Source organism: Dipodomys spectabilis, unplaced genomic scaffold, assembly GCF_019054845.1.
Source record: "Dipodomys spectabilis isolate Male_0828 unplaced genomic scaffold, ASM1905484v1 ptg000783l, whole genome shotgun sequence".
Lineage (NCBI taxonomy): Eukaryota > Metazoa > Chordata > Mammalia > Rodentia > Heteromyidae > Dipodomys > Dipodomys spectabilis.
Genome location: NW_024871460.1, coordinates 24,310,285 through 24,454,463, shown reverse-complemented (window position 1 = coordinate 24,454,463; position 144,179 = coordinate 24,310,285). Strand labels below are relative to the sequence as shown.

Here is a 144,179-nt window from a genome sequence, read left to right as displayed (position 1 = left end):
TAGATGCCACAGAGTCGGCTTTGTCTGTGAATCTGCTCCCATTTCAAATGTTGTTTTCTCAGCTTTTACCATATCATTTTTGTTCTTGGCTATTTATAGAATCTGTTTTCTTCCTCTTCCTTTCTATTTCTCATATAAACTTTACACACACACACACACACACACACACACCACAAAAAGTAGATCTAAAATACTGGCAATCATCACAAGCATCTCACCCCTGAGCGTCTTGTTTGATTTCTACACCTGGAAAAAGTAGGTATTGAATAAGAAAAGCTTGGGTTGGGAATGTGGCTTAATGGTAGAGTGCTTGCCTAGCATGCATGGTGCCCTGTGTTCGATTCCTCAGTTCCACATAAACAGAAAAGGCTGGAAGTAGCACTGTGGCTCAAGTAGTAGAGCACTTGCCTTGAGCTGAAGAGCTCAGAGACAGAGCCCAGGCCCTGAGTTCAATCCCCAAGACCAACAAAAAGAAAAAAAAGAAAAACTTCAAGGACCCTTCCAACTCTCTTTCTGGGATTCTGGCATTGTAAGCAGGAAAATCATTTGTAAATGAAGAAAGAAAGGGAGCTCCAGACAGGAGAAGGACTAGCTTTCCAGCCAAAAAGAGATCAGAGGTACTCAGGCTATCAAATTGTCAAGTTGCTCCACTCCATATCCAGTGTGTAACAAAAAAAAACAAGACCCACTATGAACAGATCATCTGTGTCTGGAACAAAAGGAAAACAATTAGATTGAGATGAAGTGAAAAACTCTTAAATGATAAAAACACAGGTTTCCTTACATGAGTTTTTTGTCATTATTTACCAAAAAGGTTGACTGTAGCCTGAAACTGGGGATGGGAGTTTGAGAGGCCCATGTCCCTCAAAGGTCCATATGCTGAAGGCTTGGAACCCAGGGTAGTACTATGTTGTAGAAGCTTTAAGATGTGGTGTGGAAATCCCTGGATGCTGAGCCATGAGTTCTAACAAAGATAATTGGAATCTCATGCTCTCACTCTCAGAAAGCTGGGAGTGGCCTGAGAAAGATCATTTGCTCCTAATGTTACAGAGACCCAAGATTCTACCCTAAATGTGAGCTCATCAGAACCCAAACTTTCCTGAACTTTGGAGTTAGATAAAGGCTTATACAAATTGTAGTTCTTGGACGGGGCGGTGGGGGAGATGGGAAGGGATGGGAAGGGGAAACAAAGGAGGAGGCAACAATGCTTGATAAGAAATGTACTCATTACCTTGCTCATGTAATTGTAACCCCTCTGTATGGTATTTTCACAATTAAAAAAAATTCAAACTTAAAAAAAAAACTGTATGAAAGAAAAAAAACAAAAAAAACATTTGAATATGTATCTTGGGGTTCATTCCCCTAACATCAACTTATCTGACCTTTTCTGCTTGACTCAGACATATACTAGTTACTGCAAATAAGGGAAACCATGGGACATATGTTTCTTTGGGCCTGGCTTACTTCATTTAATATAATTTGTTTTGTTTTTTTTTCTTTCATACGATTGTTTCTAACACATTTATAAGATGATTTCTTTGTTGCTTTTTATGTCCTTCCCCCACAGTATAACCCCTGCTTTCACTGTATTTGATGTTGGTATAATTTGTGGAGGGGAAGGGAAAAAACAAATCGTTTAACTAGGGATACAGGTGGACCCATTGCAACAATGAGATGTACAAGTCGTTATGTCGAAAAACGAACTTTACAACTTTGGTGGGGAGTCAGGGGAGGATCAAGTGGGGAGGAGGGGGAGGATGGGAAGGGATGGAAAGGGAAACAAAGAGGAGGCTACAATGCTTGATAAGAAATGTACTCGTTATCTTGCCCATGTAATTGTAATCCCTCTGTACGGTATTCTCACAATAAAAAAAATAAAAAATAAAAAAACTGTAGTTGTTTGCTGCTTGCCTCTACTTCCTGAGATAAGGAAGTCATTCATCCTAGGATTGTTTCACTTGCTGGTGTCTGTAACTTCTAAGAGATTGCTACCTTACTTTCCACATGCACTCCCCTGTCCCAAAATCACTGTTACTAGCCTGAGGCACAGGACCCCTCATGCCCTAAAACCAGTGTCAAGGGTTTCCATTACAGCATTGCTCTCTGTCACTTGCTTGCAAGTCAAGGTGTGGTGGTTTGCAACAAGACGGGGCCTTGCAAGAGGCTCTTAGGTCTTCAAGAGTGTCACAGGGAAGGAGGCAGTGGAACCTAGGCATGTTCCTCTTCCTCTCTTTTGCTTCCCAGCCTGAGGTAACAGATTTTCTGTGCTGCACACTCCTGCCAGGATGTGTTTCCTTGTCACAGGCCCAAAGCAACAGGGCAAATACTGGGCTGCAACCTCCAAAAGTGTAAGCTGAAAAAACCCTTTCCTCTTTATAAGTTAATTATCTCAGATATTTTGTTCTACTGATGGAAAGCTGACTAAAACAGGAGTTCTAGCAAGGCAACAAGCCTAAGGAGGGACGGATTTTATCCCTCAGTAGAGTGACTTCTGGAAGTCAACATCAAGACTTGGACTCCTGGAAACCTCTAAAAGGTAGCCCAGACAGAGATGGGAGGAGAAAATTGGGGAAACGCAAAGGGGGTGGCATTGTCCAAAAGAAAAAAAGAAATGTACTCATTACCTGACATGAAATGTAACACCTTAATAATAACAACAAAATTATCTTAATAAATCAATGATAATGTAGTATAGACACATTTTTGCCTTGTTCTTCACCTTTTGCCTAAACCTGGATCTCAGAGACTTTTCTATAATAATATATACAGAGTTGTGCTGTTCTTTCTATTCGTTCCATGTCACTCAATTACTTGCATAAATCATGTAATATATTCAATTAGTCATTAATTAATGGGCACATAAGTTGTTTCCAGGTTTTACTATTACACACCAGATTCTAGAAGTACCATTCTGAGAAATGAAGAAAGATGTGAATGGAGAAGGGGAAAAATAGCAAGACTTGATTTACATTGAAAGAGCAAGGAATTCCAATTAAACAGGTAGGTAGGTAGGTATGTCAATTGATTGATCGATCAATCGATACATATATATATATATATAGAGAGAGAGAGAGAGAAGTAGATAGGGAGGGAAGGAGGGAGAGATAGGTAGAGATAGATAGACAGATAGACAGACAGATAGATAGATAATCATGCATAGTAATACCTCCCTCAGTGACTCATGCAAGAATCTCTTTAAAAACTGAAGTCTCTTTACAGGGTTTTCTTAGATTTATTCCTTTTGACTACACTTTGCTAAGACAGAAACAAAATCTTAACCATGTTTGCATTCTGGCCAGCTTTGGATGACCACTTTGTGGCCGAGATGACCTCAACTACTACTATCTGCTGGGTTGGCAGAGTTCATTTACCAGGAAAAAGGCCTTAATTCAATCATAGAGTTGCTTAGGCTCTCTGATTCCTCAATTTGACAAGATGATAATTTCTAAATGAATAGAATATATACATGGAAGTTTTAATCAGGAAACACTGAATCCCTCTGAAAAGCTAAAGACCATGTTCCCATAATAATCAGAATAAAGTACTTATACATGATATAACATGGGTGAATCTCAAAAATGTCATGTGAAGTGAAATCACACACCAATTCTATATATAGTTGTTTATTTGAGAGGTCTAGAAAGAGAAATCCACATTATATCATGGACATTGATCATAGATCATAGTTGCCTACAGCTGGATTTAGAGATAAGGAAATTGTCTTCCTGGAGTGATAAAAATTACTTAAAATGAAATTGTGATGATGATTGAACAACTGATACTAATAATCACTGAATTATACAATTAAATCCACCCACTTAAATGTGTGGATTCTAAATTAGGAATGATAGTATATGAATTATGCCTCAGAAAATCTTTAAAAAGATACATGAGTTTCGAATTATCTCCAATTTGATAGTGCTAGTGGATGTGTAAGTTTTTTTTAATGAATTTCCTTCATTTAGTCCTTTTACATACCTTCCCTGTCCTGCTTAATATAAGACCACTGATACAAACCCTTGCTTCTTTAAAGAACAGTCCATGAGCCAGGAGCCAGTGGCTCACGTCTATAAGCCTAGCTATTCAGAAGGCTAAGATCCAGCCAAGATAGAAGAGTCTATGATCCTCTATGGCCAATTAATAAGGAAATGTTAGAGGTATGGCTCAAGTGGTAGAGCACCAATTGTGAGAAAACAAGCCAAGCAAAAGCACAAGGCTCTGAGGTCAAGCCTTGGCATTAGCCAAAAAAAAAAAAAGGAAGGAATAAAGGAAGGAAGGAAGGAAGGAAGGAAGGAAGGAAGGAAGGAAGGAAGGAAGGAAGGAAGGAAGGAGGGAGAGAGAGGGAGGGAGGGAGGGAGAGAAGTCTAATGAGCCTACCACATCAGCTATCCCCTGTGGGAAATTCCTGAGGATTCAGATTCTGAGGCTCCACTGCAGAACTGTGATTTATGGTTTAAAGTTGGTGAGCAGATTCAAGTAGAACACTGCTCTAGAACATTCTGCAAACAATGAGAGCCATGTCCTCTTTTCCCTGTCATGTGTTTATCTGCTTTGAAACCAACGTTTGATAGGAGTATTTGGTTAGAAAACATTTTTCTTTTCCTAAAGCCAGGTAATTGGGGAAAAGCAAACAACTTTCTTTTTCAAATTAAAGTCCTTTGTTACTTGCTATAAACAACACTAATCAAAGTTGTATGTCTGCCTCAAAGACCTGTCCAGACATTTGTGGGTGGCTATATCCACAAGTGAAACAGCAGTTTCTGAGGACCCAGTTTCCACCTCCCTTTCTGGATGGGCACTGGATTCTCCAATTACTGTAGTTGAGAGGCCTCCCCCACCCACCCCCAGTCTGTCATCTTGGGAAGCTTCTCCCACTGATACTTATTTCAGTAATCCCACTTAGCACATATATCAGATGGTTGGCATTGTGTGCAGGAAAATAAGATAGAGATGAGCAATGTTTCTGTATTTTGATGCTACAAAGCAAATAATACAACATAGGCCCAGTTTCTAATCGATCATGTTAAGACATGGAAGACAAAGAGAAATGTGCTTGAGAAACTAAAGCGCTACATCCACTGAACAATTCTGGCTCTGAGCATTCACCTTAGGTACCTACACAATTTCTTTGCAATTTGTTTTCAAAATATGGGAGAAATCATTTCCACTATGTTAGTGATTTTGACTCTCTAAACAACAAAATTATTTAGAAAATAGTATCTCCCTTTAGTATGATTCTGTCTTATTAAGCAAGGTGAACCCTGCTCACTCTTGCCATTTTTTACCACATGAATGTCTTTATTTGGATCCTATCCAGACTTCCTCCAAACCCCCCATCAATACTGCATCCAAATTAAGAGCAAGAAGAAGGAAAGGTTGTCTAGCTAGCTTGTCTCTTTTCCTTTGAAGGTCTGGGGACAATAGTTGGCAGTATTTAATATTTAATGCTCCTTCCTCAATCAGAAAAGTTGAACTCATAGGACAGAAGAGGGCGGCTACGTTTTGAGTCCATTTTTTAAAAATGAGTCTGGAAATTAAAACAAAATGACATTCACTCTTTCCCATAGTCGGTAAGTGTAAAGGAGTTTCTAAATTGTGTAAAAATGTGAAAAACTTTTTTCAGGTTATGATTTTATGGTCAATAAAAGGAATGGATTCACCACCTTTGGGACCACGAATCAAAGCTCTTAAATCACAAACCAAAGCTCTAGAAGCACAACGAGAAAGGGAAAGGAAGACATGGTCTGGAGATACAAACTATCAGGCAGGCCAGATGTGAAAGTTGAAGACACATTTGAATTATGACATTGAGTTCATTAGCCCTAATAATCCTATCAAAATCAACTCCATAGAGTCCAACAATTACCTAAAAGGAAAGAATAACTACATCCAGACTAAGCTAAATTGGCTGATTAAAAAGTGTTTAAGTACATGCAGTCAAAACATGCTTGTTTTATGAGCAATTCAGACTTTAGACTTATCTTCTGTGGCTGTTGAACATTATATATTTGACAGTTGTAACCCAGGGTTCTGAAGAAAGACATTGGCTTGATAATTTACCTCGACACTGTTATTATCCAAGGTTAAGCGGGCCTGGTAGCACATAATGCACAGAAGGTGCTGTGTTCTTCATGCTGAAGGAGGCTACTGGTTGGGGTCTATGTTGTTTGTATTAGAAGTTTTGTCATTCACTGTGCCATTGAAAACACCCTGTTGGGAAGGCAAAGGTCAGAGGCTGTGTGTCCTTCCAAATTGCCCAGAGAGATAATTCTGTGTCAGGACCAGACACACCTGGAACAGTCTCCCTAACCAGACATGATGTAGGTGGGGCACAGCAATGCGACTTGGTAATTGATGAAGCCATTTGGCAGGTCAAGTGAGTCTCATTTCGGAAACCCAGAAAAGATTTGAGTTATAATTTGGGGAGAATAATAAATTAAATGTCACTGTGATGGGGTAAACAAAGGAATCTTACTGGGGTAAGTAGATGCTGATTATAATTGGAGAACTGGGGAAAAAAACAAATTGTATTTGGCAGCACGAAAAGAAAGGATTATATGTGTCAAGGTTAAGAAAAATAACTTCTGTTTTCAGTAAAGATTTGCTTTGGAAGTGGAATGTGTTAACACTTGAGTAGAAGAAAGAAAACGAATCATAAATGTTAAGGGGAGAAATGTATTGTGTTTGGTCATTATTGAGGTTAAGAGTTAATACTGGAAATAATGAGAGACAGTGACTAAGGAGAAATCAGACTGAAAAGGTTATTGTTTATCTTCTGAATGTAATGATATAAACTGTTTTGTCTTGCAGCTCAAATTCATTCAATAAGTCATAGCTGCATGGAATACTGTGTCAAAGAATCCACCATGTTTGGAATCTTAAGAAAAGATTAGCAATGTCCATCCTAGGAGCTGGATGGAAGTCTACATACTTCATCTGCTGGCTCAGTCCTATAGCAAAGGAAATTAAAAAAAACAAACACACAACAAAAAACCCTAACTGTTAAACAGAGAGATCAACATGCCTATTACAAAGGGTAAAATTTGCCTCTAAATTTTTAAATTTCAACATTTGTGCTGAAGAAAATATACCAGAACAACTGCAATTTGAATTTGTTTGTTGACTGATTCAATGAACAGTCTGGATGCCTACAAGTATAGCACCAGGAATAAATAACAGGCGAGAAAAATTGCTCTTATGCTCTGGCAGTTCACAGTCTAGTAAGCAAGACAGAGAAGTAAACCAACCACCAGCTGTAGAGAGAGGGAAGTTGTGGATACTAGAGTAAGCTGAAAAAAAATAGCTACCTCAAAAACATGAAGAGAGGTAAGGAGGAGATGATATAATAAATCAAATATCACTATAAAAAAGTTACTATAATGGAACAAGAAAAGGAAACATACTGAGATAAGTAGATGTTGATTATAATTAGAGGTATGGAAGAGAAAACAAACCACATTTAGCAACATGAAAAAGTGACCATATGTATGTATCAGATTAAAAAAGGAAGGAGGAGGAAAAGAATTGAAGGGAAAGAGGGGGGAAAAGAAGGAAGGAAGATAAAAAGCTTTGTAGATGAGATTAAAGATTTTTTATGTATTATTTTTAGTGTTTTATTAGCATATACTAAATTTAAATAGTAAGGGTTTTCATTATGATATTTCCATAAATGCATATGATTTACCTAGTTTACATCCACCTCTTCTATTACTCTTCCTTATCTCCTCCATCCTTCCTCTTCTTCCTTTTCCCTTCTACTTGCACTTATTGGATGATCTTAAAAGCAATCAAATATACTCATATAAAAGACAGGCAGAGCCAGTGCCAGTGGCTTGCTTCTCAGAAGGCTGAGATCTAAGGATTGTGGTTCAAAGCTAGCCCGGGTAGAAAAGTTCCTGTGAGACTCTTATCTCCAATTAACCACTTCAAAACTGGGAGTGGCACTGTGGCTCACATGGTAAAGCACTAGCCTTAAGCACAAAGGGCTCAGGGACAGCACCCAGGCCTGAGTTCAAGTCCTACAACCAATTTTGAAAAAAGAAAAGAAAGACAGACAAAGGAAGATTTAACAGAAGTCAGGACAGTGTGGCCACAGATCAGAGAATGGAGTGATACAACCATAAACTATAAGGTAAGGAATTCTGGCAGCCACCAGAAAATGGAATCTGGAAGAAGCAAGGATCTGACTCTCTTTTATAGTCTCTAAGGAAGCATGGCCATGCCAACACCTTGATTTTAACTCAGTGATACTCATTTCAGATTTCTGGCTTATAGAACTGTGACTGAATAAATTTATATTGCTTCCATTCACACAAAAAATATGATTATTTGTTACAACAGCCATACAAAACAACAGTTCGTGGGAGATTTGCTCATTGTGGATGCTTGGGGAATTGGGTCAAACTGGGGAGTTGATTCTGGCTGACTTAAGAAAAAATATTCCCTGCACCGGTATGAGGTGTGGGTGAGGAAACTTCTATAGAGGGCTCATAGGATCTCAAAAGACTAGAGGAGTAAGCTCAAAAAACATGGGTAGAACCTTAGAAAGCTACACATGTGAGTGAAAGAGATAAGCCTTCTAGAAGGCTGCTGCCCTTGCTACTGGAAAAAAGGAAATGCGCTGTAGTCTTTTGTAGAGGAAGGGAAAGGGAAGTCTTTTTTTTGCCATTAACTCACAGTCCAAAATTCCAAGCATACAATCCGATTGAATGAGACCTTAATTGTTAGGGGATGGGAGAGAAAAAATGCATATGGCAATTTCCTCAGTGGAAGAAGAGTAAAGAATCTCGCAAACACTACCTGTAAGAGAATGCTTTCGCTCCCCGGCGCTGCCCTAGCTCGTGGCCATCTGCAGGACCGGGTAGCCCCAGGTCTGTGGAGAGAAAGGAAGGCCTTGCGGTTGAAATGTAGAAGACAGAAGCAGTGTGCTAAGGAGTTGAAGATACTGGAAATCTATCAGGCTCTAAATTTTTTGTAAGCCAGAGGATGAGTAACCAGTGGACACAAGAGGTTGAAAACATTTGACTGCACTGCAAACCCTGGTATAACTTGCTTTTCTATAAGTTGGAGCCAAAGAACACAATGAGTATGAGAAAGTGCCATGGTAGGTCAGTAAGTTCTAGACAAGCCCAGAAGCGAACTCAGGAGGCAGCTGCCCACCCCTGAGAGTTCCTTGGAAGCCGAACCCATAGAAGTTGTGGAAATGAATTTGTGGAGATGAAATTGTGGACCTCACCTGTGAATCTTTGGAACCAGTGGTTGTCGACCTGACTCACAATGGCTCCGTGGTGATCGTTGATGAAAGGAGGAGGCCAAGGAGGAATGCAAGAAGGCTGCGCCAAAACCATGCTGTGTGGTGAGCAGCGATGAGGAGGAGCTGTCCAGGGACAGATCTGTGTATGTGACCACCCACACTCCCAGAGGCGCAAGGGGGGAGGGGACCACAGGAGCCAGGCCCTCTGGTACTGTCAGTTGTCCAATCTGCATGGATGGATACTCTGAGATTGTGCAGAATGGCCGTCTGATTGTTTCTACAGAATGTGGCCATGTCTTCTGTAGCCAGTGCCTCTGTGATTCCCTTAAGAATGCTAACACCTGCCCATCTTGTAGGAAAAAGATCAGCCACAAACAGTCCCACCCCCTTTATACGTGAAATGGTCAGATCTGCTCAGGAAAGAACAATGGACAGACAGCCACCTGGGCTATACACATGCTGTCTGCCTCCAGTTTCCTGAGCTCAAAATGACTGTTTCAAAACCAACAACTGGTTTGAAAACTGCTCTTTGGTTTCCAACTCCCTCAGATCCTCTTGTTACCCTGTTTGATGCTTTTGGAGCTGGATCCAGGGGCACTCCCAGCCCGCTCTGCCTCACTGCTCTTCTGGAGTGGTCCTGTCCCCGAGTGGGAGAAAAGGAGACAGACATGATTGAGGTGAGCCTCTTTCTGGAGCCACGTATTTGCCAAGAAGTTTCTCTCATGGGAACGCTTGCCCCAGCTCTCCTAGGAGCAGGACCTTCCCAGACATCTACCAATCGACCAGTCTGCTACACAGTGACGCAGCCAGACCCGGGCCAGCTGGCCCACAGTCTAACCACTGGACGTTGTTCTTTCTTCCCTTGAGAGTCGGAGGTGACCCGTGATTCCACCTGCACCTTACCATTGATGTGCCATGTTTTCTGCAAATCAAGAGAACCTCTCTGCAGGGCATCCTGTTTCCTAAGAACAAGAAAGTGCAATATAGCCTGTTCTTTACCTGCTCTTCTGCTGCCCAGGAGATGTAGCACTGCTAATGTCCTCACAACCCAGCCTGGCCTGTGGAGCAGGGCCCACCTCACCCCATCTCTGCTCACCAACTGTTCTCAGGAACCTTAACCGTGTTCCAAAGTTACTCACCTGGCACAGGACATGCAAGGCCAATAGGGCAGTCACATGTTTGGATAAAAATAAGTCCTGTGTGGGCCACATGTCCTCTAGTCCTATTTCCTACTGCCTAATATCTGCCTAAATGTAGGTAGCGAGAGTTTGGTGGCAGTGATTGCGGCCTTACCAGTTGCTCACTTTCTGTGCATTTCCCCAGGTCACTGTCGTCCCATTAATAGATGTTGGCCACCTGACCTGATGCGTCACTTGGCTTTACCTCCCTTCCTTACTTCAAGAGAAGCTGCTCTTCTGGCCAGTTGGGTTTTGATCCTTTGGGCTTTAGACTGCGCCATATATTTTGGTCGAGGCATGGTGGTTCTCTCTCCCCATCAGGCCGCATAAACCTCTGTTCCACTCTGCAGGTGTGGGAACCTCAGGTCCTCTGGAAGGCATCAAGTTGTCCTATTGCCTCCAAGAGTACCAGGCATGGGGTAGCTTACAGCGGAGAGGGCTTGAGGGCCAGTTAGCCCCCCACCCCCACACCTCTCAAGAGCAAGCCAAACCAACAGCCTTTGGGTGACCTTCAGTGTACCTTTCTGAAGGAGTAGGGACTCAGCACAGAACTCACTTTAAATGGGGCTGAAAGAGTGTCCTTCCTCTATAAAAGTTTCTTTCCAGCCTCTCTTTTTAACTGTTTGACCTATTTCCAATTCATTTGAATGAGAGTAATAAGGAGCACCAGCTCCTGTCACGACTCATGGTGCAGGTCTGCCTTCTGTTTGGACATCATGGCTCTTTCGCTCCCTCCGGGCTTCATGAAATCCTCTTGTTGTGTTTTAGTGGTACCCAGACACGAGGAGCCAAGGAAACCCTGCAGCCAGTTGACCTCTACATATGGCAACACCTGTCTAAAACTTTTTATGTTTAATCTTGTTTATAGTTAATGCAAACTTTATTTATAAAAGACTCTTAAATTAGTTGTCTCATGCCATGCATTCATACAGAATACAGTGACCCTTCAGGGCTACAGAGAGAAGAGCTCACAAACTCAACTTTCTAATAGTTAAAAGCTAGGAAAGATTAGGACAATTTTACAAATAAGCAAGTAAAAACAAAACAAAAGGAGGAGGATATGGAACCTAGTCTGAGCTGAGGACAGCTGTTTCAGACTGCACACTAAGCTAATCCACGACAGTCTTCTAGAGGTGGAAGTAGAGGTGGTGTCAGAATGATGCTGTGCAGATGGGAGGCACAGAGCGCCATGTTTAATCTTTTAAAACAGCTTACATGGTTGATCATAGAAGTTGTATTCATTCTAAATTAAGTTGGGGAGAAGGTGTTTAATTCTATTCATCAGAAAGTGCAAACTAGGAAAAGGTTGGTATGAAAAAAATCTTTTTCCTTTCCTCAATCAGTGTACATGGTTCAATTCTTTGTTACATTTAACTATGCCCATGGACATCAGTCTGTTTTGGACTGCTCTGCTAGTGTTAAAGATGGAAGTAAACCATTAATTTGAACCAAAAAAAAAAGAGAGAGAATGCTTTCTCAAATTCAGTCAGTCTTGGAATGTTAACAACCAGAAACAACAAAGATAGCCAAGATCCATTCTACCAGGCAACTAATCCAGTTGTGGTGGCTTTCGGGCAAAAGTCATAATTAAACTGGAGCCACAAACACCAGTGGAATCCAGTCAAGGGTGTTCACAGAGTTCATCTCTCACCTGCCGCCATGCTGGCGCTGAACAGTTCATTAACCCCTTTCTCTCATTTTCACATCTCATTCTTTTACCTAAATGCAAAGTATGAAATTAATCTTAAGAGACTAGAGAGGGAGGGGCTGGGGGTTTAGCCCAGCGGAAGGGCGGCGCGTGCAAGGCCCTGGGTTCGGTCCTCAGCCCTGGGGGGGAAAAAAAGAGACTAGAGAGGGAGAAAGAAGATACCACATACGGCCTTCCAGATTGCTCTGCATCGATGTCCTCGGGGCTTTGGAATCCCCCCATACATCCTGGCACTGAGAGTAAACCATGCCATGACTGCAACTAACGATGTGTGTATTACATTGCTAAGCAACAATTACAGGTTGTTTATATGACTAACTTCGCCTAGACACATATGAGTATGCCCTTGGCTCTCTGGAGAATGTAACTGAGTCACAGTCCTACTTTTAGGAAATCAGGGAAGAACAAAAACATTATTTGCCTACATAGTTGCCTATGGTTCCTGAAATGAAGCAGGTGACTTGACTCAGAGGCCTCACTGAAGGATAATGAGGATGACTTCAGGTGACAAGACTCAAGAACAATCTGGAAATAAATTCTATTAACCTCAGCCTTTCAAAGAGATCTCAAGGAAAAGGGGGGTGTTTCTGTCAGCGCTGGCACCAGTGTCTCAGACAATGAATAGCCAATAGGATTTATGTTAGATACAGTCAACCCCTTGCCACTGTTCTTCAACCACGCCTTTCCAACCAGAAGTTTACAGGTTGAGGGGTGGGAGGAATGTAATGCTCACGCTCTTATGTGTAAGATGAAAAGCAAAATTTCCAAACATTTATCTAAAGCATACCCAGCTATTTACAGATGTTTCATATTGCTATGACTAGAAAGAAGCCTATAGCAAACAATTCTCATTTTGATCACTAGAATCTTCCATCTGTCTAGCACAGGGTTAGTCTGCCTCACTGTGTCCTACCTTCTAGTGCCATCATCAGAACAATTACGGAAAAGGATCAAAACAGTCTCACCAATAGACAGTTGCGTACCATAACCAACTCTTTATACCCCAGACTCCATACGTGTAAATGGGGCAAAATGATAGTATATTTTAAGCCGTTGAGGAAATTTAATAAGATGCTATAAATATAAGCACTTATCACTGCCTGGCACACAAGAAACCCTCAATTCACTGTACTTTGTATCAGGCTGGAATCCCATCTACATCACTAAACCCTACTGGCCCTGACCAAGCAACTTCACCTGAGCTTTTATTTCCTCTTCTGTACAGAATGATAATGATGTCTACCTTAAAGAATTCTTCAGGGGCTAGGAAGGTGGCTCAGTGGTAGAGTGCTTGCCTTGCATGCATGAGGCCCTGGATTCAATTCTTCAGCACCACATAAGCAAAAAGAAAAAAGCCAGAAGTGGTGCTGTGGCGCAAGTGATAGAGCGCTAGCCTTGAGCTGAAGAGCTGAGGGACAGTGCCCAGGCCCAGAGTTCAGGCCCACGACCGGATCCAAAAAAAAAAAAGAATTCTTCAGACTATTTTGTATTTTATTTTTTAATTTATTGTAAAGGTGATGGACAGGGAGGCTTACAGTTACATAAATAAGGTAATGAGTACATTTCTTTTTTATATAGCATTTTTTATTGTGATTAAGCGATTACATAAATTTCACAAATTTCAGTATTGTGGTATAGTAATAGTTAAAGTCACAAATACATTCTAACCTTCATGGGGCAGATTGTCTTTTCCGTGGTTTATAACGTTTATGAGTTCTATGAGCTTTGGCAATACAGTGATTTCTTCCACATCGGGTAACATGTACATTTCTTTCCTTTTGCTTAGAGTCATCTGTTCCCTCTTTCTTTCTCGTTTCCTCCCTCCCATCGCTGCCATTGAGTTGCTTCGTTTGTTTTGATCAATGTCCAGTGCAGCTGATGCGTCCCACTGTTGTATATTTTTCTGTTTCCCTCTGTTTCTGTGTCCTCCTCCTAGTTTCCCTCTGATGTGCACATTTATATCATATACATGGTCGATAGCATGGGGAGATTTAGTAATGATACGATAAGATGAGTGGAGGTCCTTTGTTTCTCAAGTCTTGTTTACTTTATTGTATCTCCTTATGTTTTGGGTTTAACATCCACTTATCAGGGAGACAATGTGCTGTTTGTCTCTTTGCTCTTGGCTTACCTCACTCAACATGATATCTTCTAGTCTCATCCATTTCCCTGCAAATGCCATTATTTTGTCCTTCCTAATGGCTGCATAATATTCCATTGTATATAGGTATCACAATTTTTGGATCCATTCATCTGTGGTGGGACATCTGGGTTGTTTCCATATCCTGGCTATTGTGAACAGTGCTGCAATAAACATGGAGATGCATGTGTTCTTGTATCCTGTTTCCTGTTGTTCAGGATAGATGCCTAGGAATGGTATGGCTGGGTCATAGGGGAGATCTATATTTAGCTTTCTGAGGACCCTCCAGATTGCTTCCAAATGGTTGTATAAGTGTACATTCCCACCAGCAGTGTAATAGGGTTCCTCTTTCTCTCCCCTCCAACATTTGTCATTGGCTGAATTTAGGATGTGGGCCATTCTGACTGGGGTAAGGTGGTATCTCAGGGTTGTCTTTATTTGCAATTCCTTTACAACCAGGGATGGTGAACATTTCCTCATGTGTTTCTTTGCCATTTTTATCTCTTCTTCTGAGAAGTCTCTTCTTCAGTTCTGTTGCCCATTTAGTAATCGGTTTGTTAGGTTTGGGAGGGATTAGTTTCTTGAGTTTCCTGTATATACTGGATATTAACCCCTTGTCTAATATATTGCTAGTAAACTTTTTTTCCCCAGTTAGTTGGCTATCTTTCTACTTTGGTTGCTATGTCTTTAGTTGTGCAGAAACTTTTTTTGAAGGTAGTCCCATTGGTTGAGTCTCTCTCCAATTTGTTGTGACCCTGGAACTCCATTCAGGAAGTTCCTGCCTGTACCTATAAGTTCAAGTGTCTCTCCTACTCTGTCCTGCAGTAGTTTCAGAGATTCAGGTTTGATGTTAAGGTCTTTAATCCATTTTGAGTTGATGTTGGTGCATGGTGCTAGGCTGGGGTCCACTTTTAGTCCTCTGCATGTGGCCACCCAGTTTTCCCAGCACCAGTAGTTGAAGAGGCTGTGCTTCTTCCATTGTATGTCTTTGGCTCCTTTGTCAAGTATCAGCTGGCTAGAAGCCTGTGGTTTTATTTCTGGATCTTCTATTCTATTCCATTGGTCTTTGGGTCTGTTTTTGTGCCAGTACCATGCTGTCTTTGTTATTATAGCTCTATAGTAGAGTTTGAAGTCCGGCATCAAGATCCCTCCCATGTTGTCTTTTTTGCCTAGAATTGTTTTGGCTATTCTAGGTCTTTTGTTGTTCCATATGAATTTTTGGACTGTTTTCTGTATTTCAGTGATGAATATCATTGTGATTTTAATAGGAATTGCATTGAATTTGTATATTAATTTTGGCAGTATATTAAGTTATATTTCACTACATTAAGTCTGCCTATCCAAGAACATGGAAGGTCTTTCCATTTCCATTTCCATTTCCATTTCCTTTCTAATTTCATTTCTTTTCTTTTTGGGGGGCGGGTGCGGTCATGGGGCCTGGACTCTGGGCCTGGGAGCTATCCCTCAGCTCTTTAGCTCAAGGCTAGCTCTCTACCACTTGAGCCACAGCACCACTTCCGGCTTTTTTCTTTTTGCTTATGTGGTGCTGAGGAATCGAACCCAGGGCCTCAGGCATGCAAGGCAAGTGCTCTACCACTGAGCCACCTTCCCAGCCCTCCTTTCTAATTTCTTTCTTTACGATTTTATAGTTTTCATTAAATAGTTCTTTTACATCTTTGGTTTAGGTTAATTCCTAATTTTTTTTGAGATTATTGTGAATGGCATTGTTTCCTTGATTTCCCTTTCTGCTTGTACATTGTTGGTGTACAGAAAGGCAACTGATTTTTGTGGGTTGATTTTGTATCCTGCTACTTTGCCAAAGTGGTTTATAAGTTCTAAGAGTTTGGGGGTGGAGTTTTGGGGATCATGGAGGTATGGTATCATGTCATCTGCAAAAAGGGATAGTTTAACTTCTTCCTTCCCTATGAGGATCCCTTTAATATCTTCTTCTTGCCTTATTGCTCTGGCTAAGGATTCCAGAACTACATTGAAGAGTGGTGGAGACAGTGGGCATCCTTGCCTTGTTCCTGATTTTAGGAGAATTGGTTGTAATTTTTCCCCATTAGGTATAATATTGGCTATTGGTCTGCCATTTATGGCTTTTATTGTTTTAAGGAATGTTCCTGCTAGTTTTATTTTCTCCAGAGCTTTTAACATGAGTGAATGTTGTATCTTATCAAAAGCCTTTTCTGCATCAATGGAGATAATCATGTGGTTCTTGACCTGGGATCTGTTGATGTGATGGATTACATTTATTGATTTACATATGTTAAACCATCCCTGTATCTCTGGGATGAAGCCTACTTGGTAGTAATGTATGATTTTTTTGTGTGTTTCTGGATTCTGTTAGCTAGAATTTTGTTAAGGATCTTTGCATCTGTGTTCATCAAGGAGATTCGTCTGTAGTTCTCCTTTTTTTATTGAGTCTTTGCCTGGCTTGGGGATGAGTGTGATATTGGCATCGTAGAATGAGTTTGGGGTAGCTCCCTCGGTTTCTATTTCTTGGACGAGTATGAGGAGTATGGGCATTAGTTCCTCTTTAAAGGTCTTACAGAATTCTGTAGTGAATCCATCTGGTCTTGGGCTTTTCTTTGTTGAAAAACTTCTGATTGCTTCCTGTATTTCATTGTAAGATATTGGCTTGTTTCATTGGTTTATATCTTCTTGGTTCAGTTTGAGCAATTTGTATTTCTCTAAAAATTCATCAATTTCTGCTAGGTTTTCTTTCCTTAGTGAGTATAAACTCTGGAAACAATTCTTTATAATTGTTTGGATGTCTTGAGTATTTGTTGTAATTTTTCCCGTGGCATCACTTATCTGATTGATTTGGGTTTCCTCTCTTCTTTTTTTAATCTTGCCACAGGTCCATCAATTTTATTGATTTTCTCTCAAAAAAAAAAAACAGCTTTTATCATTATTCCACAATACTGTGAATTTCCGGAAATTATGTAATCACTTAATCACAATCAAAAAAAAACAAAAAAAGAACCTCGGGGAAGGGAGGGAGGGAGGGGATGGTAGGGGGAAAACAATGGAGGGGGTAACAATGTTCAAGAGGAAGTGTACTCATTACCTCACTCATGTAACTGTAACCCTCTCTATAGTATCTTTACAATAAAAAAAAGAGAGAGAGAAAAAAAACAGCTTTTGTTTTACCAATTTTATTTATACTTTTCCTAGTCTCTATCTTGTTAATTCCAGCTCTTATTTTGCTTATCTCACTCCATCTAGTAACTTTAGATTCAATTTTTCATGCTTTGTAGCAGTTTCAGTTGCAACGTGAGATTTACTTGGTCTGTCTCTATTTTCTTGATGTGTGTAGATTGAGAGCAATAAATCTGGCCCTCAGGACTGCTTTTGCTATATCCTTCAGGTTTCTTTGTGATGTATATTTATTTTCATTGAATTGTAGGAACTTTGTAATTTCTTCTTTAATTTCTTCTGTTACCCAGGTGTTGCTCAGAAGTGTGCTGTTCAATTTCCATGTATTTGAGTAATTTCTACAGTATGCTTTGAGAACTAGCTTGATTCCACTGTGGTTGGATAGGATACAGGGGATTATGTCAATCCCTTTGTTCTCCTTAAAATCCTTGTATGAACTATGATATGGTTTATTTTGGAGAAAGTTCCATGAGCTGCTAAGAACATGTACTGTGTCACTAGGGTGGAAAACTCAGTAGCTGTCAATTAGTTCCACTTGAAATATGGCATCGCTTAATTCGGTGGCTCTTTGCCAATCCTCTGGTTGATAGACCTGTCCTTTGGTGAGACTGGGGTATTAAAGTCTCCTAGTATTATAGTAATTGGATCTATTTTACTCTAAGTTTGAAAGTATTTGCTTAACATATTTGGGTGCACCAATGTTTGGGGAGTATAAGTTGATACTCTTCTTGGATTGTTCCCAGTATTAATATGTAGTGTCCTTTTTTGTCTTTTTGTATTGGTTTTAATGAAAAGTTTATTTTGTCAGATATCAGGATAGCTACTCCTGCTTTCTTGTTGGGAGCATTTGCCTGGTAGATATTTTTCCATCCCCTCACTCAGAGTTTGTTTTTATGTTTGGCTGTGAGATGGGTCTCCTGAAGACAACAGATGGATGGGTCTTGTTTTCTGATCCAACCTGCAGTTCTTTTTCTTTTTTTTGTTGGTTGTGGGGCCTGAACTCTGGGCTTGGGCACTGTCCCTCAGCTCTTCAGCTGTAGACCAGCACTCTACCACCTGAGCCACAGCATCACTTCTGGCTTTTTCTGCTTATGTGGTGCTAAGGAATTGAACCCAGGGCCTCATGCATGCAAGGCAAGCGCTCTACCACTGAGCCACCTTCCCAGCGCCACCTTTCCAGCCCCTGGCGGGTTCTGCTGGGCTCCTCTCCGTCCCCTCCTCACCTCTCTTTCTGTCAGTCTTTCGCTCCAGCTGGCTGTGTGGCTTTTTAATATCTGCAGTTCTTTTTCTTTTGATTGGTGAATTGAGCCTGTTAATATTTATGGTTATTATAGAGATATGCATTGTGTTTCCTGTCAGTTTTCTGCTTTCTTAAGTTTTTCTTCTTTCCTTTCCTCCTGGGCTTACTAAGTCAGACTTCTAGTGATATCTGTCTGATGTGGATCCCTGTTTTTGATTGCTTTCTTCAGGTTGTGTTCCCCCTCTTAATATTCTTTGTAATGCTGGCTTATTCATTTAGTTTTTCTTTACTATTAAAAATTTTAGTTTCTCCATCGAATGTGAGTGCTAGCTTTGCTGGGTAGATCAGTCTGGCCTGGATCATACTTTCCCGGGCTTTCCTTGCATTCAGTGTCTGTGTGGAGACATAGCTCCTTCTTTGTTTTTGATGCATGCAAGATTGTTTCTTTATTATTCAGACCTACCATTTTTACTTTAATGAGCCTAGAAGTGTTTCTCCTGGGATTCTGTTTGTTAGGAGTTCTATATGCTTCTGTTGTGTAGATAAGATGTTCTTTTTTAAGATGGGGGAAATTTTCATTGATAATCTTACTGAATAGGTGTTGCATTACTTTGCTCTGATATTCCTCACCTTCATCCACTCCAATTATACGAAGGTTAAATTTCTTGGCACTGTCTGCTTGCTCTTGGATTTCCCTTTGGCATAATTTAAGTGATTTTTCCATATTTGTGACTCTTTTCCCAGTTGCTGCATTTTGTTTCCCGTATCTGATATTCTAATTTCCATTTCATTCACTCTTTTAACTATGGCTTCCATTGTGGTTTGCATGGAGGAAATTTATCCATTTATGGCTTCTATGTTGGTTGTCAGAGTATTAATCTCATCCTTAGTATTTTTGCATGCATCTCCTATTCGAAATCCTGCATCTCTTGATATTTCTTTCCTTTTTTTTGTTTTTGTTTTTGTTTTGTTTTTGCTGGTCGTGGAGCTTGATCTCTAGGCCTGGGCACTGTCCCTGAGCTCTTCAGCTCAAGGCTCGCGCTCTACCACTTGAGTCATAGTGCCTTTCCGGCCTTTTCTGGTTATGTGGTGCTGAGAAATTGAACCCAGGGTCTCATGCATGGGAGGCAAGCACTCTACCGCTGAGCCACCTTCCCAGCCCCGATATTTTGTTTCTGTGTTCTTTAAATTTCTGATCTATTTCTTGCTTTATTTCTTTTTTTTTTCTTTTTTTTTTGGCCGGTCATGGGCTGGGAAGGTGGCTCAGTGGTAGAGCACTTGCCTTGCATGCAGGGGCCTAAACTCTGAGCCTGGGCGCTGTCCCTCAGCTCTTCAGCTCAAGGCTAGGACTCTACCCCTTGAGCCATAGTGCCACTTCTGGCTTTTTCTGTTTATGTGGTACTGAGGAATCAAATCCAGGGCCTCATACATGCAAGGCAAGTACTCTACCACTGAGCCACCTTCCCAGCCCCTATTTCTTGCTTTAATTCTTGAGTCATTGCCTCCAGCATCTCTTGGATGTAGCACGTGTCTTTCATTCCTGCTTTGCTACCACTGTGGCTCTCCCCTAGTTGGCTGCTGGCTTTTGGGGGTAGCTTGTTATCCTGGGTATTGATAAATCTTGTAATTTTTCTCTTTGATTTTCACATGGGGATTCAGGGATTATTGCAGACTAATCTCAAACTCTGTTTTGATCAATAGGTGGCTGTCTTGGCTTGGTTCTGGGTTGGTTCCTGGATCAATTAATGAAGCTTGCTCTCAGCCCTGGGTTGGCTGAGTCTGTACCTGGTCTGGGTTCAGCTGCTAGTCTGACCCACGTAGGGCTCTCAGCTGTCTGCTGGAGATCACAGGCAGTTGCAGCCTTTAGCCAAGGACTGAGCAGCCTAGACTGTTCATGCTTATTCTTACATGTGCTCTTGGCAAGATCGGGTGTGCTGGGTGTACTCTCCCAGTTGCTGGAGTCCTGTATGAGTTCCTGACTATAATCAGGGGCTGGCGGCTTGAGCTGTCCAATCCCTGGCCTGAGATATACAGGTCAGGTTCTGGTGGGGTTTGGGCTTTTCTCCTGCCCTGGACACACAGGTCTTTTTCCATCAAGAGCACGATTTCCAGTGGGTGAAGTTCCCTGCTTTCCCTGCTCTGCTGAGGCATGTGCTTAGCTTATAACTTCAATTGGGACAGATGAGTTGTGCAGCTCAAGCACCCAATCCCCAGGCCTGGCCCTGGCTCCTGGTCCCCTGTCAGGGGCATTCTGGTTGGACCTGTGCTGCTGGGTATCCTGCCTGTGGTACACAGCCCCGGGTACGCAGTTTGGATTTCTGCTACTGCTGGCTGCTGTGGCCCTCAGGCACTGTTCCCAGCTTGGGCTTCACACTCCCTCCCAGTGGCACTCTTGATCTAGTCTGGCGTGCTGGATGTGCTCCAGGGGCTGATGGGGCACTTGCACAGTTCCCAGTTCTAGTGGGACCTGTAGTCATGGGGGGAGGGGGGGGGCTGGGTCAAACTCTGGGGGTTACTGTCAGCACTGGTCTCCCTTGGGTAAGATGCTGTTCCCTGCAGGGTACTCACCTTGGAGCTAGTTAGGAACTCTCCAGCGGTGCTGTGGCAGATCGCTGTTTCACTGCAATGCACTGGATGCCACTGCACTCTCTGTTCGGTTGAGATGCTTGTGGGCTGGGCCAGGTGGTGGCACTCTGGATCTGTGTTCCTCCCATCTCTGTATCTGTTGATGCTGTCCAGGTCAGCACCATGGACGGTTTTTTGTGCTGGCCACCGGTGAAGGGGTGGGAGAGGGGTCTTCATGCCAGTTCTGGGTTCCGAGGTTTGTCTCTGTTTGTATTCTCTGGGTCAGCACCAGCACCTTGGGAGTCTTTTGCACTGGTGCTCTGCAGACAGACCCCTGTAGTTCTGGGGTTCCCCCCCTTGGCCATGAGGCCGAGTGGCTTTGGCAGGATGGGGCAGTGCCACTCTGGTGAGGGGTGGGGGAAGGGTCTCTGTGCAGGTTCTGAGTTCGAGGTTTCTCTGTTTGCAATCAGCAGGTCCAGCACAGGCACCTCGGGCGTGTTCTGCACTGCTGCTCTGCAGATGACCCACTGTGGCTCTGGGGTCACCGCCAGGCCTGGCCACCTCGGGCTGGTCACGGTTTGGCACATTGCTGCACAGCCAGTAAGGGCTGGGGGAAGGGTCTTCGTGCTATTCCATTCTGAAATTCCTTTTCTTTCTTTCTTTTTTTCATGTCCTTTTTTCTCTGGGTATTCATCTTTTTGCTCTTGTTGGTCTCGGGGAAATTAAGTGTTGGAACTCGAACTCTCTATATGGTTGGAGAGAGCTGTGGTGTTTCCCTACTGTCTCCTCGCCATCTTGCCCCTCCCCCCAGTACATTTCTTTTTAAACAGTTACCTCTTCCTTCATTTTCTTGTGCTTACCACTCCCCACTCTCCTTTCCCTTTTTCAGAATATTAAACAACTACATAATGCATATAAATTAGTATTCGTTAGCCAGGGGAACACCTTTTCCCACTGTTCCTTCTCTTGTGGGGTTAAGCTAATACCTGAATAGATGGGGAGCTCTTTCCTAAGGCGGGGAGGGGGACAAATTTCCAAGAGTTTAAAATAACAACTTGAGAAAAACTATGGCTTCCACAGCTCCATTTTCTCAGTGTCAAGTACACAAGAGACATAAAATTAGACATATAATATTTTCTCTGTCCCTGACTTCTCACCCTGTACTGTCTCCTACAAACCCACCATTTCTTGAGAATCTTAACTTAGTGATTTGATGGGACTGGATGGGCTACAATATTAATAAGGATTACGTGCTGGAAAATGAAGCTTGTCTCCTTTCCTATGGTTAGAATTTAGAAACTCTTTCCTTATATTATTTTTTAACCCATTATGTAAAAATGCTGGGATTTGGGAAGTGATTCATGCACTCCAATAATATACCAAATTAAATATGAGAAGAATTAGAATTCAATTCAATTAGTACACGAGTAAATATATATTGTTTACAGAATAAATTCTATATATTGGAAGTACATGATTAAATTTTTTGATGGAGTTATACATTATAGAATAAAAAGTTGGGGGATGATTGACTTAAATCACATTTTTAATGTTAGAATTTGTCATAATTTTATCCAAAAATTATCCTGACATTTTAACTTTGTTACTTTGATGGTACAGAGTTCCCATATAAAAACTACTTATATAGATTTTAGAGAGCCAATGTTTTTACTGTTATACTCATGTATAACAGTAAACAGGAAAGATGGAAGGGACAAGGAAAAGAAGACCAGGGATAACAATATTTAGAAGCTCAAGGGCAAAATTGAATCATCTCATACATCCTGCTGGCATTCCTACAACCAAAATCCCATGTGTGGAACATATAAAATACCCATTTTTGTTGGCTAATGTGGACCAATATCAAAGCTGCTCTATACTGGGTCAACAGAAACCATTTTTCTCCTGTGGTGTCACAAGCTTAGTGTATGGCTTGGTGTCTGATATGCTGCACTGTTCATCTGTTATCTGTTCCTGCTCTTTGATCATCCACATTCCCTGGCCACCTGCCTGGATTGTTTGCTGCCTTCTACTTGTGTTAAATCATAACAGATGGCCTCTAGGATCCCTTTGGCTTATGTTAAACAATAAGACATAAATTCAACTTGCCTAGCCAGTTAGAGAAGTTATACTCAACCCTCCTGTTAGTAGAATGTTTTATTTAAATATTTTTTAAATTCTTCCACTTCATCATTACAATTTCTCATTTTTCTGTCTAGCCATACAAGAATGTGTTGAGGTGCAGGATCTATTTCTACAACCACCCAGAGTGCCATGGTTGCCACTTTTCTCATAGACAGCTCTTGTCCCAACATTCAGGGTGTCAGGGTCTACTAAAGCTAGTTCCAGATGCACTCACCAACCGGGAAGTATTCCTTTTCTGTTAGCTGAATAACTATTCTTAATAAAAAAAATTTTAGGGGCTGGGAAGGTGGCTCAGTGGTAGAGCACTTGCCTTGCATGCAGGAGGCCCTGGGTTCGATTCCTCAGCACCACATAAGCAAAGAGAAAAAAGCCGGAAGTGGCGCTGTGGCTCAAGTGGTAGAGCGCTAGTCTTGAGCTGAAGAGCTGAGGGACAGCGCCCAGGCCCAGAGTTCAGGCCCACGACGGGACCCAAAAAAAAAAAATTTTTTAAAAAAGCCATTGCTGAATCATCCCCAGTCTTGTTTGGGCAAGTCATGAGTGATTAAATAGCTTCTCAGATAGTGACCCAAGGATTCAGTGCCAAGGTAAAAGGAATCCTTTCCTTTGTGATTTTAAGGCCAAAGGCTTTAGTCACATGGAATAGGAAGTAAACAAGTAATAGAGACAAAATTGAACCTATTTTCAACAGAAATCCAGTCTTTCAGGTAAAATTTCAAAGTTTTAATTATATTATTGCTAAACAAGCAGCTTTTATGATTCTTTAACACTCCATCAAGGCATTATTATTACTATTATTATTTTGAGACAGAGACCCACTATATAACCCAAGCTGTCCTTAAACTCAGTGTCTTCCTGCATCAGCCCCCTAAATGCTGGGATTACAGGTGTGAACCACCATGCCTGGCCTTCATTAAGGCTCTTCTTTTTTTGGGGGGGGGTCCAGTCGTGGGGCCTGAACTCTGGGCCTGGGCGCTGTCCCTCAGCTCTTCAGCTCAAGGCTAGTGCTCTACCACTTGAGCCATAGCGCCACTTCCGGCTTTTTTTTTTTTGCTTATGTGGTGCTGGGGAATCGAACCCAGGGCCTCAGGCATGCAAGGCAAGCGCTCTACCACTGAGCCACCTTCCCAGCCCATTAAGGCTCTTCTTTCCCTATCCAACCTCTCATATTTAAATCTGTACTCTTTCAGAGCATTTCTCTTCCCCTCTGACACATGACATCCTGAGCCATTTGGTCCACCTGTCTAAAGTACCCAATTATCAATTAACATCTAATTTGTGTCACACATTCTCTGAATCTTTCACTGAGGTTTACAGCCCACATTGGTATACCTTTTCACTCCTTACTAGTAACAGATCAATGAAAAGCCCTGAGTCTATTTGTGCTACTTTGCTATTTTCAAATGACATAGGAAAATCATGGATTAGAGGAATGATTATGAGCATATTTTCTTTCATCAACATTCAATAACATGCTAATATTTGTGAAGTTATCCTCAATTAGCGTATCTGGAACTTTGAGGTTGTCTATTTATATGTTAATAAGAAATATGCTACCACACCAAGAGGAACTTTTACATGAAGAAAACACAATGTTTCTAGAAACTAGCTTTAATCAATAAACCTCACTGCAGTTAACAATAGCTTTCACTTATTTAATTTTTCAATTTTAAAAAGAAAAGCATGGCTAGGAGTTAGTGTTTCATACCTGTGGTTCTAGTTACTCAGGAGGCTGAGATCTGAGAATCACGGTTTGAAGCCAGCCCAGGCAGGAAAGTCCACAAAACTCTTTTTTTTTGTTGGTCGTGGGGCTTGAACTCTGGGCCTGGGCGCAGTCCCTCAGCTCTTCAGCTCAAGGTAAGCGCTCTACCACTTGAGCTACAGCGCCACTTCCAGTTTCCTGCTGGTTTATTGGAGATAGGAGTCTCATGGTCTCTCCTGCCCAGGCTGGCTGTGAACCGCGATCCTTAGATCTCAGCCTCTTGAGTAGCGAGGATTACAGGCGTGAGCCACCAGCGCCCAGCGCCCACAAAACTTTTATCTCCAATTAACCCAGAATGCACAAAATAGAGCTGTGGCTCAAAGTGGTAGAGCACTAGCCTTGAGCAGAAAGTTCAGGAACAGCACCCACACCTTGAGTTCAAGCCCCATGACCAACAAAAAAAGAAAAAGAAAAAGGAAAGCAAGAAGAACAATTGGATTTTCTAAGAAACACCATGTTACAAGTATATACTCTCTTTACCCTAGCCATTGGCAACTACTGTCTTGAATTTGTATGTATCTTGTCCATATCTTTTTTTGATCATCACATATACAAACATACACACATACACATGCACACATGGGCATGCTCACATACACACACACACATTAAGGTGATCTTTTACATTAGTTGTGTACAATGAACCACATTCCCCAGAGTTTATTCCATTCAAAAGACTCCCTCCTGGCTGTCTGAGCCTGTGATTGGTAGAACTGACAATGAGAGAATTATTTCATGCCTTAGCTTTCAGAAAAAGTGATTGCTTTGCCTTTGCCCTTCCAGAAGCCATAAAGTCACCATCTAAGAAATCAGTGAACATGAAATACATGTACAGACCCTGTGCAGAGGATACATGGAGGGAAAGATACTCCAAAAACTACATGGAGACAAAGAAAGTATGTACCTAAGTCTCTGCTGACCTATCATCCACCAAGTGACTAGCAAGACCAGAACTGTCCCAGGAATTGAGCTCAGATTATAGAAAAATAGACAAATAAGATGTGTGCTTACAACAAATCAAAGAAAGGTTGGACAAATGGGATTGCATAAAGTTGCAGAGCTTCTGCAGGGCAAATGACATAGCTAGCAAGATCAATAGAAAGCCCACGGATTGGGAGAAGATCTTTACTAGCCATACAACGGACAAGGGTCTCATATCTAAAATATACTTGGAACTCAAAAAATTAAACCCCCCAACAACAAATCCTCAAAGAAACAACTGCCCAATAAATAAGTGGGCGAAAGACTTAAAGAGAAACTTCTCTGAAGAAGAAAGAAGGATGGCTAATAGACACATGAAGAAATGTTCAACATCCCTAGCCATAAAAGAAATGCAAATCAAAACAACATTGAGATATCACCTCACCCCAGTTAGAACGGCAAAAATCAAGAACTCTAACAACAACAGATGCTGGAGGGGATGTGGACAGAAAAGGAACCTTACTTCATTGTTGGTGGGAATGTAAACTTGTTCAACCACTTTGGAAAGCAGTATGGAGGTTCCTCAAAAGACTTCACATAGAACTCCCCTATGACCCAGCAATCCCACTTTTGGGCATTTACCCTAATGTTTACAAACAAGACCACACTAAAGCTACCAGCACAACTATGTTTATTGCAGCATTATTTACCATAGCTAAGATATGGAACCAACCCAGATGCCCCTCAGTAGATGAATGGATCAAGAAAATGTGGTATGTATACACAATGGAATTCTATGCCTCCATCAGAAAGAATGACATTGCCCCATTTGTTAGGAAATGGAAAAACTTGGAAAAAATTATATTAACTGAAGTAAGCCAGGCCCAAAGAAACATAGGTCCCATGGATTCCCTTATTTGCAATATCTAGTATATGTATGAGTCAAGCGGAAAAGGTCAGATAATGTGATGTCAGGAAAATGAACCCTTAGATATGTATTTTAAGGTTTTTTTCTTTCATGCATGTGTTTCTAACGAATTTATAAGATTATCTCTTTGCTGCTTTGTATGTCCCTCCCCCACAGTATAACCCCTGCTTTCACTATATTTGATGTCAGTATAACTTGTGGAGGAGATGGGGAAAAACCAGTTGTTTAAGGATACAGGTGGACCTGTTGCAACAATGAGAAGTACAAGTTGTCATGTCCAAAACGAGCTTTACAACGTCGGTGCGGGGGGGCGGGGGGGGGGAAGGGGGGGAAGGAGAAGGATTGGGATTGGGGGGGAGGGGGGAGGCTGGGAAGGGAGGTGAAGGGTAAACAAAGGAGGAGGCTGCATTATCCTGCCCATGTAATTGTAACCCCTCTGTACAGTATGTTCACAAATAAAATTAAATTTTAAAAAAAAAAAAAGATGTGTGTTTAGGGATAGTTTGTTATGAACCTACAGGCCATCAGAATATGTGTGTTCCTAAACATTATCTGGTAATATTTTATGTGAGGCTTTTTGTTTGTTTTTGTGGCAGTCCTGGGGCTTGAACTCAGGGCCTGGGTGTTATTGCTGAGCAATTTTGCTCATGGCTAGAGCTTTATTACTTGAACCACAGCTACACTTTGGCTTTTTGGTGATTGTTTAGAAATAAGAGTCTCATGAACTTTCCTTCCCAGGCTGATATTGAATCATTCCTTAGATCTCAGCCTCCTGAATAGGTACGATTACAGGCATGAGCCACTGGCACCCAGCTATGTGAGTTGTTGTTGTTTTTTTTTAATTTAACATGAGTGTTACCAATGTACATATCATCCCAAACCATAAGTATTGCTAGCGTACACAACATCCTGAAACTTACTTTTAGCTTTAGTAATATTGGAAATGATAGACTCAGTCCATCAGTTTAATAGCTGTATAATTATTCATAGTACAAGTAACACAACTTGTTTTAAAAAGCTGGATCATTTCCAAGTTTTCTCTATTGCAAACAAAGAAGTAGTGGAAAATCTTACGCAGATCTCATTGCATTTATGTAGAAAAATGTGTCTCTATTTATATATCCTAATGTTATTGAAGATTTTTCATACTCTGAGTTCTATATTACTAACATATTTTATGGCAAACATTATCCTCATTTTACAATCAAGAGACACAGGACACAGAAGTAACTGGCTAAAAGTCACACAGTAGATAAATTTCTAAACTAGAATTTAAAAAGCTTATCTGACTCAGGAGCTCACATCTCAATCTCTAACTATTCTGTGTACTAGTGCCCCTTGGATTTATGTACAGAGATTTTGCTGCCCAAACAAAACTATAAACCTTTTGAGACTTTATAATTATATTATTTATAGCAGATATCACTTATAAAGTATTTACTGTGTGCCAAATATTTGCCAGAGTTCAAGCCCCATGACAAACCAAAAAAAAAATCTTAAATAGGTCTGGGAATGCGGCTTAGCAGTAGAATGCTTGCCTAGCATGCATGAAGCCCTGGGTTCAATTCCTCAGTACCACATAAACAGAAAAGGCTGGAAGTGGCACTGTGGCCCAAGTGGTAGAGTGCTAGCCTTAAGCTGAAGAGCTCAGGGACAGTGCTCAGGCCCAGAATTCAAGCCCCATGACTGACAAAAACAAAAGACAAAAAAAAAAATCTCAGATTTCAGTGACAGTTGGAATTCATGTTTGTTTCAAGGGCACACATTACAGAGCTATGCCCTTTGTTCTGCCCATTATAAATAATCATTCTCCTGCAAATTACACCGTTAATTTTCTTTGTAATATCTGCTATTACCACTACCTTCTGTGTTTATTCTGTTTCTTCTAGTAGAACATAAACTCTGTCTTTGTCCATCTTTGGTCTTCATTGTTCATTCAACAACTAAAATAGAACCTAAGCCTAATTCACAGTATCAATGGTATTGAATAAACAAAGCAACAAATGTTGGCTGGATGAAAAAGTTAAACTACTCAAGTCAGACTAAAATTTGGAGAATTTACGACATCTTTAGAAGTTTATTTTCAGTTTACAACAACCAGTTCATGTCACCTTAAAAGCATATTTTTATTTTGCACAAGCTAAGTTTGTTTTCCTAACAAAATGTTTAATATTTCAAACTCCAGGGGTAATTCATAGTTCTTGAACAACTGTTCTCATTTTTTCCTGAAGAAAGCTATAGTAAGAATTCAATCTCAACCAGGTGGTAGTGGCTCAAACCTGTAATCCTAGCTACTGAGAAGGCTGAGTTCTGAGGGTCGAGATTCAGTTTGAAGCAAGCCTGGACAAAGAAATTCGTGAGACTGTTACCTTCAATAAACTACTCAGAAAAGGCCAGAAGCGGCACTGTGAATCAAGTGCTAGCCTTGAGCACAAAGAGGCTCAGGGACAGCATCTAGGCCCTGAGTTCAAGCCCCAGAACCAGCAAAAACAAGAAAGTTACAGCACATGTTCTTTGAGAACCAATAGACATGTAAAAGAGCCAACAGTGGTAGCTTCTTTTATCCAGAAGTTGCTTCTTTTTATACTTACACATATGTAACCTATGTCTCTTGGGGGATAATTTATCTTCACTTAGGAAATCAAAATAGGAGAAATGTTTGCTTGTACATCATAAATCACATGAAAGACTTCTACTAGCTGTTTTATACTTTTTCACACTGGCTTACTTGAAAGACTATTTCATTTTTATGCTATTTCACAATTAAGAAACATGATTTAAATCCAACATAACAACTTTGTTTTCTTTTTCTTTCTTTTTTTTTTTTTTTTTTTGGGTCTGGTCGTGGGCCTGAACTCTGGGCCTGGGCGCTGTCCCTCAGCTCTTCAGCTCAAGGCTAGCACTCTATCACTTGAGCCATAGCACCACTTCCGGCTTTTTTTTTTCTGCTTATATGGTGCTGAGGAATCGAATCCAGGGCCTCATGCATGCAAGGCAAGCGCTCTATCACTGAGCCACCTTCCCAGCCCCAACAACTTTGTTTTCTTAAAGTTACATAATGGTTATTAAGGAAAGATACAGACTATATAAAGTTATTGTCTGAAGTAAATATTTGACGCTAAAATGTTTTGTCTTCTGTTCTTCTATTAAGCATGACAAAGAAAAAACCCTCAAAATAACCATAATTAATATTTTATTTTGTGATGGTTTACTTATTGACTTTCTAAGAAATCTCTCTCAGAAAAGAGAAGCAGCTCCTCATTTAAAAGCCCATCTTCCAAACCGGACATTGGTGGCTCACACCTGTAATCCTTACTCAGGAGGCTGAGATCTGAGGATCGCGGTTCAAAGCCAGCCCTGGCAGGAAAGACCATGAGACTCTTATTTCCAATAAACCACTGGAACTGGAAGTGGCGCTGTGGCTCAAGCGGTAGAGCACTAGCCTTGAGCTGAAGAGCTCAGGGGCAGCACCCAGGCCCAGAGTTCAAGCCCCACGACTGACAAAAAAAAAAAGAAAAGAAAAGAAAAGAGAAGCAAGACTCTGTGTTTATTTGGTTAACAAGATTGTTAATTCTTCATTCAGTTTTGCAATGAGTTTTAAGAACATACTTTCAGTATCAATTTATTTATACTGCTGATAAGTGCATGGGGTTAATGGTGTTAGGATAATTAAGTGAATTTGGGGGAGAAAATGTTAGATACTTCACTCCTTACATGAAAATTAAGTCCTGTAGAATAAGAAACATAAATAGGAAAAGAATTGTAAAAGACAAAAAGAAAATATAGGGGACTTTAGTTTCTTGTAGTTGTAGATAATGTAGTTCAGACAACTATCCTGGCTACTCAAGAAGCTGAGATCTAAGGAACACGATCTGAAGTTAGCCAGGGCATGAAAGTCTACAAGACTCTTATCTCCAATCAACCACTGAAAAGCCAGAAGTGGCACCATGGCTCAAGTGGTAGAGTCCTAGACCTGAGGGGGAAAAAAAGTTCAAGGATAGCACCAGACCCTGAGTTCAAGCCCCAGGACCAACACAATAAATAAACAAATACACCAAGAACGTTCTTTGTCAACCTTAAAGTACTCATGGTTTATAATTCACATGGAATAAAAAATGTAAAAAAAATAACTAAGAAAAAGGGCATATTTGGACACAACTACAATGATTAGTGCAATTCAGAGTGTAGATCATGGAGATACAGTCAAGTCTATCAATGAGAGATAACAAATTTAATGTTAATGAGAGAAAACACTAAAATCAGGAGAAAGACTGAACAGGTCAGAAAATGGTTACTAGAAAATTAAAATTAGATCCCTGTTAAACAGCATTTATGAAAATAAATTTTAAATTAAATGAGTAAAGAAAAACATTTAAAACTTTTAGACTAAAATATTAAAGGTTATATTTGTCACTAAAAGTAGGAAAGGAGTTTGAAATCAAAACATGAGAGGTTGAAAACCTTAAAGAAAACAGAATTTTGAAACCTCTGCATACCAAAAGATGAAAATAAAAGCCATGTGAAAGAAGATTCTTGCTTTGTAACTGGAAAAAGATCAGTATTCAGAATATATAAAGAATTCATAGCATTGGCGCCAGTGGCTCACACCTCTAATCCTAGCTGCTCAGGAGCCTGAGATCTGAGGATCGAGGTTCAAAGCCAGGCTGGGCAGAAAAGTCCATGAAACTCTTATCTCCAATAAAACCACCAGGAAACTGGAAATGGTACTGTGGCTCAAGTGGTAGAGCGCTCACCTTGAGCTGAAGAGCTGAGGGACAGTGTACAGACCCAGAGTTCAAGCCCCACGACCGACCAAAAAAAAAGAATTCATAGCAAAGAAAAATTAAGAAAAGTCCAAGACTTAAAGAAAATCTCAGAGGAAAACATCTGAATGGTCAATAAAAATGACAATATATTGTCAAATCTGATTATAATTCAGAGAATGTAAAATAAAACAAAACTAGTGTACAATTTCATTCCCAAATAGAGTTGCAAAAAATATTTTGAAAAGTATCTTTTTGCATAACATGGACATACCTAATGGCTGAGCAATTTCTCTTCAGAAGGAGACCTTGGGCTGGAGATACCACTCAGTGGCAGGATACATGTCCTGTAGGAAAAACTTTTTTTTTTTTTGGTCAGTCGTGGGGCTTGAACTCTTGGTCTCAGTGCTGTCTTTCAGCTCTTCAGCTCAAGGCCAGCACTCTACCACTTGAGCCACAGTACCATTTCCAGTTTTCTGGTGGTTTATTGGAGACGAGAGTCTCATGGATTTTCCTGCCCAGGTTGGCTTTGAACCGTGATCCTTAGATTTCAGCTTCCCAAGTAGCTAGGATTACAGGCGTGAGCCATCGGCACCCGGCAGAAAGACTTATTTTATATAGAGAGAATGCACAAAAATAAATTTGGGAGCATTATGAAAACAAGACAAAAAATGAATAAATTGTGGTATGTTTAAACAATTGAACATACTCAGAATTAAAAAGAAAAACTAGAGCAATATATGACAACATGACAAACCTTACTTTAAACATGTAGTATAGAAAGAATGGGGGGCTGGGAATGTGGCTTAGTGGTAGAGTGCTTGTCTAGCATGCATAAAGTCCTGGGTTCAATTCCTCACTACCACATAAACAGAAAAAGTGAGAAGTGGAACTGTGGCTCAAATTATAGAGTGGCAGCCTTGAGCAAAAGAAGCTCAGGGACAGTGCCTGGCCCTGATTCCAAGCCCCATGACTGGCAAAAAAAAAAAAGTCCACACCTATAGAAAGAATATATTGGAAGAATACTCACAGTTTATAGTTTATAGTACATAATGTTTTATAGCCTGAAATGCTGGGGGCATGACTCAAGCGGTAGATCATCTGCATAGCAAGCCAGGCTATGTGAGACCCTGAGTTCAAACAGTAATATTGCCAACAACTATAACAAAGCAACAGAAGTTTTACAGTGTGAAAAATATTATTATAAAAAATAGGAGTTGGAGGGGCTGGGAAGGTGGCTCAGTGCTTGTCTTGCTTGCATGAGGCCCTGGGTTCGATTCCTCAGCACTACATAAGCAGAAAAAGCCCAAAGTGGCACTGTGGCTCATATGGTACAGCACTAGCCTTGAGCTGAATTGCTGAAGGACAACACCCAGGCCCAGAGTTCAGGCCCCACAACCGACAAAAAAAAAAATCAGCTTCAAAAAATAGGAGTTGGAGGCATGGCTCACATAGTAGAGCCCCAGCCAAAGAGCAAAAGTGTCAGATACCAAGTTCAAGACCAGGTCTCAGACCAAAAAAAAAAAAAAAAATTAAGGAGAGAGAAGGAAAAAAGGAGAGGGAGATGGAAGGTTCTTTTAAACCAAAACTGTGTATTAAAATTGTTAAAAAAAAAAAAAAAAAAAAAAAGGAAAAGTCAGAGAATGTGATGTTAGGAAAACGAACCCTCAAATATGTATTTTAATGTTTTTGTTTCTTTCATGCATGTGTTTCTAACGCATTTATAAGATTATTTCTTGGTTGCTTTGTATGTCCCTCCCCCACAGTGTAACCCCTGCTTTCACTATATTTGATGTCAGTATAACATGTGGAGGAGATGGGGACAAACAAGTCGTTTAAGGATTCAGGTGGACCTGTTGCAACAATGAGAAGTACAAAATGTCATGTCAAAACCAGCTTTACAATGTCGGGGGGGGGGGGGGGGGTATGATTGGGTGGGGGGGAGGGGGGAGGCTGGGAAGGGAGGTGAAGGGTAAACAAAGGAGGAGGCTGCAATGCTTGGTAAGAAATGTATGCATTATCCTGACCATGTAATTGTAACCCCTCTGTACAGTATGTTCTCAAATAAAATAAAATAAAATTAAAAAAAAAAAAAAAAAAGGAGGGTGAGAATCAGAAAGCATAATAGAGGGGGTTAATTTGATCATATATATGAAAGGACAATCACAAAGAAATCCTTATGTAAAACTAATATATGCTAATCAAAATAATTTTTTAAAGATTTAAAGCCCAAAATTGATGGATAAATATATGTATAATAAATAGTATGAAAATGTGTACATGATAAGTACCTAATTCAAGATACTGTTTTCTGAGAATGGAGTCAAGAGTAGGTGTCATTGTAATTTTCTTTCTTTCTTTTCTTTCTCTTTCTTCCTTCCTTCCTTTCTTTCCTTCTTTCTTTCTTTCTTTCTTTCTTTCTTTCTTTCTTTCTTTCTTTCTTTCTTTCTTTCTTTCTTCTTTCTTTGTTTCTCTTTCTTTTTTGTGCTGGTCTTGGGACTTGAATTTGTGGGCTGGACACTGTCCCTGAGATTTTGTTCTCAAAGCCAATGCTCTACTACTTGAGCCACAGCTCCACTTCTGGTGGTTAGGTGGAGATGAGTTTCACAGACTTTCCTTCCTTGGGCAGGCCTTCAACTGTGATCCTCAGATCACAGCCTCCTGAGTAGCTAGGATTACAGGCATGAGCCACCAGTGCCCCACTGTACTTTATTTCTTAATGAAAAAAGATCTGAAGCAAAAGCATATCATGATATTATTGTTGTATAAAATTGTGTGATAGGTATACAGGTTGTATAAGGAGACAATATTTTACCTCTACACTCTTAGAGCTCTACAACTGGGTCTTAGAATTAAATTGTTGTAAGACAGCCTTACAGGATGAAAGTATGTAAAGGTATTTAATATAAATTCCACATGGCATTGAAGCCTTCATAAGGAAATGAAAACCTACCCTCTTTAGAGTTGAACACTGATATGCTGACCTGAACAAATCATAGCAAAGGAAAAGTGAGACCAGGCATTGAGGCTTCGAAGAAGGCAGTTAAGTGGTTAGTTAAGCAGGGTTTGTTTGTACAGATCTCCTTCATACTAACTTTCTGTCACTAATGACAAGAATGATGTGTGCTTTTTGGTATACAGTAGATGTCTTTCCAAGGAATTTTTATCTCCTGCTTCTCCCAAACAGAAGAAAGGTCAAAATGACCGTATGATACCTTTTTTTTTTAATGTATTCTGAATTCAAAATGGCCAACGTGCCAAAGCTACATATTTTGAAGTAGTATATACTTAATTCCTCCAGCAACTTCTAAGACCTTAAACTATATACATTTTTTATGTTTAAAGCACTTTATAGTTTTTTTTTTAATATGAAAGTGAAAATGAGCCAGGAACTGGTGACTCACAACAGTAATCCTAGATACTCAGAAGGCTGAGATCTGAGGATCCGGTTTTGAAGCCAACTTAGGCAGAAAGTCTGTAAGACTCTTATCTCCAATTAACCACCAAAAATAAATTAATAAATAGGAATTCGAGGCATGGTTCAGATGGTAGAATGCCAATAAATGAGTGAAAGCAAGTCTCAGATACTGAGTTGGTGTCCCAGCCTCAGGCAATACATACATACATATATACTTACATACATACATACACACACACATAACCAAATAAATGCTGGAAGTGGAGTTGTGGCTCAAGTGGTAGAGCATAGCTCAGAACAGAGGCCAGGTCCTGAATTCAAGCACCTGGACTTTGCCCACATACACACACAAAAAGATGCAGGCATATGTAGAGAACATTTTTCAAGTGGCAGAATTTGTCATGCCAGAATTGATTTATGTTTTTAGGTTTCTATGGATTTATCTGCATTTTAAATTTTAAAATTACATTTTTTAAAAGATACCAACACTAACCTTTATAGAAAATCCTGAAACACAAATGACCTTATCAGCACTTTAAGCAAAACAGAAACTACCAGACCTAAGTGATCGTCATTAATACATGAGGGTGTATGAATGAATATATATAAGCAGGAAGGGTGACAGCAGCAACCATGAAGGCTACCAGACACTATCATAGATGGAAGAAGGAACAGACAGGCAGTTCGTAACTAAAGCACCATTCGTTTTCATTTGTAGAAGTTTCTCTAGTTGATGACCATCAAAGGTCTTCACATAGGCATTAGTTAATCACCTCTGCACCCTGTGGCCCAAATAAGGAAATCTCCATGGAGACTTCTCCTTATGGCCATGGGGCATGGCAGTGCTTCTAACTGTTGTTGATGAAGCCACAAACTGATATTTTCAGCCTGAGTCAGTGTGACAGTGCTGTGGCAATGCTGCAAAGGTGAAACTTGGATTCTATTCTAATAGATTCATTCCAAGGAAGACAGGGAAATCCTCTCTGAGAGGCCATGGATCAAAGCCAATCTGACCATCAGAACACTTAGCCATTCTCAGGAGAGGTAAATGCAGTTCTGAGTGCCCACAGGAGATCTTACTTCCACAGAGAACTCAAAATTTGAATTTGGAAACAGCTAGCACCATCTTGCCATGCCATACTCATTATGTTTCTAGGTTTCTGTGGATTTTATCTGCATTTCAAATTTTAAAATTACATTTTTTAATTTACTGGATATAGAAGAAACGAACACTAACCTTTATAGAAAATCTTGGGACACAAATGGTCTTATCAGCACTTTAAGCAAGGAGAAATTTATCCTACTACCCACAGAAAATGACTATCCAACAATATGAGTCTTAGATCATTGACATTGTTTCATTTCAAATTTGGGAAAGACTTAGGCATAACACTAAACCTTAAGATAATACCAATTCAAAGGATCAATCATTGCAATATAGTTTCTACCACTAAGTTTTGGGGAAAAGATTAATGTGAGTCATTTTGGGAACATCTATAATTAAACACCTGCTAACTTAAGGTTTACAGACAAAAACTAGATTCCTATCTCTACCCTGTACAAAAATCTATTAAAAACTGGACCCCGGGGCTGGGAAGGTGGCTCAATGGTAGAGTACTTGCCTTGCATGTATGAGGCCCTGGGTTCGATTTCTCAGCATGACATAAGCAGAAAAAGCTGGAAGTGGCACTGTGGCTTAAGTGGTAGAGTGTAGCCTTGAGCTGAAGAGCTGAGGGAGCGCCCAGGCCTAGAGTTCAGGACCCATGACCGGCAAACAAAAAAAACAAAAACAAAAAAGCCGGTGGCTCACGCCTGTAACCCTAGCTATTCAGGAGGCTGAGATCTGAGGATCTCGGTTCAAAGCCAGCTGGGGGAAGGAAAATCCGTGAAACTCTTATCTCCAATAACCACCAGAAAACGGAAGTGGCGCTGTAGCTCAAGTGACAGAGCACTAGTCTTGAGCTGAAGAGCTGAGGGATAGCGCTCAGGCCCAGAGTTCAAGCCCCACAACCGACAAAAAAAAAAAAAAAGAAAAAGAAAAAAAGAAATAAGAGCAAAATAACAAACGGAGTTACTCACAATTTTAAAATTTCTGCACTATAAAAGACCCAGTGACCACAGTAAAGACACAGAATGGAACAAAATCTTTGCCAGCTATTCATCTAACACAGCATTCAAATCCAGAATAAAGAACTCAAAAAAATTAAACACTGAAAGAACAAATAATCCAACCCATTATATGGGCAAATGACCTGAACAGATACTTCTCATAATAAGTGTTATTTAATAATTACATAATAAAATATACCAAATAAATATATTATTCATAATAAATACAATTATAATAAATTATGTAATGAAATAGATGATGAAAGGGAAAAAGACAACATTATTAGCTACAAAGAAAATTAAAATTCAAACTATACTAAGATTCTATCTCACCTCAGGCAAAATGGCAAGCATCAAGGAAACAAAGAGAGACAAAGGATGCATTTTTCCCTTACATGTAGAAGCTGGATTTAGCTTATAAACTTATAAGAAATTAAGTTGAATCAGATGCAAGTGTATAAAAATGTATTAAGAGAAATACGTTATATTCAAACAAGAACTCAAGTGTAATTCCTTAGAAAGGCAAAGTTAAACTACAACAAAATAAATACCAGAAAGTGGGCACTTGAAAGTGATGGGGTAGGGTTAAGGGGAAAGAGGTAGATGAATGAAGAGGAAAGGTAGGGGAGAATCAAGTCAAGAATGCAATATAGGGCTGGGAAGGTGGCTCAGTGGTCGAGCGCTTGCCTTGCATGCCTAAGGCCCTGGGTTCGATTCCTCAGCACCACATAAGCAAAAAGAAAAAAAAAAAAAGAATGCAATATATATCTTATAAAACTAAGAAGAGTGAGGGAAGGGGTAGGTAGGGGAGAGAAGGGTGAGAATGTTCAAAGTGGGATGACATTGATCAAGATATACTATATTCATAAACTGTTTTTTTAAATAGCAACTCCTGGGCCTGAGAAGGTGGCTCAGTGGTAGAGTGCTTGCCTTGCATGCATGAGGCTCTGGGTTCGATTCTTCAGCATCACATAAGCAGAAAAAGCCGGAAGTGGTGCTGTGGCTCAAGTGATAGAGCGCTAGCCTGGAGCTGAAGAGCTGTGGGACAGCGCCCAGTCCCAAAGTTCAGGCTCCACAACCGACCCCCCCTCCAAAAAAAATAGCAACTCCTTTGTGCAACTATTTAAACATAATAAAAATAATAATAAAAGAAAACAAGCAACAACAAATGCTGGTGGGGAAATAAAAACCTTATTCATTGTTGGAAACTGTAAATTAATGTAGCCACTATGATAATCAGCATTCAGGTTCCTCAAGTATTTAAAACTAGAAGTACCATGAAATCCAACTATTGTAGTACTGGGTACATACCTGAAGGAATCAAAGTCAACATATTAATAGAAATCTGTATATCAGTGTTTATTGCAGCATTATTCACAGTAACTAAGCTATGTAATCAGACTAGGAGTCCATCTACGGATGAATGGGTAAAGAAAATGTGGTATATATACACAATGAAATATTATTCATCTAGAACAAATGCAGTTATAGTACTCAGTAGACACTGAGGAAAATAAATAAACTATACAACTTGTGGGCAAGGATAGGAGGGGAAACTGGGGGAGATGGGAGCAAAGGAAGGGCTGACATTGTCCAGAAAGAAATATACCTGGCTTAGGATACAGTAACCCCTCTGTACAATACCGTAATAATAATTTTTAAGAAGAAATATTGTTCATCCATAAATAAGAATGAAATTATATCATTTGCCAGAAGATGGATGAAACTAGAGATCATCAACTCTAAGCAAAATAAGTGACACTTAGATAAATATTGCATGATTTCATATGCAGAATCTAGATTTCTTTATCTTGAGCTCTTCAGCTCAAGGCAAGCACTCTACCACTTGAGCCACAGAGCCACTTCTGGTTTTCTGGTGGTTAATTGGTGATAAGAGTCTCATAGACTAGCTTTGAACTGTGATCCTCAGATATCAGCCTCCTGAGTAGCTAGGATTACAGACATGAGCCAGGCACCCAGCAAACCTAGATTTTTTAAGGCATGAAAATAGAATGGAGGGGCTGAGAAGGTGGCTCAGTGGTAGAGTGCTTGCCTTGCATGCATGAGGCCCTGGGTTCGATTCCTCAGCACCACATAAGCAGAAAAAAAAAGCTGGAAGTGGTGTTATGGCTCAAGTGGTAGAGTGCTAGCCTTGAGCTGAAGAGCTGAGCTGAGGGACAGCGCCCCAGAGTTCCGGCCACACGACTAGACCCCCCCCCAAAAAAAAAGAAAATAGAAGGGAAATTATATGTGAAGACAAGTAAGTAGGGACAAGAGAGGACAATGGAGTAAATATGATGAAAGTTTATTATGTATGTGTAGGAAAATATTATGATAAAACTCAGGCACAAGCTCTGGATTCAACCCCAACATCAAGAAAAAAAATTCCACCAGAGAAATTTAAAGACAGATGAAAGCAGAAGATTCTGTGAACTGGAAGACAGAATCATGGAAAGTATCTAGTCTAGAGAACATAAAGAAAAAAGATTTGTCAAAAATGAACCAAGCCAGGTGCGGTGTCTCATGCCTATAACCCTAGCTACTTAGGAGTTGGAGATTTCCAGCCTCCAGGAAAGTCTGTACAGGAAAGTCTGTAAGACTCTTATCTCAAAATAACCACAAAAACTGGAAGTGAAGCTATGGCTCAAGTGCTAGAGCACTAGCCTTGAGCATAAAAGCTCAGGGACAGCACCCAGGCCCATTCAAGCCCCAAGACCAGCAAAAAAAAAAAAAAAAGTCAATATTTTGAATATCATCATGCAAGCTAACATATGCATTGTGGGATTTTAAAAAGTGAGAAGAAAAAAGAGAAAAGGAGAAATGACATTTGAATAAATCATGTCTGCAAATTTCCCAAATGTGATGTTTCCAAAATGTAATGAAACATAAGAATAACAATATTCAACAAGCTCCTTGTATTCCAAGTAAAATGAACTCAAAAAGACTCATACTGCTGGGCTCCGGTGGCTCATGCTTGTAATCCTAGCTTCTCAGGAGGCTAAGATCTGAGGATCAAGCTTCAAAGCCCATAGGAGGAAGCAACAATGCTTGATAAGAAATGTACTCATCACCTTGCCCACGTAATTGTAACCCCTCAGTACGGTATTTTCACAAAAAAAAAAAAAAAGATTCAAAGCCAGCCTGGGCAGCAAAGTCCGTGAGACTTTTATCTCCAATAAACCACTCAGAAAAGCAGAGGTGGCACAGTGGCCACAGTGGCCCAAGTGGTAGAGTGCTAGCCTTGAGCTGAAGAGCTCAAGGACAGTGCCCAGGCCAAGTTCAAGCCCCACAATGGACAAAAAAAAAAAAAGACCCACACTAACCTACTGTAGTCAAACTTTTAAAAGACAAAGAACCTTAAAACAAGAGTAAAATAAGTCATACACAAAAAAAAAAATCAGTAATTTTTTTCATCAGAAATTTTAGAAGCCAAAAAGCCACAGACTTTTAGAAATTAAACAGCTTAGGCTTGATCAATAGATCAAATAAGGAATTCCCTGAGGGCTGGGAAGGTGACTCAGTGGTAGAGCGCTCGCCTTGCATGCATGAGGCCCTGGGTTCGATTCCTCAGCACCACATAAGCAAAAAAGAAAAAAAACAGAAGTGGCGCTGTGGCTCAAGTGGGAGAGCGCTAGCCTTGAGCTGAAGAGCTGAGGGACAGCACCCAGGCCCAGAGTTCAGACCCCACAACTGGACCCCCCTCCAAAAAAAAGGAATTCCCTGAGCAACTGGAAAATATTAGCAATGAATGATAACAGAAACACAAACATGCCAAAATTTATGGGACACAGTGAAAACACTGCTAAGAGAGAAAACTAAACCTGAAAATCTTTGCATTAAAAAAATAAGGAGCCAGACAGCAGTGGCTCATGCCTGTAATCCTTGCTACTCAAGAAGCTGAGATCTGAGGTTCGTGGTTCAAAACTAGCCTGGGCAGGAAAGTCTGTGACACTCTTATCTCCAACTAACCACCAGAAAACCAAGTGGTTCTTTGGCTCAAGTGGTAGAGTGCTCACCTTGAGCTGAAGAGCTCAAGGACAGTGCCCAGGCCCAGAGTTCAAGCCCCAAGACAAAATAAATAAGAAAGGTTGGGAAATGTGACTTAGTGGTAGAGTGCTTGCCTAGTATGTATGAAACCCTGGATTTGATTCCTCAGTACCACATAAACAAAAAAGGCCAGAAGTGGTGCTGTGGCTCAAGTGGTAGAGCTCTAGCTCTTGAGCATAAAGAGGATCAGGGACAGAGCCCAGGTCCTGAGTTCAAGGCCCAGGACAGGCAAAATAAATAAATAAAAATAAAATAAGATCTAGAATATCATGTCCTCAAACACTATATTGCAAATAAGGAATAAATGAATGAGACAGAGCTCCTTAGTAAAGAAATTAAAGGTTATCTTGGATTTTGCTATGTGTTTGATTCATTCATTTATCTACTTAATATACCTATATTGAGCATTTACTTGGTGCCAGTATCATCTCAAGGCATAGTATGTTAAAAGACTCTTGGGCCAACAATCACATTTCTCCTGAGAAAGATCTTCATTCAGGTCCAGTTTGCAGGCAGATCAGTTTTACCTACAAAGTACTCAGCTCAGCATCCTCTCTGCCTCAGTATTTGCTCCTTCCATTAGAAAAGCCTAGATATGGTCAGTGGACATAGTACTAATGGGAAAGAGGGGCTGTTCTACTCAGCTTCCTTAACTGTATAAGCCCTGCTTCACCCTGCAATCAGAATTTAGGTTCCAATGCAGAGAAGCCTATGGGATTAAGGTACCCAGGCAGAATGTATAAGTCAAAGAAACAAACCAGACCACTGGACCTCCCACACTTAAGCCTCCCTGGTACTGCTTGGAGTCAGACACCTGCTGCAGGACCACCTGAGGCTGACCTTCATCAGATACTGCAGCATCTGGAAATTTCTTTCAGTGGGCAGTTCCTTGGGCATACATATAGTAACCAAAACATACATTTTCAGATTCTACTACTAAAGAAGTTACACTGTTTTTATGACTTCAAAGCTATTTGACAGTCAAAATTCCTTCAATAATGTTTATGGAAGAGAACTGAAAAATTATTGGTCAGCCTCCTAAAACACTCTCAATAAAATCACAAGTGGTCCTTGTTGTAAAAAATGGTCTATTAAGCTTATATTATCTTACAAGAAAATCTGATGTTAGTAAGGTGTTACTGATTAAACACTTTTCCTCTAATCTGAAAAGGTTTTCTCACTTTTAAGTATAATACCTATTCCCCACCATCTACACAACCCACAGGGAAACTGAGTGGAAAACTCTGGCAACATAAAATGCTTTACCAATCATATATTAGCTCAAATGATTTGCCAATTTTTATAGTGATCCTAATGGAAGATTTAAAATCTTCTAAAAACAGGAAGTTGTGTGCTTTAGGATAGTCCTGGAATTTCTGATAAGATGAGGGAAAACCGATATGTTGCTGCCACCAGCAGGTCATCATCACAGAATATGTTTTCCCTTTGCTTTTTGTTTCCAACTTATTTATGGCCATTATTATTGACCAACAAATACTCTAATCAACACAATTTATTGCAGTCACAGTATCTTTCATGGATACATTTTTCCCTTCAGAAATAAGCTTTCTTATCTTCTGCTTCTATATTTTTCTTCAGAAGTTCCTAAATCCTTGCTTTTTTGAGATCATGTTTCTTCCTGGTAAATACATCTTAATAGGAGAGTAAGTGATTTTAGTATAAAAGGTTGAGGCTCACAATCCATCAAACTGATGACTGCTACAGGTATTCCTCCTTCCATTTCCATTTAGATTATGGTGCACACAGCAAGTTCTAAATTAGCATGCAATTGAATCCAGCTCCTATCACAAACTAGCATTGTACCATTGGGAAGATTTTAGGTTTTCTAGACCTTGAGCTCCTCTCCTGTAAAACAAGGGTAATAATACTATTTAAGTATAGGATTGATGAGAAGAATAATGATATAATGCATATGATATATTTAGCAAATACCTAGCATATAGCAATCAATAGTGATTCATTCTTTTTATTACAAGAAAATGCAAAATTTAAATGACTTCTGTATAATCAGAAGCCAAATCAATGAGACAGTTCCAATTGAACCTCCAGCTCAGCTCATTCTAAGCCAATGACTTTAGCCATCACATTGCAAGGATGCTGACTTTCTAACTGCCTAATTAATATAAAAGCTCTGGTATCCTTGGGATAGGCACAAAATTGCTTCAAATATCATTTTTAAACCCAGAAGTATATACATGAGTAGAGTTCCTGGGCATCACTCAACAATGAACAGCTTTCTTCCCATTGGATGACCAAAGTGGTATTGTCATGGTGACATCACTTTTAAGTAGCAAGTACATTTTCCCCTCAGTTCTGAAACTCACTTTTAAGAGCTTCAGAGAAAAAAAATGCAGCTATCTATTACTTGTTTATGTCAGATGATACCAAGTAAATACATTCATGGTGGATATTTATTCATGGATTATAGTCACACATGTGACCCCTCAGTGCCAAAGCAGCACTCAGATCTGAGTTCCCTGTGCACATCATCTATTTATGTGTACACCCACTCCAATGCAATGCCAACTCGAGGGAAAGGCTACATTTCAGGCAGTTTTATATTCCTGGCATCTACTACAAAATCTGCTTCATAGAAAGGAGTCAGAAAATAATGTTGAATCAATGAGTAAAAAGTGTCAGTAAAACAGGATACATATATCACAACATCAATACTGTAAAAGACTTTGAAAGTTTAGTGTCATCTTACTTATAAGGCTGATAATTTACTTATGTAAAGTGTCTGCCTTCATCTGTCTGGTTAGGACATCAAAATGGTTTCTTGAACATAATAGTTATGTCTTATGACACAGCCTAGTCTGAAATCCAGTTCTTTAATGAATTCCTTTGAAAAAAGAATGTAATACCAGATGTATTAGTGCATTTTTCTTCTCATATATACATCTATGTCAGGAATCTGGCACAGTGAAATCATGTAGAAGACAGGCCAGTGGACCAGAAAGGAACTTAGATTTCCAGTTAAAGGGTTGTCATTGAATGATATTGAATACTCATTTCATCTCTCTAAGCCTTACTTCTGTAAAACAGAGATAACAGAACTGTTGCTTTTCTAATTCTGAGCATTGTTGTGAGAAGCAAACCAGATAAAAACTTAAAAGAGCTAAACAAATGTTATCAGTTATGTTTCAAGCACCCAATTTTCACATGCTCATTTTAGTTTACTTCAGAAGATTTTTTGTCCCATCTCAAAACAAAACTTTCATTTGTTTTTTCTATTTATTTTATGATATTTATGGCTATACTACATACATCACAAAATGGAGATTTACAATACTAAATCTTTACTTCGTACCTTTATATTATCTGGGGGACAGAAACATTAGTTGAATATTTCCATACTAGTTTCTTTTTCAAGTAGTTTTTATTATCTTCAATGTACAATGGAGGTGCTATTCACCAAAGCAGTTTATGAATAGTGTATCTTGATCAATGTTACCCCTTTCAACATTCTCACCCACTGCTCTCAACCCATCCCTTCCCTTACTTACTTATTTTCTTTAAAGCAATTGTAAATTTACTCTACTCAGACAATAAGTAATGGTATACATCTGTATTATTCAAAGTTGTCCAGAAAAACAAAACCAATACAAGTCAAAGATATAGACAGAAATAGACACAGAAACATATATGGAGGTTATGGGATTGTGGCTTACGCCACCATGGAAGCCAGGAAGTCCAATAATCCACCATATGATGGCCACAGGAAATCTTGTGTCCAAAGTCTTAAGTCCGAAGACCTAAGAACCAAAATAATTGATATTGTTACAGTCTGAGCATGGAAGCCTAAGAGTAGAATAGAGAAGGGGGTGGGGGTGGGGTTACTATGGTCTAAATGTGTTCGCCAAAAAAATCATAGATTGAAATCTAATCATCAATGTGATTAGGAGACAAGGACTTTGGAAGTGACTCTTCATTAGGAGAGAGTCTTTATGCATAGAATTAGTGTCTTTATAGGAAAGGCTGGACAAAAACCCCTTTCCTCTTGCACCAAATAGATACAGCTAGAAAACAGATATAGATATAGCTAGAAGATCTATAAACCAGAGAGTAGGCCACCGCCATACCTGCCCATATTTTGATGCTTGACTTCCCAGCCTCCTTGACTATGAGAAATAAAATTTTATTGTTTTTTTTCCCAAACCCAGTATATATTATTTTGTAATAGCATCCTGGAAAGATTAAGAATCATGATCTAACATCCAGTTTGGCTCCAAAGGCCTAAAAGCAATGACTCCAAGGGCAGGAAAAGACAAATGTCCCAGCCGAGGCAGAAAACAAATGTGTTCTTCTTACCTTCACATTGTAACCAAGCCCTCAACAGATTGAATGATAGCCACCTATATGAGGAAAGGTGATGATACTCAAGTTTACTGAATGAAATGTGGTATCTCTGAGAAACATCTTCACAAACATAGCCAAAAAGTATCTTATCAGCTACTGGGCACCCCTAGCTGGGTCAAGTTGACACATAAATCATCATCATACCTTTATTTTTTATATAGATATGACTCAGTTTTTCCCACTCAACAGATTACTGGGAAGTTAAAATCTCACTTACTTTAGATTATTTCCCTCTGCCTACAATCTTCAAAGAATCCTACAGGATACATAATAATGATACAACGCAGAAGATCCAGGGATTGCAATGGTTCCTTTGACTCCTGTCTCATGGAAGCAGCAGGCTTTATCCCTACTGCTGGCTGAAAACTACTATCCTCTGAGCAGATCTTCCTTCTAACATAGGTTCAGACATGTAGGGCCTTGTATTCTGCATCTATAGGAATCTTTAAGTCAGCCAGTCTCAAATGAGCTCAAGATTTCAGCCTATCCCAAACTCCTATATCTCAGGCCCACTTACTATAGGAAACTATTTCCTATAATCAATAGGCTTAAAACTTCACTTTTTCAAACTCTTTTCTTTACCCCTTGAAATCTAGATGTGATTTAGTTTCTGCATGCATGGGATTGATAAAGATGGAAGAGAGGTAGAGATCAACCTTTTTTGTGTGACAACAGGATTGATGAGTGGACTCCAGCCAATCAAGTTTTCAAGTGGCCAGATTCCACACTTATTTGAAAGTCGGTCTGAGATCTAGATATTCATGAGAGGTAGATTACAATCAAATATTTAACTGCTGGATTCAAAACGAAATCTATCATTTTTATAACCCTAACAAATTTTATAGATTAAATTACATTTAGCATCCAGTTTTTTGTATGACAAACTCAACAACAACCACAAAAAAGATACGTCTATGTCAAAAGGATTTTTGCCTCACAGTTTCTTTTACATAAAAGCTGAATTCTGAATTGGTATTGATTTTGTGGAGATCTTCAAGATGAAAGCTTGTTATAGTAACTTGAGGCAAAAAAAAAAAAAAAGACTAGCTATAGAATGCCACAGGAAACTAGTCTAAACTAAGAAAATCTGTATCATTTAAGCTGGGAGGAAATAATGTCCTTTTGTACCAAGCCAATTTTTTCTTGAACATCAAAATGAGCATGTCTGCAAACCCCTCTAGGGTACCAGATAATTAGAGAACAAAATGGAGAAACAGCGCCATCTGCTGATTACATGTATTGTTTGCCACAAGTGAGAATTTCAATCTTGTCAACAGTTTTTAAGGCACAAAGCTACCTGGGCCCCAGTGACAGTAGACCATGACTGGGAGTCAAATGAAGTGCTAGCTGATTTTCTTTTTAATTTGCTCCTTTGTCACACATACTATGATATAGATGTAGAAATGATAGGCTAGGCAGAAATCAGAATTGCTCACATTATAATTAATCATTAGTGCTTCAGTCCTAATCAGAACATGACTGAAATGTACTTACATTGTCATTTTAGAACAATACTATCACATAGAAAGGTGTGAAAGGCCAGGCACCGGTGGCTCACGCCTGTAATCCCACTGAGGAGGCTGAGATCTGAGGATCACGGTTCAAAGCCAGTCCGGGCAGAAAAGTCCGTGAGACTCTTATCTCCAATAAACCACTAGGAAACCAGAAGTGGTGCTGTGGCAGTAGAGCACTCGCCTTGAGCTGAAGAGCTGAGGGACAGCGCCCAAGCCCAGAGTTCAATCCCCATGACCCACCAAAAAAATAAAGGTGTGAAAGATGTATATATATATATATATATACATATACATATATATAATTACAAATAAATTATGGGCTGGGAAGGTGGCTCAGTGGTAGAGCGCTTGCCTTGCATGCCTGAGACCCTGGGTTCGATTCCTCAGTACCACATAAGCAAAAAGAAAAAAGCCGGAAGTGGTGCTATGGCTCAAGTAGTAGAGTGCTAGCCTTGAGCTGAAGAGCTGAGGGACAGCGTCCAGGCCCAGAGTTCAGGCCCCACGACCGGACCCCCCCTAAAAAAACCACAAATAGTTACAAATAAATTACATATTTACATCAAGCTATTATATTGTTCTGACATTTTCTTCTTTTCTTTTTCTCAGTTGTGGGGCCTGAACTCTGGGCTTGGGCACTGTCCCTCAGCTCTTCAGCTCAAGGCTAGGGTTCTACCACTTGAGCCATAGCACTACTACCACTTGAGCCATAGCACTACTTCCGGCTTTCTCTGCTTATGTGGTGCTGAGGAATTGAACCCAGGGCCTCATGCATGCAAGGCAAGCACTCTACCACTGAGCCACCTTCCCAGTCCTGTTCTGACAATTTCTGTCACTTCACACAAAGTATAAAAAAAATCATGGGGACCAGGCCTGGTGGCCCTGTAATCCCAGCTACTCAGGAGGCAGAAATCAAGAGGATCACATTTCAAGTTAGCAAAGGGGCTACGAGTGTGGCTTAGTGGTAGAGTGCTTGCCTAGCACGTATGAATACCTGGGTTCAATTCCTCAGTACCACATAAACACAAAAAGCTGGAAGTGGTGTTGTGGCTCAAATGGTAGATTGCTAGCCTTGAGCAAAAGAAGCTCAGGGACAGTGCCCAGGCCCTGAGTTCAAGCCTCAGGACTGGCAAGAATGAAAAATGTTAGCAAGATCCTTTCTGAACTAACAAGCTATGTGTGTGGCTTGTACCTGTTATCCCAACTACATTAGATGTATAGGTAGGAGGAAACACAATTCATACCAGCCTTGGAAAAAATGCAAGATCTTATCAAACAAATAAATAGAAGGGATTGGGAGCATGGCTCAGCACCTGCCTAGTCCGGTACTGAATTCTTTTGGGTTCGAAGGAAGGAAGGAAGGTCTTCATATTTCCAATACTTTTCTCAGAGTGGAAGACAGTTCTGTTCTCAATAAGGAAGAAGAACACAGTTAAGGAAGGGGAAAAAAGTAGCTGTTTTGTTTCAGGAATCATCAAAGGTCCTAGAATACTAAAATTAATATAATTGAATTCCTGTGCTCAAAGAATTCAGCCTAGTGGGAAAGACAGTAAAGTAAAAAAAGGCAGTTGCAAATAATGAGTTAAGCTCTACATAGCAGAGCTACTGACTAGGCACACAGAGAAAGGGAGGCAAAGGAGAATTCTTATACACTGAACATCTGCCAAAGAAAAGATGCCTTACACGTGCAGCTTTGTTGTTAACTGAAGGCCCTTTAGCATCTGGAATAAATGAATATGAAAATCCATAGATCTCTGGCCTGCCAAAGTCCAAAGTCTTCATTGATTCCCAGGGACCTGTAATACCAGCACTTGGAAGGTCAAGAAAACCATGGGTTTGAGGCCATCCTGGGCTACACAATGAATCCCAAGCAAGCCAGGAGTAGTGGCTCACGGCTGTAATCCCAAACAGAAAAGTTTACTAGACTCCTTCTCAGCTGATAACTGAGCATGCTTCCACTTGTCATTCCAGCTACATGGAGGTTGAGAATAGGAAGATCATTGTTCCAGGCCAGCTCAGAAGATTCCATCTCAATGGAAAGAAGCTGGGTATGGTGGCATGTGCCCATATCCTAGCCACCACAGGAAGCCTAAAATAGGCAGAAAGAAGTCCAGATGTACACCTGAGTAGAAAGTGAGACCCTATTTTAAAAGTAACAGTACAGGGCTGGGAAGGTGGCTCAGTGGTAGAGTGCTTGCCTTGCATGCATGAGGCCCTGGGTTCAATTCCTCAGCACCACATACACAGAAAAAAGCCAAAAGTGGTGCTGTGGCTCAAGTGGTAGAGCTCTAGACTTGAGCTGAAGAGCACAGGGAGAGCACCCAGGCCCAGAGTTCAAGCTCCACGACCGACAAAAAAAAAAAAAAAAAAAGTATAAGAAAGAAAAAAGTAACAGTACAAGAAAAGCTAGAAGTGCGATTTAGTGCCCATCTAGCAAGCATCACTCCCCAAAAATGATTCTTAATGTCAAAATTACACCAGACAATATTCAAATGATGATAGTACAATGTACATTGGTGGGCATGGCTTTACTGTCTACATGTCTGAGTTCCAAGACTGAGTTCCAAGGGATTAGTATTCTGCAATGTCCAAAGCCCTCCATCTCCTGCCTTAAACTGCTGACTACTCTCAAACTGCCCTATAGCAACTATTGCACTTAGCATCTTAAGTATGTGTAATCCTGACTGCAGATAACATTCTTCACTTACGTTATAGTTTAAATTTGTTAAATTTATTAGTTGTATATGTCTAACATTCCTCCTCAGAGTCAAATTTCCCAAAGACAGAGTTACTATTTTACATTTTCATATTCAGTATCAGTGGATACTATAATAAAGGTCTATTGATCATGGAATTTCTAATAGCTGTATGATGACAGAAGCACATCTTTACTGCTTCACTATCAACATTTCAGTATATACAAGACCTGACATGTAGCTCAGGAGCGGATAATTTGCCTAGCATTTATGAGGACTTGAGTTCAATCCCTAGCAAAAGAAGGAAGGGAGAAGGAGAGGAAAAAAATAGAAAAATTAAAGAACTCAAGCAACTTTGATTATGTTATTAATTACTTTAATTAACTACTTTATTTGGTAACAAAATGCACTATTGTAGTTTAAACAATTTCATTAATTTAAATTTAATATTTATATCAACTTTTTCAAAGAAGCAATGGGATATTCTGAAGTAATCTTTTGTTACATGGCAGTAGCTTGATTGGTAATATTCTGGAAAAAAAAAGATACATTTTCTCTTATTTGTTCAAGAAAGGGATCTGTAAGCTTTGAATAATCTCCAGAAAAATGTTTCCACTGCTTCAGCTGTGACATGGAAAGAGGTTTTAGGGAGTCAGATTTCTGATGACGTGGACCAAGCTGACAATGTCTAGAGACGGCAAAAGTTTCGAAAGAATCATCTGAAATAAGGAAAACAATATGAAAATCCTCAGCCAACCAATGCTTTTTTATGACACTGAGTTAATGTGACGTCTTACAATTGATCACCTTAGTTTGAGTTAAAACATTCAACTTATTCATTCTTTAAACATTCTCAACTGCTAAAAAAAAAGACAAATTAACTTTACTACAGTATACAGAATCAAAATACAACTAACCTGTATGATCTTTTTCTCCTGTACACTCACAGTCAAGCAGGTCATGAGTAACACAATGTGAGCTTTCATGTAATGTGAACAAATTTTTAAGTTCCTCTACTGAAAACTGAATATGTTCAGATGTCTTTGTTAGATCTACAACTGCCCCAGAAAGACCTTGTTTACTGATTTGCCTTTGATAGATCTTTTCCTCTATTGTACCTGAAGAGAAAAAAAATCATTAGATTTCTTTTAGATCTTCATGCATTATTTTTATAGGGTAAACATGTTTGTTACAACATTAGCTAATAAAGTAATATATTCCTGACAATGAGGTACAAACTAACAGTTTCTTGGGGTCTTGAGAGAGAGAGCCATAACAGTACTGAAGTTTGAACTCAGGGCCTCACATCTGGTAGTCAGGAATTCTTATCACCTGAGCCATACTCACAGACTCAAAAATATTTTAGCTACAAAAAGGGCACACATATTTTGTCAAATGGAAGTATTATTACCTGTGGTTAGGAGTCTGTAAATATGAACAGGATGTTTCTGACCATCTCTCCATACTCTTGACATAGCCTAATGAAAGGAAGTAAGAATTCTGAGTACAGAAGAAACTGCTAGCCCTTGTGACATAAGCAATTTGTAGGAATATGATTTAATACTGGGAATTCTGGATTTAACTAATAGTTTCAAAACATAGAGCACAGGTGGATCAAGTGTGCCCTATTTTGTATCTTTGTCTTGGGATAAAGAAAAAGAGGGATGAGCACTCATTGAGGTATTGTAAAGTCATGGTAGGGGGTGCCACACAACCAGAGTATATACGCTGTTAAAAAAAAAAAAAAAAAGGTGGGGGGGGGGGGGCAGCCACAGGTGCCTTACACCCATAATCCTAGCTACTTACAAAGCTAAGATCTGAGGATCACAGCTCAAAGCCAGTCTGGGCAGAAAAGTCTGTGAGACTTTTACCTCCAATTAGCCACTCAAACACTGGTAGAGTGCTAGCCTCGAGCACAGAGGCTCAGGGACAGCACCCAGGCCCTGAGTTCAAGCCTCTCAACTGACAAAAAAAGAAAAAAAAAAAAAAAAAAAGAATAGGACAGCAAGTTTAGATGGCCAGAATGCAAAGACCCAAATATAACATGGACATAGAGGGTTCATTCTATCCAGGGGTTCATTTTTACCCCTGAAAAGTCCTTAGAATATCTGCAGTCAGCTCAGGTACTAGTTAGATACCTGAACTTTAAGATAATGATATTGTTCTGTAAAAGGCCTCTGCCATTTCAAAGAATAATCTGGCCTACAACCAAATCTTGTGATCATCTCTAAGACCATAGAGTAAATAGTCTGGTAAAGGTTCTAACCAATGTATGCTAACAATGATCTGGAGTGAATAGTAAAGTCAGTCACAAAGTGCTCTAGGCCTACAGGACTGACCCCCAACAAAACCCTGAACACTAAAACTTAGGTGAACTTCTCTGGTTGACAATACTCCATTCATTCATTAATCATCATTGTTGAGAATTAAATGTTGTCCATACAATTTACGAGGAGAGACAATTAGAAACTCTTGCCAGATCCTCCTAGTCTATGCCCTGTGTACCTTTATCCTTTGCTGACTTTAACAACCTTTACAATAATATAACTGGTATAACACTACATATTTCAAAGAATAAACTGGCCTCCAACTAACTCCTGAGATCATCTTTAAGGCCTTAGAATAACCTGCTTGGTTATTAGTTCTGTGATCATAGTTTTTTCTTAGTTCTGTGATCCTTCCAGCAAATCATTAAATCTGAACGTCATCTTAATAATGCAGATACAAACCAAAGTACAAATCTGTAAGTAGAATTCTCAAAATAGACTGAAGTGTACTATATTTTGAAGAAAAACAAAGGCTTCTTCTCAATTAGTTTCCTAAATAATTTTGCATCCTGACTGTAGGCCTGTACAAATTGATCATAATATCCATAACACTTTATAGTCCTCCTTTTACCATCATGAGCATTCCAAGGAATTAGGCTCTGTAGACAGGAGGTTTGGGTTTGATTTTGCCTTGATTCTGCCACTTATAAGTTGTAGAACTATAACAACCTCTATGGGACTACTAATACCCATATTAATAGGGATATTGTAAAGGTGAAATAGATGGCAGATGGAAAGGACTTAGCAGAGTCCATGATACAAAATAAGAACTCAATGTACAACATTTATTTACATGTAATCATTATCATCTTTGTATTCCCATCCATTCAATACTGTCTATTTAATTCATAAATATTCCTACCTGGATATCAGTGGCAGGATTCCAATCAATGTCATAAAGAATTAAGTGAGATCCCCCAATAAGATTAAGTCCAACACCACCAGCTTTTGAACTTAACAAAAAAATAAAATCAGAACAATATTTACTATTGAAGCCATCTACAATTTGCTGTCTTTGAGAGATTGGTGTTTGTCCATCAAGTCTTGCAAAAGAATATCCATGCCGCATGCATACTTCTTGTAAAATATTCAAGGTTTTTGTGTAGTTGGATACCAAAACAACCCTGTCAATCAAAAATAAAAGATTCAGGCTGGAAATATGGCTTAGTGATAGAGTGCTTGCCTAGCTTGTATGAGGCCTTGGGTTTGATTCCTCAGTACCACATATACAGAAAAGGCTTCAAGAGGTGCTGTGGCTCAAGTGGTGGAGCACTAGCCTTGAGCAAAAGAATCTGAGGGACAGTGCTCAAGTCCTGAGTTCAAGCCCAAGGACTGGCAAATAAAAAATAAAAGATTCTGTATATGAAACTTTCAGGCAATATATGATTTTTTTGTAGTTGAAAGAATATACCACAACACTATCATTGATATTTATAAAGAATTTAACAATCAAACATAAGTACTCCTTCACATTCCACTTTAAAGGCATTTATTAAAGGTCTGTTATCCTAACTACTCAAGAAGCTGAGATCTAAAAGGACCACAGTTCAAAGCCAGCCTAGGCAAGAAAAGTCCATGAGACTCTTATCACTAATTAACCACCAAAAAGCTGGAAGTGAAGCTGTAGTTCAAGTGATAGAGCCTGGAGCAAAAATAGCACAAAGACAGAACACAGGCCAGAACCAGCATGCGCACACACAGAGATACAAATATAAGTTTAAGCAAATGTCTACAATCTTAAGCCCAAACTGGTTTACAATCTGCTTCCATCTACATTATATATGTCCCTTTGAACATACCAAATATTTCTAATAAAACATGAGAAGAAATATTAGATTTCTAATAAAACATGAGAAGAAATATTAGAAGTATTGCACTTAAGGCAATAAATAAGAAGACATCACATTAAATCTGAACAGGAGTTTCCAAGAGGAGAAAGCGTCTGAGCTTAAGTCATAACAAAGAGAAAAGCTCAGCAGAAGAAAGAGAAGAGATATTAGCCTACAATATGTAGGAGCAACAAGGGAAATGTAATGCAAATTACAAATTCTACCCAACAAGTAGCAGGCAAATTACAAATTTGATATAGGACCCCACAAATGTAAAGGAATGATTGGTAATAGGCCATGGGGTGGGAATGTGGCTTAGTGGTAGAGTGCTTGCCTAGCATGCATAAAGCCCTGGGTTTGATTCCTCAGTACCACATACACAGAAAAAGACAGAAGTAACTCTGTGGCTCAAGTAGTAGAGTGCTAGCCTTAAGCAAAAGAAGCTCAGGGACAGTTGCCCAGGCCCTGCGTTCAAACCCAGAGACTGGCAAGAGAGAGACAGAGACAGACACAGACACAGAGAGACAGAGAGAAAGGGGGGAGGTGGCTAGGAAAGGGGGCACTAGTGCTGTCCAATGTGCTGAAGAGTTTAGAAATTTGGGGGAAAAATTAAAAAGTATTCAAATAATTCTAAAGGAAAAGAGTGACATGCTTACTCATATTCTAGATATGTAATTGAAAGCAATGTTGAGTATGCAATAGGGTTGAAAGTAGGAGGGAAAGAGTTCACAAGGGACTATCATAACACAAGTCAGTAATCATAAGAATCAAAACAAAATTTTGGTAACAGAAAAAGGAATGAATTCCTGTGATTAAAAAATAAAATCAAGGGGCTGGGAAGGTGACTGGGGCTGGGAAGATAGCTCAGTGGTAGAGCGCTTGCCTTGCATGCATGAGGCCCTGGGTTCGATTCCTCAGCACCGCATAAGCAAAAAGAAAAAAACCAGAAGTGGCGTTGTGGCTCAAGTGGTAGAGCACTAGACTTGAGCTGAAGAGCTGAGGGACAGCGCCCAGGCCCAGAGTTCAGGCTCACGACTGGACCCAAAATAACAATAATAATAATAATAATAAAATCAAGGGGCTGGCATTGTAATCAAAACAGCTTGGTACTGGCACAAGAACAGACCTCAGGACCAATGGCATAGAATTGAAAACCCAGAAATGAACCTACAGACCTATAGCCATCTAATCTTCAATAAGGGAGCTAAAAAAAATAGAATGGAAGAAAGACAGCCTCCTCAGTAAATGGTGCTGGCAAAATTGGTTAACTACTTGTAGAAAACTAAAGCTAGATCCTTATATATCACCCTGCACCAGAATCAACTCCAAATGGATCAAAGACATCGAAGTCAAAGCAGTCACTCTGAAAACATTAAAGGATGGAATAGGAGAAACCCTAGGTCTCCTTGGCACAGGCAGAAATTTTCTTAATAGAGACCCAGAAACACAACAAATCAAAGAAAGGTTGGACAAATGGGATTGCATGAAGTTGCAGAGCTTCTGCATGGCAAAGGACATAGCTAGCAAGTTAAATAGAAAGCCCATGGATTGGGAGAAGATCTTCACTAGCCATACAACAGACAAGGGTCTCATATCTAAAACATACTTGGAACTCAAAAAATTAAATCCCCCAACAACAAATCCTTAAAGAAACAACTGCCCAATAAATAAGTGGGCTAAAGACTTAAAGAGAAACTTCTCTGAAGAGGAAAGGACGGCCAATAGACACATGAAGAAATGCTCAACCTCCCTAGCCATAAAAGAAATGCAAATCAAAACCACATTAAGATACCACCTCACCCCAGTTAGAATGGCTAAAATCAAGAACTCTAATAACAACAGATGCTGGAGGGGATGTGGACAGAAGGGAACCTTACTTCATTGTTGGTGGGAGTGTAAACTTGTTCAACCACTTTGGAAAGTAATATGGAGGTTCCTGAAAAGACTCCACATAGAGCTCCCCTATGACCCACCGCAATCCCACTTTTGGGCATTTACCCAAATGTTTACAAACAAGACCACTCTAAAGCTACCAGCACGACTGTTTATTGCAGCATTATTTACTATAGCTAAGATATGGAACCAACCCAGATGCCCCTCAGTAGATGAATGGATCAAGAAAATGTGGTATTTATACACAATGGAATTCTTTGCCTCCATCAGAAAGAATGGTATTGCCCCATTTGTTAGGAAATGGAAAGGCTTGGAAAAAATTGTATTAAGTGAAGTAAGCCAGGCCCAAAGAAACATAGGTCCCATGGTTTCCCTTATTTGCAGTATCTAGTATATGTCTGAGTCAAGCAGAAAAGGTCAGATAAGGTGATGTTAGGGAAATGAACCCTAAGATATGTATTCAAATGTTTTTGTTCTTTCATGAGATTGTTTCTAACACATTTATAAGATTATTTCTTTGTTGCTTTGTATGTCCCTCCCCTACAGTATAACCCCTGCTTTCAGTGTATTTGATGTCTGTATAATTTGTGGAGGGGAAGGGGAAAAACAAGTCGTTTAAATAGGGATACAGGTGGACCCATTGCAACAATGAGAAGTACAAGTCGTTATGTCGAAAACGAACTTACAACTTTGGTGGGGGGGGGGGGGGGGGGGCCGGGATGATTGGAGGGGGCGGGGAGGAGGTTGGGAAGGGATGGGAAGGGGAAACAAAGGAGGAGGCTACAACGCTTGATAAGAAATGTACTCATTATCTTGCCCATGTAATTGTAATCCCTCTGTACAGTATTTTCACAATAAAAATAAATAAATAAATAAATCAAGGGTCTGTGAATGTGGTAGAGTGCTTTCCTACCATGCATGAAGCCCTGGGTTCATTTCCTCAGTACCATATAAACACAAAAAGCCGTAAGTGGCACTGTGGCTCAAGTGGTAGAGTGCTAGCCTTGAGGAAAAGAAGCTTAGGCATAGTGCCCAGGCCCTGAGGTTAAGTCCCAGGATTGGTAAAAAAAAAAAAAAATTAATTAATTAATTACAAATATTTTAATGACCAACAAGGTTAAGTAAGTAAAAAGAAAACTAACTTCCAGGGTTTTTGCCTGCATTTGATACCACAATGGGAAATGACCAGGCTTACAACTTCTGAAGCTTGAAGTACTGTAGAATATCAAGTCAGATTTAGATTCCCATTAAACAGAAATAAAGCTATGGGAATGAGAAGAAAAAATTTGACTGGCAATAGATCTGAAATAATATTATATGAATGATGGTTGAGATCACCCAGGAAGGAGTTGAGAGTAGGAAGATGAAAGAAAAAAAACTCTATAGTCTATCAATATTTAGGGAACAGTAAAAAAAAAGATCCTGGAGAAGAATGAGAAACAGTTGTGGGTCATATAGCAAAAGACCACTAGGTTTTTAAATATATACATATATTTTATTTACTTTTATTTTTTCAAAGAAAAACTTACCTATTGTTTTAAGTTTACAAAAGATTGAGAGCTGATCATTCCCCCAAAGAATATCCCTTTTAATGTTTCCTTATTTAAAGGAGGGAAGAGAGGAAGAGAGAAGTAAAGAATAGTGCAAATTAAGAGTCCAAAAAGCCGGGCGCTGGTGGTTCAAGCCTATAATCCTAGCTACTCAGGAAGCAGAGATCTGAGGATCATAGTTCAAAGCCAGCCCAGGCAGGAAAGTCCTTAAAACTTTTATCTCCAATTAACCACCAAAAAACCAGGAGTAGCACTGTGGCTTAAGTAGTAGAGCACTCACCTTAAGCTGAGGAGCTCAGGGACAGCACCCAGGCCCAGAGTTTAAGCCCCATGACCAAAGAGTCCAAAAGTACCACTTAGGGAAGGGAGAAAGAAACAAGAATAGTAGAGGGTAGATAATTTTGAAATGCATTTTGAAAGAGGGCAAATATGGTAGAAACAGACAGTTTATCTCTATAAAAACTAAACTAGTAAACCTGTTGAAATTGTTTCAGGAAGGGGGGAGTGGGGAAGGAGGAGAGTGACAGAAGGGGTAAATGTAACGATGAAATCCCTCTCTGAACTAATATAATATAATAAAAAGAAAAAAAAAAAGAAGGGAAAAAAGTCTATGAGCACCTACAGACAGTTAAATTGATCTTACTTTTCGGTGGGACGAAGTTCTCGGATAACTGCTAAGAGCTTTGACAGCACCTGGAGTTTTCCTGACTCATTTTCAGTGAACAGGAGAGGGTTGTAATCAGCAGGGAACACACTTAGCAAGCCTTTGTAGAGATTCCTTTCTTCATTTTCATAACTTGTTGAGCTACTTTCTTTATCCTATTCAAATCAATAATTGTTAACATTCATGAATTCATTTTTAATAAGGAGAAAGAATACTAAAATCATAGGGGAAAAGAAGAGTAGAAAATAAGAGCTACCTAGAAAGTCCACGCTGTTAAGTAAATCTTTATAGGTCACAGTTTGATTATTTCTTGCAAAAGGTAACATGCATCCCATGGAGTTAATTAATGAGCAATTCTAATGTAGTTTCCTAATGGCTGCTACCTTTACTCTACTACAATCCCTCTGCAATTTTATACCTCATACAACTAGAGGAGAGATAAGGAAAGGAGGAGAATGGTTGGAGAGGAAAATAAAGAGCAAATAGTGATGTAAATTCTGTACGTGTGTGTGTGTGTCTGTGTGTGTGTGTGTGTGTGTGTGTGTGTGTGTGTGTGTGTGACGGTTGTGGGGCTTGAACTCTGGGTCTGGGCGCTGTCCTTCAGCTCTTCAGCTCAAGGCTAGCGCTCTACCACTTGAGCTACAGTACTACTTCTGGTTTTCTGAGTGTTTATTGGAGATGAGTTTCACAGACTTTCCTGCAAGGGCTGGCTTTGAACCGCGATCCTCAGATCTCAGCCTCCTGAGTAGCTAGATTACAGGTGTGAGCCACTGGCACCCAGCTCAATTCTGTACTTTTCAAAACACTGATATTCCCTCTCATCATCAAAATTTCTTTTCCTACTTTTATTCTCTCTCCCCATCCCCTCATCATTTTTTCTAGTGATTTCTGCACTGCATATATCTCCTAGGGCGTATTCAAAATCAAGCACAATAGCTCATTTAATTGTATCAGTTTCTGCTCAAAGAAATAACAATTTTACCAATGAATTAACAGAGGAATTAATCTTTACCATGTGTTTTATTTCCCCAACAGTTTTTCCAGGGAGTGTGTGTGAGGTGCTAGTATTGAACCTAGGAACTCCTAGGTAGATTGCCTGGTGAATGTTAAATCAGAATACAAGGGACATAGGTGATCTTAGCATGTATGTCCTTAAGCAGGATCATTTAATCAATCACTTGCAAAACTGAATAAAAATCCTCATGCCTGGCTCCTACTTTCAGAGCTCTGATCCATGTATGTTGAAGCCTGGACATATGTAGTATTAAAAGCTTCCCAGATCATTGTAATATATACTACTCATTAATATTCAAAAAAAGGGGTAATACCTTTATTCTGTGACCACCTGATACATCATTTCCATCAGAGATCAGCCAGAATTTTTTTTTTTTTTTGTCAGTCATGGGGCCTGGGTGCTGTCCCTCAGCTCTTCAGCCAAGGCAAGCACTCTACCACTTGAGGCCACAGAACCATTTCCAGTTTTCTGGTGGTTTATTGGAGATAAGAGTTTCATGGACTTTCCTGCCTGGGCTGTCTTTGAACCTTGATTCTCAGATATCAGCCTCCTGATTAACTAGGATTACAGGGGTAAGCCACCGGCGCCCAGCCAGCCAGACGTTTTTAGACTTTTTTTTACATCAATGAATTGACACCACATAGCCCAATACCCCTTGATTATGAGTTATAATGTTACTATTGGCTATTACATTCTGTTCACATTTCCTAAGGAGAGACTCATCACCTTGATCAAATCTGGAAAACAACCTGGTGTTAATAGGAACAAAATTATACTTACAAGCCATTGTTTAAAGACTATACATGTACACCAGTCATTTTGGCCCTTTCATACCAATCCTTGCTATGATTTTTTTTTTTTTTTTTGGTCCGGTCGTGGGGCTTGAACTCTGGGCCTGGGCGCTGTCCCTCAGCTCTTCAGCTCAAGGCTAGCGCTCTACCACTTGAGCCACAGCGCCACTCCCGGCTTTTTTCTTTTTGCTTATGTGGTGCTGAGGAATCGAACCCAGGTCCTCGAGCATGCAAGGCAAGCGCTCTACCACTGAGCCACCTTCCCAGCCCCGCTATGATTTTTTTTGGGGGGGGGGGTCCAGTCGGGCCTGAACTCTGGGCCTGGGTGCTGTTCCTCAGCTCTTCAGCTCAAGGCTAGCACTCTACCACTTGAGCCATAGCACCACTTCTGGCTTTTTTTTTTCTTTTTGCTTATGTGATGCTGAGGAATCGAACTCAGGGCCTCAGGCATGCAAGGCAAGCATTCTACCACTGAGCCACCTTCCCAGCCCCTTGTTAAGATTTAGAAGAAAGGGGGCTGGGAAGGTGGCTCAGTAGTAGAGCGCTTGCCTTGCAAGCCTGAGGCCCTGGGTTCGATTCCTCAGCACCACATAAGAAAAAAGCCAGAACTGGCGCTGTGGCTCAAGTGGTAGAGTGCTAGCCTTGAGCTGAAGAGCTGAGGGACAGCGCCCAGGCCCAGAGTTCAAGCCCCACGACCGGACCCTCCCCCCCCCCCAAAAAAAAAAAAAAAAAAAAAAGATTTAGAAGAAAAGTTCTTCAGAACAAGTTTCAGACTGTTAGTGATATCCTTTGTTTGAAGCTAATAATCTTCCTATTAGTAGAGGTCATATGGCAACAGTGGACAAACACTCTGATTCCCTTGCTACCTTTTCTAGAACGTGCAAGGATATTCTAAATTACCTGGTACATTATGGGCCATTATAAAATCTTCCTTTTAAGGAAGAATTTTTGGCTTCTATTTTTGTGGGGCGTCATAGCCAAAGGGTTTAATTTTTACCACTGTAATAGAATTTGTTTCTTTAAAAGTTGCTTAGTAAAATGTTATGATCCAACCTTTTTGTAGAGTTACACAAAGCTGACTTCTCCTATGATAAACTAAGTAAATATAATTCACTCTAGGATAAACTTAAGGGATGGAGTGTTTTGGTAGAACATTCCATTTTCTAAGGATATAACTAATGGCTTCAGGCAGAAGACAGCACCAACAGTTTTTTGTTTACAAAGGTTATTTTGAGATAAATTTTTATTTTACGTTTTAAAGGAAAAAAAATAACAGAATAAAAATTGTCCAGAGTAAGTTAAAAATAATAGGATATTAATGATCACTGTGAATCTTCTATAACTAGGCATTCTTTTCATAATTTCTTGCCAAATTGTCCAATAACATTGTCATGAAGCTTCTATATCTTTGCTTCCCAGATAAGAAAACTAATGCTCACATAGGAACTTGAGTAGAACTCAACTGTTAGAGAACAAATAATATAATGCAGCCTCTTCAGGAGGCTGAGATCTGATTATTATGGTTTGAAGCTTACCTCCAATTAACAACCAAGAAGCTGGAAATGAAGGTATGGCTCCAATGGACAGCATCAACTTTGAGCAAAAAAGGTAAAAAGCAGTGCCCTAGCCCTCAGTTTGAGCCTCAGTACCAGCATAATAAATAAATAAATAATATAACATCAAATAATTAACTGTCATCAAGCCCCAGTATCAACACAGAAAAATAATTAATTTAAATAAAATTATAGACTGACTCTGCAATCCACATTAAAAAACAAAACAACTCACTATATTAACATAAGGTAGGAAAGCAGACAGTAGAAAAACAATAAATAAGGCAGACCCCCTCATTTCTTTAGGAATGTGTAGCCTAAAGTAGGCTGGAGAGTATCTATAGCAGGACCACACTAGCAGGGATGCAGAGCTTTTTAAAAACCTACAAATACAACCCTATGGATTAGTATAATCTGTTTTCTTGGCCTCACAAACCAAAAAACCCTCATCTCATACATTTAACAGTTTCATATATTACATACCTTTTTTTCTATTTTTTAAATAAGTTTTTTATTATGAAAATACTGTACAAAGGATTTTTTTTTAATACATACCTTCATTGAGCTGAACAGCAGGCAGGGGTGATTACACAGTTTTTTAAGCACTCCTATACATACAAGATGAGTACTATTTTCCAGGAATCCTTGTAAACAGAATCTGACAGCTTGAGAATTCAATAGCTTTCGATAGAGTTCAATCTGCAGTGCTGCTGGTCGGCAAAATACTACATTCTCTATTTTAGGTGGAAGATACTTATTTATAATTTCCTGGGTTCTTCTAAGTATAAAAAGTCCAGTGAGGCAAGTGAGTTCAGCTGCTCTTCTTTCTCCTAACTCTTTTTCTTCCTATGGAAAAATACCAAACTTAGTATCATACACATATATAACTTTATCATTGAAAATTTTGTAATAAACCATTTATTAATTGCTTCTATCAGATTTTATCAGAAGTGAAACATGAATATGAAGATAGAAAAAACATCTACAGTGCAGGGATACAGCACAGTGGTACAGTGTCTGCCTCAAATGTATATGAGTCTGGGTTCAATCCTCAGCACTGAAGAGAAAGAAAAATGAAAAACCAAAGTCAACTATAATCTTTTGAAATGTTCAGTATATTATTTAAGTAAGTGAAGCCACAATTTCCTAATAATTTCCTGCTTGGTTACTGGGACCATAGAGAACATCAGAAATCAACATTTTACAAATTAAATTATTCTAAAAATCAGTTTTTTTGTGAAGACTATAACGATCATAGCCTAACAATCATCAGGAAAAAAGATGGTAGAAACTAAGGTTCTACAAAAATAAGAATTCTAAAGTCAATTTTAACTAACCAGAAATGACTAATGTTGTACATCTTTTCTAAGTTTTATATCTCTCTAAAGATATAAGTATACTTAATGATTTATTTTTAATTATAACAAAAACAAGATAAACTTTAAAGCTTCATTCACATAAGAAACCAATCATCTGGCTCACCACTGAATTCCCCCAGACTCTCCTATACAGCCTTTTGCACAATTTACAGTATGTAATATATGTGTCTTGGATCAAAATATTAATGTGATATTATTCTTAAATAACATTATGAACATTTTCTATGCCATTAAATGCTTTATAATTTTAATTGATACTGTGTTTTCTTCAGTGAAACATGGAAATAATATAGTCTATCTCTAGTACAAACTTGGATTCAATGAAAGAGTGTCTATACAACACTTTCTATATATTTAGAAATGTTTATTTTTCCATTAACTTGTTTCCAACCTTTTATCATTACAGCAAAAAAAATTGACAAATTATTGTTTATTTCTTTATAATAAATTCCTAAAATTAGTATCATCAGGCCATAAGATAAACACAATTTTAAGATATTTGATACATACTGCCCAATTTTCCTTAGGTTGTGTTAAGTTACATTCCAACCAGCAGAGGATGGTACAATCATCTACATTTGCTATTACCATGCAAATTCAAACAACCAAGATTCCAACAGAAAAGTCCAAAACTTAGGAAGGACATTTTGATATGTTTATTGTTCACTTATAGTCTTTGTAAAGTGACTATGAATTTTAGATAAATCATGTGGTTATTTTCTAAAACAAATACCAAAATAAGAAATAAAAAGTTGTGGAGGAAAATTTTATTAATTAAATTTAAGTATTAACCAATCTATGAATAATTCTTACATACTGCTTTCTAGATGGATAGATTAGATAGATAGATATAATTAAAGAGACAGCTAGATATATAGATAGATAAAGACTAGACACACACACACACACACACACATTGGTTAAAGAGAGGGCCTCACTGTGGTATTTCCATACACGTATACAATGTAGCCTGATCAAATTCACCCTGTCATTCTCTCTTATCCCTTCTGCCCCTACTTAAAACAATTTCAACAAGCTTCATTGTTCTATTTCCATACATGCATACAAAGTACTTCAACCATATTTTCACCTTCATTCGCCCTCTCCATTTGCCTCCCAAGGAAATATATTATACATTCTTGCCATTCATTTTTTTTACATACCAATCTTTTTCAAATTATTTTTAAATTTTTATTGTTATAAAGGCAATTTTTAATTTTTTAGTAAATTATACCTCAGAAGAAGAAGGTTCTCTTGAGGTAATGATGGGTTCTTCATATATTTTCCTATAAGATAACGAGGAGCCTAATATTCCTGGATTAACAAAATTTATTAATGCAAAAAATTCTTGCAGATCATTTTGAATTGGAGTACCTAAAGAGAGATAAATGTGATAAGAAGTTCAAGGTTTTTTACTATCAAAAGTTTACAATGAAATTTGTACTCAAATTTTTTTTTTTTCCTTTTCTTTTTTATCAATCATGGGGCCTGGGTGTTGTCCCTCAGCTCTTCAGCTCAAGGCTAGGTCTCTACCACTTGAGCCACAGCACCACTTCGGTTTCCTGAGTGGTTTATTGGAGGTAAGAGTCTCACGGACTTTCCTGCCTGGGCTGGCTTTGAACTGCGATCCTCAGAACTCAGCTTCCTAACTAGCTAGGATTGCAGGCGTGAGCCACCAGTGCCTGGCTGTATTCTCTTTTCTTTTTTTTTTTTTTTTTTTTTTGTCGGTCGTGGGACTTGAACTCTGGGCCTGGGCGCTGTCCCTCAGCTCTTCAGCTCAAGGCAAGCGCTCTACCACTTGAGCTACCGCGCCACTTCCGGTTTTCTAGTGGTTTATTGGAGATAGGAGTCTCACGGTCTTTCCTGCCTGGGCTGGCTTTGAACCACGATCCTCAGATCTCAGCCTCCTGAGTAGCTAAGATTACAGGCGTGAGCCACCAGTGTCCGGCTTGTATTCTCTTTTCTAAGAGCAATAAACACACACCAATTCCCTAAAACAAAGAAAGAATATCCAAGTCAAGTTTAAAATATTAACAGTAACGTAACTATCTCTGGTGGCTGCGGGAAGTTCATAGAGTCTGAATGCTTAGGTTTATATCCCACCTGTATCACCTCCTCCCTAAGGAGCCCTAAACAAGTTACTCACCCCACCTTATTATCTGTAAAATAGGGAAATAAGAGTAGCTCTTCCTAAACATAGCTTCCCTATGACCCAGCAATTCCACTCCTGGGCATATATCCAATTGACCATAACCAGACCACACAAAAGCTAACAGCACAACCATTTTAACTGCAGCATTGTTTATCATAGTGAAGATATGGAATCAACCCACATGCCCCTCAGTAGACGAATGGAGTAAGAAAATGTGGTATATATACATAATGGAGTTCTATGCTTCCATCAGAAAAAAATGATACTTTCCCATTTGCAAGGAAATGGAAAGACTTGAAAAAAATTATATTAAACAAAGTAAACCAGACCCAAAGAAACATAGGTTGCATGGTTTCCCTCATTTGTAATGAGAATGTGCCTATAAATCTACATGTATGGGACTAGGAAATTGGTTCAGTGGCAGAGTGCTTGTCTTGCATGCATGAGGCCCTGGGTTCGATTCCACAGCACCACATAAGCAGAAAATGCCAGAAGTGGCACTGTGGCTCAAGTGGTAGAGCACTAGCCTTGAGCTGAAGATCTGAGGGCCAGTGCCCAGGCCCAGAGTTCAGGCCCCACAACCGACAAAAAATAAAAATAAAAATCTACATGTAAACAATGGATAGTAAAAGACAAAAATTATACTTTGATATGATAAATTAAACAGGACTCTAAAAATCCACACAGTAAGACCAAAGAAGGATATTCTTAGGAGAAGATCACAAAGGCTTAATAGCTATGTGCATATGGTCATATAAAATGATGTTTAGGGCTGGGAAGATGGCTCAGTGGTACAGCGCATGCCTTGCATGCCTGAGGCCCTGAGTTCCATTCCTCAGCACCACATAAGCAAAAAGAAAAAAGCCGGAAGTGGTGCTGTGGCTCAAGTGGTAGAGCGCTAGCCTTGAGCTGAAGAGCTGAGGGACAGAGCCCAGGCCCAAAGTTCAGGCCCCAGGACCTGACCCAAAAATAAATAAATAAATAAAATAAAATGATGTTTATAGAAATGAACTCACAGTTTTTTGTTTCACTTTTTGTGCTTTGTTTTTCCCCAGTGCTTGCTGTTTTTCTTTTTTTTTCTTTTGGTCGGTCATGGGGCTTGAACTCTGGGCTTGGGCGCTATCCCTCAGCTCTTCAGCTCAAGGCCAGCACCCTACTGCTTGAGCCACAGCACCACTTCTGGTTTTCTAGTGGTTTATTTAAGAGTCTCAGGGACTTTCCTGCTCAGGCTGGCTTTGAACCGTGATCAGAACTCAGCCTTGTGAGTAACTAGGATTATAGGCATGAGCCACAGGCAGCAGATTGTTTTTTATTTCTGTACCTTTTGTCTTATATGTAAAGCTTATCTGATTTGGTGGGGTAAGGGAGGTCACAGAAATGGTGAGACAAAGGGTGAACAAATGCAGCAGTGATACTCATTAGACACTATGTTGAAAATAAATTATATACCGGGCGCCAGTAGCTCATGCCTGTAATCCTAGTTACTCAGGAGGTTGAGATCTGAGGATCAAGGTTCAAAGCCAGCCCAGGCAGGAAAGTCCCTGAGACTCTTATCTCCAATTAACCACTAGAAAACCAGAAGTAGTGCTGTGGCTCAAGTGGTAGAGCACTTGCCTTGAGCTGAAGAGCTCAGGGACAATGTCCAGCCCAGAGTTCAAGCACCGAGACCAACAAGAAAATGAACTATACAATTTGTGGGGGAAAGAGAGGTCAGGATGGAAAAAACTGGGAGAAAACAAGAAGAGGTGACACTATTCAAAAAGAAATTTGCTCATTACCTGATTTATGTAACTGTAATGTCTCTATACATCACCTTTACAAAAAAAAAAAAAAAAAAAGTAGGGCTGGGAATGTGGCTTAGTGGTAGAGTGCTTACCTAGTATACATGAAGCCCTGGGTTTGACTCCTCAGTACCACATAAGCAGAAAAAAACAGAAGTGGTGCTGTGGCTCAATGGTAGAGTGCTAGCCTTAAGCAAAAGACGATCGGGAACAGTGCCCAGGTCCTGAGTTCAAGTCCCAGGACTGGCAATAATTATAATAATAATAATAACAAGAACAAGAACAATAAATAAAGAGTAGCTCTTAAAGTTGTGGGAATCAAGGTAGTCAATCCACACAATGTAGTTTAAACAATATCTGAATCTTGTACTTCTGGCCTTGAGAACTCTGAGATATAAATTTACAGTTGTGTATGCTACCTAAGCTGAAGTATTTTGTTACAGCAGACCAAATGGTTGAATCTCAACCATTTTCTAGTCAATATTAACTAAATGGTTGCCATCATACTGAGCTAAATAATAGGGCGGGGGTGGAGAGGGAGGGATCTAATTTTCTCTTACACGATTCTTAATTATGAAGCACCTATCATGTAATTAAGCACCTATCATTGTATATACATACAAATAGGTACTTTCATAATAAGAAATATAAATCAACTTGAGAGCAAAATGTTCTGCCGTTATAGAAGAATCGGTGAAGATGTAGCTTCAGTGGTAGAGAACTTACTTACTAGCAAGTACATTGAAAGCACCAGAAAAACAATAAATAAAAGTAAAAAATTCATTCAGGCAATTCTTTTTTTCCTTTTCTTTTCTTTCTTTCTTTTTTTTTTGGTGAGTCCTTAGGCTTGAACTCAAGGCCTGGGTACTATCCCTGGGCCAATTTGCGCTCAAGACTAGAACTCTACCAATTGAGCTTCAATGCCACTTCTGGCTTTTTTGAGTAGTTTATTGGAGAAAAGAGCATCATAGGGACTTTTCTACTTGGTCTGGCTTCAAACTGCAATCCTCATATCTCAGTCTCCTGAGCAGCTAGGATTACAGGAGTGAGCCACTGATACCCAGCTTCATTCAGGCAATTCTAAGGACATAAAAACCAACTGTAAGTATTCTAAACTCAACAATTAATTGGAGCTAGTTTTGTGTGTGTGTGTGTGTGTGTGTGTGTGTGTGTGTGTGTATTTTGTGTCGGTTGTGGGGCCTGAACTCTGGGCCTGGGCACTGGCCCTCAAATCTTCAGCTCAAGACTAGTGCTCTATGGGGCTGGGAAGGTGGCTCAGCGGTAGAGCGCTTGCCTTGCATGCTCGAGGCCCTGGGTTCGATTCCTCAGCACCACATAAGAAAAAAGAAAAAAGCCGGAAGTGGTGCTGTGGCTCAGGTGGTAGAGCGCTAGCCTTGAGCTGAAGAGCTGAGGGACAGCGCCCAGGCCCAGAGTTCAGGCCCCACGACCGGACTCAAAAAAAAAAAAAAAAAAAAAAAAGACTAGTGCTCTACCACTTGAGCCACAGTGCCACTTCTGGCTTTTTCTGCTTATGTGGTGCTGTGGAATCAAACCCAGGGCCTCATGCATGCAAGGAAAGCACTCTACCACTGAGCCACCTTTTCAGCCCTGGAGCTCGTTTTTTTTACCTATATTAGCACAGCTTAGGAGGCAAAAGTGACAATGATGGGAAGGCTAAAACAAAGACTGACCAAACAATAATATGAAGGGCAACACTAAACCAGGAAGTGAAACTATCAGAATCAATTTTCCACTGCAAATATTTTTTATATTTTGTTTTGCAGTGGTAGGGATCAAATCCAGAACCTTGCCCATACCAGGAAGAGCTGTTCCATTGAGCTGCTCCCAGCCTTGTGAAGATAAAGTTTAATTTGAAATGATAAATGTATAGTTGCCTATAATTAATATTAATAAAACTGTATTCTTAAAGTTGCCTGACATTCACATGGGAATCATCTTTTTATTCCTTACCTTTTCAACAATCTCTTATTTCTGCTCTTTCTTTTTCTTCTTAATTCTAGTAACAACTGTTTTTACTTTATAGTTGCACCTTTTTCTTTTTTGGGGGGGGGGGGGAGGAAGGAGTTGGCTGTGGGGCTTGAGTGCAGGGTCTGGGTGTTGTCCCTGAGCCTCTTTGTGCTCACGGCTAGTACTCTTATCACTTGAGCCAAATGCCACCTCTGGCTTTTTCTAACTAGTTTATTGGAGATAAAAGTCTCACAGACTTTTTTGCCTAGGCTGGCCTCAAACCACAATCCTCAGATCCCAGCTTCCAGAGTAGCTAAGATTATAGGTGTGATCCACTGGCACGTGGCAACTATTCTTAAAATAAGCAATACTGGCTGGTGCTGGGGCTCATGCCTATAATCCTGGCTACTTAAAAGGCTGAGATCTGAAGATCACTGTTTGAAGCCAGCTTGTGCGGTAATGTTCTTAAAATCTACAACTAATTACCAAAAAGCTCAAGTAATAGAGCACCAGCCCTTAGCAAAAAAAAGCTCAGAGACAGTACCCAATCCCTGAGTTTATACCCCCAGAAACAGCAAAAATTCTTTTTTTTATGTTTTTTTTTCTTATTGTAAAGATACTGTACAGAGGGGTTACAGTTACACGAGCAAGGTAATGAGTACATTTCCTATGGAGTATTGTTACCATCTCCTTTGTTTTTCCCCTACCATCACTTTCCTCCCCACCTACCCCACTCCTCCCTTCTCCCACCCCCACAAAGTTGTAAAGTTCCTTTTCAATATAGTGTCTTAGGGGCTGTGAAGGTGGCTCAGTGGTGGAGCGCTTGCCTTGCATGCATGAGGCCCTGGGTTCGATTCCTCAGCATCACATAAGCAAAAAGAAAAAAGATGGAAGTGGCACTGTGGCTCAAGCACCCAGGCCCAGAGTTCAGGCCCCAGGACCCAACCCAAAAAAAAAAAAAAAAATCAACATAGTGTCTTATACATTGTTGCAATGGGTCATCCTGTATCCTTATTTCAGCATTTTGTTATTTCCTTTCCCTTCCCCAAATTAGAAAAATGTATATATAAGACGCAGGGCACCAGAATCAAATACAGTGAAAACAGAGTTTATACCATGGGGGAAGAACATACAAAAGAAACAAAAGATAAAAAAATCACATAGTACATTATAAGTACATTAAAAACAACAGCATTTTGGTGTCTATTTAGCTTAGCATCATCTTATATGGTCATATGTACAAAGCTTTTGATCTTTTCTGCTTGTCCTAGACATACATTAGTTATTGCAGATAAGGGAAACCATGTGACCTATGTTTCTTTGGGTCTGGCTTACTTCACTTAATTTTTTCCAAGTCTTTCCATTTCCTAACAAATGGGACAGTATCATTCTTTCTGATGGAGGCACAGAATTCCATTGTGTGTGTGTGTGTGTGTGCGCACGCACCACACTTTCCTGATTCATTCATCTACTGAGAGGTTTTTTGTTTTTTTGTCAGTCTTGGGCTTAAACTCTGGGCTTGGGCGCTGTCCCTGCGCTCTTCAGCTCAAGGCAAGCACTCTACCGCTTGAGCCACAGCACCACTTCCGGTTTTCTAGTGGTCTATTGGCGATGAAGAGTCTCACGGACTTTGCTGCCCGGGCTGGCTTTGAACCATGATCCTCAGATCTCAGCCTCCTGAGTAGCTAGGATTACAGGCATGAGCCACCGGCGCCTGGCCTGAGGGGCATTTGGATTGGTTCCATATCTTCGCTATGGTGAATAATGCTGCAATAAACATAGTTGTGCTAGTAGCTTTAGTATGGCCTTGTTTGTGATCGTGTGGATAAATGCTTAAAAGTGGGATTGCTGGGTCATAGGGGAGCGTTCCAAAGCAGAACAAGCAAAAATTCTTAAAAAAGCAATATTCAGCCCACACTGAGTAATAAGGAGAAACAATCTCTGCTTTTCTTTTATAACCCATTGCAATTAAGTCCAGATTAGTCATTATTAGTCATTTTTTCCTGTTGCTATGTGAGTCCCCGAGCACCTGAAGAGCATTCATGTCTTGGGGGGGAAGGAGTGCAGTTTGGGGATTAAGTACCCCAAAATCAATAGCTAATCAAGATATCTCAACTATAGTTTAGGGAATCAAGAGTAAGAATCCACTCAGGTACAAACAGCTAACGGCAGAAAACTCACCTTGTTTTTTTCCATTTCCCTAGTTCCTTTTATCCTTTAAAAATAGCATATTTTATAGGTGTCAGTGGTTCATGCCTGTAATCTTAGCTACTCAAGAGGCTAAAATCTGAACAGTGTGTGGCTTGAAATCAGCCTGGAGCAGGAAAGCCTGAGATTCTTATCTCCAATTAACCTCAAAAAAGCTGGAAGTGAAGCTGTGGCTTAAGTGGTAGAGCATTAGCCTTAAGCCAAAAAAATCAGTGACAGTGCTCAGGCCCTGAGTTCAAGCCCTAGGATCAAAAAAAAAAAAGCTCACCAAGTACTTGTCAGGTAGTCCCAAGAATTTTACACAGATTAAGTCTTTTAGCTCTCACAACCACTCCATGAAGTAGATGGTATTATATTTTTTTTCCTTTTTTAAATATTTATTATTATTATCTTTAAATAGTTATACAAAGAAGTTCCCAGGGGCTGGGAAGGTGGCTCAGTGGTAGAGTGCTTGCCTTGCATGCACGAGGCCCTGGGTTCGATTCCTCAGCACCACATAAGCAGAAAAAAAAAAGCTGGAAGTGGCGCTGTGGCTCAAGTGGTAGAGCGCTAGCCTTGAGCTTAAGAGCTGAGGGACAGCGCCCAGGCCCAGAGTTCAGACCCTATGACCGGACCCAAAAAAAAAAAAAAAAAAAAGAAGTTCCCATTCTACAAAACAGTATATGAATACAAGGTATCTGACAACATTGTCACCCATTGCTCCTAACGATGGTATTATATTTCTATTTCACCAAAAGTTGAGGCACATAGAGGTTAAGTAACTTGCCTAAGTTGCACAGCTGTAAATATCAGACTCAGTAATCAAGCACAGGCATGTCAGTCTCATCTTCTATATTCACAATGGTCTAATACATTACTTTTGTTTTTACTCCTCAAAAAATTCAAAACAAAAGCTGCAGAAAATTATATAGGGATTTGAAGATTCAGAATCCTGCCATAATTGGATTAATGCCATCCAACACTAATAGTTCTTTGGTTGTTAAGCATCAAATTACAAGTCACAGATAGACACAGAACACAAATATTCCAAAAAGTGAATACTGACCAGTTAGAATTACTCTTTTCTCACAAGAAAGGCTAAGGAGGGCTGCAGTTGTCTTAATGGCACTGTTCTTCAAACGATGCCCCTCATCACAAATTAGAAGATCAAATTTTATATTCTTAATTTGGTCCAAGGAACGAAGTAACATTTCATAACTGATGATAAGAACAGAATAAAATGGGGATTTGATGAACTCTTCAACTTTGTGGCTCTGAGGAAAAAAAGATAGTATTTTACAAACCATAGGTGGAAACTGAAATCAAACTTGAGCAGCATGTTTCTGTAGTCATTTATCAAGTATTAGAACATGTTGACTCTGTCTTAGTCATCTCAGGTTTTGATAGAAAAATAACCATACATGGAGTAGCCTTTTAAAAAAGACATGAGCTCATGCCGGTGGCTCACGCCTGTAATCCTAGCTACTCAGGAGGCTGAGATCTAAGGATCATGGCTCAAAGCCAGCCTGGAGCAAGAAAGAAAGAGACTCTTATCTGCAATAAACCACTCAGAAAACCAGGAGTGGCATTGTGGCTCAAGTGGTAGAGCATTAGCCTTGAGCTGAAGAGCTGAGGGACATTGCCCAGGACCAGAGTTCAAGCATTATAAACGATTTAAAAAAAAAAAAAAACATGAATTTTGCACAGTTTTGGATGTCAGAAAGCCTGAATTCAGGGTACCAATGATGTAGCTAGCTTCATTATGTTTCTGATTCTGTTTTGTTTCATTTCCTTCCTTGGAGCTCTCCTGAGTTTTTATTTCCTGAGATCCAAGAAACAAAAGGCCAGATTGATGAACTCCTTAACAAATAGAAATTAAAAAAAAAAAGCAAAGTTACCCTGAATGGCTGACCCTGGGATAATGGATGAAAGCAATGGATCAACCAGGCTATCCCAGACCAAGACCACCTAGACAACTACTATAGAAATAGAAATCTCCATTCCTTGCCTTTGCTTCTTTTTCTTATATGATACTGGGACTACTGTAAGTACTTTGAAGACAGAGCTTTACGTCATCAAGCCTCTGTCCTTCCCAGTGTGATCACACTGTAAAAAAATATTCCTCGGGGCTGGGAAGGTGGCTCAGTGGTAGAGTGCTTGCCTTGCATGCATGAGGCCCTGGGTTCGATTCCTCAGCACCACATAAGCAGAAAAAGCTGGAAGTGGTGCTGTGGCTCAAGTGGTAGAGCACTAGCCTTGAGATGAAGAGCTGAGGGACAGTGCCAAGGCCCAGAGTTAAGGCACCATGACTGGCCAAAAAAAAAAAAATTCCTCCCTTCACTATAGCTAGTCTCATTGACTGGCTTTCTGGGACAGGTTACAGACCCTAGTCTGTTAGGACTCCCTGAATCCAGGGCCTTTGCCTAGCTCTAGTAATAGCAATTTGGTAGATGAGAGCCCTCTTCCTGGATTTCAGGGGAGATAGTCTTGCTACATTCACACATGATGGAAAAAAAAGGAAATGTGGGTGTCTCTTCCCTTTCTATCAAGTGCACTAATTCCATCACAAGAATTTATGACCCCATCTAAGCCTAGGACCCAAAGGTCCTGCCACCTAAAACTATGTCGTGTTTTAGGTGATTAACTTACAATATGTTTTTCTTTACAATGGTAGAAAAAGATACATAGAACTATTCTCTTTTCCCACTTCAGTATTCAAAATATGTCTAGAAATTTAGCATATTATTATAAAATAGATTATTTTACCATACTATAAGCTAATAAGCATTCTGGTCATGTGTAAGGTAAACTAGACTCAGCTATGAGGCTTACTTAGGTTATTTGAATTAACACTAATTTTCTCTTTTTCTTCCTTTCAACAGTTTCCTAGTGGTAGAGTAGCTCAAGTAGTACAGCACCTGCCTAGCATACGTAAGGGTAAATTCAAACCCAAGTGCCTTTCAAGAAATTTTACAATACAGTGGTATTCACTAGATGCTATGTTGAAAATGAACTATACAACTTGTGGGTGGGGATAGGAGGGAAAAACTGGGAGAGAGCAAAGAAAGGAGTGACGTTGTCCAAAAAGAAATGTACTCTTTGCCTGACATACGTAACTGTAACCCTCTGTACACTACCTTTATAATAACAATAAACATTGTAAAATAAAAATCATTAACTAAAAAGCTGGTCATGGTAGCACACACATGTCATCTCAACTATGTAAGATGCATAAATAGCAGGATTTCAGTCCAGGCAAATGCAGGCAAAAAAAGTGACATCTTGTTTGAAAAACGAAAGTGTAGTGGTAAAGTCCTTAGAGCGCCAGCCTAGCTGGAGTCTTCTTACAAGATGGGCCTTTAACATTCTAGGTAGTCCAGGCTGGCCTCAAACTCTGGATCATTCTCTGTAGGCATCTCAAATGCTACCATTACTGGAATTCACCACATCTGGCTGCATTTTTCAACTTATGCTATCAAATGGTCCCATCATTCTTAAACAAACACATACAAATTGAGAGTTAAGGCTTCAACATATGAATTTGGGTAGGATCCAAATATTTATTCCATAACAACTCAAAATCATAATGAAGCCAATATTCCATTTTTTGTACAAAGAGATTGAGGAATTACATACACTGTATCATAAAAAGCACTAAAGTATTGTTTTGAATCACTAAAGATTTTTTTTTTTTGGGTCGGTTGTGGGGACTGAACTCTGGTCGTGGGAGCTGTCCCTCCGCTCTTCAGCTCAAAGCTAGCTCTCTACCACTTGAGCCACAGTGCCACTTTCCTGCTTTTTCTGTTTATGTGGTGCTGAGGAATCAAACCCAGGACCTCATACATGTGAGGCCAAGGCAAGCACTGAGCCATCTTCCCAGCCCTGCTAGAGATTTTTTTTTTTTTTTTTTGTCGATTGTGGGGCTTGAACTCTGGGCTTGGGCACTGTCCCTCAGCTCTTCAGCTCAAGGTAAGCGCTCTACTACTTGAGCCATAGCACCACTTCTGGTTTTCTAGTGGTTTATTGGAGATAAGAGTCTCACGGACTTTCCTGCCTGGGCTGGCTTTGAACCATGATCCTCAGATCTCAGCCTCCTGTGTAGCTAGGATTACAGGTGTGAGCCACTGGTACCTGGCTTAGAGATTTTTAAGTATGACCAAGGCTAGGCTTTTAAAAGTCTCTTACCTGATCAATAGTAAATACTTTGATCCTTTCACTTCCAAGCCATTTTTGAAATTCTTTCTTCCAATTATTCACCAAGCTTCCAGGTGCGACAATAAGTGTCTTCTTTATTACTGGCTTGCCTCCATAGGGCCCCTGACACTGTAGAGTCCAGATGAGTGAAATACACTGCAACGTTTTCCCTAAACCCATTTCATCAGCAAGAATAGCTCCATATCTGCCATTCATTCTGTTAAAAATAATTGTACTTAATCACAAATAATAAATAATAAAAAAACAGAGTAACATTTTTGCAATAACAACAAATTATTCTTCCTAGTATTATATTCTAATTTATAGAATATTACTTTTACAAATTTGACAATTACATCTATTACATATTATTAACTAATATATATTATATATATATATATCTGAAATTGAAGAGTTGAATATTATCTATTACTGCTATATGTCCATATTTGGTAACAAGAATACAATCATTATAGCTGTATTTGCACAATTTAACTATAACTCTATTTCTCATCACTAACAGTTGAACAATTTTTACCAGTCTCAGTATTAGATATCAAAACAGTTCAAAATATATGGTAACTTTAATCAGTAAGACCTACTGAACTAAATTTATTTAGAATATTCTAAAATACTTATTTAAAATATGAAGAATTTATGTATCTCTGGCAGATTATGAAGTTCTCAACCAAAATAGCTTCCTAGATTATAATTTTTAAACCTACTGAATACTTGTTCTAATCCACATAATTTAGTAAAACTGTTATTATACAATCTCTTAATGCAATTTAAAATTGTTATTAACATTGTTAAGATATTTTAAAGCCCTTAGATATAAACATATATATATATATATATATATATATATTAAAAGCTTAGAGAGCCCAAAGGAATTAGATATTCTCATAAATATAATTATAGTTTGTTAGTTATCAATTCCTTAATAATTAATAGAAAAAGAACCATATACTTTTTTTCGTGAGGCTTGAAGTCTGGGCCTGGGTGCTGTCCCTCAGCTCTTCAGCTCAAGGCAAGCACTCTACCACTTGAACCACAGTGCCACTTCCGGTTTGCTGGTGGTTAATTGGAGATATGAGTCTCAAGGACTTTTCTGCCCAGGCTTGGCTTTGAACCACGATCCTCAGATCGCAGCCTCCTGAGTAAGTAGAATTACAGGCATGAGCCACCAGTGCCCATCTATAAATTTTTTTTTTTTTTTTTTGCCAGTCATGGGGCCTGAACTCTGGGTCTGGGCGCTGTCCCTCAGCTCTTCAGCTCAAGGCTAGCGCTCTACCACTGGAGCCACAGCACCACTTCCGGCTTTTTCTGTTTATGTGGTGCTGAGGAATCGAACCCAGGGCCTCATGCTTGCAAGGCAAGCACTATACCGCTGAGCTACCTTCCCAGCCCCCATCTATAAATTTTTATTTGGAGATACGGAGAAAAAGTTGTCAATAGGAATCATAGCCACTACTATTGTTTTAGATAAACAATTGACCAATACAGACAAATGTCAGTCAAATTTTGTATATGACTAGTACAAAAAATAGAAATGTATCTTTTCATGGAAAGAGGAAAATGATCAGGCAAGCTACATAGAGAAGCACCTTGTGCAAAACTTTAAAAGATAAAGAGTCTCTGATCGGGCAGTTTAATATACTTAAGAGCTTGAACTCAATGAGGTTCAAGGGAGAAATACAAATACATAAAACTGGCAAGGAATCATAAGACAAAAGACTGGGCTATCTTGAAGGTTTAGGCTCTATCTCACATATCTGAATCTCCCAAAAGAGCAGTCTTTCTAAAGAAATATACTCTTTATCTGACTTATGTAACTGTAATCACTCTGTACATCATCAGTAAAATTAATTAATTTTAAAAAAGAAAAAACAATGAATGTACTTGAAAAAAATCATCTTAAGTGAAGTAAGTCAGGCCCAAAGAGTCAAAGGTCAAATATTTTCTTTCATATGTGTTCTCTCATATGTGGAAGCTATAACTAATTTATAATGTACTAGTAAATACTTCAGGGATATATGCAGTATACACAATGTATTAACCAAAATGCTGTATTTTCAGGCCAAGAATTCAGATGGTGTAGTTTTTTTTTTTTAGAAAAGCTAACTCACAGTCCAACAAAAGGAATACCAGGAAATAATATTGAAAAATGGGGAATGGGACACCAGGGAGAGGGAAGAATATAGTCGGTCCTATGTGTGGACTATGAGAAATGTCTCTAGTAGGCAGCTTGCAGGTGCTTACAGTAGGACATTATCAGTATGTGAAGAAACTGTGGGGGCCAAGGAGTTATAGGCATCCTGACCTGTTATCACTAGCTCTTTGATACCCAGTTCAAGCTCCATGACTGGCATATACAAAAAAAATTAAAAACCAAATCTTGGCTGCACATAACATAAAATAACTACATTTCTTTTTATTTCCCCCTTTCCCCATCTTTTCCTTTTTTGTGCTGGTCCTGGGACTTGAACTCAGGGCCTGATACTATCCCTGAGCTTTTGTGTTCAAGGCTAGTACTCTACCACTTGAGTCACCATAGCTCCACTCCCAGCTCTTAAGAGTTTAATTGGAGATAAGAGTCTCATGAACTTGGCTGTCCACAATGGTTTTGAACTGTGATCATCTGATATCAGCCTCCTGAGTAGCTAGGATTACAGGTATGAGCCACTGGCACCCAGCCCTTTTTTTTTTACATTGTAGTAGAACCAGGGCTTGAACTTAGAACCTTGAACCCTAGGCTCAGCTTTTTCTATTCATGGCTGGCACTTTACCACTTGAGCCACACCTCCAGTCTACACTACTATGTTTCTAGAGATATAACTTCCTAGGACCACTGTAGTGAGATGGCAGAAAAGCACAGGAATTAAATAATATCTAAAAGATTTAAATAATTGGGCTGGGAATGTGGCTTAGTGGTAGAGTACTTGCCTAGCATGCTTGAAGCCCTGGGTTTGATTCCTCAATACCACATAAACAGAAAAAGCCAGAAATGGTGCTGTGGCTCAAGTGGTAGAGTGCTACCTTGAGCAAAAGCAGCTCAGGACAGTGCTTAGGCACTAAGTTCAAGCCCAAGACGGAAAGGGATGGGAAGGGACGAGCAGGGACAGGCAGGGCAGGGCAGGTCAGGAAGGCAGGCTCAGGTTAGATTAGAACAGAAGAAATAAAAAAATAATTCCCGGGGCTGGGAAGGTGGCTCAGTGGTAGAGTGCTTGCCTTGCAGGCACAAGGCCCTGGGTTCGATTCCTTAACACCACATAAGCAGAAAAAGCTAGAAGTGGTGCTGTCGCTCAAGTGGTAGAGTGCTAACTTTGAGCTGAAGAGCTGAGGGACAGCGCCCAGGCCCAGAGTTCAGGCTCCATGACCAACAAAAGAAAAAAAGAAAAAAAAAGTAATTCCCAAGCCTATTGAGATAAGATAGTCAAGGGAACAATAGGTTTGGGAGAGAATGTGAACCTAGTTAAAATTTCAGGCACCAGGCATGGTGGCACATGATTATAATCCCAACATTCTATACTATACTTTTTTACTTTTCTTTTTTTTTTTTTTTTTGTTAAAGAAAACAATTTAAAAGGTGATTTTTTTAAGTAGAGGTGAGAGATTATTTTTAATTCTTTTTTTTAATTTTTAATTAAAAGCTTCTTTCATCTGTTCACATAACCTATTATCATGCTAAAAACAAGCTTTCATTATATCACATTAAGATTTACAGTATTTATGTTCATCTGAATAATTTTATAAGCTACTTAAAGCCCATGAGAGCAATGGTCCTAACTCTGTACACCCACTTCCTAGCAAGTTATCTGGCACATGGTATCCTTAGAGGAGCCATCTGTTTGTTTTGCCAGTACTAAGGTTTGAACTCAGCACCTTGCATTTGCTAGGAAATTAGTCTAACACGCCAGTCACACCTCCAACCATTTTTTTTTGGGGGGGGGGGGTTTGGTTGTGGTGCCTGAACTCTGGGCCGGTGTGCTGTCCCTCAGCTCTTCAGCTCAAGGCAAGCACTCTACCACTTGAGCCACAGCACCACTTCTGGCTTTTTTCTTTTTGCTTATGTGGTGCTGAGGAATCGAACCCAGGGCCTCAGGCATGCAAGGCAAGCGCTTTACCACTGAGCCACCTTCCCAGCCCAACCATTTTCTTTTAGTTGTTTTACAAATAGGATCTTCAGTTTTTTGTCCAGTCCAGCCTTTGACTTCCTTTATCTGCCTACCAATCAGCCTTGAGCTGAAGAACTGAGGGACAGTACCCATGCCCAGAGTTCAGGCCCCGCGACCATAAAAAAATTTTTTTAATTTAAAATAAATAAAAAATAACCAGCACAAACGGGGGCTGGAGGAATGACTCAGCAGTATCAAACAGCCTAGCAAACATGATGCTCTGAATTCAAATCCCAGTTCCAAAAAAAAGGGAGGACTGGGAGGTTGGCTCAGTACTTGCCTCACATGCATGAGGCCCTGGGTTTGATTCCTCAACACCACTTAAGCAGAAGAAAAGAAAAAGCCGGAAGTGGTGCTGTGGCTCCAGTAGTAGGGTGCTAGCCTTGAGCTGAAGAACTGAGGGACAGCGCCCAGGCCCAGAGGACAAAAAAAAAAAAAAAAAAAACACTTGTGGGTTGGGACAGGGGGGAAAAGCTGGAAAAGCAAGAAAGAGAGGACATTGTTCAAAAAGAAACATATTCTTGGAAGTAGCACTGTGGCTCAAGTGGTAGAGTGCTAGCCTTGAGCTGAAGAGCTCAGGAACAGCCTCTAGGACTAGAGTTCAAGCCTTATGACCAATCAAAAGGCAAAAAAAAAAAAAGGGAACAAATCTAAAAAGAAACTGCTGGAGGGCTGGGAAAGTGGCTCAGTGGTAGAGTGCTTGCCTTGCATGCATGAGGCCCTGGGTTCGATTCCCCAGCACCACATAAGCAAAAAGAAAAAAAGCTGGAAGTGGAGCTGTGGCTCAAATGGTAGAGTCTTAGCCTTGAGCTGAAGAGCTGAGGGACAGCGCCCAGGCCCAGAGTTCAGGCCCCAGGACCAGACCCCCCCCCCCCCCCAAAAAAAAAGATACTGCTGGAAAAGAAAAAAATAAAAAACAACCATGCACAATATCTGCCTATCAAGTAGCTGAGATGACTGGCATGAGTCAGCACAGAGCTATAGCAACCTGTGGAAGAAGTAAGTGAAAGTATGCCTTTCCTACAACTAAATTACATGCTGTACTCTTGAAATTTATTCAGCGATTATTTTGTTACAGGTTAAATAAAAACTAAGATTAGACTATTAAATTATTTATTTTCCTACCTCATTCCCATTACACATTCATAAAGGAATATGATTCCTTCTTTCTGATGTGGTCGAAGGCAATACACAAGGTGAGGATCCACCACCACATCCACAAGGGGGTTACAATTCTTATTAAACATCCACTGATGATTCTTGTCTGGTCGTGGCATTACAAGTGAATCTTACAAAAATGAGGGGGGAAGAATAATTATAAATGTTATTTCACTTTGTCAGCAACTACTTTGTTTTCACTACTCCTAACAGAACTTTATCATTTTTATAGCATTTTATATATCTATGAAATATGTTACATGTGTATATGTGTATATATATTTGGGTTTTTTTGTTGTTTTTTTTTTGTCGGTCGTGGGGCTTGAACTCTGGGCCTGGGCGTTGTCCCTCAGCTCTTCAGCTCAAGGCAAGCGCTCTACCACTTGAGCTACAGCGCCACTTCCGGTTTTCTGGTGGTTTATTGGAGATAGGAGTCTCAAGGTCTCTCCTGCCCGGGCTGGCTTTGAACCACGATCCTCAGATCTCAGCCTCCTGAGTAGCTAGGATTACAGGCGTGAGCCACCAGCGCCTGGCTTATGTGTATATATATTTGTATACATACCTTTATAAATAACTATATGTATATATATATTTGAAATTTAGGGCAGGCATAGTAGTTTTATACAGGAATTCGATTGTGAGAAACAGGCCGAAGTTGAATCGGAGTCTTTATTAGAAAGCCAGTGACGGCAAACAGAATCATGTCCCCCAGAAATCTTGCAGTCTCCAACATGCTTAATACTGTTAGGAAATGGAGCCACGAGGGTAGCAAAGAAAGCACAGAAAGCAATCTCAACAAACCAGATCAACTCTAATGTAGATCTGAAGATCTACATAGGATCTTCAGCTTTTTGCCCAGTCCAGCCTTTGACTTCCTTTATCTGCCTACCAATCAGCCTTGAGCTGAAGAACTGAGGGACCTGGGGAGTCAGGAGACACCATATACAACGCAATGGTGGCAGGGGCCAAGAGGCCTAAATAGGGTCATGGTTAAGGGGCAGAATCACAGGGACCTCTAGAGCTCAGAGTCTCATGAATTCATGGTACAGTTCTGAAAGGTCTGGGAACCTATTGTCCAAGTCCACACACTCCTTTTGTAATTCAGGCACCTACCACCTGGGAGTGAGTGTGAGGAAGTAGAACTACACTTCTAGAGTCCCCATCATCCACGAAGATGCCAAAATGGCATGACTTAGACCCATTATCCATATTTCAGTGGTACATACCTATAATTCCTACACAGAGAAGGTAGAGGCAAGAGCATAAGTTGTAGGCCACATCATGTCTCCAAAACAGCCTAGAAATTTATTGACACTAATAAAGAGTACAAAATTTAAAAGGAAATTCTCATGTCTTATTATTGTAAGATTTCAAGAAAAGAACTACAAAGAGCTTTTCAAACTTCATATGCTCAAAAAAGCTTCAATACCACTGGAATTCATGATTGCCTAATAAGGAATTCAGTAAGCCACAACATTCACTAGTTTAGTATTCAGAGCAAAGGAAACTTTCCACTTGAAGCACAAGTTGGAATTTTGCCAAGTTGCATTTGCTAACTAATGTCCACAGCTTCTCATTCTGAAAGAACTCCTCAAACTTAATATAAAGGCTCTATTTATTTTCAGTCCTGTACACACTAACATTGACCATTACTCCTATTAATCATAATTTAGAAGGAATGCCAAACTTTCCATTAGTCTAGCCATTATTATTTGTTTAAAGTTAATTATTACATTCATGGATTTGAAATTCATGAAGCTCTGCAAAGCAGCATGAAGTAATTATCGAATAACAATGTAAATCTTTAGAAATATGCTAACAAAATTTGAAAGATTTACTAAAACTGCACCAATAAGACAGAATCAGTTATAACTAGAGGGCAAGTTTCAATTGACAAACCTGAAGATAATAAACCTATTCAAATTATTTTGGGGGTATATTTGCATATTTATATCCTGGTGAAAAACTGAATTTGATCCAAAGATAAAAAGAAGGAAAAAAGAGATGAGAAATGGCAATAAAAAGAAATAGGGCAGGGCACTGGTGGCGTACACCTGTATTCCTAGCTACTGAGGAGGCTGAGATCTGAGGTGGTTAAAAGCCAGCCAGGGCAGGAAAGTCTGTGAGACTCTTATTTCCAATAAACCACCAGAAAAATGGAAGTGGCACTGTGGCTCAAGTGGGAGAGTGCCTGCTTTGAGCTGAAGAGCTGAGGGACAGCGCCCAGGCCTAGAGTTCAAGTCCCATGACCAACAAAAAGAAAAGAAGGCAGGAAGGCAAGAAAACAGGCAGGCAGGCGGAAGGGAGGGAGGGAGGAAGGGAGGGAGGGAAGAAGGAAGGAAGGAAGGAAGAGGGTTCCAGTAGCTTAAATAAATATCCATCATGTAGAATCACAAAGCACTGGAATGGGACCATGGTTCTATTTACCATTAGCAACTGCCCAGAGAACAAGCTTTCCCAAGTTTCTGAGTAAATGAAAAAGGTTTCATATCTGAGTCAATTCTTAGGTATATAATGAGGAAGTAAAAATTTTAGTCCATGGCTTTCCTATACTGGAGCAAACCAAGAATAATTCTTTGTGGATTTGCAACAAAGAAATGCCAACACTTCTTTGCTTCCCTGTCTTTAAGGACAAGGGACACAGCAATAGTAGCTCACACTGTTAGTCCTAGCTACTTGGGAAGCTGAGATTGAAAGGATCTTACTTTGAGGTCAGTCTGGTCAGTTCCCAAAATCCTTCAACTAATAGGTGAATGTGGTGGTACCCAACTGTGATCTCAGCTCTACTGGGAAGTGTAAAATAGGAGGATCACAGTTCAAACAGATCTAGACAAAGAGACCATATGTTAAGCAGTAGACCACCTGCCTAGCAAGCACAAAGCTCTGAGATCCAATCCAACACACATAGTGGGAGGGGTGCTATAATCTCAATCATTCAGGAGGCAGTGGAGACTATCTCAAAAAACAATCCAGTCAGGTACCAGTAGCTTACACTTGTAGTTCTAGCTTCTTGGGAGTGTGAGAACAGTTAGACTGTGGGTTAAGACCAGGCTAGGAAGAAAAAGAGAACCCTTCTCTTCTCTGAGAATCATTCTCAACCCATAGTTTGGCACAATGGTACTCACCTGTCATTCCAGCAATGACAGCAAGTCTACAAGTAGACAAGTCATGGGTTAGATTATCTCACCAGCCTGCAAATGTAAAGCCCTGAGTTCAAACCCCAATACTAAAGGAAAAAACATTCAGATATGGTGACACATGCCTTGTAATCTCAGGAACTCAGAAAGTAGAATGAAGGATGCAGACTGAGGCTGGACCAAGGCAATGTGAAACCCTATTTGAAAAATCAGAGGGTATGGTTCAAGTAGGAAAGTGTTTACCTAGAATCATGTAAGTCCTCATACCACATACACAAAAAAGACAAGATGGAAGAGATAAAAATCACATGGTACTCAAGCAAGAACTATAGTGTCATAACAAAAAAAATAAAGCCTATCATCTAACATAATTGTGAGAGCCTGAAAATCCAAACTGTGAGACCCTGAAAGGATTGGGAGTTTAGAATGCCTTCTCCAAATACACTCTGAGAATTTTCCTGGAGGAGTCAATTGGTCCTGGCTTAACAGGAACTCAGATTCCACCCTAAACTGTGTGGGAGCCTGACAGTAGACTTAGGTTTATGTAAATTATAGGTTGTTTCCTTCCCAGAATAAGGTCACCTACCACTTGTATTCAAAATATTGTCACATGTCCAAGTTTGTACCTTACTTCCTTGCACAAGACCAATTAAAAAAAAAAAAAAAAAAAAAAAAAAAAACCTTGGTTAATAGTTAATGGAACCTTGGGATCTGTTGCTGGCAAAAGGCTACAGGTCCCCTGGTGCTCCAAACCTCAGTTCCATGGTCCAGTGTCCATCACTGAGTTGCTCCCAACTAAAGAGCACGTGGTAGGGTGCAACACAAAAGATTCATTTTTTTTTCCCCAGTATTGAGTACTACGTGGATTTGTTTTGTTTTGTTAGTGCCAGTTCTGAGTCTTGAACTCAGGGCCTGGACACTGTCCATGAGATTTTTACTCAAGGCTAGTGGTCTGTCACCTCAGCCACAACTCTACCTCCAGCTTTTTGATGATTAGCTTTTTTTTTCCAGTCCTGGGGCTTGAATTCAGGGCCTGGGCCCTGTCCCTGAGACTCTTCATGCTCAAGGCTCACACTCTACCACTTGAGCCACAATGCTACTTCCTGGTGATTAATTAGAGATAAGAATCCAAAGGTCTTTCCTGCCTGGGTTGGTTTTGAACTGTAATCCTCAAACCTCAGACTCCTGACTATGATTACACACATGTAAACCTACCAGCACCAGCTTCTCATGTATAGTTTTAAGTGTACAACCTAATTGTCCTTGATATAGTAAATAAATGTGAATACCCATTTACACAAAGTATTTTCATCCTTACATATACAAGTACACATATACTTATATAGAGAAATTTTTAAAAACCACGCTAAAATTTCTCATTCTATAAATATTTATTGAAAAAGTATGTATATATGTATGTATGTATTAAAGTAGGCACTCTAAATCTCTGGCTATTATTAGAACCCACATTTTAAACTAAACATTGGCAAAGTAAATGATTATCCAAGAGGTCAAAGAACCAGTTAGTTCAGTAGCAAAACCACAAACCAGTTCAGGTATTTAATAAGCACAGTGTTCTTTTCAGTTACCCACAGCCCTCTAATTGTGTAAGAAAAAGACAAAGAGAAAGGAAAAGAGTGAGGGATGTTAAAGGAGTTGTTAGAAAAGCGCTTTCCTTTTCTGAATAAAAAGAACAAATTTCATGAGCATAGCCTTCCACTCTACATATTTTACAGCCTTCAGATAGAGAAACAGAAAATTTTAAATGTGAGTGTTGCTCTTAATTATGATGTTGAATTATGATATTGTTAAATTTAGATCAGTTAGTTCTGCTTTCTGAACCTCTGTTCCCTAAAATGCAAAGTGAATGATCTAAATGATCTCAAATATCCCTTTCTCTCAAATGGAACGCAGTAACTGTGACTTTATTGTTGATTCTGTGTGTATATGTGGGTGTGGATGCACATGTATACATGTGTGTATGTGTGCATGCCAGCACTGGAGCTTAAACCCAGGGCCTGGACACTCTCTTAGCTTTTCTGAGCAAGGGTTGTGCTCTACCATTTGAACAGCTCCACTTCAGGCCTTCTGGTGATTACTTGGAGATAAAAAAGCTTATTTACTTTCCATTTCAGGCTGGTTTTGAACCTTGGTCTTGAACATCTAGGGTTATAGATGTGAATCACCAGCACCCAGATTTTGATTGTTTTTTGAGACAAGGTCTTCGTATTTGGCTCAGGCTGTCCTAGAACTCATGATCCTCCCAACTCAGCCTCCCCAAGTACTAAATCAAACAGGCACAAATGAGAAGTTGTTTTGCTTCTAGGTAAAACAATCAAGAAATTCACAAGTCCAGGATCACATGCTTGTGATCCCAGTACTGAGACACAGAAGAAGATTGAATTCAAAACCAGTCTGAGCTACTTAACAAGACCATGTCTAGAGACAGAAAGAAAAAGATAAAGAGACAGACAATGATCAAACAAAAGAACAATCAGAAATGGATTAGGTTTCATTTTGTAATATAATGTGTTGCTTTTTTTGTGCCAGGCCTGGACGCTGTCCCTTAACCACAGCTCCACTTCTGGCTTTTTTGGTGCTTAATTAAAGATAAGAGTCTGGCTTTTTTGGTGCTTAATTGAAGATAAGTCTTGGGGGCTTTCTTGTCCAAACAGGCTTTGAACCTCATTCCTAAAATAGACTCCTGAGTAAATATGTGAACCATCTGCACCTGGTTAAGTAATGTGATCTTTTTAAGTTATATTTACTAATGTGAAAACTGACTGAATTAAATTGAACTTTCACAGGCAAAATCTGAATTTTCTCCATCATCCACCAGTAACAGCACCAACAAGTTCAACATCACTACATTAATGCATGTGATCAAAGCACATAATCTTCAAACCAAAAGTATAGTCATAATCCAACTACATGAAATTACTTATTTTTCTCCTTACTATCCAAGTTATATTTGTATGTATTTTTGTGTATATAAACCTAAGATAATGATTTTCTTTAAAATATACATAGCATTTTGATTACTTGATTCTTTTTTTTTAATTGTGAAAATACTGTACAGAGGGGTTACAATTACATGGGCAAGATAATGAGTACATTTCTTTTTTTTGGGGGGGTCCAGTCATGGGGCCTGAACTCTGGGCCTGGGCGCTGTCCCTCAGCTCTTCAGCTCAAGGCTAGTGCTCTACCACTTGAGACACAGCGCCACTTCTGGCTTTTTTCTTTTTGCTTATGCGGTGCTGAGGAATCGAACCCAGGGCCTCATGCATGCAAGGCAAGCACTCTACCACTGAGCCACCTTCCCAGCCCCATGAGTACATTTCTTATCAAGCATTGTAGCCGCCTCCTTTGTTTCCCCTTCCTATCCCTTCCCATCCTCCCTCCCCCCCCGCCCCACCAAAGTTGTAAAGTTCATTTTCGACATAACGACTTGTACATCTCATTGTTGCAATGGGTCCACCTGTATCCCTATTTAAACGACTTGATTCTTTTTTTTTTCTTTTTTGGTCGGTCGTGGAGCTTGAACTCTGGGCCTGAGCGCTGTCCCTCAGCTCTTCAGCTCAAGGCGAGCGCTCTACCACTTGAGCTACAGCGCCACTTCCGGTTTTCTGGTGGTTTACTGGAGATAGGAGTCTCACAGACCGGGCTGGCTTTGAACCATGATCCTCAGATCTCAGCCTCCTGAGTAGCTAGGATTACAGGCGTGAGCCACCAGCGACTTGATTCTTAAGATTATGTATTTATATATTAAGGAATTTCCAGACTCTTATTATTTGATTTTAATATTATCTCTTATATTAGATTGTGCCTCTAGAGAAAAATTCCCACCTGTGAATTTGAAAACAAAATTTAATTTTCAAATTTACATACCAAAATCTTTTGACAATAAAAAAATTCAAATTATTTTTAAAACCTTACTTGGTGTATTTGGGTCATGGCGTGGTTTGCAACTTTGGAAATCATACTGCCTATTTTCCTTTGAGCTTGGTTCACAAACACTTTTAAATGGCTTAGAAAGGTACTTTCTGGCAGGCTGAGAATTTGAAATAGCAGGACTTCCTCCTCCAAGCTGAAAACACCTTCCACTGTTGAAGTCATCTGAAGTAATTATACCCATGATTTCTATTTCTTTTCCACCAATCGTAAGTGTTTGGCCTTCTTCTATATTTTCAAACTCTCTGAATTTATATCCGATGCCTTGGAGAAAGAAAAAATTTATTGAGCTGTGGAAAATGAAAATTGTGTTTTACATGTAAATAGCCTATATACCTCATTAGCCAGAATGGAAGCATAATTTGTCATTTTGTTTAAGAAAAAGGCTAAAAACAGAAGACTTAACAATACAGTTATTAGAAACCAGTCGCGTTTTAGAGAAAAGTTTTAATATTGAAAATATAGCCTACTCATGGTGCTACAATCTTTAGATTAAAAAAATCCAGCCAAGATAACAGACTAATAGATTCTATGAGTTCTTTCTTTTTTTTTTCTTTTGTTGTTGTTGGTCATTGGGCCTGAACTCTGGGCCTGGGCACTGTCCCTCAACTCTTCAGCTCAAGGCTAGTACTCTACCACTTGAGCCACAATGCCACTTTTTCCTTTATTTTTGCCAGTCCTAAGGCTTGAACTCAGAGCCTGGGCACTGTCCCTGAGCTTCTTTTATTTAAGACTGGTGTTGTACCACTTGAGCCACAGCGCCACTTCTGGCTTTTTCTGTGTATGTGGTACTGAGGAATTGAACCCAGGGCCTCATGCATGCAAGGCAAGCACTCTACCACTGAGCCACCATCTTCCCAGCCCTCTATGGGTTCTTAGAGTTTCTATCCCTACAACAAACTTCATCTTAGTTGTCTAATTATTTCAAAGAAAATCTGCTTGGTTATAGTTAGTCCTTTGAAGGAAGAATTACAAACTATCTATTAGTGATCCATTAGGAAACCAAGACCTGAGGTTACACATTTTCATTCTAAAAATCAATATAATCCCTTTGTTTTGTTTTTCCTTTTATTGTTTAAACAAGTGGTTTAAAATACCTGCTTTTGTTATTAGAATCACTCAGCAAACAAATAAACAATGTCCTAGTCCCCTGCCCTACTGATCAAATAAATCAACTACAGAGGTCTGATCCCGGACATCAACATTTTTGAAAGGTAATCCTACAGATATAGTGACAAACCCATTAGTTTGGTGCACTAGTGTTTCACGCTTATAATACTAGCTAATAAGCAGGCTGAGATTTAAGAATCACAGTTCAAAGCCAGGAAGCTGGGCAGGAAAGTCTGTGAGACTTATCTTCAATGAACTGCCCTACCAAAAAAGCTTTAAGTGGAGCTGTGTCCTAAATGGTAAAGTATTAGCATTGAGCACAAAAGCTCAGAAACAGTGCAACAGTTCAAGCCCCAGGATCAGCACACGCATGTGCATGCGCACATACACACACCTTATAAAGAAGATATGCCATAATTTTACCTTTCTAGCTGACTTTGGAATACAGTTTATTAAAGAAAAATAGTGGAGCTGGGAATGTGGCTCAGTGGTAAAGTGCTTGCCTAGCATACACAAAACCTTGATTCCTCAGTACCACATAAACAAAAAAAAAGCCAGAAGTGGCGCTGTGGCTCAAGTGGTACAACACTGGTCTTAAATAAAAGCAGCTTGGGGACAGTGCCCAGGCTCTGAGTTCAAGCCTTAGGACTGGCAAAAATAAAGGAAAAAGAGGGCTGGGAATGTAGCTCAGTGGCAGAATGCTTGCCTAGCATGCACAAAGCCCTGGGTTCAATTCCTCAGTACCACATAAACAGAAAAAGCCAGAAGTGGTGCTGTGGCTCCAGTGGTCGAGCACTAGGCTTGAGCAAAAAGAAGCTCAGGGAAGGTCAGGCCCTGAGTTCAAGCCCCAGGACTGGCAAAAAAAAGAAAAAAGAAAAATATCACTACATGAAAAAATTCTCCAAAATGTAGCCCCAGCCTACCTTAATCAACAACACAGATACATCCTGTACATCTTTTGTTTTATCTCCTCTAATAACAGAGCATAACACTCTATACATACTAGTTGTCTTTTTTTTTTGGTCCGGTCGTGGGGCCTGAACTCTGGGCCTGGGCACTGTCCCTCAGCTCTTCAGCTCAAGGCTAGCACTCTACTGCTTGAGTCACAGCACCACTTCTGGTGTACTTTTTTTTGTTATTTTTTTTGTTTGTTTGTTTTTTCTGCTTATCTGGTGCTGAGGAATCAAACTCAGAACCTCGTGCATACTAAGCAAGCACTCTACCACTGAGCCACCTTCCCAGCCCCACTAGTCATCTTTTATAAGACATTCCATTGCAGATCATTCAGTACAGCTTCAGTTATTCCCTTCCATTCTGCTGTATACAGTACATTCCTGAAATACTGAGCTAGCTTGAACTTTCTCATGCCTTTGCATATGCTCCTCCTTTTTGCACTTGTCTCTTTCCTATGCCTTCAAACAACTCACCTCCAAATATTTAACAGTGATTCCATTAAAGTTCATCCCTAGCCTCTATTGCTGACTTACATGGGTTTTTTTGTTGTTTGTTTTCGGTTGTGGGGCCTGAACTCTGGGACTGGGCACTGTCCCTCAGCTCTTCAGCTCTACCACTTGAGCCACAGTGCCACTTTTGGTTTTTTCTGCTTATGTGGTGCTGAGGAATCGAACCCAGGCTTCATGCATGCAAGGCAAGGGCTCTACCACTAATCCACCTTCCCAGCCCCTTACATGGTTCTTGAATGCTTCCATTCCACTAGTAAAACTTCTCATTTTAACATTAGCTTACTATGTCCCAATTACTAATTGAATTGCCATATCTCCACTACACTATAAATTATGATCATCTTTGAATATTTACTCTGCACAGTACTTGGCATATAACAGTTATACTAACATCTATAGACTATGTTTTGAAGTGAACTGACATGTATAACAGATTTAATAATTTGGCCACACTCAAAATTGAATAAGAAACATGCAAAAACAAAAGCTATAATGTTGCTTAATGTTTTAGGTTGTGGACACCTGTAATTCAATCACTCAGGAAGATAAGGCAGGAGAATCACTAGTTCCAAACCAACATGGGCTACATAATGAGGACTAAGCCAGCTAGGTACTCACCTTGTTATTTTAAAAAGAAAAGTGCTGAACATTCTGAATTTGTAGGCTAACTTGTATTAGATACAGATTCTGTTGGTAAGATCTATCCATTATTTTACTGGTAACACTGAAATTGGGTATCATTCAACTTCTCATAGCATCTTTTAAAATTTTAATCATTTAACCTTCTGGAATAATTTCTTTAAAGTACACCAAGACAAAGAGCTTAATCTCAGGAGAATGCCAAGGTAAGTACATATAGCTGGAATTTGGGGTTTTGTTTTGGGAAAATGAAATCATAGGATAGGATTTGATTCAATCAGCTAACTCAGTTCCTAAGATTGTAAGGCTCACTAATTGTCTGATGTAACTACGTATCATACACAGTGAGGCGATTACTTACATCTTACTTCTTCCCTTTACAAAGCTCAATTATACTTCTATAGCATAATAAAAAAACATATACTAATTTCAGACAAATGATAAAATTGCATAATATCACAATACCTCTTCCAATGTCTTTGCCTTCCAAATCTTTCAATGAAAATGACCTTCCTTTAACAATGAGAATAGCATCACCTTCCCACTTTTTGTGTTTTTTCTTTGAAGCTTTACACCAAACAACACTGAAATATTTTACTAGGTTACCAGGTTCCTCTTGTCGCTTTGATTCTGTTACTTCTTTAGGAACTGAAAGAACTAGAATAAAAAGTAAATAAATACCACATTATTAAACATAATTTTAATGCTTATTTATAAGAAATGAGAGGCGAGCAAGAGTGCCCAATACGAACTCAAAAGTTTGTGGGGTTTTTTTTGGAGGGGGATCCAGTTGTGGGGCCTGAACTCTGGGCCTGGGCACTGTCCCTCAGCTCTTCAGCTCAAGGCTAGAGCTCTACCACTTGAGCCACAGCGCCACTTCTGGCTTTTATCTTTTGGCTTATGTGGTGCTGAGGAATCGAACCCAGGGCCTCAGGCATGCAAGGCAAGCGCTCTACTGCTGAGCCACCTTCCCAGCCCTGAACTCAAAGCTTTATTGGGGGACAGACCTGCAGGCTGCTCCAAGCAGGAATGGAGGCAGCAATGGACAGATGGGGGCAAAATTTTAGGGAGCAGACACATGGGTCACATTATGTACACTATGGGAATTTGGGGGTAGCATCAGTTCCAAGAAGAAGTGAGATGAAGGTGTTACATGGACTGCAGAAATTAGGGGGAAAGTCACATTCCCAAGAAAGAGTGTAAGACTGCTGCGTTATGAGGGGGAGGTAGGTGGGGAGAGAAGGGGTAGAAATTTGTATATCACACCAGGAAAACAATACAGCATCGGGGAAATAGAAAATTAACAGATTTTTGTAAACAGGTAGGGACACAGGGCAGGGTCTTAATCAGGAAGCTGACTTTGAGACCTTCGACTATTATTGAATCCACTTAAATAAAAATATACAGAAACAGGAAAATAAGCTTGTATTAAGAAGCAGTATAAGGGGGCTGGGAAGATGGCTCAGTGGTAGAGCGCTTGCCTTGCATGCATGAGGCCCTGGGTTCGATTCCTCAGCACCATATAAACAAAAATTTAAAAAAAGCCAGATGTGGCGCTATGGCTCAAGTGGTAGAGTGCTAGCCTTGAGCTAAAGAGCTGAGGGATAGGCGCCCAGGCCCAGAGTTCAGGCCCCATGAACGGATCCAAAAAAAAAAAAAAGCAGTATAAGGGCTGACAGTATGGTTCAGAGGCAGGATAGATTAGGAAAAGTGAAGCCTGGTAAAGGCAACTCAGAAACATACTCTCTATCTGTGCTTCAAAGAGAGACAACAGGATGCATTCCTTACCTCAAGAACTAACATCTGTTTGGTGGCAAGATGCATACCTTCCTAAGAAAAATGCCCCCCCCCACAATTAAAGGGTGAACCCCACAATAGTATACAAGAGCCAGGAAGTATAACAACACTAAGAGTGATTGAGAGCAAAGATAAACATCTATCTTTGTATAACTCTAAGTCAGAACCCCTACCTTTATCATATGAATACCAGTGATGGGGAAGAGCTGTGTCTCTCTCCCTTTGAGAGTACCCACACTTCTAGGACCCTAAGTGAAGAGTCCTTACTTTTGGAGGAAAACTTCACACACCCTCATCCAGTGACAGTCCAGGTGATAGTGCACTTGCTTATTAGCAATCACAAGGACCTGAGTTTAATTCCCAAGATCACCAAAAAAAAAAAAAAAAGGAAAATAGGAAAGAATACATGATTAGGTTTGTGTTAGCATTTTAGAAACCAAGAACTCCAAATGCCAGTGCTGACATTACCATGAATACAATGAACATAAATTTCTTATCCATAAGTCATATACCATCATGATCACTGTAAGCATTTGGTAATTCTAAAAATTAAAGTTATTATTTTGATGTCTATTAAATAAAAAATATATACAGAATCGAGCTGGGAAGGTGGCTCAGTGGTAGAGTGCTTGCCTTGCATGCATGAGGCCTGGGTTCAATTCCTCAGCAACACATAAGCAGAAAAAGCAGGAAGTGGTACTGTTGCTCAAGTAGAGCACTAGCCTTGAGCTGAAGAGCTGAGAGGGACAGCACCCAGGCCCAGAGTTCTGGCCCCATGACCAGCAAAAAAAAAGTCTCATGGACTTTCCTGCCCATGCTGGCTTCGAACTGTGATCAGATCTCAGTCTCCTGAGTAGCTAGGATTATAGGCATGAGCCACCATCACACAGCTTGATTCCAGCATTCAAGTGTTTTAATAAAGTTTCTATTAACTTTTTTTTGTCAGTCCCGGGGCTTGAATTAAAGCACTGAGTTGACTGGGCACTGTTCCTGAGCTGCTTCTGCTCCGAGATAGCACTCTACCACTTGAGATACTGTTTATGTGGTACTGTTTATGAGATACTGTTTATGAGGAATCAATACATGCTAGGCAAGCACTCTACCACTAGGCCACATTCCCAGCCTTCTATTAACTCTTAATTGGTGGAAACAGTATATCCTTAATGTTGTAAGCTGAATTATTATTGGTGGTGTGGTAAGATAACTTTAAAATACATCTTTTTTTTTTTTTTTTGGTTGATCATGGGGCTTGAACTCTGGGCCTGAGCACTGTTCCTCAACTCTTCACCTCAACACTAGCACTCTACCACTTTAGCCACAATGCCATTTCCAGTTTTCTGGTGGTTTATTAGAGATAAAAGTTTCACAGACTTTTCTGCCCCAGCTGGCTTTTAACTACGATCTCAGATCTCAGTCTCAGTAGGCAGGATTACAGGCGTGAGCCACCATCGCGAAGCTAAAATACATCTTTATTTCCTCTTTGGCCAGGCAAATTAAACACTCCTATTTTTCTCTCAGCCTCTTTACCCAACAAAAAAGAAATATGTTTTGATCACATAAAGTACTTGGCATATTAAAATATGCTAAATTGACATAATCCTACTCACTAGGAGTATGAAAAATATCTTAGAAAAATAAATCAACTCATTCTCATTATTGGCCAGTTTTCCTTTTCATTTTATACACCTCAAGATCTATTATTTTCCAAGCAAACTTTAAAAAGCAGCATTAACTCATTAACCATGCTTCTTTTCTTTTTCTTTTTTTGAGAGTGCCTCACTTAGTAAATCATGCTAGACTCAAACTTTTGATCTTCTTGCCTCAGTCTCTGAAGTTCTGGGATTACTGGTATGTACTTCTCTAATTTCTTTTTTTTTGGGGGGGGGGGCGGGGCGGGGGGGGGGGGGAGTCCAGTCGTGGGGCCTTAACTCTGGGCCTGGGCGCTGTCCTTCAGCCCTTCAGCTCAAGGCTAGCCCTCTACCACTTGAGCCACAGCGCCACTTCGGCTTTTTTTGCTTATGTGGTGCTGAGGAATGGAACCCAGAGCCTCAGGCATGCAAGGCAAGCGCTCTACCACTGAGCCACCTTCCTAGCCCCTACTTCTCTAATTTCTAACAAACACAATTTTGCTAAGTCAAATGTGGGTACCTAAATCTTATCAAGATTATATTAATTTATCGATTTTTAGTTAGAAAAACTGATTAGATTTTAGATGAACCAGAAGTTACTATGTTATTTTTTAATCATATTTTTCCTAAAGTTAAAAAAAATGGGACGCTTTAATCAGATTTTGCGATATATGATTTTAGTTTATTTAAATTTCTTATATTATTTTTACCAGTAAGTCACGACACAATGAATAATACCTTTCTGTAGTTTTTAATTTATTCTTTTTTCTTTGTAATAGGTTAAAAGGGAAACACAAAATTCCCCTTTAAATAGTTCAAAACTGCTCTAAAGTCTGGTAAAAAGAACGTCTTATCAAAGTGGCTGGAGAAAATATCCTAGACCAAATACTCTATTGTACTTGATCTAAGTCTCCACAGTTGAATGCATAGTTCAAACTATGGAGAGAAAAGACTGCCTCTCTGGTAATCTTGAGTATGCCACTCACTGAAGGGATGAACAAAGTAATGCTTTTGTGCCATTTTATGAATCTATAAAATGAAAATAATATTAATACCTACACACAGACTTCAGAATACTGTATTAGCATACTCATCAAAATAGTAAGTGTGGGCATAGTGGTAGAATGCTTGCCTAGCATGCATGAAGCCTTGGGTTCAATTCCTTGGTACCACATAAACAGAAAAGGCCAGAAGTGGTGCTGTGGCTCAAGTGGTAGCCTGGAAGCCTTGAGCAGAAGCAACTCAGGGACATTGCCTAGGCCCTGAGTTCAAGCCCCAAGACTGGCAAAAAAAAAAAAAAATAGTAAGTGTTCCCTAAATGTTTACTATCATTGCCACCATTATTATTATCACCATTATCTTTTGTCCCTTTCTCTCTTAGCTTCATTGTGAACCTTATGTAGCAATAGGATCAAGAAAGGAAAAGATAAGTAACTCCAAGAAGTACAATGTGGATCAACAGACCTGGGATAATGAAACATAACCCCTTTTGTCTAGACTACTGTATTCCAGAAAATATTGACGCCTCACAGGACAACACAAAATATTCACTGAAACAGTAATTTTCATTTCTAAATTTGGTTTGCACTATTTGACCCCTTTGACCTAGTAATCAACTTCCTAAATCAGTACCAAAAATTAGTCTGAATAAAAAAGACTTGAGCCAGGTGCTGGTGGCTCACACCTGTAATGCTAGCTACTCAGGAGGCTGAGATCTGAGGATCACCGTTCAAAGCCAGTCCAGGCAGGAAAGTCCATGAGACTCTTATCTCCAATTAATCACCAGAAAACCAGAAGTGGTGCTGTGGCTCAAGTGGTAGAGTGCTTGCCTTGAACTGAAGAGCTCAGGGACAGCACCCAGGCCCCCAGAGTTCAAGCCCCACAACGACCAAAAAAAGACCATCAGCAAGTCTTAGAAGAACATGTTAAACTTGTTTTGAGGAAGATCATATAATTTAATACTAATAAGCTGGCATCATCTTAATGAATGATTCCTGTGATTAGGATGAAAACTATATATCCAGTGAACCCAAATCTTTATGTATTTTTTACATTTTTTGTTTTTGTTTTGTTTTTTTGGGTCTGGTCGTGGCGTGAACTCTGGGCCTGGGCACTGTCCCTCAGCTCTTCAGCTCAAGGCTAGCGCTCTACCACTTGAGCCATAGCACCACTTCCGGCTTTTTTTTCTGCGTATGTGGTACTGAGGAATCAAACCCAGGGCCTCAGGCATGCAAGGCAAGCGCTCTACCACTGAGCCACCTTCCCAGCCCTTTTTACATTTTTTGATCATTCTAAATAGACAACTTGTTTTCAACAGTAGAAATGCAATTTTAAATGTCTCATATAATGAAATTCAAGTAAAATGTAAATGACTTTGTAGACTGTTTCTGAATTTTAAAATTACCAAAACCTAACAGAACTTTAAATTTCATTAACATATAACAATATAAATTTAAGACTAGAAATTTTTATTACACTAAAAAATATACAAGCATTAACATGCAAATCCCTTCAATCTGACAATCATCCAGTTTTCTTTACTTAAAGACACTGAATGTCAAATAATGTATAAATACAATAATGTATAAAATAAGCCTACAAGATATTTCTTTTCATTAGAGATTATTTTCAGAGTAATACTTCATAAACATGGCAGGGACTATACATTTCATATTTTACCAATACATCATGTCAGAATATATATGCAAATGCTAACATGGAAAAAAATCAATAAGCTACAATATTCCCCAAGTATCTAAATTATCTACTCAACACTTTGAATTTATATTAAAAGTTGGTTCGCAATTTCAATTACAATATTCCAATTATTGAACATGCAACATTTTATTTTTTAAAAAACTCAACACTGTTCATGGAAGTTAAAATTGTACAATCACTTTGGAAAAGGTGTCAGTTTCTTAAAGATTAAATGTATATTTTCCCTTATCTAGCATTATGTCCACAAGAAAGTTATACAGAATATTAATGGAATATTTTTATCTAACATCCAAAAATCATCCATAAATCTAGCAAGAGAAAATAGACAAACAAGATGACATATTTGTACAACAGGATACTACAGAGCAATAAAAAGTGAACTACTGATAAAAGGATAGTTGAAAATAAGTATTAAAATGTTAGGTTTTTATTAAAAAGTAGAACAATGAAACACACACATTAAAACTAAGGTAGGCTAATTTAAAAATGAGGAAAATTTAGAATATTAACACACTTGAATATTTTAAAGTAGAAATAACAATATGATTATAATTTCGTGAAATTCTAAGAAATAAAACTTAGCTAGGGCTTTTTTGTTCCCTTTTGGAAACAAGTTCTGACCATGTTCCAGGATCAACTCAAATTCATAATCCTCCTGTATCATGCTCTCAAGTGCTAGAATTTATAGGCTTGTGCCGATATACCCATAGACCCAGCAATCAGGAAGCTGAAGCAGGAGAATCAAGGGCAGCCTGGGCTACCACAGAAAGATCCTGTCTCAAAAAAAAAAAAAAAAGAAAAGGGAATCTACTCTTGTATTTTGTATTTCATTTATCATTTAACTTTCGTTGAAGTACTTACAACCAAACTTAACATCAAATATTAATTTTGAATTTGTGATTCTAACATTTGAAAAAAGTATTGAGTACACTTGGTATCAATTATAATACAATCATTTAAATAAATTTATTTCAATTATGCCTCACCAAAAAATTTTAACCTCTATGATACTGAATTTTTACAGTAAGAGTATACAAATTAGTACAACATATTCTTACACTTAAAAGAACATGTATTAACAAAATATTCATCTAATCATCATCATCCATATAAATACAATTTATTGCACCCAGATATTTAAACAAATTTATTTAAAATCTGACATTACTCTTCAAATAAAAAGGCACATGGAAAGTAACTCATTTTAAACATTTTCACACAAGTAAAGAAGGAAAACAAAGAATGATACAAAAATGAAATAACACTGATCCAATCTCAATAAATCAGTCAGGTACAACGGCTTTAAGTCAGTGATCCTAGACATACTGGAGGTTTAAGTAGGAGGATTATGATCCACCAGGCCAGACAAATAATTTGTTTTACTCAGGAATTCTCACAAAGTATAGAGTAAGGCTACCTGATTCATGAATTTATTATATGTAGTCTTAACCAAGCATAGTCAAGAAACAACTCGCACACATGCACATAACACAGTTCAGTCGATGTGAATAAGCTCTTGTTCAGTCCTTTTTATTGCCAGTTGTGTTTAAATCTTTGTGTGATCTGCTAAGTGTTTTCCTGCTCTCAATTCTGTGAAAACATGCCCAAAAAGCAAGACAAAGAAATTAACTGATAAAATGAATAAGATTTGTTGAAAGATGAAAGGCTTTAGGAGAGCTGAGTAATGTTGTGGAAAAAATGAATCAGGTAACTGCAATACAGTACTGAGCATGTATCCTAAGCATTCAGTTTTTCCTCAACAATGGACTCCTTGGAACCATGTACCCAAGAATACAAATAATCTCCTTTACTATGGTAATCTTTCCCGGAAGAGGTGATTAGAGAATGGAGAATTTAAACTTTTGCAAATTAAAATTAAACAATGACTCAGAAAAATTCAGCAAACTCACTGCAATGAATGTAATTCTGTTGCATTCAAAAATACATAAAAATGTTTTATTCTATACAGACACCAACTACTAATAAATTGTGTCACCTCCTACTACTAAAGAAATATTAATCAACCTTGAACATTGCCACAGGAAAATATGATTGTAACAGATAATGCTAATTAGTTTATGAACAATGAAAGAATTTTCTAAGGCATGGTTGGACCCTTTTTTTTTTTTTTTTTTTTTACTTTCCACACTAACTTTAGAACCAACTATTTAAAAAAGAATATGTTGGACTATGGGAACATAGAACTATTTTCTAAAAACCTTTCACAGAATGAATACTGCACAAAACACATTTTGGTAAATTGATTTTGATATACAAAGTCAACACTCAAATATTCATAACTTATTTCGCGTTTTAAGCATGCTGAAATTATATTACATTTCATATAGCAATTTTCTTTTAATAATTTCAAAAAGTTAAAGCTTTCTACTGTAAAGGTATATTTACTAGAATTATAAAAATATTACCTCAAATTAGAAGATTCATTACACGCAAAAAAGTCATAGCAGAGATTAAGAGATAAAACTGTCACAAGAATATATCATACAGATACAGATACTTCTATAATAAAAGTTTTTTAACTCTGTAACAAGTATAAAATGCTTTTTTAAAGTCAACTAATGAAATTAAGTAACAGGCTAACAGTATCCATAAGAGTTTAGTTTCTTTTCTATTTCTATGGATTGCCATAACCTAAAATTCTGATTTACTCTGACCTCAATGCCTATTCTTCTAAATCACTCTAATCATATCAATTCCCATAAACAATAAAAGTCTTCGGTCTTCAACTAAGACTGACTCTGTAATATAATCCATAATCTGCCTCAAAACTAACATCTAAATTGATATTCCTCAAATCACTGTTACCCATCCACATCATCTTTTAACAAAAATTTTTAAAAATCTACCATGTTAGGCACCTAACTCAGTTCTAAAACACTCTTTTTCATTGCTTCTCAAAATTAGCTATTATCAGAATATCTACAGTACATATTGACTGCCAGACCAAATGAGTTTCTGATTCAATTGGTACAAATTTACATTTCTAACAAGTTGTCAGTGATATTGAACCTGCTGTTCAGGACCTAGGCTGGAAGGAACCATTTTTCTGCTCTGACTTCCACAGTCTGTACAGTGTTTTAAAGGTATTTGCAATTCTTTGCAAACATTTTAAAGTTTGAGATTCTCACATAAAAAAGCAGATTGCTGGGCTGGGAAGGTGGCTCAGTGGTAGACCGCTTGCCTTGCATGCATGAGGCCCTGGGTTCGATTCCTCAGCACCACATAAGCAGGAAAAAAAAGCCAAAAGTGGCACTGTGGCTCAAGTGGTAGAGCGCTAGCCTTGAGCTGAAGAGCTGAGGGACAGCGCCCAGGCCCAGAGTTCAGGCCCCACGACCGGACCTTCCCCCCCCCCCGAAAAAAGGCAGATTGCTGGCTCATTCTTATATATAAAAATTCTGCTTCAGCTAATAAGAACTATTCTACCTAGTTCATAAAGATGTTCTAAGCCAGGTTACCACAGTCAACACTGGTTCTCTGTAGGCTTACTTAAAATCAACCCACTGGGCACTGCCTTTGGGCTGGTATACCATGGATCCTCTTCATCCTACTCTCTATGCCCTATTTTTTTAAGTACACATTCTACTTTAAGCACTCTTACATTGACAAAACTCTACCTATCCCATTTTAAGGCATGGCGTTCTTCTACCATAAGATACTAGCGAAAAAACCAGGCGCTGGTGGCTCACACCTGTAATCCTAAGTACTCAGGAGTCTGAGATCTCAAAATCAGGGTTCAAAGCCAGTCTGGGCAGGAAAGCTGTAAGACTCTTATCTCCAATTAACCACCAGAAGTACTGCTGTCATTCAACGGGGTAGAGTGCTAGCCTTGAGTGAAAGAGCTCAGGGACAGCATTTAGACCCTGAGTTCAAGCGCCATGGCCAGAAAAAAAAAAGAAAGAAAATCACAGTAAAAATGGTAATTCTTACACATAATACAGATTTAACATAAATGTAGTACGAATGCTTTAAAAACCAAAGTTTTATTTTGAGATACTAATAGAAATATTTACAGAAATGATAAGATTACAGATCATATCAGAAAATATAAACATTATTTTGCTATTTTCATTTTAATTTTTTAATTCTCATTTTTACTGTGAAAAACTTTTTCTAGACTAAGACATTGAAAAATGAATATACCAAAACTTTGTTAAAGTATCTGATTTATCTTGCTGGACAAGAGAGAGAGGGAGGGAAGGGGACAGCATAATACAATTTCCTTGAATTCATACTCTTAACAGTCTTTAAAAGCAAGTTATCTTTTGCTATGCTGGAAATGGAACCCAGGGCTTTACATATATAAAGACAAATTCTCTATGACTAAGCTCTATCCCCAACCTAAAAAAAATTTTAATGAAATAAATTCTTCCAATTTTTAAATCTGAAAATGTTTAGTAGATTTACTTCTACAGAATAAATGGGGAATTAAAAATTCCCATAAAGAAAAATTAATTACTAGAACTTGCTATTCCATAAACATCTTTGTTACTTCAAGTCACTGAGCTCTCTCTGGATTTCAGTTTCATCACCTCTCAATTGATTTTTCCAAATATCTTCCATTTCTAAAATTTAGGTCTCATTTCTTTCAAAAGATGAAAATATTTTTTAAAAGTGTCATAGAGACAAACTACTTGTTATTGTTAGTATAGATTCTAAATTAGGTTTTACAAAATATTTTTAAAGCTTTTGGGTCAGGTCTGGTGGTATAAGCCTATAATTGCAGTACTCAAAAGGTTGAAGCATGAGCCAGGCACCTATGGCTCACACCTGTGATCCTAGCTATTCATGAGGCTGAAATCTGAGGATTATGGTTCAAAGCCATCCTGGGCAGGAAAGTTTGTGAGACTCTTATATCCAATTTAACTAATTAAAGGTAGAAGTGGAACTGTGGCTCAAAGTAGTAAAATGCTAGCCTTCAGCAGAAAAGCTCAGGGACAGGGATCAGGCCCTGAGTTCAAGCCTCAGAACTGAAAAAATAAAGAGGTTGAAGCATGAGGATTTCAAGGCCACTCTGGGCTACACAACAAGAAAACCATGTTGTAAAAAAGGCTGAGGTGGGGCTGGGTAGGTGACTCAGTGGTAGAGCGCTAGCCTTGAACTGAAGAGCTGAGGGACAGCGCCCAGGCCAGAGTTCAAGCTCCATGACCGGACCCCAAAAAAAAAAAAAAAAAAAGGTTGAGGATGTAGTCCCAAGCATGAAAAACATATGTGTATAATTAACTACTACTTTCAAAGTTCTAACTAAAAATGTTGAGGATTCAAAAATCTGGATGAATACATGTGTATATATTTAGGTAGATTTTAATTATCAAAAGCTCCTTTGAAAGACAAACAAGTAAACATACTACAAAAATGAGGAGAAGATCATGAAAAATATTACTATGCCAACCAATCAGTAAATCACCTTCTCAAAACACACACACACACACACACACACACACACACACACACACACTAAAAAAAACATACACAGCCTGGTATGGCTCACACCTGTAATCCAAGCTACTCAGAAAGAAGAGGTCAAGAGAATCATGGTTCAAGACTAGCGCAGGGGAAAAGTTAGCAAGACTCTATCTCAATAAACAAATCGATCAAGTAGTACACACTTAAAATCCTACATGCAGGGGAGGCATGGGTAGAACCACAGGCCAAGGCTAGTCCCAGGCAAAAACAAGACCCTAAATGAAAAATAACTAAAGTATAAAAAGGGGGTAGGGAGGCTGGTATGACTCATGTGGCAGAGTGCTTGTCGCCTGCAAAGCGCTCAATTTAAACCAGTACCAACAAAAAACAGAGAGAAAGAGAGAATGAGAAATGTCAAAAGTTTTTCCATAATAGAGATGAACATTTTTCAAGAACCTACGCTCTGATTCAGGATATTTCCAAATTAAAGTAAATTTTGGTCAAAATTAAAAGAATCAAGAATATATTTTTAAAAATTAAACTGCAAGATTAAAAAAATCTTAGAGACTATTGTATTCAGGTAAATCATGCTGTAATCGAATTGCTTTCAGCTTTTCCACTTCAATTTTTGCTCTTAGTAGCTCTTCCTCTAGCTGTTGCCTTCTTTTCAATCCATCCCTCTTCTCCTGAACATATAATCCAAAATTTTTTTGATTTTCTAAAATTATTTGATGCTCCTCTTTTAACATTTGCAGAATCTGAGGATCACACCCTAATAATGACCTACAGTGCTGTCCACTCTCATGCCGAAAAAAGTCATCTCTCCTTGGAATAGAAGATGGAGATGTCATTCTCATATCAACAGAGGAAAGGGAGGGTGACAAAGATCTGTCCATAGCATGTACTAATTCATGCTCTTCTCTTTGCTCTAAAGTATCACTGTGTTGAGGATTGAAAATCAGTGGAGGTGGTGGTTTAATGTCTTCTTCTTGCTTTACTTCCACTGTAATAGCAACCGGATGGTGATCCAACATTACCTGTAGTGAACTGGTACCAGCTTGTGCAGCCTCATCCAAGTTTGCACTATAGCATATAAAAAAAGCATTATAAAATGTAAACCAAAATGAAGATAAAAGTATAATTTCATATTTAACATACATTAAATTATAAAGCTTTGAGCATGGTATGACAGCATACACCTATAATCCCAGCACTCAGGAGGCTGAGGCAGGAAGATCAAAAGTAGGCTACATACTAAAATCTGATTAAAATTTTAAAAAAAAGAAAGAAAAATGAAAAATAAAAATATGTCTATATATCTTTAAAACTAATAAAACTATTCAGCCAGGCACCAGTGGCTTACGTCTATAACCCTAGGAGGCTAAGACCTGAGGATCACAATTCAAATCCAGCCCAGGCAATAATGTCCATGAGATTCCCAGTTAACCACCAAAAACCCAAAAATGGAGCTGTGGCTCAAGTGATAGAGCATTAACCTTGAACAAAAAAGATTAGAACAGCACCCAGGCCCTAAGTTCAAGTCCCACGACTCACATACACACATACACACACACACACACACACACACACACACACAGCGCCACAAAACTATTCAGAAAATTATGAATAAAAGGCTTAACCTTAGAATAACAAATTATTATGATTAGGATACCAATAATATCCTGTTTCATTTTGTTTGGCTTTATGGTGCTGGAGAATGAACCCAGAACCTAGAGCATGCTATACACTCTACCACTGAGCTACCATCTTAGCCTTCCCCATCCTTAACTTCAAAATTAGGTTTTTAATAGCATAGAAAATTACAAGTATTATGTTATAGAGGTAAATAAATTCAAAATCCATTTTTATGCTCTCAAGGAAACACCACTTAGCCTTACTATTTAAATGGAAAATTTTAATTGGAAAAATCATCCCTATTATACTTTGATGTATAGGAGTAAAATGGTTAAAGGGCCATTTCATGTGTTCTAATCCTTGTTGTTTCCATACGTTAGCCCTAAATCTTCCATTTCTATACTGCTAGATCTTTTTTAGTTGACCAAAAAACAATCAAGGGCCATGACTTCTTGAAAATGGTAAAAGGGAGGAATTAATTTCTACATTTGCCAAAAATAAATAACTAAAACATTTTGCGTTACATTGGCAAATGCCTAACAAAATGTTTTAGTATTTCAGGCCAGTGATACTCCCCCCTTATCCTGAACCATGTGATTCAATGTCTCTTTAAGTCTTTCAACCATCAAGTACAGGTCACCAGAGCAAGCACTAGTATAAAACACTGTATTAGACACAGTAGGTATTTTTGGCACTAGTATAACACAGCGCTGTACTTAGACAAAGTAGGAACTCATAATTTGTTCACTATATTGAATATATAAGTGAATACAAAATAAATTTTAATTATTTTTTTTCTGCCAGTACTGGGGCTTGAACTCAGAGCCTTGCATTCTCACTCAACTGTTATCAGGATGATAACAGAGGCCAATCCAGACCAAAAGTTCTTGTGACTTAAGAGTACTTGCCTAGCATGTATGAAGCCCTGGGTTCAATTCCTCAGTACCACATAAACAGAAAAGGCCCTAAGTGGCCAGAACTGGCACTGTGACTCAAGTAGTAGAGTGCTAGCCTTGAACAAAAAAGCTCAGGGACAGTGTCCAGGCCCTGAGTTCAAGCCCCAGGACCAGCAAAAAAAAAAGTGCTTGTGACCCCCATCTCAATCAATAAAAGCTGAGCACAACAATATAGGCCTATCATCCCAAATACAAGGGAAACAAAAGCAGGAAGACAACAGTCCAGCCAGCCTATGCATAAAAGCCAAATCCTATTGAAAAAAAAAATAACTAACGCAATCAAAGACTGGGGACATGGCTTTGATTTGGTAGAGCACATGCCTAGTAAGTATAAGACCCTGAGTTTAAACATGAGAACATGAGTACCACCAAAACATAAAAATAAATAAAAGTTATAAAGAAGAAAAAGATTATCAGAACATAATAGAAATATTTATTTGTTTTATTTGTTTTTCTTTTGGCAATTGTTTGCTTGAACTCAGGGCCTAGGCACTGTTCCTGAGCCCTTTTGCTCAGGGCTAGTACCACTGTGAGCCACAGCTCCACTATCAGTACTTGAATAGTTAATTGGAGATAAAGAATCTCACAGAGACTTTTCTACCCAGACTGGCTTCAAACAGAGATACTTAGATCTCAGCTTCCTGAGTAGCTAAGATTACAAAGATGAGCAACCAGTGCCCTGCATGTTAACATTCTTTACAGAGTATTTTATAAAAGATAAGTAAGTTATAGTAGAATTGAAGAAAAATTTAAACTCCCCCTGTCTCTCACTAATGACAGTAAATTGTTTGTTTTTTTTTGGTCCAGTTGTGGGGCCTGAACTCTGGGCCTGGGCGCTGTCCCTCAGCTCTTCAGCTCAAGGCTAGCGCTCTGCCACTTGAGCCACAGAGCCACTTCTGGCTTTTTTTCTTTTTGCTTATGTGGTGCTGAGGAATCGAACCCAGGGCCTCAGGCATACAAGGCAAGCGCTCTACCACTGAGCCACCTTCCCAGCCCTAATGACAGTAAATTGTTAATAAATATCAGATATTTGCCTTAAAGAAAATAACTCAAAAAGAAAAAAGCCGGAAGTGGCACTGTGGCTCAAGTGGTAGAGCACTAGCAATGAGCTGAAGAGCTGAGGGACAGCGCCCAGGCCCAGAGTTCAGGCCCCACGACCAGACCAAAAAAAAAAAAAAAAAAAAAGAACTCAGTGAGACTTATGTTTTAGTGAAAACATAATTAAAGTTTATATAATTTTCTCACTTTTTTTTTTTTTCAGCCTGGGCACTGTCCCTTATCTCTTCAGCTCAAGACTAGTGCTCTACCACTAGAGCCACAGCGCCACTTCTGGCTTTTTCTGTTTATGTGGTGCTGAGGAATCGAACCCAGGGCCTCATGCAAGCAAGGCAAGCACTCTACCACTGAGCTACCTTCCCAGCCCCACTTTTTGTTCTTATCTGTCTTCATTTTATGGTTTCCAAAAGCAAAATAATGGACTATAAATGTAATTCAAATAAAGATTTACTTCTATTAAAACTCTGTAATGAAAATTGGAATAGGAAAATCGAGTTTTGAAAATTCACCTAATTAGTGTTCCAAATTAGTGTGCATGGTAGAATATAAACAGACATTATACTCCCATGTAAGTTAAAAATATGATTATATGTGGAACATCCCATTCCATTGTAGTTCAAACATTCCAAGTGAAGCATAATGAAGTAAAAAAGTTTTAGAGAAGGCAACAAAAATGATAAACAGATAGGGAATTCTAAAATGTACGAATTGAAAGAATCAAAAAGGCCATAAAAACAGATTATAATCTAATTATTAGAGAGAGATAAAAAATAAAGGCAAAAATAAATGAGTCATAAAAATAAACTTTCAAAACAGAAATATATTTTAAATACTTTAAATAATGTAAGTTGTAATACTTTCTCATAAAGGAAGAGTTTAATGATACTAATATTTATGTAGAAGCATAATTAAAATAACAATTATAAACTGAGATAATTAAGATTGAAAATGATGTCAACAGAGTAAATATACATTAAATATATTAAAATAAGCTTATATAGGTGTCAGTGTAGCCACTATCATTGGTAAAAATTTAAGAATTTTTTATATTCTTCCTTTTAAAATCTACTAAAAAGGTATTATTTAAATTATGTATAGATATGCATAAATCAACTCACTCATTTTTACCAAGATGATGGTGTCAAAACATGTGCATGTATACAGTGTGTGTGTGTGTGTGTGTATATATATATATATATATATCACACCAATAGTCAAAGTGTAAATATTTATAGCATTATATATTATTTCTCTTCTATACTCATTGTATTTTTCAAATATGCAACTAAGCAAAGCTACAGTTTCTATGTAGTTTTCAAGTTACAAAAATTTAACTTTAATACCCAAAAGGCATGTTTTTTACAACTATAATATCAAGACTATTGTTCTCTACAGTTTGAGAGTAGTGGAAAACCTCATAAGTAGCACAGAACAAGTTTACTGTGGAGTTATTGGGGAAGTAACATACTAGAATCTCATTTGTCATCACAGTGAAATTTTTAACTTATGGCCCCAAAAAGTAATCCAATGTGTATATATATTTCCTGGATTCCACTAGAGAAATTTTTTAACTGCACTATAAATTAAAAACAAGACAATTAAAAACATGACAAGAAACTAGGCTCAAAAATATTTTCCTAGTAAACTGCCAAAATAATAGATTTTGTTCAGTTAAAAAGTTCTTTATTTGTCTTCTAACTTCAAAGAGATTTTACAAGTAATCAGTAAATTTGCTAATACAATACCTTCCCTACCAGTAAGATATAAAGCTTTGTTTGAAAGGTTCTTTAACAAGGAGTTTAGTTTGTTTATATTACCCTACACTACTCATAATAATACAGCTTCTCTTTTTACTTCTGACCAAGGGCAGAAATTTAAATTAGTGGGATGGTAACAGTTGTGAAGAATCCTGGACAAATAGTTCTATACAACACAAATTTAACCCAAAATTATTTTTAACCCTAAAGAACTCAACTATTCCAATGGGTAGATTTAAATATACATTTTGATATCCAATATAAGAAAGCTTATCCTTTTGTGTATGATCAAAGTGAAACTAGATCAATAATAAATATAAACAAAAACTTTTAATTTTATTAAGTAATCTGAATCATTTAAAGTCTCTCTCTTCCTTAAAGTCTCTTTAGTTGGATCCATCTTATTTATTTTAAATGTTAGAAAAATGTCTTTACATACAAAATCATGCCTTTAGTAAGTTTAATTGGTGATGTTAGTTCAATGTATATTCAATAAATATATGGTAACAATTTATAAAAAAGCAGCTTCCATTTTCCTGTAAGTGCTAACTTCATATAAATTTTTACAGAAAATTTAGAAATCTAAGAAAAGATAATCTTAAAATAAAAAGGTATCTCTCAGAAACAAATAACTTAACTTTGAAACTTAAAAAGTTTATGAAGTGATGTCAAAAATTCCATCCCATTTACTCTTCCTTAACCTTTACTTTCAGAAACTAAAGGTGGGAAAAGAAAGGACAAGACAGTAAAAAGGGGCTTAAGTCAAAAGCAACAGAAAAATTCCTTATAGCCCCACTTTCTTTTTCTAAGAAAGCAAAACAAAGACACTATTCATTGCTCCGGAGTGGGGATGCTTGCTATGCATATCTCTATCACAACTAAGCCAAAGCCCAATAGATAGGAGGCGCCATAATTTTCCACAACAAAATAAAATAAAGCTTACCTTTGTATGTGGTTCCTGTCTCTTACCAGGCAAAAACTGGATATCTGGGGAATCATCTCCATAACTTTCTTGGATGGCTCAGAAATATTGCTTTTAAAATCTGATTGGGTCTCTTTTTGCTGCAATAGTTCCTGTTTGGCATATTCTTTGAGCCTTTTGTAAAGGGTACGTAGGCCCTGCGCTGTTCGAGGAGGGCGGTCTACTCCAATTGCATTATAGTTAACTGCTATGATATCCCAACATCTATTCTTTTCTACTATTACTGAATGTTTATTAGTGTGTTCTTCGAGAATTTTCACATATGGCTTCACAAGCTTTAACAAATCAAGCTTTTCAGATAAGGTAAAATTGGAAGATCTAGCCTTTCCTACCATTGTTCTCTTGAAATTAAGTAAGCAGTTTCTGAAACCACCATGCAGCCTTCAGCTCTGCTCAGCTCTTTTCACAAACAGAAAAAGATCAGGCTTAACTAGGCTAGCCTCATTTAGGCCCACGCCTACAGGGGAGGGTTTATTAAAATTCCTCCAGCTTAAGCTGACGCAGGTTCAGGAAATCTGCTTAAGCCAAGCCTGACCTACATAAAGCTTCTCACTGAGAAGACAGGAAGGCACAAGCAAAATACACTTGTGTATGAAGAGAACAGCTCCAGATAGGATTTAATGCACAAAGGTCTATAGATAAGCATGAACACAGCTAAAAATTAGCTAAATTAGTGAGAATATCGAATTCCCAAACATGTATGCTTGGCTGATAGAATGAAACAGCACTGCAGTATCAGTTTAACAAAAACAAAAAAGGAACTGTTTTGTGCTATTTGTTTACAAATCCAGTAGACCGAAAACAGAAAGACAGGAGTGGTAAATGTAAGGATTCCTAACAGAGCTCTATCAGTTTCTAAGCTGGGTGTTCTCTCTCAGAAAATCTGCATAATGCTGGTCCTGCTGTCAATCAAGAATTGCATATCCTCTAGCTAGTTAGGTTACACCCAGCTCAGGCTCCACAGTAAAGCTAAGCTTCTCCTTCATTTTACAGTCTACTGAAGACCCTGCATGTTTTTTAATTTAAGAAAAAAATATGAGTTGAACATTAAACCCTAAATCCAGATTAAAAATTCTGTTTTAAAGCAATGGCTTCATCTATAATGTATATGAATATACTAGCTTGCTTTATGATGCACAAAAAAAAAAAACACTTCATGGTAAGAAACAGCGTAATCATGCTGTAGCTAACAGCTCACAAAACAAAATCACAATTGTTATAACAATGGAACAGGATTTTTTTATTTAGCCAGAATCATACAACCTGGACTGTGAAAGGATAGGTCTAATCTTGCCTTTTGCAAACCCATCAGCTCCCATGCATTAAGCCCAGCCTGAAAACGTATGATAAATACGGAAACCAAAATAAAACTATTTTCTCACTTATATACGTTTCATCAGAAAAGTGAATAAAAACATACTGAAGCTAGTCATAATGGTACATGGCTGTAATATCAGGAGGCAGAGGCAGGAGGAATAGTGAGTTCAAGGCCAGCTTGGCCTACATAGCGAGATCCTATCTCAGAAAACAAGAACTGGGAAACTGGGAGAAAGCAAAGGAAAGGGTGGCATTGCCCAAAAAGAATTGTGCTCATTACTTAACTTATGAAATGGTAACTCCCTCTGTAAAATACCTTAATAATAACTGTATTTTAAAAATAAGTTTATTTTTAAAATGACTAGGAATGGAACTCAGCGTTGGCACTTGTGTAGCATTCAGACCCTACATCCAATCCTCAGTACTAACAAAATAAAAATAATAATAGTAATAATATCACTTGAACAGAGTTCATTTCTGTCAAACAATTAGCAAACACCTGTTTAAAAAGAAAATGTTTCTAAGCACTGTGCCAAGACCAAGAGAAACAAAGGTGAATCTAGATCCAACTCCTATATGAGGAGCTGTATTTCTACAAATACTGTAAATTCTCAATTACCATATTTTCATTCTTCTAACAATGAAATCAATTAAACTTACCCAGTTCTTTCTGTACTAAGCAATAAATATTTGCCCATTTGCTGTATTTAAATAGAAGTTTTAAATGTATTATGTCCAAAAAAAAAATGGGGAGAAGGGTGAAATGGTGCTCCGTAGAATGTTACCTCTTGTCTGGAATACCCAACTAAATAACCTAAAACAGGCCTAGACTTTTTTTTTTTTTTTTTAATTTTTAAGCTGTTATAAAGGTGATGTACAGAGGAGTTACAGTTATGTAAGTGAGGTAGTGAATGCATTTCTTTTTGGACAATGTCACCCCTTTCCTTGCTCTCTCCCAGTTTTTCCCTCCTACCCTGCACCCACAAGTTGTATAGTTCATTTTCAACTTAGTGTCCAGTGAGTACCATTGCTGCATTTGTTCATCCTTTTTCCTTCCATTTCTGTGCTTCCCTTCACACGCAAGCCTTGACCTTGTTACCTTTGAGTACTTTTGCAGTTCACCAAACTATAAAAAAGTAATACCCTTGAAAAACCCTCATATGAAATGATGGCGATGCAAACTGATTCTAGTTTCAGAAGTTACAAATTTTAGAATATTTACAAAAAGATAAGGTATTTGCCTTATCTTATGTGCCAGTTTTAAACACAATATTCACTTACGTTTCATACACCTATAAACATAACTTGAAGGTAACTTTATACAATATTCTTAGTACACCTACCTGTCATAAGAAGCAAGATACCAGCTCACCAAAGAATAAATCTAGCTTCTGCAATATTTCAGGGAAGGTTCAACCTGTATTTATACAAATGATGCTTTTCCACCCAGTAGTAAACTGAAAATTGACCCAATCAGACAGCAAGCATTCAAAATCATTCTAGTTTTGTTGATGTTGTTGCTGTTATTGTTGTTACTGGTCCTAAAGGCTTGAACTCAGGGCCTGGAACTGTCCCTAAGCCTCCTTGTACTCAAAGCTAGAGGTCTACCATTTGAGCCACTGAGTCCCTCCCAGCTTTTTTGAGTAGTTCATTGCATATTAGAGTCTCACAGGAATACTTTTCTGTCAGGGCTGGCTTCGAATCTCAATCCTCAGATCTCAGCTTCCTGAGTAGCAAGGATTACAGGCATGAGCCACTACATCCAGCTAGAAGCCTGAGACGTTTTTGCTTGCTTTGGTTTTGGTTTGGTTTGGTCCAGAGCTGAGGACCAAACTCAGGAATTTTCACTTACCAGGCAAGTGCTTTTCCACTGACCTAAATTCCCAACCCCCCATTGTAGTTGTTTTCTACACTTCCAAAACAGTAAAAATGTCCAGGCACCAGTGGCTCAAGCCTGTAATCCTAGCTACTCAGGGGGCTGAGATCTGAATATCACAGTTCAAAGCCAGCCCAGCAGGAAAGTCTGTGAGATCTTGCCTTGAACAAAAAAGTCTACAACAGGGCTCAGGCCTTGAAGTTCAAGCCCCAGATCCAGCCCTACCTTCCCACCCCCACTCCATTCCCTGCCCTCCCCCCCAAAAAAACACAGTAAAATAAAGAACCAAGGAAAGCAAAAAGAGTGAATATACTTCAGTAGTCCATATCCCTGGTCTTCAAAACACCCTGGTTCAATCAGCACCAAAAAACATGTAAAACAAGTAGTTTTTTCCTCCCTGGTAGTTTGACAATCTCCCATCATCATAAACCCAAGCAACTACTGAAAATAGAAAGTTAATGACCAATGACCACTTTGCCCTTCACTTTGGGAAAGTGTATAACGGCTGTACTGGGCAGAGATTTAACCAAGAGGTGAGGAGGCCAGGGCTTCCATGCCTCGCGACAGACTTTAACAGGTAACAGCACTCATAAACTCAGAAAAATAGCCAAAATGTACAAGATCATTCCAGATGTAATCTTTGTATTCAGATTCAAAACACATGTTAGTAAGTGTCAAGACAACTGGCTCTGGCACAATTTATAATTTCTTGGTTATGAAAAAGAAGTTGAGCAGGGCGCCGGTGGCTCACTCTTGTAATCCTAGCTACTCAGGAGGCTGAGATCAGAGGATCACAGTTCCAAATGAAAGTCCTTGAGACTTATCTCCAATTAACTACCAGAAAACTGGAAGTGTGGCTCAAGTGGCAGAGTGATAGCCTTGAGCTGAAGAGCACTGAGACAGCACCCTGACCCAGAGTTCAAGACCTATGACCAACAACAACAACAACAAAAAGAAAGGTAAGTTGTAACAGGTCCCTTCCTTTAGCCTCACTCTCACAGAAAATGTTAATGCTGGCTTCATACTAGAAACCTGAAAAAGATCCAGTCATTGACCTAGTAAACTCCATTTGTAGTTTTTTTATTCCATCTTGTTTGATTTCCTTCTTTCTGAGGTCTTCTGAACCTTTTCTCCTATAGTTATATTGGTTCTCTGGAACAACAGGCCTAATTTATGAATACTTTAAAAAAAAAAAAAAAAGGACTGAAATTCCTGTAAAGCAAGAGTCCCAAAACAACATGGCCTACTACACTGAATAACCCAATTCTTGCTATTATTTCTCTTTTCTATATGATAGAAACGGCCAGAAGCATTTTGAATATAGATTGGTAAGACACCAGCTCTCCATCCTTCTTCATGTGACCATAACAAAGCTCCTTCCCCACCACTTTTGATACCCCTTGGAGTTGAGCATTTACCCTAACTCTGCTATCAAAATGAACACAAATGCCAGTTTAACAGACAGAGACTATTTGACAAAAAGAAAAGAGCAAACAGAATAAAAGAACAGCCGGTGGCTCACGCTTGTAATCCTAGCTACTTAGGAGGCTGATATCTGAGGATCACAGTTCAAAGCCAGCCCGGGCAGGAAAGTCCGTGAAACTCTTTTTTTTTTTTTTGTCCAGTCGTGGGCCTGAACTCTGGGCCTGGACACTGTCCCTCAGCTCTTCAGCTTAAGGCTAGCGCTCTACCACTTGAGCCACAGCGCCACTTCCAGCTTTTTTCTTTTTGCTTATGTGGTGCTGAGGAATCGAACCCAGGGCCTCAAGCATGCAAGGCAAGTGCTCTACCACTGAGCCACCTTCCCAACCCGTCCGTGAAACTCTTATCTCCAATAAACCACCAGAAAACCAGAAGCGCTGTGGCTCAAGCTCAGGCCCAGAGTTCAAGCCCCATGACCAAAAAAAAAAAGAACAACAACAACAAAAAAATCGGTTGCAACCCATGGTAACCAGGAACAAAGCAGTAAGGGAGACCACACTGGGGAATTGAGGTTTGGGGTACCAGGGACATGAAGCCCCAACTACAGATCCCAAGGTTTCATTAACCAAGGTTTTTACTGCAGTTCATACAGGGAAGTACAGTGCAAGAGAGTAAGGTATAAACATCAACACCAGACAATATTTCATTATACCAGTGATAAATGTGTCCTTATCTTCAAAACTGGAGGTAAACAGTAAACAACTTACAATTTGCATAACCCTTAGTCTCCCCCAGGCTCCCAAACAGTTTAGGCACAAATTAGCCCACACCCAGGTTAGAAATCTGAATCCTGTTAAACCAAAACTAACTGACCTCTCAAGGAAACTCAGCATTCTGCAAGTTTTTGTTGGGAGAATGGCCTTCCAGACTCTATTCCTTTCCAATCTCACAGCTCAGCTTTTTGGGCTCTCACAAAAACCAGTTGGAATTGGCCAAAAGCAATTGGCTGAAACCATTTAGGGCCAATTCCTTTACTAATACACTTTCAAAGCATTATTCTTCCTTTTCTTGCCAGTTCTGAGCTCACATAGTGGACCAGAGCACTCTCTCTGAGCTTCTTTTGCTCAAGGCTCAAGGCTAGTAACCAGTAGCTTACTGGAGGTAAAAGTCTCACAGACTTTCCTATCCAGACTGGTTTTGAACCGAAATATTCAGATCTCAGCCTCCTGAGTGATTGGAATTGCAAACCTGAGCCACTGACACCCAGTTTCTTTTCTTGTTTTTTGTTTGTTTTGTTTTGGTCGGTCCTGGGGCTTGAACTCTGGGCTTGGGCACTGTCCCTCAGCTCTCCAGCTCAAGGCGAGAGCTCTACAGCTTGAGCCACAGCGGTTTTCTAATGGTTTGTTGGAGATCACCGAGTTTTCTGCCCAAGCTGGCTTTGAACTGTGATCCTCAGATCTCAGCCTCCTGAGCAGCTAGGATTACAGGGGTGAGCTACCAGCACCTGGCTTTTTCTAGTTTTTTAACAAAACTATTTGTTAGGTCCTCTCCTGGATGGTGAGCAGACTCCACCCTTCTCGCAGCAAAGTCTCTGCCCAGTACCTGTGTTACCTAGGCAACTGGAACATCAGGAAGAGGTCACATCTGCATCTGCTAAGGTCACAACTGATTTTGATGTGGCCACACCTTTTCCTGCCCATTCCTAGATAAAGCCTAACCCATGCCCAGATGCCTTCTTTCCCAGCTCTTTCCCAGCTGCGTGGAGGGCCAACATGGCCTGATGCCAGCCAGAATGATGAATAAACCCACCCCTTACCTGAATACCACGTGCGTGGTGTGGTTCTTACTCAGCTACCTCTTTTTAAAAACCTAACACTATTTAGGAAAAAACTGAGCAAAGCTAGAATCATTATTGTCTGTCATCTTTATGGCACATGCTAAGCTAACCCAAAAGTGTTCCTTCCAGTCCATTTTATGCTTTTTTTTTTTTTTTTTGGGGGGGGGTCCGGTCGTGGGGCCTGAACTCTGAGGGCCCTGTCCCTCAGCTCTTCAGCTCAAGGCTAGGACTCTACCACTTGAGCCACAGCGCCACTTCCAGCTTTTTTCTTTCTGCTTATGTGGTACTGAGGAATGGAACCCAGGGTCTCAGGCATGCAAGGCAAGCGCTCTACCACTGAGCCACCTTCCTAGCCCCTCCATTTTATGCTTTCAAACATGTGTTCCATGACCTTGAGCTAAGCATGCCTAAAAAGTGCCGTCAGCGATCTGAAATTTACTCCTTAACTTATTATGTATCCAGCTCTAAAATGCTCTCCTATACAAACATGTACAAACTTCCTGAATAAAATGTTTCCTCTATGGGCTGGGAATGTGGCTCAGTGGTAGAGTGCTTGCCTTGCATGCATGAGGCCCTGGGTTCAATTCCTCAGCACCACATAAGCAGAAAAAGCCTGAAGTGGCGCTATGGCTCAAGTGGTAGAGCACTAGCTAGCTTTGAGCTGAAGAGCTGAGGGACAGTGCCCATGCCCAGAGTTTAGACCCCACATCCGACCAAAAAAAAAAAAAAGTTTCCTCTAGCTGGGCATGGTGGATCACACCTGTAATCCTAGCTAACCAGGAGGCTGGGATCTGAGGATCGCAGTTCAAAGCCAACCAGGGCAGGAAAGTCCAGTAACATTCTTTTGTTTTGTTTTGTTTTTTGTCTGTCGTGGGGCTTGAACTCTGGGCTTGTGCGCTGTCCCTGTGCTCTTCAGCTAAAAGCGAGTGCTCTACAACTTGAGCCACAGCCCTACTTCCTTAAAGTCCAGTAACATTCTTATCTCCAATTAACCACCAGAAAATCAAAAGTGGAGCTCTGGCTCAAAGTAGTAGAGGTCTAGCCTTGAGAAAAAGAGCTCAGAGGCAGTGCCCAGACCCTGAGTTCAAGCCCCATGACCAACAAAATCATCTTTCCTCTTTTTTTTTTGCCAATCCTGGGGCTTGAACTCAGGGCCTGGGCACTGTCCCTGAGATGCTTTTGCTTCTGTCCCTGAGATGCTTTTGCTTAAGGCTAGCACTCTACCACTTGAGCCACAGGGCCACTTCCAGCTCTTTCTGTTTATGTGGTACTGAGGAATCAAACCAAGGGCTTCATGCATGCTAGACAAACACTCTACCACTGAGCCACATACCCAAGCCCCTCTCCCTTTAAGGAAGGCATTGCTTAGGATAGCTCCCGTGCTGTGCTCTCCTTATCTGCTGCAGGTAGTAAATGTTTCTCTACACTTATTTCTTAGCCATTCTTGGCTTTGACTTTGTCCTCACCAAAAAGTAAATCTAGTGTGTTCAGTTACAATTCCACAATGATTTCTTTCATCTCTGGTTACTGTAAAAATTCACAAAAAGATTTTAAAAGATTAATAAACTGAAAAAACTTATTTTCCTGTAGGAGTACTGGGGTTTTTAATTCATGGCCTAGTGTTTGTCAGGCAGACACTCTACCACTTGACCTACACCGTTTTTTCGGGCAGGGGGAGAGGGGTGTCCAGATTTTTTTTTTGTTCGGTATGGGGCTTGAACTCAGGGCCTCGGTGCTGTCCCTGGGCTTTTGTGTTCAAGGCTAATATTCTACCACTTTGATCCACAGCTCCAATTCCGGTTTTCTGGTGGTTAATTGGAGATAGTCTCACCAACTTTGCTGCCCTTGCTGGTTTTTAACTGTGATCCTCACATCTCAGCCTCCTAAATAGCTAGGATTACAGGCATGATCCACCAGCGCCCAGCTCTCCTTTTTTTTTTTAAGTTAGGTATGAGTCAAGATTTTGTCCAGTGAGGTCTGGTCTTCAACCCACCTACTGATACCTCTGTAATAGCAGGAATGACAGGACCCATCACCACTATGCCCAACTTTTTAATTGAAATGGTAATCTCACTAACTTTTTGGCCAGAATGGCAAGGAACTTTAATCCTTCACATTTTCCACCACTGGGTTGATGTAAACACATATGAGCCACTAAAGTGTTCCCATCTCTTCTGCCTACCACTCCCTCAAAAAAAATTTTTAAGAGCAAAAGAAAAAGTAGGTAAATTATTGATACATAAATTACATGGAGGTCGGGCATTGGTCATTTATGCCTCCTACTCAGGAGTCTGAGATCAAACCTGAGAATTGCAGTTCAAAGTCAGCCTGGAAAGTCTGTGTGACGTGTGTGTGTGTGTGTGTGTGTGTGTGTGTGTGTGTGTGTGTGTGTGTGTGTGTGTGTGTGTGTGTGTGTGTGTGTGTGTGTGTGTGTGTGTGTGTGTGTGTGTGTGTGTGTGTGTGTGTGTGTGTGTGTGTGCAACTTTTAGCTCTAATCAACCACAAAAAGACCAGAAATGAAGCTGTGACAAGTAGTAGAGCACTACTAGCTTTGAGCAAAAAAGCTCAGAGAGAAGATCCTGACCCACCTTGTACCAGCATAAAAAAGAAAAGAGCCAGTGCTGGTGGCTCACACTTATAATCCTAGCTACTCAGGAAGCTGAGATCTGAGGATCATGGTTCAAAGCCAACCCAGGCAGCAAAGTCTGTGAGACCCTTATCTCCAATTAACCACTCAGAAAACCAGAAGTGGCACTGTGGCTCAAAGCAGTAGAGTGCCAGCTCTTTTTGCTCAAGGATAGTGTGCCCAGGCCCCAGTTCAAGCCCTACAAGAGACCAAACAAGAACAACAACAACAACAACACTTGGAGATATAGAAATTAATCCTTCCAACAGAACAGTGGAAAGAAAAAAAAAGACAGAAATAAAGAAAATAGAATAAAATATACTTCAGATTTCATAATGGATACCAAACATCATATGCTACAGCAGAACAATAAAAATAAGCTGCTTACTGTGTAAGAAGTTTCAAAGATAATAAACAAGATAATATTTAGACTTATGAACAGGTACATTGTAAATCTGATAAGAAGTTTCCTTTCAAGAATCAAGTAAGAGCTGCTGTAAGTTTAATTATTTTAAACAAGAATTAAATATCCAGAACCATTTTTAAATGATTTATACCAGGATTCGAGTAGAAAAACAGCTTGGTTACTTGCACAAAAAAAAGGAAACTATTTTTAGTAGAGAAGTGGGAAAAAATTCATTCTGTTAAAAAATTTTATTGGGAAAAAGGGAAAATCTTTTAAAAGATATATTTTTAAAGTGCCAATCTCCAATTAAACAACTACCCATAGAATATACCATCTGGGCACTTGTGTTTCATCCCTATAATCCTAGCTACTCAAGAGACTGAGATCTGAGGATCAAGGTTTGAAGCCAGCCAAAGAAGACACGTCCCAGAGATGCTTATCTCCAATTAACCAGCTAATACCTCAAGTGGTAAAAGGTCAATACATTAAAAAAAAAAAAAAAAGCTAAGCAAGACCATGAGGCCCTTAGTTCAAGATCCAACATGAGCACAAAAAAAAACAAAGAAAGGAATAGTACGCAAATATAGTTATAATATTCAATGTGCATATGTGAAAATGGAACCATGTAACTTGAAGGGATGGATAGGGCTGAGATGAGACAGGAAGAATGATGGAAGTGGGGACTTTTGATCAAAATATATTGTACTCATAAATTATTACGTTGAGTTAAAATCTCTTTGTACAGGCTGGGAACCAATGGCTCACGCCTGTAATCCTAGCTGCTCAGGAGGCTGAGATCTGAGAATCACAGTTCAAAGCCAGCCTGGGCAGGATAGTCCTTGAGACTCTTTTTTTTTTTTTGGGGGGGGGGGGGTGGTCCAGTTGTGGAGCCTGAACTCTGGGCCTGGACACTGTCCCTCAGCTCTTCAGCTTAAGGCTAGCGCTCTACCACTTGAGCCAAAGTGCTGCCTCTGGCTTTTTTCTTTTAGCTTATGTGGTGCTGAGGAATCGAACCCAGAGCCTCATGCATGCAAGGCAAGCGCTCTACCACTGAGCCACCTTCCCAGCCCCTCCTCTTATCTCCAATAAACCACCAGAAAACCGGAAGTGGCAGTATGACAAGTGGTAGAGCGCTAGCCTTGACTGAAGAGCTGAAGGACAGTGCCCAGCCCCAGATTTCAAGCCCCAAGACTGACAAAAAACAACAACAGCAACAACAAAAAACCCTCTTTGTACAACTACTTAAAGAAAAAAATAAAAATTAAATTAAATAAAAATGAACTAGTTAGATCAACAGGAACAGGAAGCTAGTATTTAATTTAATTAGTGGAAAACTTTTTGGTATGTTTAGAACAAATCAGGCATACAGATCTTTTTAAAATTATAAATATTATAAAATCTAAATATTGATCAGATTTTATGATAAAAATTGGCATTCAAATTGATATGCTATAAATATAAAATGTTCACCAGCTAAAATGTCCCAGGAACAATGAATGGTTTTCACATTCATTACATGTTGAAATGGTATGTTTTGGACATACATACATTGAGTAAAATGTACTATAAAATATATCTTACACGTGATGGCATACACTGTAGCATTTAGGAAACTGAAGATCAGTCTCAGTTACATCGCCAGTTCCAGGCCAGCATGGGCTAAACAGACACTGAAACCTCCCCAATATGTTTTTTAAAAAAGTGAGAAGAATTCATTTTACTTGCTTTTTCATGAGGCTATTAGAAAAGTTTTTAATCTATATACATGAATTATATTTCTGATAGACAGCTCTAGTCTAGGATACACATCAAATGACAGTAGCTAACACTGGAATGAGACTGAGATTGAGGGGAACAGTTGAAAACTTTGCTTTATTACTTTAACTCAAGTATATTGTTGAGAAATTCATCAAAAATTTTCACGTATTACAAAATTAAGTTATAAATAACTCACAAAAAATAATACAAAAGGTGATTTAAAAAACCCATTTAATAAACAAAATACAGATATCTAATCTATAAAGAACTCAACTTCAGGGCTGGGAAGGTGGCTCAGTGGTAGAGTGCTTGCCTTGCATGCATGAGGCCCTGGATTCGATTCCTCAGCACCACATAAGCAAAAAAAAAAGCCGGAAGTGACGCTGTGGCTCAAATGGTAGAGTCTTAGCCTTGAGCTGAAGAGCTGAAGGACAGCGCCCAGGCCCAGAGTTCAGACCCACAACCGGACCCCCTGCCCAAAAAAAAAGAACTCAATTTCATGAGTAAATGAGGAAGATACTAATTAAAAGATGGTAGTTTTTACCCGTCACAAAAGCTAAAATGTTCATAAGCATATATAATAGTTCATTTTACATTAGTGTAATAAAATATCTAGCTTTATAACAAGGGAACCCTTATAAAAAGAGATTTAGGGGGCTGGGAAGGTGGCTCAGTGGTAGAGTGCTCGCCTTGCATGCATGAGGCCCTGTCGATTCCTCAGCACCACATAAGCAGAAAAAGAAAAAAGCCGGAAGTGGCACTGTGGCTCAAATGGTAGAGTGCTAGCCTTGAGCTGAAGAGGTAAGGGACAGCGCCCAGGCCCAGAGTTCAGGCCCCAGGACTGGACCCAAAAAAAAGAGATTTAGCCCACACTTCAAGGGCCATACTGCCAGCCCCATTGGCACTGGTGAGCCATCCTCTCATGAAGAATCCAAGAGCTCATGCAAAAGGGGGGGGGGGGGGTAAAATCACAGCTTAAAAAGGAAACCCATAAGCTGGGCACTGTGGCTCATGTCTGTAATCCTAGCTATTCAGAAGGCTGAGATCTGAGGATCATGGTTCAAAGCCAGCCCAGGCAGGAAAGCCCATGAGACTCTTATCTCCAGTTAACCAGAAAACCAGAAGTGGTGCTGTGGCTCAATTGGTGAAGCACTCACCTTGAGCTGAAGAGCTCAGGGACAGAACTCCAGGCTCAGAGTTCAAGTCCCATGACTAACAACAACAACAACAAAAAAAAAGAATCATGTTCATTCTTACAACTCTTGCAAGAGTTTCCAAGAGAACCACTTTGATCCTTTCTATGGACAGCTCCCCCTACAGACCTAAAGATCTCCCATTAGGTCCCACTTAATTAAATGTTCTATTACCTCTCAGCACAGTCATACCAGAAACCGTATCTTCAATAAATGAACAAATTGTAGGGCTTGAACTCTGCACCTGGGCGGTGTCCTTGTGCTCTTCAGCTCAAGGTGAGTGCTCTACCACTTGAGCCACAGCGCCACTTCCAATAAATGAACCTTTAAGGGACACATTTAAACTCCCTACAAACCAAGCATCAAATGTTGAAGGAAGTGGGGAAATTTTCTCATACATTAATAAAGACAGTCATATTAGAAAGATAACTGGCAGGCCATATTAAAGTATAATGCCAATACATCATAATCTGGCAACTCCTGAGAAATAAATATAGACATCCATTGTAATGATGGTTTTAATACTTAAAAAATAAAAATATTGGGCTAGGTAGGTGTCTCAGTGGTAGAGTGCTTGCCTCGCATGCATGAGGCCCTGGGTTCGATTCCTCAGCACCACATAAACAGAAAAGGCCAGAAGGGGCACTATGTCTCAAGTGGTAGAGCACTAGCCTTGAGCTAATGAGAAGATCTCAAGGATAGCACCCAGGCCTAGAGTTCAAGCCCCATGGCAAAAAAAAAAAAATTCCATAACCTAAACAGTTTGATATATTCATATCATAGTATGTCCTATAGCAATTAGAAAGAATGAGGTAAAGGGCTGGGAATGTGACTTAGTGGTAGAGTGCTTGCCTAGATGCATGAAGCCCTGTGTTCAATTCCTCAGAACCACATAAACAGAAAAGGCTGGAAGTGGTGCTGTGGCTGAAGTGGTAGAGTGCTAGCCTTAAGCAAAAGCATCTCAGGGACAGTGCCCAGGCCCTGAGTTCAAGTCTCTGGACTGACCAAAAGAAGAAAAAAAGAATGAGATAAATCTACAAGAACTATGCATTCTAAAATAAAAATTAGCCAGGTTCTAATGGCTCACTCTTAGCTACTCAGGAGAATGAGATAGTAGGAAGGAGGTTCAAAGCCAGTCCATGAAGACAAATTCAAGAGACTCACATCTCCAATTAACTAGCAAAAGCTGGAAATGAAAGTTTGGCTCAAGTGGTAGAGTGCCAGCCTTGAGCAAAAAAAAGCTAACCCATAGTGTGAGGCTCTGAGTTCATTAAGCCCCAGTAACAGCCCCAAAATACATAAAATAAAAACTAAAACCTCCAAGTGAGAACTGCAAAAACTCCTCACTCCTTTAAAACCCTGCACTAAGAACCTTGACTTCTTAGCAATCTAGGGTCCTTGACCCAGATTTCTTTTAAGATATTGTCTGAAAAAGCTTGCTTTTTCTTTTTTTTTTCTTTTTTTTGCCAGTCATGGGGCTTGAACTCTGGGCCTGGCTGCTGTCCCTCAGCTCTTCGGCTCAAGGCTAGCACTCTACCTCTTGAGCCACAGCACCACTTCTGGCTTTTTTCTGCTTATGTGGTACTGAGGAATCAAACCCAGGGCCTCATGCATGCAAGGCAAGCAGTCTACCACTGAGTCACCTTCCCAGCCCCAAAGCTTGCTTTTTCTTGATAAAAACAAAAAACAAAACAAAAAAAAAAACACTATTAAGAGTTTACTGTTTGTTTTAGCCTGCACCTGAGAATATAAGCCTCTAGTCTTCCTTTCTTAGAGCACTTACTTCAAAGCGTTTACAACTGAATCCTTTCCTGGTCCTTCTGAGATATATGTGTACCTACTACTATAACTCAGAAGTACGTCTTTCAAGAATCTGAAATCATTCCCTTGAAATGGTTTCAACAAGGATAGAACCACTGACTTCTAGTCTCCTTGGGAGTACAGAATGCTAACTTAGATAACTTCGAAGCCAGTAGACACAGCTGGCCTACCTGGATTTACACTTACCAAGTAGACTATTTGTTTGGGCTACTAGAATACCATAAATTGTGTAGTTAGTAAAGAACAGAAGTTAAGCCAGGCAATGGAGGCTTATGCCTTTAATCCTAACTACTCAGGAGGTTGAGAGCTGAGGATCATGGTTCAAAGCCAACCCAGGCAGTCTATGACACTCATCTCCGATTGACCCCCAGAAAACAAAGAGTAGAGCTGGGGCTCAAATTGGTAGAGCACTAGCCTTGAGAACAAAATAGCTCAGGGATAGCACCAAGGCTTTGAGTTCAAGCCCCAACTAACAAAAAACAAAAAACAAAAAAATCAGAAGTTTATTTCTATTTCACTATAGTAACTATCTTACTATCTACATGTATCCCATAACATCATGTAGTAAATCTAAAATATACACAGTAAAGTTTTGTTTTTGTTTTTTTTAATATGGAAGGGAGCCTTGGGCTAAAGGTAGAGCTCAATATAGCAAGTACAGGGCCCTAGGTTTGATCTTCAACACCAGAAAAAACAACTAAGCCTTAATTTTGGATCTTATGCCACAGAGACACACACCTTGAAAAATCTATGTTAAGAACTCTGCTCATTAATTATTCCTATGATCTAACTATTGCCTTTTTCCTTGAGGACTTCATCTTAAGAAGTAATGAGGGGGGGCTGGGAAGGTGGCTCCGTGGTAGAGCGCTTGCCTTGCATGCCTGAGGCCCTGGGTTCGATTCCTCAGCACCACATAAGCAAAAAGAAAAAAGCCGAAAGTGGCGCTGTGGCTCAAGTGGTAGAGAACTAGCCTTGAGCTGAAGAGCCTAGGCCCAGAGTTCAGGCCCACGACTGGTGCCCCCCCCCCCAAAAAAAAAGAAGTAATGAGGGCTGGAAGGTGGCTCAGTGGTAGAATGCCCTGGGTTCCATTCCTCAGCACCACATAAGTAGAAAAAGCAAGAAACAGCACTATGGCTCAAGTGGTAGAGCGCTAGCCTTGAGCTGAGGGACAGCGTTCAGGCCCAGAGTTCAAGCCCCATGACCCACAAAAAAAAAAAAAAAAAAAATGGTCCAAGGGAATCTTTAACTCCCATTACCTGTATGGTATGCAGGAAAGATTTTTCTCTTCTACTTCTTCCTATTTTAATCCTGCTATACTAAAATAAACCCTTGCTAAGATTTGAAGAAAAAAAAATTTAAATGGTCTTGAATAATAATCTAAGTAACTTCAAGCATGATCCATGCTGAATTGGAAAGTCACTATTTAAATGACCAGGGCTTTTTTTTTTTTTTTAACAGTCATGGGGCCTGAACTCTGGGCCTGAGTGCTGTCCCTCAACTCTTCAGCTCAAGGCTCTACTACTTGAGCCACAGCGCCACTTCCAGCTTTGTACATACACACAATGGGATTTTATTCATCTATCAGAAAAACTATGATGTTATTTGCAGAGAAATGGTTAGACCTAGAAAAAACTATGTTAAGTGAAATAAAGTCAGGCTCAGAGAGACAAATGATGCATGTTTTCTCTCATATGTGGATGTGAAATTTAATATACAAATATGTACAAGGTTATATACAAACTGTCTTTTTTTTTTTTTTTTGGGTCCGGTCGTGGGGCCTGAACTCTGGGCCTGGGCGCTATCCCTCAGCTCTTCAGCTCAAGGCTAGCGTTCTACCACTTGAGCCACAGCACCACTTCCGGCTTTTTTCTTTTTGCTTATGTGGTGCTGAGGAATCGAACCCAGGGCCTCATGCATACAAGGCAAGCGCTCTGCCACTGAGCCACCTTCCCAGCCCCACAAACTGTCTTAAGGAGGGTATACTTAGGGGAAGAGTCCATTGGTGTTACACCTCTGAACAATTAACAAACCATTCAACAAAATGAGTATCAGAAAGTTGAAACAATTTGGGGGTACACACAAATGGAGGGAGGAAGGGTGAGAAAATATTATACAGTCATGGGGCTGGGAAGATGGCTCAGTGGTAGAGCGCTTGCCTTGCATGCATGAGGCCCTGGGTTCAATTCCCCAGCACCACATAAGAAAAAAAGCCGGAAGTGGCACTATAGCTCAAGTGGTAGAGCGCTAGCTTTGAGCTGAAGAGCTGAGGGACAGTGCCCATGCCCAGAGTTCAGGCCCCACGACTGGACCCCCCCCAAAAAAAATATTATACAGTCATTATATTCAATGTGCATTATGTAAAAATTGAACTACATAACTTGTGGGTAAGGATGGGATGGGGAAAGAAGGGAGAGGTGCATTGTATTTACAATCTGACTTCTGGAATTGAAACTCTTTTGTACAACTACTAATAATACTTTTTTTAAAAAAGAAACATCTGTTGGGACTAAAGATGTGGCTCAAGTGATAAAGTGCCAACTGTGAGCAGAAAAGTCAAATGACAGCTTGAGGCCTAAATCCAAGCTCTACTACTGGCACAAAAAAGAAACACACACCAAAAACAGGAAGTATGGCTTGTTGGCAGAGCATCTGGCTAACATGCTTAAAACCCTAAGTTCAAGCCCTAAATAAATAAACAAGGGGTAGAAGCTGAGAATATGGCTAAGAGTACAGGAGGACCAGGGTCAATCAGTATAATAAGTACACATAACTTATGATCAGCATCCTACTCCAAGATATTCTATTGATATATTTTATGCATACAATGTACAAACCCATTTTAGCTTTGTTTGTAACAAAAATATCTCAAGTTGTCCTGACCCCCAGGACTTCAACGAGGGCAATGAACCTAAACGAGAAGGAATGAAGGGACAAGAGACACGAAGAATGACAACAAGACAGGGATTCTGATCAAGCTGCTAAATTTTATTTTTCACACAGCTGTATTTATAAGGAAGCTTTTTCATTGGCCGTCATTGGCAGAAGCAGCTGTAGGATGTTTGCTTAAGGCAAGGTGAAAAAGGTGGTCGGTCTTTAGCAGCTGCAGGGTGTTTACTTAGGGCGTGGTGAAAAGGTGGGATTCTGTAAACTCAGCCTCAAGTTGTTCCAGTGAGATAGTTAAGCCTATTATGTTGAGAGACTCAACTTTTGGCTCCCAACATCAAAATACACATAAGGCATTAGTTTAAGAATACATTTGATGGGGCTGGGAAGGTGGCTCAGTGGTAGAGCGCTTGCCTTGCATGCACGAGGCCCTGGGTTTGATTCCTCAGCACCACATAAGCAAAAAAGAAAAAAGCCCGAAGTGGCACTGTGGCTCAAGTGGTAGAGCACTAGCCTTGAGCTGAAGAGCTGAGGGACAGAGCCCAGGCCCAGAGTTCAGGCCCCACAACTGGACCCAAAAAAAAAAAAAAAAAAGAATACATTTGATGTACAGTATTTTCACAATTAAAAAAAAAACAAAAGAATACATTTGAACCTCCACTTTTGAGGTTTTGCAGTTTAATTAAAGATAAGAATCTCTCAGGTCTGCCTTAATGGCTTTAAACCTGAATCCTCAGATTTCAGCCCCCTGAGTACCACCAGCACTTGGCTTAATATTTTTCTAATTAATATGTATAATGAGGTGCCATGTGATACATTGATGATACACATGAATGATGTTTGAATCAGGTTAAACATAGCTATCTCCTCAACTATATATTCTCTTTGTGTCTCTCTCCATGGTACTAGGAGTTGAACTCAGGGCCTCTTACTTTCTAGGAAGTCATTCTACCACTTAAGCCACAGCTACAGTCCTTTTTGCTTTAGTTATTTCTCAGAGTCTTCTGCTAGTGCTCCCCATGTAGCTAGAGTTACAGGTGTATACCACCATACCTGCCTACCATATTTCTCTGTGATTAAAGCATTCAAAATCCTTTCTCCTATTTTATTATGGTTCTCTCTAGTCATTTTTTTTTACACAATAAAACAGGAGAAAAATTTTAATTGCATTTAAAAGCTGGGTGCTGGTGGTGGCTCACACCAATTGTAGCTACTCCAGAGGCTGAGATCTAAGAACTGCAGTTTAAAGACAGTCCAGGCAGGAAAGTCATGAGACTCCAATTAACCACAAAAACCTGGAAATGGAGCTATGATTCTAGTAATTCAGCATTAGCCTTGAATGCAAAAAGCTCAAGGACAATGCCCAGGCTCAAATTCAAGCCCTGGGTCAAGCACAAAAATAAAAGGGGACATGGTGAAACAGAAACATACTTTAATATATACAAGCTTGCATGTGATTACTTCAGAATGAATAAGAGGTAGAATTAAAAGAATGTCAAAACGTTAATTATCTTGGCTGGCGGTAGAACTAAGCCCTAAATTCAAACCCCAAGACCTCAAAAAAAAAAAATGGTGAGTACTTGTATATATTAAATATCTCATATTCCCAAGCTTTTCTATATACCATATCCCTCTCCAGTAAAATGTTTCTCACAAAGCTTTCTCCCAATTTAACCTCTCTCTGAATAAGCCGAGTATCAGGAGGTTGGCATAAGTTTTCTAGTCCAATGAATGTACTAAGTCAGAGAAGGGATTAAAGGGATTAAGGATTGAGTAAATTAATTCTCTTTTCAATTTATCTTAACTCCCTTCTCATATTTAGCAAGGATGAGAATAAGAAACCATTGTAGAACACAAAATAAGGCACGCAAATCAGTAATGCAGTCTATATTATATTCCAGAGTCTAGGTATCATTCTCTGGTGAAGAGATTAGCTACCACGATGGAAAAGAAATGAGCACACTTCAATCACTATCAGTAAAGAACAGTAAACTCTAGTAAAATAGGATATTCACCTAACAAGATGGAAAAAAGAAGAAAAGGAAGCAAGGAGGAAAGAAAGGAAAGCAAATCAGTGAGTCACAGCAATAACTGCATTGACGAATCCAGACCTGTTCCTTGAACCTTCCTAAAAGTCATTCATGTACTAGTTACATCTTTGGAAAAATTATAAGCACTAAAATAGCATTAGGAAAAATGTTCAATCAGGAAAACATAGAATTCCTTTCTGTCTCTATAAGAAATGAACCCATCTATAGATTATCATTAACTTTTATTATTAATTATTATTATTTATTAATCATAAAGTTGAAGAATTACCTTCAAAAGAGTTAAGCGGCTTAAGGCATTTATTGATTTGCACAGGTATCATGAGAACAGTACTACTTTATAGCAAAGCAAGCTCAGAATGTGGCTTGGTGGTAGAGTGCTTGCCTAGCATGCATAAAGCTCTGGGTTCAATTCCTCAGTACCACATAAACAGAAAAAGCCAGAAATGGTGTTGTGGCTTAAGTGGTAGAACACTAGTCTTGAGCACAGAGAGGCTCAAGGACAGTGTCCAGGCCCTGAGTTAAAGCCCCAGGACTGAACAAAAAAAAAAAAAATTTCCTAAACTATAGCCAAACAATATCTTTCCCTTTAAGCAATATTAAGCATCTATTATATATAAAATACATGATTTCAATAACATGGTTTTGTTGTTTGGCTTTATAGTAGTATCTTGTACATGTCAGGCAAGTGTTCTACCAATAGCTATATTCACATTCAGTTACATAGTAATTAACCCAATCACTAAAGACAAGTTATAATAACTATCAACCTGAATTATCAGTAATCTAATAGTACTATACCAACTGTCAAATATAACATATTCTTTTCTTTTCTTTCTTTTTTTTTTTTTTTTTTTGGTCTTGGGCCTGAACTCAGGGCCTGGGCGCTGTCCCTCAGCTCTTCAGCTCAAAGCTAGTGCTGTACCACTTGAGCCACAGTGCCACTTCTGGCTTGTTCTGCTTATATGGTGCTGAGGAATCAAACTCAGGCCTCATGCATGCGAGGCAAGCACCTTCCCAGACTCATATTCTTTCCTTTTTCAAAGCAGACCAGAGCAAATTTATTTGCAAATTAAAAGAAAGCAGAGAAGATCTGAAGATCGCAGTTCAAAGCGAGCAGGGGCAGGAAAGGCTGTGAAACTCTTATCCCCAATGAACCACCAAAAACTGGAAGTGGCACTGTGGCTCAAGTGGTAGAGCACTAGCCTTGAGCTGAAGAGCTCAGGGACAGCACTAAGGCCCAGAGTTCAAGCCCCATGACTGATTAAGAAAAAAAAAAAAAAGAAAGCAGAGAAAGGAAAGTAGTGAGACCATCCAAAAAGAAGGGTTCCAAAGAGAAATCCCAATATTTATTCTTCAATAATCATTCAAAGAACACTGCAATGTGATAGTAAACTATAAACTGGAATAAAAAGCATCTTACCTGTATGATGTGGATCTAAAGTCACTGCAGGTACTTCAGAACAGTATTTACCACTGTGATCATTTCCATGAATTTCACTAGTGCTTCCTTCAGTGAACGAAAGATTTGAACTGCATACTCCAGGATCATTTTGCGACTGGAGATTGGTATCATTTGCAGCACTCTAAAAGAACCAAATACGCATTTTAAACAGGAACTATATAATTTCCCATATGTTTACATAACAGCCTAATTTTTTTATTTTTATTTATTTTTTTGTCGGTCATGGGACCTGAACTCTGGGCCTGGGTGCTGTCCCTCAGCTCTTCAGCTGTAGACTAGCGCTCTACCACTTGAGCCTCAGCCCCACTTCCAGCTTTTTCTGCATATGTGGTGCTGAAGAATCAAACCCAGGACCTCATGCATGCAAGGCAAGCACTCTACCATTGAGCCACCTTCCCAGCCCCAACAGACTAATTTTTTTTTTTTTGGTGAACATACTGTACAGAGGGGTTATAATTACATGGGCAAGATAATGCGTACATTTCTTATCAAGCATTGCAGCCTCCTCCTTTGTTTAGCCTCCCCCCCACCCCCTCACCCAATTCTCCCCCCCCTCCCCGCACCAACATTGTAAAGTTCATTTTCAACACGACAACTTGTACTTCTCATTGTTGCAACAGGTCCACCTGTATCCTTAAACGACTTGTTTTTCCCCATCTCCTCTACAAGTTATACTGACATCAAATATAGTGAAAGCAGGGGTTATATTGTGGGGGAGGGACATACAAAGCAACAAAGAAATAATCTTATAAATGCGTTAGAAACAAATGCATGAAAGAAAAAAACATTAAAATACATATCTAAGGGTTCATTTTCCTAACATCACATTATCTGACCTTTTCTGCTTGACTCATACATATACTAGATATTGCAAATAAGGGAAACCATGGGACCTATGTTTCTTTGGGCTTGGCTTACTTCACTTAATTTTTTCCAAGTCTTTCCATTTCCTAACAAATGGGGCAATGTCATTCTTTCTGATAGAGGCATAGAATTCCATTGTGTATATATACCACATTTTCTTGATCCATTCATCTGGGACATCTGGGTTGGTTCCATATCTTAGCTATGGTAAATAATGCCCAACAGACTAATTTTTAAATGAACTGTTTCTATATTTCTTTTTTCTTTTTTTTTTTGTCAGTCATGGGGCTTGAACTCACGAACTAGCTTTTCCCTCAAGGCTTACATTTTAGTACTTTGATACACTTCCAGTTTTCTGATGGTTAATTGTAGATAAGAGTCTCATGGACTTTCCTCCCAAGATTGGCTTCAAATCTCAATCCTCAATCCTCAGATCTCAGTCTCAGATCTCAGTCTCCAGAGTAGCTAGGATTACAGACAACTACCAGTGCCTAGCTCCAGTTTCCATATTTTGAGGTCAAGACTGAAGGGTTGTTTTTTTGGTTGGTTTTTGTTTTTATTTTTCCAGTCCTGGGGCCTGAACTCAGGGCCTAGGCACTGTCCTTGAGATGCTTTTGCTCATGGCTAACGTGCATCCTCTACCATGTGAGCCACAGCACCACGTCTCGCTTTTTCTGTTTTTGTGGTGTTGAGGAATCGAACCTAGGGCTTGATGTATGCAAGGCAAGCACTCTACCACTAAGCCACACTCCCAGTCCCAAGACTAAAGACTAAAGATTTTTATATAAAACTATTTAATGTCATCAAGCTGAAAAATACCAAGAGATACACTTAAAATCTGAGCTACTCAGGAGGCTGAGCACTGGATGATCTCAGGATCCTCCTGAGATCTCAGGATCACAACTGAAAGCCAGTCCAGGAATACAAGTCCTTGAGACTCTATTGCCAAAAAAATATATATATATAGCAAAAAAACCCGGGAGCTAGTGGCTCACGCCTGTAATCCTAGCTACTCAAGAGGCTGAGATCTGAGGATCACAGTTCAAAGCCAATCAGGAGAGGAACCTCTGTGACTCTTATCTCCAATTAACCACCAGAAAACCGGAAGTGGCACTGTGGCTCAAGTGGTAGAGTGCTCACCTTGAGCTGAGGAACAGTACCCAGACACAGAGTTCAAGCCCCAGAACCAACCAAAAAAAAAAAAAAAGGAAAAAGCTGGGCTGAAAGTAAGGCTCGAATAATAACAGAAAACTTGCCTAGCAAGCACAAAGGCTCACAGCTCAAACCTGTATGCCAACTGCCCCCTCCCCCCCAAAAAAGTTGTAAATAGGACAGAATAAAATTACACTTATAATGTATTTTAAAACAAGTTTTTTTTTTGTTTTGATTTTGGTTTTCCAGTTCTGGGACTTGAACTCAGGACCTGGGCACTGACCCTAAGATGCTTTTGCTCAAGGCTAGCCACTCTACCACTTGAGCCACAACACCATTTCCAGCTTTTTCTGTTTATGTGGTACTGAGAAATCGAACCCAGGGCTTAATGAAAGCACTCTACCACTAAGCCACATCCTCAGCCTTCTACTTTATCTTGCTAAATTTCCTGAGTAATCAACACTGAAAGGGAGCTCTGAATTGGCCAAGTAGATTCAAGCAAAGTACACCATCCCCGAAATAAAAACAGAACAAGATATAATCAATGAAATGAAATGGTGACGAACACTTCTAAGGAATCCTGTAGGGATTTTATCCCCTAATCTTATTATGGATGAATGATAGAGATGGTAACTGATAGGCAAGAGAAAAATAGTAGGATGGACAAAAATTAATTAAATAATATCAATACTTAAATATTAATTCATTTTTGGTTTTTTTGTCGGTCATGGGACTTGAACTCTGGGCCTGGGTGCTGTCCCTCAGCTCTTCAGCTCAAAGCGAGCACTCTACCACTTGAGCCACAGCACCACTTCCAGTTTTCTGAGTGGTTTATTGGAGATAAGTGTCTCCTGGACTTTCCTGCCTGGTCTGGATTTGAACTGATATCCTCAGATCTCAGCCTCCTGAGTAGCTAGGGTTATAGGCGTGAGCCACCAGTACCCGGCTTAAATATTAATTCTTTAGGTGCAGTAATAGCAAATATAAACACATTGGTTTTATTTAAAACCAGATACACCAGAACAGAATGGGTACCAGGATGCACGAATTCAGTAATTTACTGGCTCCCCAATGTCCCCAGTCACCAGGCCAAATTTTATAGCAAGAGTCACTGTTGAAACCTTGGAAAACATTTCAAGATGGACATGTAGCCCAACAACAAGACTGGGATGGGCCCTAGTTGGCAGACTCTACCTGAAGGAGCACAACATACAGCTACGATTGTCAGACCACATATCCCCACTCCTTCCTGGAACCCCAATAAAAAGTACAGCAGTTACTGGACAGCAAAGTTCAACCCAGATCACCTGCTGATGAACATATGAAAGACACTTGCCCACACCAGAACTCATGTCCACATGTGTCATGGCCTCATGAGCGGCTTCTGCAGCCTCCCTCCAACCCCCTGACAGGTTTGCTCAAAGCATAGCCCAGCTTTTTCTTTCTTTTTTTCTTTTTTTTGGGTCCAGTCGTGGGGCCTGAACTCTGGGCCTGGGTGCTGTCCCTCAGCTCTTCAGCTCAAGGCTAGTGCTCTACCACTTGAGCCACAGCACCACTTCCGGCTTTTTCCTTTTTTGCTTATGTGGTGCTGAGGAATCGAACCCAGGGCCTCAGGCATGCAAGGCAAGTGTTCTACCACTGAGCCACCTTCCCAGCCCTGAGCCCAGCTTTTTCTCTTTCCACATCTAGACCTGGGGTGGGCAAGGCACTGCACCGTTTTTTGCAGCCACACCTGGCCTCAGGATCATACTTTCATCCCAGCCCACAATCTCATGCTAAGCACTGAGTGATCCCTTGACAATGGAACTTTCTCTCAGCCCTAGTGGCCTTCTATAGACTCAGTCTCAAGCACACCATGAGGATACCAAGTCAGGAATGGCATTGCTGATGAAGAAGAATCAGAAACAGGAAATTTCTGAAAAAGTCTGTGGCTCTACCACTTGAGCTCTATAGCCTTTCTTACCCCAGATAGCTTCAAACTGTTATTCTCACATCTCAGTCTTCTGAGTAGCTAGGATTGTAAGTGTGAGCAACAAATGCCCAACTCATAGACCATCACTCTTTCTGGAGGATTTAAGGAGAATAAATTTCCTATATGCTCAAATCCTAAAAGGCCAATTACTTTCCTTGCCTTTGACACTATTCCTCACCTTTAAAGCCAACTATGTTTCCTCTCTCTAACCCTACTTTATAATCATATTCCTTTCTCTGACTCTTTTTTTTTTTTTTTGGGGGGGGGGGGTCCGGTCGTAGGGTCTGAACTCTGGGCCTGGGCACTGTCCCTCAGCTCTTCAGCTAAAGGCTAGGACTCTACCACTTGAGCCACAGCACCACTTCCGGCTTTCTTTTTGCTTATGTGGTGCTGAGGAATCAAACCCAGGGCCCCAGGCATGCAAGGCAAGCACTTTACCTCTGAGCCACCTTCCCAGCCCCTCTCTGACCTTCTTGTCTCTCTCTCTTCAGGCCTTGGTAATTATTTTGAGCTGCTCAAATAATTCTAAATAACCTTTCCATCTAAACTTTTAAGCTTTTAAAGCTGGGTGGCAAGGGCTCATACCTGTAATCCTAGCTACTCAGGAAGCTGAGACCTGAGAATCATGGTTCAGAGTCAGGTTGGGCAGGAAAAATCTATGAGATTCTTTTTTTTTTTTTTTTTTTTTTTGGTCCAGTCGTGGGGCCTGAACTCTGGGCCTGGGCACTGTCCCTCAGCTCTTCAGCTCAAGGCTAGTGCTCTACCACTTGAGCCACAGCACCACTTCTGGCTTTTTTCTTTTTGCTTATGTGGTGCTGAGGAATCGAACCCAGGGCCTTGAGCATGCAAGGCAAGCGCTCTACCACTGAGCCACCTTCCCAGCCCTCTATGAGATTCTTAACTACAATTAACCACCAAAAAGCTGGAAGTGGAGCTCTGGCTCAAGTGACAGAGTGTCAGCCTCGCTTGAAAAAACTAAGGGACATTGCCCAGGCACTGAGTATTGGAGTACATGCCTATCAGCTTCCTCCCTCAAAGATATTTTTATCTACTGGTTATCTAAATTTATTTGGTATAGTTAACTACATGTAATTCCTTTTGAAGTTCTTTGTTTTTATTTATCATTAGCTTATGTTAGTTATACAGGGAAGAATTTCAGGATTTCCTTGTTACATTCCCATGTTTATGCTATATTCCAATAAATCCAAACGCACTCTCACATTCCCTACCCATTTCCCCCTTAAAAATGTCATTACTCATTAACTTGTGACTTTAAATGAGCATCATTATTCCACAATACTGTGAAATTTGGGAAATTATGTAATCACTTAATCACAATTTAAAAAAAAAAAAGAAACTCGGGGATGGTAGGGAGGGAAGAGATGGTAGGGGGAAAACAGAGGGGGTAACAATGCCCAGTAGGAAGTGTACTCATTGCCTTACTCATGTAACTGTAAACCTCTGTATAGTATCTTTACAATAAAAAATTTAAAAAAATAAAATAAAATAAAAATGTCATTCCTCCCCACAACCGACAAAAAAAAAAAAATGTCATTCCTGGGGCTGCAGAGGTGGCTCAAGTGGTAGAGTGCTTGCTTTGCATGCATGAGGCCCTGAGTTCAACTCCTCAGCACCACATAAGCAGAAAAAGCCAGAAGTGGCGCTGTGGCTCAAGTGGTATAGTGCTAGCCTTGAGCTGAAGAGCTGAAGCACAGCGCCCAGGCCCAGAGTTTAGGCCCCATGACCAACAAAAAAAAAATTAAGACAAAAAAACTATACCTTTTTAAACAATTATATAATCACAGTTTATGATATCATACACAAGTCCAACATCCAGTAAGGTTTTTGTTTTTCTTAATAAAGGGCTATCTAAAAGAATGTAAGGTTTAATCAAATGGTATAACTTGAGCATAAATTATGTCAATAAATAGACAACAAATAATATCATCTTGGGCTGGAGGCATGGCTCAAGTGATAAAGAGCCTGCCTACCAAGCATAAAGCCCTAAGTTTGAACCCCAGTACCACCACCAAATAGATATATATATATATATATATATCATGTCATCTTTAACCAATTTAAAAATAAATTTTGAAGATTTTGAAAGACCTTGTCATAGACACTAAAAAAACAATCCTATAAGCAGCTAAATATTGATAACTCTTTAAGCTGCTTTTTTTTTTCTCTTTGTTAGTGCAAGTCCAGGGACTTGAACTCAAGAGCACTGTCCCTGAGCTTTTGTACTCAAGGCTAGCACTCTTACCACTTGAGCCCTAGTTCTACTTCCAACTTTTGAGAAGCTCATTGGAGATAAAAATCTCACAGCTTCAAACTGCAATCCTTAGATCTTAGCCACCCAAGTACTTAGGATTATAGGCATGAGTAATTGGTACCAAGCTTAAACTGTGTTTTTGTAAACATGCATGTTTCTCATATGATTCCCTTGTTTGCTACCTACCTGAAATAATTTTATATCTGGATTCAGCTCTGGATTCTTTCCTGGAGGTACAAACTTTGGTTTTTTGAAGGAATTCCCCTGCAGCTGACTAGGTGCTGCAGATCGTCTCATGTTCAGCTGCACTAATCTGAAAATAATCAAAACAGAAATCACATGAGTATAATTAGAATCATCACCAAATATAAAGATAGTCCACCGGAGCTGGGAAGGTGGCTCAGTGGTACAGTGCTTGCCTTTGCATGCATGAGGCCCTGAGTTCGATTCCTCAGCACCACATAAGCAAAAAGAAAAAAGCCGGAAGTGGCGCTGTGGCTCAAGTGGTAGAGTGCTAGCCTTGAGCTGAAGAGCTGAGGGACAGTGCCCAGGCCCAGAGTTCAGGCCCCACAACCGGACCCCCCCCCCAAAAAAAAAGATAGTTCACCAAGTTGGGCACCAGTGACTCACCTCCCCTATAATCCTAGCTACTAAAGGGACTGAGATCTGAGGATCATGGTTCAAAGTCAGCCAGGACAGGAAAGTCGATAAGACTCTTTTTTTTTCAATTGGTCATGGGGCTTGAACTCTGGGTCTGGGCGGTGTCCCTGAGCTCTTCAGCTCAAGGCTAGCACTCTACCTCTTGAGCCACAGTGCCACTTGCAGTTTCCTGGTGGTTAATTGGAGATAAGAGTCTCACAGATGTTCCTGCCTGAGCTGGATTTGAACAGTGATCCTCAGATCTCAGCCTCCTGAGTAGCTAGGATTACAGATGTGAGCCACTGGCACCCAGACTTATAAGACTCTTATCTCCAATAAAACCACCAGAAAATTGGAAGTGGAAGTGGTACTGTGGCTCAAGTAGTAGGGCGCTAGCCTTGAGCTGAAGAGCTGAGGGACAGCGCCCAGGCCCAGAATACAAACCTCACCCATGACCAACAAAAAAGAAAAAAAAAAAATGCTAACCAGAGTCTGGGAATATGGCTTAGTGGTAGAGTGCTCGCCTAGAATGCATGAAGTCCTGGGTTCAATTCCTCAGTACCACATAAACAGAAAAAGCCAGAAGTGGCGTGTGGCTCAAGTGCTAAAAGAAGCAAAAAGAAGCTCAGGGACAGTGTCCAGGCCCTGAATTCAAGTACCAGTAACAGCACACACATACAAAAAAAGCAAAAATAAAGGAAAATAAAAATAAGATGAAGTGGGTTGGGATCACGGGTGTTAGTAGAACTAATTAAGCTAATTATACGAGCATTTGAGAGGCAAAAAGAAGGATGAAAGATAACAAGCTGATAGCCAGCCTAGTCTATATATTGAGACTAGTCTCACTTGGCTTTCTTACTTGAAGCTTGCAGCATACCACTTGAGTTACACCTATAGTCTTTGGATCTTCTGCTTTTTTTTTTTTTTTTTTTTTGGGGGGGGGGGGGGGTCCAGACAAGGGCCTGAACTCTGGGTCTGGGTGCTGTCCCTCAGCTCTTCAGCTCAAGGCTAGTGCTTTACCACTTGAGCCACAGCGCCACTTCCAGCTTTTTACTTTTTGCTTATGTGGTGCTGAGGAATCGAACCCAGGGCCTCAGGCATGCAAGGCAAGCGCTCTACCACTGAGCCACCTTCCCAGCCCCAAGTTTTGTTTGTTTGTTTGTTTTTTCCTGCTTATGTGGTGCTGAGGAATCGAACCCAGAGCCTCATGCATGCAAGGCAAGCGCTCTTCCACTGAGCCACCTTCCCAGCCCCGGATCTTCTGCTTTTTAAGTTACTAGCACTTTGATCTGAGCATTTTCCGCAGGCCCTAGTAATAAAGCCACTTGGCAGGTCTGATGTGATGCTACAATTGTTTTCTCCTTTCCTTGAGACAAGATCTTACTATGTAATCTGGACTGTCCATAAACCTAAGATCCTTCTGCTTCAGGCTCCTTGAGTACTAGAATTACATTCAAGTATACACACATGACTTATGCTACTATATCTGAGGCCTTTAACATCTCCCTGCTTCATTCCTTCTAAGAAAAATGGCCAGACCAAACAAGTGGAACATATCTGATAACCTTAATTATCTGATACTGCAGTGTAGTAATTTAGAACCCATTAGATAGCCTTAATTATCTGGTAATACAGCATAGTAATTAAGAAGACAGCTTTGAAGGCAAATGCTTGAATAGAAATCTAGACTGATGTTCCTAGCCTGTAGTCTTGCATTGTTTAGTCTCTAAATGTTTTCTCATATATAAAACACCTTACTCTCATTTATGACATTAAATAAAATACTTGCAGAATTTAAACTAATTATTTACACACAGAAATTTCTCAGTATTAGCCGGGCGCTGGTGGCTCACGCCTGTAATCCTAGCTACTCAGGAGGCTGAGATCTGAGGATCGCGGTTCAAAGCCAGCCCGGGCAGGAGTGACTGTGAGACTCCTATCTCCAATAAACCACCAGAAAACCGGAAGTGGCGCTGTAGCTCAAGTGGTAGAGCGCTGGCCTTGAGGTGAAGAGCTGAGGGACAGCGCCCAGGCCCAGAGTTCAAGCCCCATGACCGACCAAAAAAAAAAAAAAAAAAGCAATTTCTCAGTATTATTAGAGAAATAACCACCTATTATTGTGGGGTGCTTAATACATAAGGTCCTGTGAGAACAGAGATGATTACAGTCCCATGAAGGAGATGCAACTGTGCCTATAGGATCATGCCCAGAATGTTTGCCTTCCTTTAGACTTAGGGTGGGAATGTGTGTGCAACCATCAAACCTCTAGGTTGCAAATATATAATTTAAATAATTATATTAACAACCAGCAACAGAACTCCCCAGTCGTTTCTACTTTTTGCCTTCAAATTACATTAAGTAGTAATTATTTCACTTCATACCTTAAGTACCCCCTTTGATTTGTGATTCCATTAAAACTGCCTACAAAATCTTTCAGTAATATTTTTTAAAGCTTTAAAGAGAGAAGAGACTGTGCCTAACAAGTGGGAGGTCCCAGTTCAACTGTGAATGTCATTTCAAAAAATGAAAATACCAAGAGATTTGAGAAGCACTTGCCTAGCATGTGCATGGCCCTAGGTTCTATTCGCAGCACCGCAAAAAATAATAACCTTTTTTTAAATTCCTGACTAGTTAATAGTCACTAGGAAACGCAAGTTCTTAAAGTTTGTTTGCACTGACACTCTCCAGGGCCCTTGCTGACCTTCACCTAGGACCTGGGAAAGCAATTCCACCTTGTAGGTGTGAATTTTTTCTACAGAAAAACCCCAACCGCCACAGAAGCCTGCACACAGCGGTCACAGAGGGGTCACCCGGAAGAGACTACGGATAGTAACGATGTATGCAAGCAGACTCGTCCACGGTCACAAACCCACAGCTCTGGTGAGACACTAGTGATGGAGAACCTGTGTGTGAGGGTCAAGGGACGTGAGAGACCTCTACTCTTTCTGCTCAATTCTGCTGCGCACGCACCTAAAATCGCTCTTTAAAAAGCCTTTTACAATCCCTCTGTAAGTCACCTTTTAATAATAATAATAATGACTATTATTATTATTTAAATAGCAAGCCTTTGACAATGTTTTCTTTGATGTGAAAGCTAGATTTTTATGTATTTATTGCCAGTCCTGGGGCTTCAGAGCTTGGTTACTGTCTCTGAGCTTCCTTTGCCCAAGGCTAGCCACTCTACCACTTAAGCCACAGCTTCGACTTTTTCTGCTTATGAGGTACTAAGGAATCGAACCCAGGGCCTCGGGCATGCAAGGCAAGCGCTCTACCACTGAGCCACCTTCCCAGCCCCTATTACTATTTCTTTAAAGCCATCCTGACTCCAGGACGCCGGCACCAGCGCCCGCCCTCGCCACGCCTACCACGCGTGCCCCGCTCCGCGACCCGGCCCCTTTCCCACCCAACGCCGGACGCCGGCCGTCCTCCCGACCCAGGCGCCGCTACGGGAACCGCAGGGGTAGGCCGCGGTCGCTCCCGCCGCCTCCCTTCCCCCTCGGAGGCCGGCTACAGCGCCACCTCTCCACTCTGTCCCGCACGAGTCCCCACGCTGTCGCAGCATTCCTACCCTGCCCCTCCGGGGACGCACCCGTGAGAATCTGACAGAAACTGCGGGCCCAGCGACGAGGCGCCCACGGACACGACTTCCCCGCCCCCCGACGCCAGAGGAGCTCAAGGCTCCCGCCTTTGCTCAGCCAATCGTGGACTGAACGCTGCGCGTGCGCACCACCTCCATTTCGGCACCGCCCCCGGCCAATTCTGATTGGGCACATCACGCGCATGTGCTTTTTCAGTTCTCCCAAGTCTGGTTCCGGTTTAAGGTTCAATTTTTTTTTAATACTGATTTAGAAGCTGAGTACCAGTTGCTCGCTTCTGTAATTCAAGCTATTCCGGAGACTAAGACCAGGAGTATGGCGGTTCGAAGCTAGCCAGGGCAGAAAAACCTCCGCGAGCCGGGCGCTGGTGGCTCACGCCTGTAATCCTAGCTACTCAGGAGGCTGAGATCTGAGGATCGCGGTTCAAAGCCAGCCCGGGCAGGAAAGACCGTGAGACTCCTATCTCCAATAAACCACCAGAAAACCGGAAGTGGCGCTGTAGCTCAAATGGTAGAGCGCTGGCCTTGAGCTGAAGAGCTGAGGGACAGCGCCCAAGCCCAGAGTTCAAGCCCACGGCCAACAAAAAAAAAAAAAAAAGAAAAACCTCCGCGACTCCATACCAATTGCAAAAAGCCAGGCTTGAGGTGAGGTCATGGTACCGGCAAGTAATAATAATTCTGAGTTGGTTCCTGAGTACAGTCAAATGCCAAAGTAGATATTTTAGGCTACAGACCTCCACTATGTGAACATATAGTACGTAAATTAAGCTATGCTATGGAAGTGCAAGAATTGACATGAGGACAGCACAGAAGTACAGGATTGCCCATTTATTCAAAAATCATTGATTTTATGTGCTTAAAAAAATCAGTTTTATGTTCTGGAAATGTAAAGATGAATAACTGATTATTGGACTCTGAAAAGGGAGACCTCCTCTGGACTTGGAAAAACTATTTTAAGCAGGGGAATGACACGTCATCCAATGAGTATTTACTGAGCAACTAACAAGTGCTAAGAAGGACAGTCTGCCAGAAATGTAGAATTACAAAGTATGACTGGAGAGCAGCTAAAGGTTAGTCATTAAATTTTATCCAGCAGTTTGGCAAACAAAACTGAAAAACAGAGTTTAATGATGTGAAATGAGAACTCTCATGCTGCCATATGCAGCGTTTATAAACATATATAATTTTTTTTTTTCCAGAACCAAGGAACAAACTCAGGGCCTTGCATTTGCCAGGCAACTTCTCTTCCACTGAGCTAAATCCCCAACCTATAAGCAATCATTTCTTTTAATAATTTGATAGCCTGGCACCAGTGGCCCATGCCTGAAACCCTAGCTACTCAGGTTCAAAGCCAGCCTAGCAAGGAAAGTCTGTGAGGCTGTTATCCCCAATTAACCACCTAAAAAAAAAAGGAACTGACACCAAGTGCTGTTGGTTCACGCCTGTAATCCTAGCTACTAAGGAGACTGAGATCTGAGGATCATGGTTCAAAGCCAGCCCAGGCAGGAAAGTCTGTGAGACTCTTATCTCAATTAACTACCAGAAAACTGGAAGTGGTGCTGTGGATCAAGTGGTAAAGCTCTTGCCTTGAACTGAAGAGCTCAGGGACAGAGCCCACCCAATCCCAGAGTTCAAGCCCACAACCACCAAAAAAAAAAAAAAAAGAAGTGGAGGTGTGGCTCAAGTGGTAAAACACTAACCTTGCACAAAAAAAGCCAGTATCATTAGGGTGAAAACACATAAAATCCTTTCTTCTAGCTTTTTGAGATACTCAATACAGTCACAACATGGCAATAGCCATGTTAGAAATTCTTTTAGCTTTTAAATTCATTACATTACCTAAGATCAACAGTGTTTACAACTCCCTAGAGCTCTACAATTTTGTTAAGTACTAAAAACTGTTTTGTTTAGAAGCCTTAGGAATTGTACAAAATTCTAATAAAGGTGTGCTAGCTGCTGCACTTGTTCTATATATAATCCCCCTTATGGTTGGCAGCCATCAACATGGGGTAAGATCCTCCCCCCCCACCACCACCAGTCAAAACACTGACTCATTGAAGGTTCAGATGAGCTAGGAGTTTTTTCTTTTTGTTTTTTGGTTGTGGGGCCTGAAATCTGGGCCTGGACACTGTCCCCCAGTTCTTCAGCTGTAGACCAATGCTCTACCACTTGAGCCTAAGCCCCACTTCCAGCTTTTTCTGCTTATGTGGTGCTGAGGAATCAAACCCAGGGCCTCATGCATGCAAGGCAAGCACTCTACCACTGAGCCTCCTTCCCAGTGCCTATCATAGGAGTTTTGACAATTAAGTTTTGTGCTTGCTTTGGCAGCACACATAATAAAACTGCAGTGATAACCAAGACTAGAGCCAGATGCCAGTAGCTCACACCAATAATCCTAGCTACTTCGGAGGCTGAGATCTGAGGATTGCTAGATAAGGAACATCCTAAACAGAAAATTTGAAAGACTCTTATCTCCAATTAACTAGGAAAAGCTGGAGATGTAGCTCAAGTTGTAGAACATCACCTATGAACAGAAAGGCAAAGACCTAGGCTTCAAGGCCAGTTCCAGAAGAAAAAAAAAAGAAATTAGCACAAAGGTGACCCATAAATCTGTGACTCATTTTATAGATATATATGGTTTGAGGGATTTGTTTGGTTAATTGTTTGGTATCTAGGAGAATTTGTTTACTCATTTTGCTTTGTTTTATATGTTTATTGGCCATTTGATTTTTTTCAAAGTGCCTGCTTTTTGTCTTTTTCTAAAATTAGATTTTTTTTTGTCAGCAGTAGGGCTTGAACTCTGGGCCTGGGCACTGTCCCTAAGCTCTTCAGCTCAAGGAGAGTGTTCTACCACTTGAGCCACAGTGCCACTTCCAGTTTTCTGGTAGTTTATTGGAGATGGGAGTCTCACGGACTTTCCTGCCCGAGCTGGCTTTGAACCTCGATTCTCAAATCTCGGCCTCCTGAGTAGCTAGAATTACAGGCCTGAGCCACCAGCACCCAGCCTATACTTGATTTTTTTTCATCATTTTTAAATTTTGGGAAAGTCAGTGTGCTTTGTTTTGAGACATGGTGAATATGTATACAGCTGGTTGTAGAACTTTTTTCCCCTCAGTATTGAGCTTTTGATCCCTGTTCTTTGTTTGTTTGTTTTGTCGATCGTGGGGCCTAAACTCTGGGCCTGGGTGCTGCTGTCCTTCAGCTCTTCAGCTCAAGGCTAGCACTCTACCACTTGAGCCATAGAGCCACTTCCAGCTTTTTCTGCTTATTTGGTGCTGAGCAATTGAACCCAGGGCCTCATGCATGCAAGCAAGCACTCTACCATTGAGCCACCTTCTCAGCCCTTGATCCCTGGTTTTTGTGCTTATTATGCAAGTGCTCTACTGTGACCCATACCTCCAACCCTTTACTGAACTGGTTATTTTGACATAAGATTTTGCTTTCTGCCCCAGGCTCTCCCACCTGTACAGCAGTCCTCCTATGCATTCTGTAGCTGCTGGAATCAGACATTCACCACTCTGATCAGCTATTTATTAGGTGGAGAGATCTCAACTTTTTTTTTTTTTTTTTTTTTGCTGGGGCTTGCCTCCAACTGTAATACTCTCAATCTCAGTCTTCCAAGTAGCCAGGATAACAGGTGTGAGCCACCTAGCCAAGCTTAGTCTTGAACTTTCTTGAACTTGCTCCTATATGCCTCCCAAGGTTTGAACCACCACATCAAGCTGTAGTCATTTTGAAATGTATCATAGATTGTTTAACCAGTAGTTACTCTACTGTGTTATAAAAAAAAAATCTTCCTTTCTGTGGAAAAACATTAATTTTGAACAACATTAATTGGTTATTAGTAACATTAGTTCATTGATAAAACAACACCAACACCAGAGCTGAACATTTCTCGTTGGTGATAGTAGAAAGGAGAAAAAAGTCTTTTTTCACTACACTTCATCAATTCTGAACTACTTTTTTTGTTGTTGGTAGTGGTTATGGGGCTTGAACACTGGGCTTGGGCACTGTCCCTGGGCTCTTCAGCTAAAGGCAAGTGCTCACCGCTAGAGCCATAGCACCACTTCCAGTTTTCTAGTGGTTTATTGGAGATAAGAGTCTCATGGACTTTCCTGCCCAGGCTGGCTTTGAACCATGATCCTCATATCTCAGCCTCCTGAGAAGCTAGGATTACAGAAGTGAGCCACCAGTGCCCGGCTTCTGAAATACTTTTTTATGTGTGTATCTGCTGCTCC

General features: G+C 39.8%; 2 protein-coding genes and 1 pseudogene across 3 annotated transcripts; 1 reads left to right on the top strand and 2 right to left on the bottom strand.

Annotated features, from left to right (window-relative positions):
• The first annotated feature begins 8,858 nt into the window (after positions 1-8,858).
• Positions 8,859-9,652, top strand: LOC122102297 (annotated as a pseudogene).
• A 40,676-nt stretch (positions 9,653-50,328) lies between these two features.
• Rad54b (RAD54 homolog B) lies at positions 50,329-140,012 on the bottom strand. 2 transcript variants are annotated; one of them, XM_042673091.1, is made up of 15 exons: positions 139,936-140,012; positions 135,894-136,020; positions 129,406-129,568; positions 91,308-91,499; positions 87,616-87,894; positions 80,510-80,672; positions 75,198-75,423; positions 72,079-72,286; positions 64,159-64,298; positions 62,101-62,391; positions 58,166-58,341; positions 53,113-53,374; positions 51,335-51,401; positions 50,841-51,041; positions 50,329-50,642 (listed from the first exon to the last, which is right to left on the bottom strand). In XM_042673091.1, the coding sequence occupies exons 2-15, from the start codon at positions 136,002-136,004 to the stop codon at positions 50,425-50,427; spliced, it is 2,697 nt and encodes an 898-aa protein (XP_042529025.1). In that variant the 5' UTR covers positions 136,005-136,020; positions 139,936-140,012; the 3' UTR covers positions 50,329-50,424. The 2 variants fall into 2 exon arrangements, with proteins under 2 accessions (XP_042529025.1, XP_042529026.1); XM_042673092.1 differs by having other exon boundaries at positions 139,915-139,990.
• Positions 102,525-109,186, bottom strand: LOC122102401 (fibrinogen silencer binding protein). Its single transcript, XM_042673093.1, has 2 exons — positions 108,757-109,186; positions 102,525-103,492 (listed from the first exon to the last, which is right to left on the bottom strand). The coding sequence occupies exons 1-2, from the start codon at positions 109,128-109,130 to the stop codon at positions 102,970-102,972; spliced, it is 897 nt and encodes a 298-aa protein (XP_042529027.1). The 5' UTR covers positions 109,131-109,186; the 3' UTR covers positions 102,525-102,969.
• Positions 140,013-144,179: the final 4,167 nt, after the last annotated feature.

Excerpts from the sequence above, each read along its gene's own strand:
- LOC122102401 (XM_042673093.1), bottom strand. The coding sequence starts at position 109,130 with ATGGTAGGAAAGGCTAGATCTTCCAATTTTACCTTATCTGAAAAGCTT. Across the intron at positions 103,493-108,756 it reads GACAGGAACCACATACAAAG|TGCAAACTTGGATGAGGCTG; the intron begins GTAAGCTTTATT and ends TATATGCTATAG.
- Rad54b (XM_042673091.1), bottom strand. The coding sequence starts at position 136,004 with ATGAGACGATCTGCAGCACCTAGTCAGCTGCAGGGGAATTCCTTCAAA. Across the intron at positions 87,895-91,307 it reads AGGCAAAGACATTGGAAGAG|GCATCGGATATAAATTCAGA; the intron begins GTATTGTGATAT and ends TCTTTCTCCAAG. Across the intron at positions 72,287-75,197 it reads AAGTATTTACTATTGATCAG|AGCCACAAAGTTGAAGAGTT; the intron begins GTAAGAGACTTT and ends TTTTTTCCTCAG.